This window comes from Manis javanica, chromosome 15 (assembly GCF_040802235.1).
Source record: "Manis javanica isolate MJ-LG chromosome 15, MJ_LKY, whole genome shotgun sequence".
Taxonomy (NCBI): domain Eukaryota; kingdom Metazoa; phylum Chordata; class Mammalia; order Pholidota; family Manidae; genus Manis; species Manis javanica.
Window position 1 is genome coordinate 23,210,503 of NC_133170.1, and position 101,097 is coordinate 23,311,599.

Here is a 101,097-nt window from a genome sequence, read left to right on the forward strand (position 1 = left end):
TACAATTGACACAGGCTAACTAACTTGTTTTTCAAGATTCTAATGATTTTCCTTCTTCTGGGTTAGGGGGTGGTATTTAGGCCTTAAGATGGCTGTACTTATGCTAACTTTTGATTCTTCAGATCCTACACATAATTGGTATGAGGTCACTGGTCAGGGAGTAACAAGGCTGGCAGAGATGGTGAGGAATAAGATACAAAGGAAAGGAAAGGTAAAGGAATAAACACTCTTTCCCCATGAGCTTGGCAGGGAGGAAAGGAATACATCATTAAGTTAAAAAGAGATGGAAAACTCAGAGGAAAGGGCACTCAAACTTTAGTAAAGCTTCCATTTTGTTTACTCTTTGGTGCTTTCTCCAGTCACTGAATATTCACATTTGCTTAGGCTCAGCCTCATCTGCACACACTGAAGTTCACTTAATCTCTCTCTCTACTGCGTACAAATCCATACCTTTAAAGCTTTCTCATGCATTCCAGATGTCAGGAAATCCAGTTTCATACTATCTAATCTGATTCAGATCAAACGATTTAGCAAAATAATAACATTATTATTGGGTACCTGAAGTTCATTGTTTACAACTCATAAAATGCTTATTTTGACAGAAGTATTATTGCCTCTTATACAGATAAGATCACAGAACTTTCTAGAGGTTAAATTACAAGCTCAAATGACCAATATCAACAAAAACAAGAAAATGGGTATTGTAAATTTATTGGCTGCTTCCAGGCTTTGACAGATGAGTAGCCCTGAGTAATGAAGGATCCTCACACTTGAGCATAAAGGATGTCAAAAGTCCACTGTTGATTGTCCACCTCAGCATTATGCCAGTGTTGACCAAACTTTTCTCAGGTTAGCTGGCATCAGCCCAGAGAAGATGATAGCTGGTCATATCTCTACTCTCCCTGCACAAACACGCACTAGGGCACCTCTTAGAGACAGATGCTGTTGTTCCATTGACATTCTCAGGTCTTGACTTCACCCCTGGTCACATTACATGCTCTGCTACAAAACTTTTAATTTTGATGAACTGCATTTTATCATTTTAATGATCACACTGTTGGTACTGTATTTGAAAAAATTGTTTTCTAATCCAGAGTCACAGAGATCTATGTTTTATTCTAAACTTGTATACCTTTACATTTCACATATAGTTCTCAGACACATTTGATAGAATTTGTACAAGGTTTGATATATAGATGAAGATGCTGCTGGTGGTGGTGGTAGTGGTGGGACATACGAATGTGCATCACTAGTATTTGTTGCAAAAACTTTTTCTCCACGGAGTTGCCTACAGACCTTTGTTGAGGATTAGTTGACCAACACATGCAGGTGTGTTTCTGGAACTCCCTAGTCTGGTCCACTGATCTGCTTGTCTATATTAATGAAAAAAACACACCATGTGATCACAGCAGCTTTATAACGTACTGTGAAATCATGACATCAAATAATATAAGTTCTCCAACTTTGTTCTTTTTTAAAGTTGTGGGAACTAAGGTGCTTTCCATCACATATGTTTTAGATCACTTTGCAAACTTCCAAATACATGCCTGTTCATATTTTGTTTGGGATAGTTTGAATCTAGAGATTATGTTAGGGAGAGTACACATCTTAATAATGTTGACTCAACACAATTCTTTCTACTTACAGTGTGATTTTGTGATATAGTGCTCATTACTTAGTTAAGGGATTCCTTCGACATTTAGCAGTGATAGATTTATAAATTAAATTCCTATATAAATGGAGAGAATTTCTTAAATTATATATTTAAACCACCAATATTTACTAAATATTCTGTTTTAATTTACATGGTGAACATTTTATCAAGTTCTAAGCATTTACTTGACAAGTATTTTTGAGGATAGTAGGCATTATGCTAAAGGCTGGAATATGAATCCTTTAAAGAATACTTAATAAGTAAGTGACTAATCTTAGTTCAATATATTTTTGGTGGGCTAACTGTATAATATAGTTATATGTTTTACCAAAAATGTGTTTGGATACTTGTGAAAACACATGATAATACAAGTTTTTGGAAGGTTTTGTTTCATAACATTCTTTTAATGGGCTATTTCCTCAGATCCATAATCAACTCCCAAGGTCTTCCATTCCATACCCAGAGACAAAATCATCACATACTCACACACACACACACACACACACACACACACACACACACACACACACAGAAATATACTTAATACATATCTGTACTTGAAAAAATTGTCCAAATACTCCTTAGAAAATATAACTCTGGGAGGGAAATCCCAGGGCAAAATACTTTTGAAACTGAAATCAGTCAAAGGGAGAAATAAAGTGGGAGAATGCCATTTATTGCTTAGAAGCAGTCATCCACTTTTGATTGCTTGTGTCTCTCATGGCCCGATTGCAGAAAAAAGTGGCCTCACCCAATCTCTCCTGTTCAGATACGCCATCACACCCCCTTGTAATTACCTATTGGTATGTAGATGGACTATTCCTCTCCACCCCTTGGAAACACCTTTTGATATAGAGATGCACTGACACCAGGCAAGAGATTATGGAAATGTTGCAATTTTACCTACAGCCCACCCCTCCAGAAGTCTCACCTCACAATCTACTCACTACCCATCTTCTGGAATGTCCCCTGTGTGAAAAAAATGACCTAGTTTGACCCTTTAAAGTGTATACTGCAACCTGAATCACAGTGACTAGTATTTTGGCTCATATATTGTCAGAGGTCATTCAGTCCAACTCCCCAAAGAAACCTACTGTGCTTTCTATAACATCTGAAATGATACATGCCCTGGGGACACAGGATCAAAAAGCACAATGAATGTCACCTTTACTTGAATTCTGAGTGTGCCATTTGTGACCATACCTTCATCATGGCAAGTATCATCTCCACATTTCTGAGGGTGCAGATGAGGGGATTCAGCATGGGGGTAGTCACTGAGGTTTCCTTGTCCTTGTTCTCACTCCCTGCAGGTAGTACGTAAACATAGATACAGGGCATGAAGAACAAGACTACAACCACTACGTGAGAGCTACAGGTTGGGAGAGCTTTGTGTGGCCCTGCAGAGGAGCGGGTTCTGAGCTTATATAATATGTAAGAAGCCACTAGGACAAGAAAAACTACAACCACCACCATCCCTGAATTTGCAATCATTAAGGTATTAACAGCACAGATATCTTTGCACACTAGCTTCAAAAGAGGCTTCACATCACATAGGTAGTGGCCTATTTGATTAAAACCATGGAAAGGTAACCTGAGTACCACAAGCAGCAGAGCAACAGAGGGCCAAACTATGCCCCAGGCCATGGTGATCAGCATGTCACACCTGTGCCAGCTCATGATGACCATGTAGTGCAGGGGCCTGACAATGGTGACAGCAGTGAAAAGCCGTGGACACCAAGATGAACATCACAGCAGCCAGTGAATGGGCTATAAAGAGCTGGGTCATACAGTTGTTACAGGAAATGTCCTTTCCTGTTGCCCCTAAGTCTCTGATCAGCCGGGGGATCACAGTGGAGGTGTAGCAGGGGTCCATGAGGGAAAGGTGGCAGAGAAAGTGGTACATTGGCTGTTGGATTAGATGGCTGCAGGTGACCGTGACTAAGATGGTGAAGTTCCCCAGTAAGACAGCCAGGCAGCAGAGCAGGAAAAAAGAAAAAGAACAGTAGCTCTATTTGGCTATTTCCCCACAGTCCCATGAAAACAAATTCGGGGACATTCTGATTTTCCATGAGGCTGAGGTCAGTCCTGTGTACGCTTCAGAAACTTATTCATCTGCAATAATACAGAACATAATACATTCAGTAGCACTTTTTAGTATTTTTACACTGAAAGTATGCACTGACAAAAGGTCATTGAGGATTTATCACATACCTTCTTTTAAATACTTTTTATGTTAAGGGCTTTATTGTATATCAAATGATAATTAATGAGAGCACATTTTATGCCTGGAACTTTTATCAACCTTTTGCATGTATTTAACTCATAGCCCAACAGTTACTATTCTGATACTCATTTTATAAAGGGAGAAAAGACAAATGGGATGGTTCAATAAATTATACCAAATCATTAAGATCTTAAGTAGTTCCCCAAGATAAGATGTCACTTTCCATTTTTTTAACAACTATGCCACAATATACACTGACTACATGGACTTCCAGCTATTTTCCACCTCTATAAAATATATGGGGTCTTACACCATCACTGCCATTAACTGCCTGTTAAACAAGTCACTCCCCATCTCTCTTTTTTCTTGTTTTGAGAATCTTTTTTTATATATTTCTTATTGAAGTATAGTTGATATATGATACTATATTGCTTTCACGTATACAATGTAATTATATACATTATTAAATGCTTACCTCAACTACTATGGTTAGTAACTGTCAACATTAGAAAGATATTATAGAACTATTGACTGTATTCTCTACGGTGTACTTTCTTCCCCATGACTAATTTACGTTATGATTGAGATTTTGTGCCTTTTTATCCCCTTTATCTATTTAAACCACCTACCCCAACCCTCTCCCATACCCCAACCCCTCCCCCATGGTAACCACCTGTCACTTCTCAGTGTCTATGAGTCTACCGCTGTTTTGTTCATTTTGTTTTATTTTGTTTTTAGACTACACATATAAGTGAAATCATATGGTATTTGACATTCTATGCCTGGCTGATTTCACCCAACATAATGCCCTCTAAGTCCATGTATATTCTTGAAAATGGCAGACTATCTTTCTTTCTTATAGCTGAATAATGTTCCACTGTATACATGTACCATATCTCCTCTATCCATGTGTCTATTGATGGAAACTTTGGTTAATTCCATATCTTGGTTATTATATATAATATAACAAATATAGGATGCATGTACCTTTTTGAATAAGATATTTCTGTTTTCTTTAAGGCAAATTCCCAGAAGTGGAGTTACTGGGTCATATGTTATTTCTATTTTCAATTTTTATGTAGAATCACCACACTGACTTCCATAGTGGTTTACCAATCTACATATCCACCAACAGTGTAGGACTCTTCCCCTTTCTCTGCATCCTTGCCAACACTTGCTAGTGCTTGTCTTTTCTATAGTGACCATTCTGATTGATGTGAGGTGATATCTTATTGTGGTTTTGATTTACATTTCCCTGATGATTCGCAAAGTGGAGCATCTTTTCACATGCCTGTTGGCTTTCTATATGTCTTCTTTGGAAAATGTCTGTTCAGGTTCTCTGCCCAGATTATGGATGGGTTATTTGCTTTTTGATGTTGAGGCATATGAATTCTTTATATATTTTGGATGTTAACACCTTATCAGATATATCATTTATGGATGTATCCTTGCATACTATAGGTTCCCTTTTTGTTTTGTTGATGGTTTCCTTTGTTGTACAGAAGCATTTTAGTTTGAGAAAATCAAACAATACACGGAAACAAATTAAAACAGAAACACAGTGGTTCAAAATATGTGGGATGCAGCAAAAGCAGTTCTTAGAAGGAAATACACAGCAATATAGGCTAACCTCAAGAAACAAGAAAAATCCTGAATAAACAATCTAAACTCACAACAAAGGAACTAGAAAAAGAACAAATGAAGCCCAAAGTTTGAAGAAGGAGAAATAATAAAGATTAGAGCAGAAATAAATAAAATAAAGAATAAAAAAACAAACAAATCAATGAAATAAAGAGCTGATCCTTTGAGAAAATAAACAAAATAGACAAAACCCAGCCAGATTTATCAAGAAAAGAAGAGAGAGGACACAACTAAACAAAATCAGAAATGAAAAAGAATTACAACTGACACCACAGAAATTAAAAAATTATAAGAAAATACTAATACTACGAAAAATTATATGTTAATGAATTAGACAAACTAGAATAGACAAACTCCTAGAAAAGAACAATCATCTCAAACTGACCCAGGAGGAAATAGAAAACCTGAACAGATCATTATGTTATACTATATGAATATAGTACAAATAGTCTGGCACTGGGGTTTCTGTCTCTGGCTTCTGTCCTCTTACTGAACCTCAAACCCCTTCATCCAAGACACACCAAGATCATTAGAAGAGTTAAATCCAAGAATTCCCTTTCCTCAAATTCCTCTTCATCTGTCCATTCATATTCTCAATTCCTCTTTATGGTCCCCCATCTCCAAAGAATACAGGGAGGAATCCTTAGCTTTGCATTTGTGGCCTTTAAATCCATGTTCTACCTCCCTTTTCTTACTTACCTGTCAGGATATGCATGAGGTACAACTTCATGTTAGGCTCTAAGCCACCTCAGATGACTGCTTGTTCACCAATGATCTACTGCCTCTGTGTCCGCAAAAGTTCCTCATGTCCACACTCTTATCAGAATCTTTACCCAGGAGATGATTTAAGTATCCAAGAACTCAGGCCTATTTACTATCTCAAAAACCCTCACAAAAATTCACATTCAATAGAATCTAGGTAGTTATTATATGTTAGATGGAGAAGCTTAATAAATTGAAGGTTGTGTTAATAAAAACTAATTTTTTTCAGGTAATGTAATTAAGATAATATGAAATACGTGGAGAATATAGAAACAACATGACACAATTTGTTCTACTGGGGCTCACAGAGAATCCAAAGATGCAGAGAATCATATTCGTTGTGTTTTTTCTCATCTACATCTTTTCTGTGGTGGGAGATGTGCTCATCTTGGTCACCATCGCCGCCAGCCCATTATTGGAAACTCCCCGGTGCTTCTTCCTGGCCTACCTCTCCTTTATTGGTGCCTGCTATTCCTCTGTAAGTGCCCCTAAACTGATTGTAGATTCACTCCATGAGAGGAAAACCATCTTATTCAATGGGTGCATGACCCAGATCTTTGGGGAACATTTCTTTGGAGGTGCTGATGTTACCCTGCTGACTGTGATGGCCTATGACCGCTATGTGGCCATCTGCAAGCCCTTAAACTATACACAACCGTCATGAATCGGCAGGTGTGTGGCCTGCTAGTGGGAGTGGTGAGGGTGGAAGCCTTTCTTCACGCAACCATACAGATCCTCTTCATCTCCCAATTCCCTTTCTGTGGCCCTAACGTCATAGAGCACTTCATGTGTGACCTGATTCCTTTGCTCAATCTTGCCTGCACGGATACCCGCAATCTAGGGATCTTCGTAGCTGCCAGATATATCATTTATAGATATATCCTTGCATACTGTAGGTTCCCTTTTTGTTTTGTTGATGGTTTCCTTTGTTGTACAGAAGCATTTTAGTTTGAGAAAATCAAACAATACATGGAAACAAATTAAAACAGAAACACAGTGGTTCAAAATATGTGGGATGCAGCAAAAGCAGTTCTTAGAAGGAAATACACAGCAATACAGGCTAACCTCAAGAAACAGTGGCTTCATGTGTCTGTTAAACTTGCTCCTCTTGATGGGCTCTTATGTGGTCATACTGCGCTCTCTAAGAACCAAAAGCTTGGACGCGAGGCAAAAAGCCCTCTCCACCTGTGTCTCTCATATCACAGCTGTGGTCGTATTCCTTGTTCCCTGCATATTTGTGTACATGAGACCTGTAGCTACTTTATCAATTGATAAAGCAGTTGCTTTATTCTACACTATGATAACCCCTATGTTAAACCCCTTAATCTATGCCTTGAGAAATGCCCAGATGAAAAGTGCCATGAGAAACCTGTGTAGTAGGAAAGCTGATAAATAAATGTTTATTCAACTGATAAATAAATGTTCCTGGAGCCCCTATATTGATACAACTGAGGCAAAGAACAGAAGAATATTTTGGAAGATCTCTGTAAGAAATGCATATAAGATAAAAAAAGATGAATTTCTAAAAATTATGGATTTTGCATTGAAAAGAACAGAAATGGGTACAAGCAAAGGAATAAAACCTTAACCTAAGACCACAGTTGGAAAATTCTGCCAAATTAGTTCTGCTAACTTCATTCATGATATGGATTAATAAACTTTCATTTTAATACAAAAAATGAAATAAATAAAATATATGGGTACTGAGCATTAATCTCTATAATAATTCAAAGTGGTGAATACTTCTGTTGTCCCCCATTGTATGGAGGGAGGCATCAGAGGTGCAGTGAGGAGCTAGTAAGGAGAACCCACCTGCCCCCTCAGGCCACGCTCTCAGCCTCCGTGACTCCCTGCCAGGCGATGATGACAGCAACGTAAGGTGATTATGTTAGTCACAGTTTATTCAGCTAGGGACTGTGCTGCAGACTATATATATATATATATGTTATCAGTTATAATATATATTAGTTCATTGTATATAACTAAATTATAATATTCATTAATAACTGCTTATTTCCATATGGCATCATAGTTGATGATAATGGTTTGAATGTAATATTGTGATATGTAATTATTTCAGAAATATAAAAGCAATGGGTCATTTAACCTTTAAGGGGTATGTGATGAATATTATGCCATATTTCCAAATTCCCTTGTAGGCTTCAGAATCATGTTGTTTTGCTGATGACCTTTGAGAAAGTGTGATGAATTAATTTTTATATTTTAAATTAAAAGAATATTTCAAAGTCAGAAGGCATTTCTATTTATTAAATATATATTTATACCCTATAAAGTACTTGTCTACTACCTAATGATAGTGTCTACAAGTAGAACAATGTCTGGTGCATGATAAATATTGAATGAATAAATGTAAGTATAAAGTAAGATGAATAAAGTCAATAAAATATGGAGCAAATAAATGATACTGGAGATTTTTTCTCCTACTTTGATTCAGACTCTAAGGAAGATTCTAGCTAGACTTCTTTTGTGAACTACAATTTATTTTAACTCCTGTTTAACTGTGAAATTAGAAAGGAATTGAAACTGAGATGCTCAGTGAAAGAGCAAATAGTTTGCCTTGATAATTCCTCCTCCTTTCAGCATTTTCATCTCTTGAATATGGCTGTTTATTTTTCTCTGTTAATGGGTTTTATTTTGGTAACATTTCATTATGAAAAGATGCTTTTGAAAATATGTAGCTCTATCTATAAGCAAAGCAATTCCAGGATAACTATAACCCATTAACTGCTTCCCTCCTTAATTCATTAATCAACAAATATTTTTGAGCTCAATGAAAGTATTAGGCCCCTTGATAGGGGCTGGTGCTTTAGTGGTAAATAAAGAAAACTGCTGGTCTTGCCATCAGAGAACTTACAATCCACTGAGAGAAATTCAAAAGGAAGCTTGAAATTCCAATATTATGTTATAAACGGTAAGACAGTGGAGGCCCAGGTGCGATGAAAGCAGGTTTGTGGGACACACAACAAGGACATAAGGAGTCAGGAAGGGTTTCAAGATGAAAAGATATAATAATGGGACCCAAAGCATGCAAAGGAGTCAGCAGAGCACAGAGGCATCAGTTGGAGTGAGACCATTGCAGGAGAGAGAATGCGTAATGCAGTCCAGAAGGTGATAATAGCTAGAAAGAAACCTAATGAGTTCAACTTCTCTGTGGTTGTTGATCCATCTATTCATTCAGTTACTTGTTGAACACCTGCTGTGTGCTGGGCACCATGCTGGACACTGAGCTTATAAAGGGTAAATAGTAAGATCTGAAGCTGGAGAGATAGGAACAGGGAAGATAAAGAAAGTTCTCATAATTGTGTTAAGGCCAATGTTAAGTGTCCTGGGGAAAACACTGGAAGGTCTTTTAAACAAGTGAGTGGTGTAGTTTGATTTTGAGTTTTAGGTGACAACTCTGTATGGGTTGCCAGAGTGGAAAATGGGCTGAGGGGGCCAAGACTGGGAGATGGAGAGCAGTTAGGAGGTTACTGCACTGCTACGGGTGCCGAAGGAGGGAGGCCTGGATGCTGGATGGCAGTGTCCGTTTGGAGGACCCTGCTACTCCCAGCCCCGGGCCCCATCACAGGCCAGCGCACCTGCGCTCCAGCCGCTGCGCCGGGCTGCTGAGAGCCGGAGCCCCATCCTTCTCTGCCCACCTGCACTAGAGAAAATTGGAGCTGCCTCACCTGGGGGTGGGGGTATGCCCATCATCTGAGGACCGGAGCCAATGAACGGCTGGAACTGGGGAAAAAATGGCTGCTCCCTCTGCCTCAAGGTGGAGCTAGTAGTGCAGCACAGTGTAAAGCCCGAGTTCCGTCGTCCGGGCTGAAGCTAGACTCCAGGCTCCAGTCAGGACTGTATCCTTTCTTCTCCCTGCTCAGCTTCTTTCAACTTTACATTTTACAAATCACTTTTATAAAAATACCAATACAAGATCTGCATTTGGGAATCCTAATGGAGAATTAGAGAAGGCATCGAAAATTATTTAGGCACTATAAAGAAAAGACTTGATATACAATGATGATTTGAGGAAGAGTTGTGGATAAAAGCTAGACTCTGACTTAGATTCCAGGAAGACTGAGGAAACTGAGAAGATGAAACAGTTAGATGAGTCTTCCTTGTCAGTGGGAGAAGCTTCTCCCCTCAGTCTGAAGGATTTTCCCACATCCTTTGAGGAAACTCTAATGGCCTCCCTTGAGACAGTTGCCATGAAAGAAAGCCGATTTTCCTCAGGACATCCCCCACCCCACTACCTTTCCTTGCTTCTAGACTCGAAACTACAGTCAAGTCCCAGGAGGTCCCTAAAGGTGAGGTACAAAGTGTGACCGTGGAGGAGATGCACTATATTCCAAATGCTACTTGGGTTCTCTAATTTATACAGAAAGAATTTTGTGGAATATATATAGTAATGGACATTAAAGGTGTGGGACAATTAGAGAAGAGCCATAATTTCAATCATGCTAAGTGCTGTGGGCTCACTAAGAAGATACTCTTCATTTAATGTTGCAGCTGAGGAAGTCAGAAAAGTCTAACAGTTTGTCTGGTTGGTGGCTAGAACATGAACCAAAACTTGGCCCATAGTGAGCAAATTAGCAATGCCAGACCTCCCTTGGTTTAATGTACAGAAAGAGATTCAAAGGCCTTGGGAGGGTGGAATGTTAGAATGGATTTGTCCTTTAAGATCTACTTAACCACCGTGGGAAGGTCCAGAAGGCATCCCTCTCATCATTACCGTAAGAAATGAATTTGTAGGCAGAGCACAGTGTACTCGAAAAGCTCTGGAACCACTGTTTTCTGTAGGCCAGACCTCTGCTGGGAACTATGGTCACTGGACTTTGAAATCTAAAAGCAATGAGAGTCATTTGATCCCAGGTAACAGTGGCCAAGTGGTGCCACTCAACCCTCAAAGGCAAGGTGGGGCATGGCTACCCCAAGGTACAGCAGAGTGAAAGCAGCCATCAGAATAATCAACACAAGCAGACTAACAGTGTTGCTAGTTTATTACGGTGTTCCTAGAAGTGAAACAGACAGGAAGCCTGTTCAAGTCTTAGCAATGATTAAGGTCAGTTGAAAACTATGACAACCCAGTCCAAGCAGAGCTACTAATGGCCCAGACCCATCAGCAGTGAAGCTCTGTGTCACCCCACCAGGTGAAGAACCCTGACCAGCTTTGGAGCCTGCTGAGGGCACACTGAACACAAACGAGTAACAGAAAAAGTAATTAGAGACACCAGGTATGACCATGTTGTTATGGCTGAGTTTGTTTGCCTCTGTTCTCCTCCCGCTGCAACAAAGAACTGAAAGGCCGAGACGCAATAGTGAAGCAGAGTGAAAGTTTTATTTTAACGCACTCCAAGGGAGGAGTGGGCCACAGTCAAGGTAGACAGAGGCCCAAAGATTTAGGGGAGGGTTTCTTTATCCTTACCTAGCTGGGAGACACTTCTTTGATTGACAGGGTGAGGTCAGTTGATTGACAGCTCTAGTTATATACCCATTCCTCTTGGTCAGCATGTCTTTCCCCAAAATGCACACAGAAAAGCTCAAGGTGGAGGAGGGTAGCGAAACAGCAATTTTACTTTAATTAGATTATGTGGAGGTGTGGTTTGGCGGTTCTTAGTTTTGTTTGCACCTGTGTTGGGACCTTGTTATCTCCCTGCAGAACCTTTGTTGTTTTCACGTGGGACCCCCTGCATGGGCAATTGGGGCAGTTATTTTCCTTAAGCTTTATCTTCCCTTCCCCCAGCTGCTCATGTGTATCTTTCTACCTAACATTCCTAACAAAGTGACCAGTTTCAGAAATAAAGACTGTAATTGTTCTTTGTCCTCCTTATATTATGAATATGTTTGTGTATGTGAGTACATACCTTAAGCTAACATCTTTGTTTTCTTTCCTCTCTTACCATGTAGCATAAGATATCTTGAGTTTCCATCATAGTATTTTAGTATTTATAATTTTCTCTCACAGTATTTAATTTACAAGATATTAAGGAGAAGAACAAACGTAACTGTGGATAGAATTGCAATATTTCCAGAATCTCTTGCCTGGCTTAATTCATCTCCATATCAATAGGTGTTTCCAAGGGGTGGAGAGAAGTAGTCCATCTCCATGTCAATACATGATTACATGGGGGAGCGATGGCATATCTGGACTGAAGAGGTTGGGTGGGGTCCATTTTTGCAGCCAGGTCACGAAAAACATGGGAGAGCAAAAGTGGACAACTGCTTGTAAGCAATAAACGGGTTTCTCCCATTTAATTTCTCCCTTTGACTGATTTGGGTTTCAAAGGTAATTTGCCCTGAGCTGGGAAACAGATTTTTCCCCCAGAGTTACAATAACCCAAAGAATTTACCTTCCCTTCTAGGGGAGGGGTTATGCATTTTCAGTTGCACACAGGACAGCTGTATGATGTTATATGGAATTATGACCTTAGTAATGATTTTATTTGGAGATTAAGTATGCTTTAAGGAGATTTATCTAGGTACTAAATTTAAGCAATGGACTTGTTTTGGTTAATTTTATGTTTTAATTTTGCTGGGCTACAGTGTGCACAAATATTTACTTGAATATTGTTTGGTGTTGTGAGTGTGAGGTTTGCTTAGATGATATAAACATTGAACTGGTAGACTGTAAGGCAGATTGCCCTCACTAATGTAGGTGGTCCTCATCCAACTGAATGCTTGACAATTACAAAATAAGGGAATTCTGCTGCCTGAGAGCTTTCAGACTGAAACATCAGCTCTTCCCGTCAGACGGTCTGCATATGGGCACGTGAACTCTTCCTGATTCTACAGCAGCTTCCTGCCTATGGACCTGAATTGGGTCAGCAGATATTACTGGTTTACAATAATTTCTGGTCTTTTGATTCAAAATGAGACATTGGCTGTACATATTTTGTACTTGCCAACCTACATATACACAAGAGCCAATTCCTTATGTAAATCTCTTCTTATGTGTGTGTGTGTGTGTGTGTTCTGAAATATATCACATTTTTATGGATTGGAAGACCTTCTATTGTTTAGCATCAATAATACCTAAAGCAGATCCAACAAAATCCCTATCAAATTTTCATGATCATTTTGCAGATATAGAAAAATCTGAAAATTTCATGTGAAATCTCAAGGGACCCCATAGTCATAAAAGACTTGAGAACAACTAAGTTGGGGGTTGCACACTTCCTGATTTCAGAACTTACTGTAAAACTATAGTTATCAGAACAGTGTGATACTTGTATAAAGACAGGCATCTAGGCTAATTGAATAGTTTAGAAAGCCCAGAAATATACCATCACTTTTGGTCATATGAATTTCTACAGGGGTACCAAGAGCATCCAAAGGGGAAAGGATAGTTTTCTCAACAAATGGTGATGGGAAACTTCATATTCCCATGCCGAAGAATAAAGGTTGACCCTAAACTTACACCATATACAAAATAGCTCAAAATGGATGAAAGAACTAAACATAAGAGCTAAAACTGTAAAACACTTCAAAGAAAATATAGAGGAAAAGCTTTAGGACATTAGATGAAGCAATAATTTCTTGAATATGGCACCAAAGACACAGGTTACTGAAGAAAGAAACAGATAAATTGAACTACATTGAAATTAAAAATTTCTGTGCATCAAAGACTACAATCAACAGGGAAAAAGCAACTAATGGAATAGGAAGAAACGCGTTCAAATATACATCTGATAAGGAGTCATTATCGAGAATATACAAGGAATTCCTACAACTCAATGACAACCTGATTAAAAAATGAGTAAAGAATATATACAAATGGGCAAAGAGCATATGAAAAGATGCCCAACATCACTACACACACTTGTGCCCTGTTCATGAGAATGTAAAATAGAGCAGCCTGTTTGAAAGATAGTATGACATTCCTCAGAAAGTTAAAAATAGAATGCCCATTAGATCCAGCAATTCTCCTTCTGGATATATACCAAAAGAATTTAAAGCAGAGACTAGAGGTGATACTTGTACATTTGTGTCTATGGCACATTCACAACTGCCAAAATGTGTAAGCAACCCTAGTGCCCATCAACACATAAAAAGATAAAGAGAATGGGGTCTGCATACAATGGAATATTATTCAACATTAAAAAGAAAGGAGTTTCTGACATGTTACAAAACAGATGAACTTTGAGGATGTGTTAAATGAAACATGCCATTCTTTTTTAATAAAGTTTATGTTAGATCACAGGTTTATATTTACAGGGAAGTTGTAAAATTAATACAGTTTCGATAAACTCCACACTCAGTTTCCCTTATTACTATCTTATATTAGTATGATGCCTTTGTCAAAATAAGCAGTTGATGTTAATAAATTACTTTTTAAATAAATTACTAGTAACTAAAATCCATACTTTAACCAGATTCCTAATGAATTAGTCTTCACTAATTTTGTTTTCGTCTCCAGAACCTGATCCAGGGCACCACATTACACGAAGCTGGCGCCTGTGGTCTGGCACCTGAGGGCAGTGACAGTCTCTCCAACATTCCTTATCAGAGATGACCTTAGAAGTTTTGAGGAAAACTAGATGGACGTTTTGTATGAAAACCCTCAGCTGAGATTTGTCTGCTATTCTGAGAGTCTGATACTCAAGGTTAAGGGTTGTGGATTATTGGGAGAAAGACCACAGAGGTGAAAGGCCATTTTCATCACATCATATCAGCGGGAACATAATTTCAATGTGACTTATCATTTTTGCTATTAAACTTGATCACCTGGTTGAAGCAGTGTTTGTCACATGTCCCCTTTGTGAAGCCATGCCCTCCCCCACTCCACATGTGCCTTTCAGAAGGAAGTCACCATGTACAGCCCACACTTAAGACGTGGAGAGTTTAAGGGCAGAATATCTACATAAATCATTTGGAATTATTTGGCCTATTCTCCTCTATCAATTTATTTATTTTTTCAAATATTTTTATCATTTTAACTCATAAATACTTATTTTATACTTTGAGTTATGTTTAAATTTTGTGTTATTCATTTTGATGCTGAACTGTTTTCCAGCTTTGGGCACTGGGGCATTTTTCATAGGCTCCTGTGTTCCCTTTGGCATATCTTCAACGTGGAGTGAGTGAGTGAGTGAGTGAATGAGTGAGTGAGTGAGTGTGTGTGTGTGTGTGTGTGTGTGTGTGTGTGTGTGTTAGCACTTCCTTACTGTCTAACATTACAGTATGCCTTAGGTCCTGGGCACTAGGTGATCATTAGTTTTTTCTAGCCAAAAAAATGTCATTTAGGGCAAAATATCCATCTAGTTGCAAGAATAGACCATCTTTTTTCCATGATGTAATAATGCATATTGGAGATGGAATTCTTTATCACATCAGGTCCGTGTTTCTTAACTAGGAAGGGGAGGGACAGTTCAGGGAATGACCTTCCCCAGACTCAGATATTTCACACCATTCATGTTTAAGTACTCCTCCAGGGAAGGCAGAAGTGAAGCATTTCCCAGTCAAAATGCTGTGTGAGAGAGGATTCAGAAAGTGTGGGCTGAATCTGGAACAGTCTTAGCCTGAAATCTGGCATGTAAGGGAGAACCTGGTCTCTTAGTGAGATCAAGGATACCCTGGTTCCAGATAATCAGATGGAATTTTAGAAGCACTTCTTTATGTAATTTGAGCAGAGGGTGTCTTCAGTACCTTGGGAAGAAAAGAGGGCAGCTGAACATTCGCATCTCTGCATAAGCTCTTAGGAAGCTGGTACATTTGAATTGGGGATTAAGCTCGTATTTCTTACTTGGAACATATGAATCTGATCAATGCCACTGTAAGTATCTAATACACACAACACACTGGTGGAAGGATGGAATGTTTAGGGCATTTCTAGGAGTGCCTTACATTCTACAGTGAGATGATGGAAATAAAAGATGTGCACAGCAGCTCCCAATGGAAATGGGAACTACTAGGTGAGGGCTATTGGAGTTGAGCAAATGGAAATAATGTAAGTTTGGGTGTTGCTGTAAATGCTCCCTGGAGATGATGATTTTGATGTGGATACAGCAGAATGCAGGCTACCCCTTTTCTCAATGGTAACTCAATGTAGAATAGCATGGAACCTATCTAATTGTACCTATGGGATATTTTCTTAATTCTGGTTCTTCATTCAACAAATATTTCTTAATCACCTGCATTTACTTAGTTGTGGAATTCATACTCTGTTGGCCAAAGTTCTCATCCTTATGTTGCTTCAACTTAAAATACGGCATTTTGGGTATATAATTTTAAAATATGTGTATATTTGTATGTCTATGAATCTATATATAAGTATATATATATATACACACATGCATATAATTCACATAATTTGTGTATATTTATTAGTGGATACATGTAAACCAGGCAAATTATGCATATGTACCTATCTATGTATCTATATATGTATAGATGTACAGATACAGATATTTAATATTTTATTGTTAATTGCTATAAACCACCAAAAATTTTTGTATGTTTAAGAGCTTTGACAAGAGCATGCTTGGAAAACATCCAAGAAAGCCAGCAAACATGTAGTTAATGTCATTGTGGTGGCGTATGATATGACTGAAAAAGACTGAGTTCCAGAGTTACCTCGATAGTGGACTCACCACCTTAAACATTTGGGTCTTATTTTTGCTTTAAAAATATTGCTGTCCTTCCTGCTTATACCACAAGAAAGTTGTGATGGGTCAGTGATATGCCAGTGTGAATAATAAACCATCTTTTAGGTTTTTAAAAGCTGAACTTTTTAGTGAATCACAATCATCATGATAGTGATGTATTATCAAATTTTATGAAAGGGCAGTTGCTAACAATTAGGTACTGCTCACATCTTTAATGCAAAGAATGCAGCTTCTTTACACAGGGAGTACATGTACATGCTTTGCATTCATGTACAATTCATTTATATAATTGTGTGTTTAAGTGTGCTATGTGTTATCCTTATTAATTATTAATACATTAATAAATATTAATTTTCTTTTTATGTCTGTCTTTTCTTACTTGAAATCAGAGTACAGGAAGCTCAAGATACATATCATAAGAATTCTACTGAAAAGTTTCAGTGATGATTCAGAGCTTCCTGAGATCATTTCTCAATGCCTGGTGCTCAATAGTAAACCAGAATTTTAAATAAATATTCTGATTTATTTATTTATTTTCTCCATTTTAGTCTCAGTGACTATGCATTAATGAAATATATTGAAAAACCAAGAAAAACAATGAATAGGGGAAGGATTGAACTTTTGACAACATAGTATAGTAAAAAAGTACAAAGTTTAATAGAACTGAATATCTAAACAATTAGAGAGGTATGAGAGGTAAAATGAAAGGAAATAAACTTAGTCAATGCAACGCATATAAGGAAGTCTCATGATGGGCAGCTGACTGGGTGTTCATTGCTAAAATGTGATGTTTATTGTGTCTCTCTCCACACACACCACATCTCCTGTATGTACAAGTGTGTTTAGGGCTATTAAGAAAGACTGTGAATTGTTTATCAATCATTCTTTCATATTTACATATTTTCAGACAGTATCTTGTAACTGGACTTGGTTCAAGGAATGTACAATCATACTGAGTAAATCATGCAGAAGTTCTCTTTCCTTCTGCAGCATGGCACTCCGATATTGACAAGCCCTTGATGAAAACTCCAGAAAACACTCAGCTGAGGAAGTGACTTGCTCATGCCAAAGCACCCCAGCTAGTGATTATTATGTGTGAAGAAGCACTGACTTTCTTATATTTGACTATTTTTATTTCAGTGTTTTCATACACAGGTAAATGGATCAAATAAATATTATTGATTCCACTGTCATTGTGGTGGTATATGATGTGAGATCAAAGATAAAATAATTCATAGCAGGTAAGTGACCAAGCATATATATTTGACCACAAAATATGTATTCATTTCATAAAATTTTTTTATTTCTTCTTTGAAGATTATTCCTAAGCTGTGCTTTCACCACATCAACTAAAATGACACAACAAAAGAGCAGCGTAACTGAATTCATACTCTTAGGACTGACACAGGATCCTATGAAGCAGAAAATGGTCTTTGTAATCTTCTTTGTATTCTCTGTAGGAACAGTAGTGGGGAATTTGCTTATTATTGTGACCATCAAGTCCAGCCAAACACTTGGGAGCCCCATGCACTTCTTCCTGTTTTATTTGTCCCTTGCTGACTCCTGCTTTTCAACTTCCACAGCCCCTGGACTAATTGTGGATGCTGTCTCTGCAAAGAAAATTGTATCTTATAATGAGTCTTTGCACTACAGTTACTTGGCTGCATGGAGATCTTTGTCCTCGTCCTCATGGCCGTTGACCGCTATGTGGCCACCTGCAAGCCCTTGAGGTACCCAACCATCATGAGTCGGCAGGTCTACATCATTCTGATTATTCTTGCATGGATTGGGTCTTTTATACATTCTATGGCTCAGACTATCCTGGCCTTGAAGTTGCCTTTCTGTGGACCCAATTTGATTGACCATTATTTTTGTGATATGCAGCCCTTATTGAAACTTGCATGCATGGACATGTATGTGATCAACCTGCTGTTAGTGTCTAATAGTGGGGCCATTTGCTCAAGCAGTTTTGTGATTCTGATGATCTCATACATTGTCATCTTACATTCTCTGTGAAACCACAGTGCAGAAGGGAGGGAAAAAGCTCTCTAAGCTCTCTCCACATGCACTTCCCACATCACTGTAGTCATCTTATTCTTTGGTCCATGTATATTCATATACACACGTCCCCCAACCACTTTCCCCATGGACAAGATGGTGTCTGTATTTTATACTATTGGGACACCCTTTCTCAACCCCCTCATTTACACACTGAGGAATGCAGAAGTGAAAAATGCCATGAGAAAGCTGTGGCATATCAAAATTACCTCTATTTAAGCAAAAGATGAACTGTGGGCCTTGGTTGAGTACTTACTGAGCCATGGTTTGACTGAATCTCTACAGATCAGTATCATAGTGTGTATCCTGACTCCCCCATGCATTCAAATACAATGCACCTGACCTCCTTACTTTTTTCTGTGTTTCTGTCCTCAAACTAGTAGCTTTTCTAACATCCGCACCTTGAATCCCTCTTTTCCTGAGAGTTCAATACTGGCATTGCTGAATGTGAAATATACCTCACAACACAGTATACACTCTGGTTTGACAGGAAGATATATATATATATATATAAAATCACAACTGTTTCAATATGTGAGGATCCATAAATAAAGTGTAACTAGCTTGCTGTGACCTATAATTCCTTCCAGAACACATTTGAAATAAGGTATCCTGCTTTCTCTTGAACACTTGCAAAGGACCTCACTTTGTGTATCAAGAAGTTCATTTCATTTTATCATTAATTTGGCTTTGAAATGTTACATACTACTGTATCAAAGACGCTTTAATATAATGATATTTTATTATAGTCCTGATTGCTTTTTTGGCTCTTAAGATGGCTGAGATTTATGTATGAGATTTTAAAAAATGTAGTGTTACAAAAGCCTTGAGATATTCAGCTACTTATATGATTGATGTATAGGGACTACAACAATGGAATTCCATAACTCTATGAAATAAAGTAAAGAAATGCATCTTTTCAAGACTTCATAAAAATTAAAAATACACAATACAGCATACCTTTTGAGATTGAAGTACTTTAAGTTACTTGAAAATAACCTGGTTTGATGGAAAAAATGATGATATTATTCTGTGTAAAGTTGGAGTATGTGAGTGAAATGAAGGAAAGCACCAAAGGCATCTGGGTAGTGATCACTAACGCTTGTCTTCAGTCAGTGGACTTAGAGAGAATCCACTATTTTAGCCCATTATTGCCGCTTGTTTCCTCTCTCTGAGCTTTCCTAATAAAGGTGTCACATAGACTGACATGCTAGATTTGCCAATTGAATTTCGGCGCCCAAAGCAGCAGAACAGATTAACAACTGTACCTTGGCTGTGCCTGCCAGAGGTCATATCATGACCATTTGACATTCATTGATTTGAGTATATTAAACTGTACCACGTCTTTAGTAATTATTAAGGTTCCATTTCATTTCCAAGACTGTTGCCACTGTTTAAATGGAAAAATTTACCAATATTGTCTTGACAAAGATTATTTTAAGATAAATTCGGTAAAATATCATGTTTTCTGTGTTGTGACTTATTTCTTGCTTTCTGGGACATTAGGAAGCTCAGTGTTTGTGCTGGTGTCCCAAATTAGTATGCCATTCATAAGAAGGGACATGTAATTAACACAGAATGGAAATGTCATGATCCATCATAAAATTATCTAATCTACATCTCTATTACACCAGTACATGTACACATACACACACACTCAAGGTGTTCATGGTGGTTTGCTTTTCAGAGGAATGAATAAAAAAGGTAAGAGGTATAAAAGAAAATAAAATAAGCTAAAATGTAGGCTAAAAATAATGTTAAGTTAATAGAATAAGAAGTTATATAGGGAAAAAATGTCAGAAGGTTTTATGTAGGTCAACAGTGCTTGGAGTCAAATTACAACTGGGAAAATGAGATAAAAGTTTAAAAATTTGTGGGATACTATATCCATCCAGTGCAAGTGAAGACCCACTCTCAAAAGTTACTCACCCAAAAGAGAAATTGTGAATTTGAATTATCCTTTCATTTTCAGGAAGAGTCATGAGGTCCATATTATTTAAATCTTTCTCAGGAGTTGTATTAATTTTACTCTGGACAAGGTTCCTTTGGAGTTTCATGTTTGTATATGGCGCCTAGTGTCCAGAAGCTCTATTCTGGAGCTGCTGAGCCCCTGAGGCAATGTCGGGGGTCGCAGGGGAGCGGTACTGCGGGGAGGAAAGAGCTGTTCTCCGCCTCCCGGCTGCTGTGCCTGTCTCCACCGCCTGAGCCAGTGGGTCGGGCACACAGGTGTAAGTTTTTGTCCCAGAGCAGCCAGATATGGATCCCTGCTTTCCACAAGCAGCCGGAATCCCAGTCTCCCCAGGAACTCTGCCTGTATTAACTTTCCAACCCGGTAGTCATGCGAGTCTCATGAAAGCACCATGAAATGTAGGTTTGTGCTCCCAGAGCAGATCTCTGGAGCTACGTATTCAGCAGTCCCAGGCCTTCCACTCCCTCCCTGCTCCGTTTCTCTTCCTCCCCCCGGTGAGCAGGGGTGGGGGAGGGGCTCGGTCCCGCGGAGCCACAGCTCTGGTACGTTACCCCATTAGGTGATGTCTGCTCTTTTCTCCAGGTGTGCGCAGTCTGACGCGTCCTCTTTCCTGTTGCTCTCTCAGGATTAGTTGTGCCAGTTAAAATTTCTAATTGTGTCCAGTTTTGGGAGGAAGCCTCTGTCTCTCCTCTCACGCCGCCATCTTTAATCAATAATCCTTTCATTTTAAGAACTGTAGTGTCTCATATGTGTTCAACACTTTTTTGTTGTCATCATATTGACATGATATGAAGCATTGTTATATCTCAGCTTTCTCCCTGTTGAAGAGATTTTTGGCTATTGGGGGTCTTTTGTGATTCCACATGAATTTTGGAGTTTTCTTTTTCTATTTCTTAAAAAACATCATTGGGATATTACAGTGATGGCATTGATCACTAGATAATTTTGGGTGTTAAGGTATTTTAACAATATTTATTCTCCTAATACATGAACAGAGGATGCCTTTCCATTTATGTGTGGCTTTTTCAGTTTCTTCATCAATGTTAAACAATTTTCAGGGTATAACTTCCATCACTTTGGTTAGGCTAATTCTTAAGTATGTTTTTTTGTTATTGCTTATGTGAATGAGATGGTGCTCATATTCTTATTTCCATTCTGAATACTCCACTGAAAGTGCATAGTAACACCACTGATTTTTATAAATGGATTTTTTTCTGATAATTTTACTGAATTCATTAGTTCTAACGTGTGTGTGTGTATATGCACTGTGTTTTTTCCATGTATATGATATGTCATCTGGAAACAGATCGTTTTACCTCTTCCCTTCTGACTTGGTTGCCTTTTCTTTGTTTGCCACGCTGCTCCAGCTAGAACTTCCAGTATGATGTAGAATAGAAGTGCCAAGAGTGGCACCTTTGTGTTGTTCTGGATCTTAGAAGAAAATCTGTCATTTTTTTCACCATTCAGTATGATATTAGCTGCAGACTTTTCATGCATGACCTTTTTTGTTGAGTTCCACTTCTCCTATTTTGTTGAAAGTGTTTATCATGAAAGGGTGTTGAATTTTTTTTGTTTTTGTTTTTTGAGAGGGCATCTCTCATATTTATTGATCAAATGGTTGTTAACACCAATAAAATTCTGTACAGGGGACTCAATGCACAATCATTAATCAACCTCAAGCCTAATTCTCAACAGTCTCCAATGTTCTGAAGCATAATGAACAAGTTCTTACATGGTGAACAAGTTCTTACATAGTGAATAAGTTCTTACATGGTGAACAGTGCAAGGGCAGTCATATCACAGAAACTTTTGGTTTTGATCACATGTCATGAACTATAAACAATCAAGTCAGATATGATTATTTGTTTGATTTTTATACTTGATTTATATGTGAATCCCACATTTCTCCCTTATTATTATTATTTAATAAAATGCTGAAGTGGTAAGTAGATGAAAGATAAAGGTAGAAGACATAGTTTAGTGCTGTAAGAGGGCAAATGTAGATGATCAGGTCTGTGCCTATAGACTAAGTATTAATCCAAGCTAGACAAGGGCAGCAAAACATCCACAGATGCAGAAGATTTCTCTCAAAACGGGGGGGGGGGTTTGAGGTTCTAAGCCTCACCTCTGTTGATCCCCAATTTCTCACCTGATGGTCCCCCTGTGACTGTGCCTGTCTTAGGTTGTTCCTCCCTTGAGGAATCTTACCCGTCTCTGGCTAACCAGTCATCTTCCGGGGCCATACAGGGAAATGTAAAGTTCGTAAGTGAGAGAGAAGCAATATTGTTTGAAAAGGTTAGCTTTTTACTTCTTTGCAGATTTATGCCCTGTGGCTTCTATGCCCAGCGTTTATCTTGAGGTATCTTTACCACTTGGAAGAATTATGATACTTGGTAATTTTCTATATGAGGCATGAATTCTACTAAAGTGTTGTAATTAGGAAGGAAGAAGAAAAGCTATACAAGTAGCAGACAGAAGAGAACATGGGAAGATTGATTATTTCTTTGACATATCTTCTTGTAGAGTAACATAAGCACGTATAGGTTTTAAACTACTAATTAAATTGCACACACACATTAACATAATAGGAATACAGATACATAACAAAAGCAGACCTACAATTACCAGCCATATCCAGTGAAACCAAGAAAACCAGTTAGGTACCCTAGGCAAAAGAGTGTTGAATTTTATCAAAGGCTTTTTCTGCATCTATTGAGATGATAATTTGCTTTTTCATCTTTCATTCTGTTAATGTGATACATGATATTTCTTGATTTTTTGCATGTTGAACCATCCTTGCATCCCAGGTATAAATCTCAATTGGTTGTGATGAATGATTCCGTGGGCCATCAGTAAGCCCCAGCATTACACAGCCTCCATGAGTAGCAGGTTCTGTGCTGTGTTGGAGTCTGTGGCCTGGGTGGGGTCCTGTGTGCTCTCTTCAGCTCAGATTTTTCTGGCCTTGAGTTTACCTTTCTGTGGTCCCAGTGTGATCTATCACTATTTTTATGACTTGCAGCCTTTGTTGAAACTTGCCTGTAGAGACATTTGCATGGTTAATCTCCTCTTGGCATCCAACAGTGGGGCCATCTGTACAGTCAGCTTCGTCATGCTGGGGTTCTCCTAGGTTACCACCTTGCCTTCTCTGAAGAGCCACAGTGCTGAAGGGAGGAGAGAAGCCCTGTCTATCTGCACCTCCCACATCATCATAGTCATATGTTCTTTGATCCTTGCATATTTATATACACGTGCCCTGCAACCGCCTTCCTCATGGACAAGACAGAGTTTTGTTTTATAGAATTAGAACACCTTTGCTCAACTCTCTGGTTTATACACCAAGGAATGCAAGAAATGAAAATGCCATGAAAAATTTACAGAGCAAGACGATCTCAGAAGACAAAGATGAATGGAAGTTTCAAATTCTTTTTCATAGTTTGGATTGATCTAAAACTCCACAAAACATTTTATCCTCTTATTTTGGAATTATTATAATGCTAACTTGGAACATGAGAGTTATTTCCTTCAGGAAAATAGGAAATGTGAATACTTCCACTGGCTAGTGTTGAGTCAATTTTTATGTAGAAGAGACAGAGTGAGGTATACACAACTATGTATTGTCCATTGCCTAGATGTTCACCTGTGTTTCTGTCTCTTGTCTGCCTAGTATCACCATGGCTTTGACCTAGTGTTTACCCTGCTTTTCATCGTGTGCATGTCCAGTGTTCTTTTCATCTGGATTACACACCTCATATTCACAGCCTGGCTAGTTTTACCTCTTTTCAAAGAATTTCACTTATTAGATGCTTGTGTCTCCCCATGTTTGGTAATAGGCCTGCAACTTGATTGTCCTTACTGAGCCAAAAGAAAGTGCCAGATTCAAATAACTGTTGAAGGTCATGTAGTAAGAGCAATATTAAATCTAGTAGTCTCCCTCCCAATTCTTGAGTGCTCATTCCTAATTCTTACTATCAGTTTTTTTAGATTCTTCTAGAAAATTAACATAACAGTGATGAAATTCAGCCTTTTCAGGTAAGTCTGTGACCTTAGGGAAGTTTGACTATTGTGTTTATACTCAAAAGAGTTTTTTTTTAGTAAAATCTACTTTATGCTCCTAATTTGATTTCTTCTGATTTGGGGGTGGTAGTAAGGTTTCTCTTGAATTATATAAATTAATCATGGCATATATGGTCCAAATTTAGAGCGATATATTATGTGATCTAGAAGTAGGGAGCATAATCAGTTGATATTAGTGAATTTTAAGGTAGTAATAAAATAAAACAATGAATGAGATAGCTTCAAGAAGGATAGTTAGGTTTTAAAGCCGGCATCTCTACATGACAGATATGAATTATGAATTTCCTTTCTGGAAAAGGCAAGTTGTGGAAACAGCAAATACTCAGTCATCACCAGGGATTCAGGAAGAGGGGAAAAAGAGATGAATAAGTGGAATGCACATCATTTTTTAAGGAAGGGAAGCTATTATTTATGATAACTGTAGGGGTACATGACATAATATATAAGTAAAAACCCATAAAACTGTATAACAAAGTGTGAGCATTAATGTAAACTATGGATTTTAGCACAAATGTAACAACTTGGTTCATCAATGTAACAAATGCACTAAACTACACAAATGTCAGCTAAAAGGAAAACCCTGAGGAAGACAGGGTGGATAGTGAGAACTCACTGTATTTTTTGCATAACTTTTTGTAACTCTGAAACTTCTCTAAAAAATTAAATCTATTTTAAAAAGTTATATTCACAAAGGAAAGTTTAAAAATATTTTATTGAATTTTTATACAAATTCTTCATATGGGTACACATAAGCTATACAAATATTAAGAGTATAGAAGCATCTGTGTGAAAGCAATTTTTAATTGGGATATTGTTATAGGTATAGTTCCCAGAATTAATTTAAATGATGTTACTGATGATGAAGAATTTGCATGAAATTCTTTATCCATATACCATATGATAGTCTTTAATAGTACACATTTACATACCTAAAGTGTTTTTCTCTTATTTTTTTCTTATTTTCTTTCTCTTTTTAACATACCACCTTCATGGACATTTTCATGTCAGTAAACACAGAAGAGAATATAATTTTTGTTAATAGTTTAAGTCTCCAGTAATAAAATATGCTTTAGTTTTATTAAAATGCATCTTATCTAGATGTATCTAACATTCTGATAGCATGTAAATATAAAACTGCTTTTTCAAAGCAATAGGCAGGATTTTCTGTGCTAGATATGGATGAATAGGTGTACTGTCTTAAAGTTTAATTTAAATGTACCAGAGAAAAATGTTTACAGGAAAAGAAGATTAAACAGGTAATATTCACCTTCTCTTTGCTATGTATTATTCTAGTAGATGAAAATATGGTAGTAAAGAAAATAGACAATATCTATGTTCTCATGGAATTTAGTTTGTAGTATAGTAAGATCAATAGTGAAAACTTGGTAAATATTTAACATTCTAGGAATTTTTTTTGAATTTTTTTTATTAAGGTATCATTGATATACAATCTTATGATGGTTTCACTTGAGCAACATTATGGTTACTACATTCACCTATATAATCAGTTCCCACCCACCCCCATTGTAATCACTGTCCATCAGCGTAGTAAAATACTGTAGAGTCACTACTTGTCTTCTCTGTGCTGTACTGCCTTCCCCGTGTCCCCCCTGCTACATTATGTCTGCTAATCGTAATACCCCTTAATGCCCTTCTCTCTCGTACACACTCACCCTCCACACCCCTTTTCCCTTTGGTAACCACTAGTCCTTCTTGGAGTCTGTGAGTCTGCTGCTGTTTTGTTCTTTCAGTTTATGCTTTGTTGTTACACTCCACAAATGAGTGAAATAATTTGGTACTTCTCTTTCTCCACCTGACTTATTTCACCCACCTGACTTATTTCACTGAGCATAATACCCTCTAGCTCCATCCATATTGTCGCAAATGGTAGGATTTGTTTTCTTCTTATGGCTGAGTAATATTTCATTGTATATATGTACCACCTCTTCTTTACCCATTCATCTACTGATGGACACTTAGGTTGCTTCCATATCTTGGCTATTGTAAATAGTGCTGCAATAAACAGAGGGGTGCATATGTCTTTTTGAATCTGGGATCTTGTTTTCTTTGGGTAAATTCCTAGGAGTGGAATTCCTGTGTCAAACGGTATTTCTATTTGTAGTTTTTTGAAGAACCTCCATATTGCTTTCCACAATGGTTGAACAAATTTACATTCCCACCAGCAGTGTAGGAGGGCTCCCCTTTCTCCGTATCCTCACTAGAATTTGTTGTTGCTTGTCTTTTGGATGTTGGCCTTCCTAACTGGTGTGAGGTGATATTTCATTGTGGTTTTAATTTGCATTTCCCTGATGATTAGCAATGTGGAGCATTTTTCATGTGCCTGTTGGGCATCTGAATTTCTTCTTTGGAGAAGTGTCTGTTCAGATCCTCTGCCCATTTTTTAATTGGGTTATTTGCTTTTTGGGTGTTGAGGGTATGAGTTCTTTATATATTTTATATGCTAACCCCTTCTCAAATATGTCATTTATGAACATATTCTCCCATACTGTAGGATGCCTTTTGTTCAACTGATGGTGTCCTTTGCTGTACAGAAGCTTTTTTGGTTGATATAGTCCCACTTGCTCAGTTGTGCTTTGTTTCCCTTACCCAAGCATATAAGTTCATGAAAAAGTTGCTCATGTTTATATTCAAGAGAGTTTGCCTATGTTGTCTTCTAAGAGTTGTATGGTTGCATGATGTACATTCAGGTCTTTGATCCATTTCAAGTTTACTTTTGTGGTATGGAGTTAGACAGCAATCCAATTTCATTCACTTGCACATAACTGTCCAGTTTTGCAAACACCAGCTGTTGAAGAGGCTCTCATTTCCCCATTGTATATCCATGGCACCTTTATTGTATATTGATTGACCATATATGCTTGGGTTAATGTCTGGAATCTATTCTGTTCCACTGGTCTATGGGTCTGTTCTTGTGCCAATACTAAATTGTCTTGATTACTGTGGCTTTGTAGTAGAGCTTGAAGTTGGGAAGAGTGATCCCCCTGCTTTATTCTTCCTTCTCAGGATTGCTTTGGCTATTCTGGGTCTTCTGTTGTTCCATATGAATTTCAGAACTATTTGTTCCAGTTTGTTGAGGAATGCTGTTGGTATTTTGATAGGGATTGCATTGAATCTATAGATTGCTTTAGGCAGGATGGCCATTTTGACAATATTAATTCTTTCTAGCTAAGAGCATGGGATGAATTTCCATTTGTTAGTGTCCTTCTTAATTTCTCTTAAGAGTGTCTTGTAGCTTTCAGGGTATAGGTCTTTTACTTCCTTGGTTAGGTTTATTTCTAGATATTTCATTCTTTTTGATGCAATTGTGAATGGAATTGTTTTCCTGATTTCTCTTTCTGCTAGTTCATCGTGAGTGTATAGGAATCCAACAGATTTCTGGGTATTAATTTTGTATCTTGCAACTTTGCTGAATTCAGATATTAGTTCTAGTAGTTTTGGACTGGATTCTTTAGGGTTTTTAATGCAATATCATGTCATCTGCAAACAGTGACAGATTAACTTCTTCCTTACCAGTCTGAATACCTTTTATTTCTTTGTGTTGTCTGATTGCTGTGGCTAGGACCTCCAGTACAATGTTGATAAAAGTGGGGAGAGGGGGAACCTTGTCTTGTTCCTGATCTTAGAGGAAAGGCTTTCAGCTTTTCACTGTTAAGTATGATGTTGGCTCTAGGTTTGTCATATATGGCCTTTATTATGTTGAGGTACTGGCCCTCACTTCACAGTAAAAACTCAAGTACACTCTTTTTGATCCTTTTGGCAGAAAATCAATACCTCCCTTGCTCCCAATATTATGCAAGGGAAAGCAGGTTTCCTTAGGGATTAATAATTTGGTAACTTTCCACAGTTCTTCTTTTTTATGTTATTTTTTCTAATTTTGACAAGGGAAATATTAATATTAAATAAGAACAGCCCTTAAAATGTTTGTATCATTCAGGTGTGTATAAATAGGTTTGGGCAGGAATAGACAGGCATAAAACAGATATTTATATATAGTAGACACATTCATTCATTCAACATTAATTGAGCTTATTTCAACTGATGTTCTAGGTGCTAGAATTGATGTTCCAGTGACTAAACAGACCATCTTTTCTAAGAAGGAGCTTACGTTTTACTGGGCTAAGACAGATACAGAACAAAAGAAATAAGCAAAATACATATTTGATAGTAATAAGAGATATGGAGAAAAATAAAGCCACTGTGGGGTGAGTCCACATGTGCCCTTGTACCTCTGGAATCTAGAAACAGCCACCTGGTTAATTTGCTTGGGCTGCATAGAACTTTAAGAAGACAGGGTTTTGGAGAGGACGTTTAGCTTAAGCTATGTTCTGCCTTCTGATCTTTCTCTTTTATGTTCTGGTGATTTGAGATGCCCGTAAAGCCAATGCCTGTAGAAACCAGCAACTTCTAGGAAAATTTAGGCCCAATCACTTAGGCCAGCTAATGGAAGGAAATAGGAGAGTCAGCAAATTCCTCTGTATCTGTTGGTCATTCAGATTCCACAAGTATGGCGAGGAGATTAATCTAGCCGACTCTGCCCTCTGCTGACAGAAATATTGTTGAAAAGTCAATAGATTTAAAAAAAATCAATCTAAAGTTTAACTTAAGACAATCCTCTGTGCCTCTGTAAAAATTAGGTAGTCGAGGTAATATTTATTTTTCATAATTGCATTTTTCACTCATCTAGTCATTCAAATATGTACTCAGCCTTCCTGTACCAGGCACTGTTTTTAGTACTGGAAACACACCGGTGCAAAGCAAGACGGGGATCACTGTTTTAATGGGATGAACACTGAATGGGGAAGAGATAGACTAAAACAAAAAAACGAAAGCCATAAAAATACTACTTAACAATCTTATTTTTAAAAACATACATAGTGGGATGATGTGCTAGGCATGGATTCATGGACCTCTCCCAAGGATGTGCGGTTTAAACAGAAAGCTTAGTAACAGGAAGTAGCCCACCAACCTGAGGATTGGTTAGTGCAGGGCCCAGGTGAGCTAGTGCAGAAAGTTCTGAACAGGGACAAACCTGTTTCCGGGATAAACAGAGGCCACTGCGAGGAGAGCACTTGAGAGGCAGGAGAGTCGTTCAGAAAGGGATGAAAGAACTAGGTGGGGTCCAGATGAAAAACTCTTGTAGAATTTTAGTCTAAGGGCAAAATGCTATGGGAAGGTGTTGAAGTCAGGAAGTACCATCATCAAATTTCCATTTTTTACAAAGAACAACTTGGATCTTAATGAAAAGTGATTTGGATTTTATTCTAATTGTAATGCAAGCCATTGAAAGTTTTTATGAAGGAGATGATTATTAGCAGAAAATAAGAATCACGTTTTAAAATGTGTCAATGCCCCATGATTTTTAACTAATTTCCCTATTACAGTGTAGGTTCCAGAGGTTGATGATCATATTTTCTACTTCGATACTCTCTTCACCGCTTATTATTCCCCATTTGGAAGTATTGATTAGTGCAAATCTCTGCACCTGGAATGTATTGTGTAGAGGACTTTGCTGAAGAAGAAACGAATTCATGTGTTTTTAATCTTTCTGTTTGAGATCTTGACTTGAATCTCAACGAAATGAAATTCACAGGTAATGAAGAGATGAGAGTATACTTATGGGTTTTGCTCTCCCTTTGTTTCATTTTAAGCACAATGCGAGATGTTCCCTACGCTTGGCTGGGGTTGTTGGGAGTCTTCCTTGTCCATCTCCAGGGTGGTTCAGACTGACAGCTGGCCTCGCCAGGTGGCGGGTTTCCTCTTGACTCCCTGGGGCCTCTGCAATTACCACAAGGCAAACCTGCGGGGGTGTGGGGCGGGGAAGGATGTTGGCTACAGCTTTTAAATTACCTAACTGGTTCAAAATTGAGACAGCTTAGATCATCCTTAAGAAGTTGATGATCTTGTTTCATTATAATCTATTTTTGGGGGAGCATAAATTAAATGAATGCACAAAATCCTTACAGAAGATGTATTTTCAACAAGTAAAACCCAAAAAGAAGCAGTAAAATGATTATTTCTCATTACTGACATGCAATGCAATTTGCTTTGCAGAAGCAGCATATACGGAAACTGGGGAGGAGAGCACTTTCCAAAAGAATAACAAATTAATTTCATCTCATCTCTGATGATGTGAAAAAGTGAGGCTTGACATTGAACCTTTTGACAGTGTTTCTGAGGACAGAGGGAATGTTACCTTCCACTGATAACTGTTGTTCTGCAAAATTTGTTCCCAGAATCAGCTCCACTCATTTGCGAGCTGCTGACAAAGATCCAAGTGGAATTAAAAGGGAAACCCTGCCTTTTCTTTTGTTCCACGCAGAGCAGCGGCCTCCCTCTGCAGCCTGGCATCCAGGGGCCCCGACCCTGCGGGCTTTGTGCCTGGTGCTGCTGACGGGCCTGGCAGCCCTGGGGCCTGTGTGTAAGTCTGCGCTCTGACTTGAGGGAGGATCCTGCTTCCAAGATCTGTCTAGGAAGAGAAGTACTTGCGATGGATTTTTTTTCTTTATTTTAATTCTGAAACCTGTGGATAATTCATTATTTATTATTCTAAAGTACCTACTTAAATGATGAGTGTGGAAGAAGCATTAAAATACAGCAATCACTTGCCAGCTAGACTCTTAATATTCTGCTTGAGATAAGGTTTTTGTCTGTTTATATGTCAATATTGGAAATCAACAATTTTTAACGAATGCACACTTCAGACCCCTTCTATTCCACAAAAAAATAGAGATCGTGTTTTTGCTCTTACTAAGTATGCCTGGTCCAGTGAGTTAATGCAAAGGGAAGAGATTTCATTTACATCGCAGCCCCTTCAGTCTAAGGAGAAACGACCCAGGTCCTTAATCACCATATTTTTCAAAAAGTCCAGGACGTGATGGAATCATTTTGCAAAAATTTGTGAAAATCAAACAAGGAAATATGTGTGTAAAAGTCTTTAAATTTCAAACTAGTAACAGCAAGGTCAAATGTTAGAAAAGGAAGTGGGTGAATTTGCTTCATCAGACTGACGGCTCGAGCAATGTTTCCTTGAGCAGTTAAAGAAGGTGGTCCAAGTTAAAAGGTTATACCAAAGGGCGGGTTTTAATGACAAAAAATTTTATTATAGGAAATTGTGGAACTTTTTTTTGTGATCTTAAATTTTAACATGAAAAGTATATTTTTAGTGTTTCTATCCTGACCCTAACATTTTCACCTCATTTTGATATAACTGATTATTGTTTAGCAACCACCACTCTTTTTGGGAATAAAAAGCAACTTCCATGATTCGTGAAGGATTTCTCTACTTAGATGTAGAAACGCACTTTAAACCTAGGTGCTGGAATTTTCTAGCCAAATGGTAGTAAGAAAGTTATGTTCTCACTGTACCTGGTTGCAAAACAATAAAAATACAAAACTGATCATATGAATATTTCAATGACTGAATGAGGTAACAGTATGTGGTACTGTTATTAATGTGAATGATCAACAGATAAATGGATTTGTGTTTTTAGGTTGAGTAGTGGGTTGAGCGTATACAAAAAATATAATTGTAGAGGTGCGAGCCGCGGCCGAGGTCGGACCCCAGCCCTTCTAAGATGGCGCTTACATCCGGTAATGGCACATCCCACGCATCCGCTCTGCCGAGTAGGAAAATCCCCCTCCCAGACCTTATAAGTAGTTCCGTGCTCGTGCACACTGCATGATTTCCGCCCTGTCGCCAATAGAGTTAAAGGTCACGCATGCGCTCCCCTTTGATTGGTCTAGGAAACATATATAGCGGTAGTTAGCAGTAGGAAGGAGAAGCCTGCAGAGAGAGAGAAGCCAGCAGAACCAGGAGCCAGCAGAGACGAGAGGAAGAAGCTAGAGAGAAACTAAAAGAGCTCTAATTCATACTTGCCTGCGTTCAAGCTGCAATCTTTCTGTAACACCGACTGTGAGAAGAAATTAAAGCTGATTGAAACCGAACCAGGTCTCCTGTGATCGCGTCGACTTGACCCACGGGAAGCGGGCGCGGTAATAATGGTTAAGGAATTTGCTCCTCTAGTTGGAAACTGTCAGCAGGACTCCACATTTTCAGATAAGGAAACAGACTTAGAGAAATTAATTTTCTAAAGGCAAAACATGTTATATGCTATAGTCCAAACCCAAATGTAGGCAATATGGGATCTCAGAGCTTGAGATCATAAACAATATGCTGTTTTGTTTTCCCCGTGCATAGAAAACAAATAGAAATGAGGAAATCAGCTGTTCAGTCTGACTTGGTAACTTGGGTTAGTTTTCCAGTTCTACCAGCTCTCCCACATTCAGCAAGACAGCATTTCTGAAAAGGAAGAGAGACTGGGGAATCTCTCCCGACAGCTGCAGTCCCTCCAAGCCCAGAACGGGAAGCTTGCAGACACTCTGCAGCGTGTAGCTGAAAAACTCTGTCGTGAGCTTTATAACAAAACTGGAGGTGAGTGAGCCCTCGTCACTGAGCTCCCCTCTGCCCTCAGAGTATCCGTCAGTATAGGCCTGACTTTCCCATCAGTGTACCTGGGAACCGCATAGTAGTCACCCAGTTGCCCAGCCAAGTTAATAAAGAGTTTGGGCATCAAGGTCATTCTCAGTTATTGGGATCATTTGGTTCCAATATGTCTACTTTACAATACATGATGGGACTCTTCAAATTCAGACATTTTAAACAATAAAAACAACTAACTTTGAACAGCCAAAATAGCACTACAAGTAAGTAAAATACAGGGTTATTTCTCAATTGACCTTGGCACATAGAAAACTAATGGTAGTATACATTTCATAATGAGCTTACAAGTCCTTCCCTATGAAGAAGTTAATGAACTCATAACTACAGTTTTCAAATTTTAAGAATCATACTAGGGTCTGGTTAAAAATGCAGATAAATGGAATCAAATTACAGTTATTTTAATTCAGTAGGACTTGTGTAGGTGCCTTAAATCTGCAATTGAATAAGAACCAGTGGATGAACTCAGTTCTGATAAAGAGGACTGGATGAGACTAGAAGCATCCCCACAGTTCTGTGTTTTCTCTGCCAATCCTTTTGGGGTTTCATAACATCCAGATCCATTCAAGTCAGCCTTCCCTTTGGTTCGCTTCCTCCCGCATGCGTAGGAAGCAGCATACATTTCCGAGTGTCCAAGGGACTTTAAAGTAGGATGAGTTCCCTTCATCTCCCATACCTGTGCCACCTCCCCCGCTGACCACACACCCTGATTGGGTGGTTACCCAGTAAATACCCAGAAAGAGTATCAATTGACACACTTCCTCAAAGTAATTCTTTCCTTCATGATTGATGACCTCACTGGTCACAATTTTCTTTCTTCTCTTTTAATTTGATTGAGGAATACTTGATAAAGACAATTGTATGTATTTAAAGTTTGCAATGAGGTTATTTGATATACACCCCCATTAGGCAATGATTGTCATGATAATTAACACATGTACCACCTCACACAATTTTTTTTCTTATGTTTCTGACAACCCTGTGTATATTTTCTTTGTTGGGTACCATATCATCAAAAGGTAATCCAAATTTCTAGGAAACCAATGGTCTCTGGAATTTGCATCTAGCTGTATAAAAACAAAAAGAAAGCTGTACAAATTAGCTATGTATAGTTTAAATACAAAGTGTACATGCAAACGTATTAGTGATGTTCCTTATTCTCAGGAAAATGTCCACATGTTTTTGGTTTGGTGTTAGTTCTCAGTTTTGCTCCTCTGTTCTCCATTTCTTACTTTCTTCTTTCCCATTTTCCTTCTATCCATCTATCCATCCATTCAGCGAGTATTTGCTGAGCAACTGATGCATATCATACAAAGCATACACAGGATTTCTGCCCTTGTGGACCTCTTGTTTGTGGTGGTAATAAGTGGATTTAAAACCATAACATAAGAAGACCAGCTTGTCTCAGTTCATCTAGTTTTAGTACTGAAAGTCTCACATTCTAGGAAACCCTAGGTTCCAGGCATACAAGAATGATTATCAGCCTAAATATAACACAGGAGAGGGTCAGGGATCCAGGGATAGTGGGTTGCTGATTTATATAGGGAGACCGTGAATCCCTCATTAAGATGATGATACAGGAGCAAAGATTTAAAGAGTTGAGTGATTAGTCATGTGGGCATATGGAGGAAGAATAAGCCAGGTAGGGGCCATGGAAGTGCAGAGCCCTGAAATGTGAGTATATTTGCATCAAGGAATCCTAAGGAGTCTGTGTGCCTGGAGCAGAACTGAGGGAGCAGAAGACTAACAGGAGGCCAGGTAGAGATTCTTTATGGCCTGAGGAACGATTGTAAGGGATTTGGCTTCTCAACTGAGAAGAATGGGAAATTATTACAGGCGTTTATTATTTATGAGCAGAGGAAATGCATGTCTGGCACAAACATTTAAAGGCTCACTCTGCAAAAATGTTGAAAAGAGCTCAGAAGAGGGAAGGATAGCAGAGGAATCACGCAGGAGATGGCTGTTACTCTGCGGGGATCCAGGGGACATGATGGTGCCTCAACTAGGATATTATCTGTAGAAACGAGTGCATGGTGGAATAAAGTGGGGTGTCAAAAGAAAAAGAGTCAAAAATATCTCCAATTTTTGGGCAAAGCAGTTCAAAGCATAGCGATATGATGAAGTGAAGTGGCACAGAATTCTGTGGTTATGAGAGGGAAGGCTAGGAACCAGGACTGCTATTGGGCAAGTCGAATTTGAAGTACGATTTGGAGATCCAAGTGGGAATGTGAGTAGGCAGTCTGACATATAAGAAATAAAGTCTGGGCCAGAGATATGAACTGACTTACAAAGAAATCTTAATTATGTATTTATTTAAGACCATTTTATAGTATGAAATATTTCAGATATACAGAGGACACACAATAACATGATATTTATTTGTGTATTGACCATTCCAATTTTAACAGGTTAACATTTTGACCCAGGATTGCTTTTAAAATAAAGACATTTTTATGGAATGAGTTCCCATCCCACCATATACCCCCACAAGGGACTTGGTTACAGGTTCCCCACTCTCAAAGGTCCTAGGCCATGTACCATCACATGTGTTGAGACTATAGCTCTCAGGGCCTACTTCCCAAATTTACAACCACTACCCATGTGGTCCATCTCAACTTTGACCTGTGTACTCACTTTTCTGTCTCTGATGCCCATCTTAATTTCTGACATACAGAGATTTAGCATTCTAATTCATGTTTGTATTTATGTAATTTTTCTGAAATTTTATTTACTTCTGTTTACAGTGAGAAAAGAGTCCATAGTCTACTGGTACATATTGCACCTAAACAAATCCTTTCACTATTGTATAAGAGATTTTGAGGGAGAAAAATTATAGAAACTTCAATTGTTTCTTAAATACAATGCACACTGAGTTTCTGAACATATGAAGATTTCTTTATGAAGTTGAATATCCTGTCTGTATGCTCAGTTACATAGGGTAACGAGCAAGGAAATGCCAGTCATTCATTGATAGATTCTATACTCCATGAAAGCAGGTAGTGTATGTTTTAATTTCCACCGTGTACTCAGTATCAATTACAATTCAGGGCATATCATGGGTGCTCCGTAAACATTTGTGGTTATCGTTCCTCATCAATTACTTGACTAACAGAAAAGGAATCAATTCTTTCTGGGGCCATCACATACACTATAACTTCAAGAGAGGGAAGACGGCAGACTTGAGCAAAAAATAACATTAAATTGGTTTCTTTCCAAGAACACAGTTGCAGCCCTTGCCCAGAAAAATGGAAGTGGCATGGGGATAAATGCTACCAGTTACATAAAGAGAGCAAGAGCTGGCAGGGCTGTGAGTACTTCTGCAGTGCGGTAAACGCCACCATGCTGAAGATAAACACGCAAGAGGTGCTGGTAAGGTCCCGAGGCTTGGCTGGTTGGAAGTATTCTCACAAAGAGGTCTTTGAAAGAGTTATTCAAAAGATTCTAGGGAGTCAAGGTCCACAGACTGTTCCACTTACTGCAGTCAACGCCCAGGTCTTATCCTGGAGCTTGGAATGATCCCCTGAGATAAATCCAAGGAGTCCTGTTCTCCACAAGCACCCACCCCTTAGAAACAGGAGAGAAAGCTCTTCACACTCTCCATCAGCCAGGCATCGAAGAGGATCTAATTGCCTACCTCTTTCAGTTTGGTGAGGAAGGGAACTGTGTTGATGCAATGTCAGGAAGATGAAAATAGCAGTTCCTGCTCTTCCACTATAAAAGTGACACCGCTTTTAATTGAAAAATGTTTGATTAAGAGATTACTGTAATCTCCACAATGAGTATCTTGCCTTCCCAGCAGTTTACAACCCAACGTTGACTGGTCAAAGCAAAAATGAAGATAGAACTATAAATTCACATATTTTGAGTAAATACTTAAAGTACACTATTAAAATAATACGATTATTCCCTTTTTTTAACATTATTTATTGCCCTTGGATTTAATTTCTCAAACCTTGTGACCATTATTTATTTATTGTTGTTTTAGCCAAGGTCTTGGCATAGAATGGTTTACCAACAATGGTTATTTAATTGAAATTAGTGCCCAGCTCTCTGTGGAAACTCTTCACCTCCTTCTAGTTACATCTTAATTTCTACCCACTTCCTGAAATCTGTAGTCACTGAAACTCTGCAATCTCTATCATGACTAAAATAATATTTTTAATCCTCTCTTGATGGCTTAATTTAGGCAGCAAGGGAGGCAACCGATTTGACTCAGGCAGTGTAGCCTATAAGCCCTCCCAAGTTTTCCTATGCTCTTTGGTTCCTCCACCTCCAGAGCATACTGAGGACTCAGGTATATAATTGAACCATATACTGTATATAAAAATTTCTCTATGAATATTAGAAAAGGAATTGTCATGTATATGACTATATATGGACATATTAAATATACAAAGAATACACACATATATAAACATGAAAAATGCATTTCTCCCCATCTTAGTCTGAGACAAAGCATCCTTCCAAGTTCTTCTTTACCTCTTTTTGCATTGCAGTATATTCATTATTCTTTTCTTTTTCCTGTCAGTCCCTTTCGCTTGTATTCGTAAAGTTTACTTCCCCGTCCCTGCACTGTTCCTTCCCTGTTCTTCCATTTCCCAGAATCTCTCCACATCTCTTTGTGAATCTGCCTCCCATACTTTCTACGTAAATCTTAGCGTGGACCCTGTGACTTGAAAACGATGAATTTCTTTTCTTGTTTTCATAAATAAAGTTGGTCGATGTGATTGTTGGTTTCAGAATATCAGTATATATTCCATGCTTATTAAGACAAAACACATTCTTTACCTTGGACAAACTGGCTTCAGCCCAGATGCCTTTCTTTCCCCTGGGTGCACTGTCATCTCTGTGAGGACTCATGTTGTTCTCATGTTAAAAGTGCTGGCCGGCCCTGCACATGTCTGCATGTATCTATCATAACCTCTCTAAAGCTAAAGGTTTCCTTGTGTGTCTTTTGCAGGAGTTTGCCTTGCCTCAGAGCTACTCTGAGTTTTTCTACTCTTACTGGACAGGGCTGTCCCGCAATGGCAGTGCCAAGGCCTGGCTGTGGGTTGACGGAGCCCCTTACTCCTCTGAACTGTAAGCCTTCAGAACACTGGGTGGGAAAAACTAATAAAGAGGTTTCATCTGAGTGACAGAGTTCAGCACTTGGGTTCAACAAGCACTAATCAAACAGCAGCACTGTGTTGGAAACGATGTTTGTAGGAGGCTGTATGCAGCACAGCACTTGCTCCTGAGGCTTATGAATCAGTGAGGGAGACAGATACCAAGTGCTACTAAAATAGTAAGGACACTTCTCTGGTTGCTCTCAGAAAATTTTATTTCAGGGCTTGAAGGCCCCTGGGGCATTATTAAGTATCTGGGATTCACTGAGACAGAGAAAGAAAGAGGAAGGGAGAGAGAGATCTTTTATGCATGAATAAACTGAAGCCCGTGTTGTAATGGTGACTTTCCCAAGGTCACACAACCTCACAATTTGTCAATATCCAGAGATGGTATAAGACAGATTTCTTGGTTTTATGTGCAATGAAATGGGGAGTACATCTTTAAAAATACAGCCTCTGAGAATAGATGTACTAACAACATAAACAGTAACATTATAAAGAATTAGTTTACTAATGTGAGCATTTAGATAGAAGTGTGCATGGTATCCTTTGAAAGAGGTAAATGTAATATTAATACCAAAATGTATTATAGTTACAGCCATGTTTGCACCAACACCTTTCTTCTCTATATAACCATGTAGGATTTATTCTCCAAGAAGATAGGACATATCCAATGTAATCACTTTTATTTTATGGTTAAATAACTGAGTCCCAGAGAAGGTAGATAATTTTTCATCTGACAGTAAAATCATATGATACATTTGGATTATAACATGGATCTTAGTTTTAGTTGGAAACAGTTTTGGTTGTTTTGGGTGACTTGACACGTCTAAGAATGAGTATGGAAACTGAAGAGACTGGAAACAAAGAGCCTGGTGACCCCATCCTTCCAGGAAACTCATTCTGGGTGTCTCTTCTATAATTTTACCAAGCTGGGAATACTTCCTATGTACTTTCTGGGTACTCAATATTTCATTTTAGAAATAATGTGATTAGATTAACTTTTTTTTTTTCTTTTTTAAGGTTTGAAATCGTAATCGATGTCAGCAGCCTAAGAAGCCGGGACTGTGTGACCATCCTCCACGGGAAGGCTTTCTCCAAGGACTGCAGAGAGCTGAGGCGGTGCGCGTGTGAGAGGGCGGCGGGGGCGGCGAGGCTGGGGGAGCTCCGGTAGCTTCTCTGCACCATCACCCAGCCGACGGACTCTCCCGCCTCAGCTGCGCCCCAGGCGCCCTTCGGAGAAACCGAAGATGAGAACCAAAGTCGGTCACCTTATGTGTACCTGGAATAGTTTGGTTTCCTATTGTCTTCCAACTGATCCGTGTCTCTGCAACGATCCAACAAAATGTTTGAGCCAAGTGAAGTCAGCGCAAGGGGGATTTAAGACACTGGGGAGTGGGGAAAACAGAAGAACGGCGATCCCTCTGGTACAAGAAGGATTTTCATGTTTCCTGGTCAGGATCACCAGCGCTTCTGAGCTCGGCTTCCTGCCTATGCTGACCACTCAGAGAGAAGTCCTGTCTATGTGCCGACCATCCCCAGAAGCCTATAAAGATGCAATCTGCCTCATTGACTTAGGGAGAACTTCCTAGTGTTCCTCCTCCTCAGCATCTTCCTGTTTCCATGTCCCCCTTAATATTGGGAGAAATGAGAAACTTACGGAAGTAGAAGAAATCGGTGAATGTAGCATCGTTTGCTCCAACAGCTAAGCAGTCCATGAGAGGTCAGCCATCACTCCCTGTAATGTGCTACCAAATACACAGATCCTTCTTTTTGTTTCCTTCAGGTCATGCTTTTCCCTCCCCAAACTCTCAAGAAAGACCCATCTGGCCTGCCCCTGGGATAGTTCCCTTTATTAGGATCTTAACTTCTTACAAACATATACCCTGCTCCCCATCCCCCTCCCCCATGCCCATTTAAGACTCCAATAATTGTCTTCTTTCCCTAGGAATGTCTTCCAGGAAAGAAACATTCTTAACTCGGTTCCATATCAGAATTAAGGTCCCTGATGCTCCCTTCAGAGAAATGGACGATCAGAAATAAGTCAATTGCTTTACATGCATCTGTAATAGTTTGGCTTCAGTTCCTATTTACTTCCATTTGATCCATTAGGTACTGATGATTTTATAATAATAAATTAAATAATGTGAGGTGTGTGTGGTTTTGGAATGGATTTGTGATTTGGGGAAAAATTCAGCATGGAGATGCTCTTCAACATATGGTAGCAATCAGTGCTTTGGGTGGTTGTGCCTTCCTGAGAGTGTGTAGGGATTGATTCTACAAGAGTACTGATCATTTGATTATTTGAGGAAAGCAAGAAGTTTTTGAGATGTATGCTGTATTTGAGATGTATGTTAAAACCGATGGTTTTAACACTTTCTTAAAATGGAATCCTCTGAAGCAAGTTTATGTCATCAATACAGGGCCAATGATGAGTAAACTGAGTTGCAACAGGGTGAGTCATTCAATCAGGTCATGGAAAGTGAGAGAGAGTCTGGGAGAGCTGCCTACGCAGCCGGATTCTTGCTTAGGTGCCCTTCCTCTGAATGGCAGTAGGCTAGTCACCACAGGGCCATTGCATAACACCATCTCAGCCACTGATTTTGCTGGCTTATAGGTAAATCAGTTTTAGGGGTTTAACACCAGAAAGGGTAATTTTTTATAAATTATAAATCCTTACTTTTCAATAGTGGAACCTGGAGTCCTTTGTTTTATTTTCAACAAACTATCTCATGATCTGTGAGATATTTCAACATTATCTATCTCATGGTAAGATGACAATAAGTTAGGAAATAAATGATGAGGAGACCACTTGTGTGTTCATTTTCATAGGACTGTTTCACTTATCAATCACTACTTGCATATATCCTCCCTAAGAATTTTCTTTTCATGTTCTATTGATTAGCTAGGAAATTTCTTCAGTGTTTTAACACATTTTGTATGTATATTCTGTGCAGTCCAAAAAAAAAAAAACTGTATTTGTGGTCATAAAAGGAGAGTTTTACATCCCTTATTCTAATTCATTATTAGGCAAATCACTTTATTTCACGAAGCTTGTTTCATTAAGCATAAAGAGGAAATACATATAATTTCCTCATAGTGTTACTGTTAGCTGAAATGAGATAAATGTAAAATTAGTTTCATAACCTAAATCACAATATAAGATGTAAAAGAGATTAAAAATACGTGAAAAGGGAGAGAAGGATTTAGTGATTTATTTTTTTTAAAGTGGAGCAGCACAAACAAACAAACAAACAAACAACCTTCTTTGGAGACCTGTGTTCATGAGCAAATTGTAGAAAGACACCCACATTGGAGGCTGTAGATAATACCAAATATTTTCTATTGTAAGTACAGGTATTTAACACACATGGTTATTATAATAAGTGCATAACGAGAAATGTGGATTAGTCCTTCAGTTAAGCAGTTAAGTGTTATTTAAGCCTTATTACTGTAGAAAATAAATATGATTAGTATATGAGAAAGTCAAATGCCTGTGGACTAAGTTGCAAAATAGGGACATGACACACATTAAATTTTGACCCCTGGGATCCTACCTAACTGGTCTAGTTCAGGGTTAGATGACAAATGTCTCCTTACATGTCATTGCTTCAAGGAGTCTGGCTGCCTGGACAGTGGTTGTCAAATATTATTCTCTCTCCACATGTGCAACCTAAGGGAAAGTTTCACTTTAGAGAGTGAGGAAGGGAAAAATAGCATTTATTTGACATGTTTGCTGTTGTTGAGCTTATTCCTGCCCATCTTTTCCTTCAATCCCCTCATCTGACCTCAGTATACAACCAACACTGATCTCAACGTGAGGAAATTATTTCAAAAGAACAGAAAAGGAGTGTGACACAACATCTCTCCACAAACTTTTACTTACATTTTAAGAATAGGAAACAATCATAACATGCATTTGAAAATATGACTTGCTGAAAACGATTTTTGTTGTTGAGAACTGGGGAGAGCAGCACCCTATGAATTATCTTTTCAGTAAAGGACTTTTTCCCTCTCAGCTCTTGTGGGTTTAGGTAATTCTGAAGAAATTGCAGGAAAAGTCAAACAAGGAACATCGCTTTCCTGGTAGATTGAGTTCCCCGGAGTACACAGTGACCTATTTCTTTTCCTGAGGATATTGAACCAGCTCTTAAAACTTATCAACAGGAAACATTTCATGAGCCCTGTAACGGCAGGAAGTGTGAGCAGTGTAATGGGAGCATTTGCTTTCGGGATAAACACAGATTATGGAATAAGTAGATGAGTCTAGTAGGTTAAGTCAGGGTTGGCCTTAATATTTGGGAGTCAAATACCTTGTAAAGGGATTCTTGTCACTTTTGAAGAATATATAAAGTGTACATACCTTTTATTTTTTTTTACAAGATTCATTGTATGAATAGATTCTTGGAATCTAATAATACATATTCTTAGTGTATCAATATTACTATTCCAATATTTTTCTTTTTACACACTTAATATACTTCAGCCATTCCATATAACAAAACCTCTTTATATTTGTAGAACAAACTTTTATGTTCCCTTTTTTTAAAGCTAACTTGGAACTCATTGAGGTGGACCAAAGATACTCAGTTCATTATAGGTGAGAGTATGATACTAAACTGGTTATCTCAGGGCTGGGGCCTGATCTCTTACCACTGCCTTGAGAAAGGCCTAGGTATTACGGGTCAAAAGCAACCTGCAGGAAAAAAAAAAATCTTCCCCCATAATATCTGTGTGGAAAGCAGCATGGCCCCCGAGGAAATGTGTAGGAGCTCATGCCGGCGGCACTGAGATAAGATTCTGACTTGTAAATACTGCACCAAACACTGGCAGGGTGACATTAGCCGGAGGATGTTTGCCTTCTGCTTCACTGTACTTTTCCTTAAAAGAGTTATTAAATGCTTCCTATCCTTTCTCCAAACATAGCTCCATGACAATACTTTGAAGAATCTTGAAGACAAAGTCTTTACTACTAATAAGTGCTATTGTTTCTCCTTTATTCCAGGTTAATTATATTCAGCTGCTAGCGGCCAGCTGTGCAAACCCAACACAGGAGACAATTTACACTAGGTTTTCTTTGCTATTCTCCTTTTCTAGGTTCAGCAGAAAACTGGAGAAAATCCTTTTTGTTGAAATTCAAACCATTTAAACTCCAGACCAAGGGTAAACAAAGGAAAAGAAACCCAAAATCATGCCCTTCCCATTCGTGAAGGACCTTATCATTCAGAGGTGACCTGTTACAATAGACTGCTGGGTTCATTTAAATGACTGGCACTGCCTCAGTGACCTAGGGTTTATTTTACTTCATTGATGGAAGTGGGCTTTTTGTTATAAAGACAGAAAGATGAGAATCTAATGTAGCTCAGCTACTCCTGGTGAAAAATGAAAGGTTAAATGAAATTATATGGACTTCAGCAAGTATTTGATGAGAATCTACTTTGTAGTAAGCTGTTCTGGGGATAATAAGGGATAATAAGTGGTAGAAAAGTAATATAATAATAATAATAATAATTAGGAAGGAATTTGTCTTTCTCTAAATCATAAGATACTTTCCTATCAACTGTCTTTTGGGAACAAGCTAATTCATGTTCAAAGAGCCTACAAACTTAGGACATGGATTGTCTACACATTTATTGAGAAGATTCATTCACTTTAAAACAGATACTGTCTCTAGAAAGTTGCTGACATTTTACATATAAAATCTCTCTTTGCAATATTCCTGCAACATGGGCAGGAAAAGGGGTCATTTTTTACCTGGAACACACAAATAAGGTTGATGATATGTATATTAATGATTTAATCCTCAAACAATATTTTGAAATAAGTCTGTTAATTATTTTACAGTGAAGAAATTGAGGCCCAGAGAGATGCATTTAAAGGATTTAAAGGTTCTGCAGTGTTGACTTTGAGTCCGGGCCGTGAGCGGTGGGACGGGCAGCTGTCCTTAACGGAGACACCCTGGTGCTGCCAGCCTGACTGTTCCTTCCGCTTACCTGAAGTGCTAGTGGTTCACCTTCCATGAGAATCCTACAGCCATGAAAAGGGTATTTATTATCTTACAGGAAACAGACGGCAGCCTGTCTTCCTTCCAGTTTGAAAACCCGTATCTCCAACCTCCCACCTTCCCAGCCCAATAATATAATGCCTACAAGCCTAAAACATGCATAGAATTACCTGGCAAGACAGCCCGTTTAAAAGGCCACATTTATTCATTTATTTATTGAAAAGTCAGTCAGCTAGAACTACATCACCTCGGCAATGATTTATAGATTTCTGTATGGATTTCATCGTCACTGTAGACTAAAGAAAAGGAAGAGGAAAAAAGAATGGAAATTATTTTTCTTCAGTTTGTTCAAAAACCTGTAGGGTTTTGTCCTCTGTAGCTCTAAATTAGTTTTTTTCTTAGCAAACTGAACAAGGTCAAATGAGTGTCTGGAAGGTATTGACGAACGTTACCTTGTATAAAAGTAACAGTACGTCTTGAGTCCCAGGTAGGCGGCTTCATCGCTCACGCACTGGTTTAATTCTACACTTGCTGTGTCCTTTCGGGGTAGAGGTTTTCCAGTGACCTGTTCCAAATGCTTTGTAAGAGATCCCTTCGAGCACAATTTCTTTCAGACAGAGGATCTTAACGCATACTTCTCACAAATAAAATACTTCCAAACGCTGCAGTTAGCGAGAGAGAGGAACTTGTCCTTGAGATACCCACACAGCTGGTTAGTCGACTGGGGTGTCTGTAAAGGTGACCTGGAGAGGCAAGTCAGTGTATCTGAGGTTAGGTCTGGGGCTTATGGTGAGGGGTGAGTAGCTTTTCATTTTGGTTTATTTTGTTTTAATATGGCACCTTCTGTGGTTTTTGTCCTCCATTAATAATGGGGCTGTTTTCTCTCAATAAAAGTATGTTAATGTATTTCAACAAAATGCATGTTAAAATAATACATACAGAAAGTAGGCTCTACATTAGAATCTCTTTCCTAATTCTTAATTCTCAAAATAATAAGGCAGCCCTGTTCACCAATCTCTCTGGTTGTTTCTGAAAAGCTTAATATGGAAATTGCTTGATTACATCTATGGTCTCTTTCCCATAGCACTCTCTAGCCGTTAACTGATACAAAGGAAAGGTTCTTGATAATTATATAATATTTTTCATTCAGACTCTCAAATTTTGATGTGAATGTGTTTGGGGGTAACGGCAGCAAAGCCACTTAAACTACCTCGGCTTTGATTGAGTCAGAAGCCTGAGAAATGATCAGGGCTGGGTATGTCTCCTGGAGGAACTCGGAGGTGTAAAATAAAATGAGCTTTTGAATTCTCTCAGGTTTCTGATTTTCTTGGCACACGTCTGTCAGACACTTACAGGTCAGGGGAAGGGGCGGAGCCGTCTTGCCAAAGCCACGGCTGACTGAGTCCGTCCTGGGACAGCCCCACCCAGTAACCACGGCCACTTTGGATCTTACCCAGGCTGCCGGCGATAAAGTCCTGCAAGAAACAAGATTTGAACAGGGAACCGAGGGGTGAAAAAAAAAAAAAGCCCACAACAAATGACCATGAAACGTGAAGGGCAGCGTTTTGCCTTAGGCAGAGGTTAATGGGAATCTAAGAGCGGGAAAAAGAGAGAGGGGTATTATACTTTATAGACTTTTTTTCTCTAGTCATATGTTCAATGTAGTGTTAAAGATTATGGGAAAAGTAGGTATCTGGATTAAAATTGTTTAACAGATTCAGTTTGGTGGATAGTATGTCAAAAAAAAAGGGATGTGTCATACTTATCCCTTATTATGAGAAGTAAAAATATCCTTGACATTGATCATTCTTTTCCAGTATACATCAATACGAGAGATCATTTAGAAAATTCCAGAAGCAACTTAATGCAAGCATATTTTGTTAGAAGAAACATAACTAACTTTTGTCACCAGATTTGTACCGGAAAAATAGTGTGAGCCTGTAACAGTAACAAGTCAGTTCAAGTTGCCTTGGTTGACCGAACATCCTTAACTTGTTCTCCCATCATTCTTGAAAAATTAACTTGGACTAATTACTGAATATAGCAGGCATACATTTTTAATAAGGTCAGAAATACATAACTATACATTCTACTTCACACAAATTCATGAATACAGTGATTTCAGGGAGATATCTTATTGTTCACTTGTTAAGATGTTAGTAAACTAGGTTTAATGTCAATTAAACATCTTATTTAACAATTGCTTATTTTCATAGACCTGTCCATTTCATGAAATCACTTGACAGTTGTAATGTATGTATATCTGGGAGTGGGTTATATGTCAAAATGGTACCTTTAACCTCTCCCCATTTTTTATTTTTTTATTTTTATTTTTTATTTCTATTAAGGTATCATTGATATACACTCTTATGAAGGTTTCACATGAAAAACAATGTGGTTACTACATTCACCCATATTATCGAGTCCCCCCCATACTGCATTGAAGTCACTGTCCGTCAGCATAGTAAGATGCCACAGGGTCACTAGTTGTCTTCTCTGTGCTACACTGTCTTCCCCAACTTCCCCCCATTTTTGATTAACAAAGGACATAGAAATAACATACTCTCTTTGATTTCTGGATAGTCATTTTTTTTTTGTTTGTCCAATTAAAAGGAGAGCCAACCATACTAATTCTTATTTTGTCTCTTTTTAATCCTTTATTAAAACAAATACACTACCTTTATAGAATAATTAAGGAATCTGTCTTACTGGAATTACGTTTTTCTTTTAGTGCTTAACATGGTATTTTCAGAATGATACATAACCGTAAAACATTATTTACCATTTCTTCTTTGCTGTCTATTTGTAGGAGATTAGCGCCTTCTTTCAAACAATCCTCTTTACTGCTGTGCCAAATTTTCCAATTTTCAAAGACATAGTAACAACTTTCTCCATTCTGTATCCAATTGTCTGGACAAGGGCTGCAGTTATAGCCTTTGAATATAAACATTTTACTTTATTAGTGTTCTTGTAAAAATATTAGTAGCACAGCTCAAAATAATCCCCTGCAATACCCCCTGTAAAGTTCAACACTCTAATGAAATAGTTCTTAGGATGATACTTGCCAATTTCAGGTTCCCTGAGACTAGAGTAAAATCTACATAATTTTTTCCAACTACAATAGGTCTCTAAGAATTAGTTTGAGACAAAATTAATTTGGAGGTACTTTTTCCCTGTTCCTCTTTTTAAATAATTCATCTGGTAATTCTAATTTTATAAATCTTTCTTTTCTTTAAATTTACATCCTTTGCAGCCTTCATTTGTTTGCTTATTGTTTTGTGTCTGTTCATCTTACTGGCCCAGTTTAGTTCGGAATGTCCTGGAGCATTAGGCAAGTTGAGTAACCAGACTCGAGTGGATGTTTAAACTCTGAGAGTTAAACATAAGAATATTTCACATAAAATTGAGAGAAGATCAGAGTACCTTATGGAGTGATTTAAAAATATGTGGATGAGGAAAACTGAAGAAAAACACAGGTGACTGGTGCTTATCTTAGGACTCTGATGTAGCTGAGAAGAAAGCCATAATGTTTAATCATTTCTATGGAAACTTTTGCAAGAAAGAATGTATTCACAAAAGGATGCTCAAATGTGTAAAAGGGGAATCAAAGAGCAGAATTAGACTGAGGGTTTCTGGAAAGACACTGAAACTTCCAGAACTCTAGTTTCTGGAGAGAGGTCACAAATAGTTCATTATCAGTTTCCATAGCCCAGATGTTGAGTTATTTAAGTCTCTTCAATTCTCCTTATCTGGAATCCATGCTAAAGAGAATCATGCAAATGGTTAAAGTTACAGCATAAATAATGTTGACATTGGCAGTTGAAGGCTTGGAATGCATATTGGATTTGTAGGTCTCCAAAATGGATACTGCCTCTCATTCAAGGTTGGTGGCTCAGAGGTGGGCCTAACTCATGCTTGCAATGACCTGTTAGTGTTAAAACATTGTTGGGCACAAAGTGTTTCTTTGTACATTTGCTTGACTACATTTCAACCAGAAGGAGCTATGGTAGGATTTTGACCTCTCTCATTGCTGATTACTTAAATGGTATCCATTACAGGGAAGTTAATTCTCCAAATTATGTGTAGTAATATTAAATGCTAATTAAGTAATCACTGAATATTTGAAAACTATACAACAGGTAGAAATAGACTGTTTTAGGTTTAAAATGCTTGTAAGAATGGTAAAAGATAAAATTGAAATAACTTCATAGAATTTTTAAAAAGAGCTGAAGCCTGCATTTTTATACTTTCATAGTAATTTCCAAAATGAATTTTCTGCTCAAAGAGATAATTACCTAAATTTGAATATAAAGCAATATCTAAACTAAATATATTGAGGAATTTGGATCTCTCTATATACACTTATAAATTTGAGTGGCTGGATAAAACATAGAATGCTGCTTTTTATTTTTTTAATCCAATCTGCTAATCTCACACATTTCACTTTGAGATTTGACTACGTGTTTTCTTTATCTGCGTTTCTTGGAACCTCAGTATTTTCCACATATATTGAGATATACAAATAAGATTAAACTTCAGAGTCCTATTATAAAATCCAGACTACAATTTTATCATTAAGAATTTTTATAATAAAGACAGAATTTTATAATAAGGAAAATAAAATGTGCATCACTGTTTCTTTTGAGGAATTGGTGCCTACATTGTATTTGCACAGTGGAAACTGATTGTATACCTACTACCTGAACAGAAAGAGTTTTCAATGAAGGTTTGGCAATATTTCATCTGGAGGCTGTGGTTTCTCTGCCACTGCGTGAGGGTCAGCAGTGCTCTGTCCTGTTGGGTAAGTTTTTCTTGCTGCTTCATTACAATAGCAGACACCTGGAACACTTCAAAAACACCAATCATTCCTCATAAATATGGACAAATTATAACAAAGTAATCCTTCAGCACAGACTAAAGACAACTACCAATTACTGATTATTTTGGTGACTTTAATATTCATTGTTTTTGTTTAAAATTTACACTGTTCAAGAATCAAAAACCACAAAGGCTGCACAGCAAAACATCTCTTTGTCCCTCATTTCCTTATTTGCCCAATTCCAATCCCCAAACCAGTCGGGCTTACCAATATGTTTTTTATTCTTCCAGAGATATTTTGAATTTTGTGAGCAAATGAATGTGAAATGCACTCTCTTCCCTTTACACAAATAGTAGCAATCTGTTCACATGGCTTTGTACCTTTTATTTTATCATTTAAAATATATTTTGGATGTAATTTTGTATCCATACACAAAGCTTTCTCCTCTGTCATCAGAACTGTATAGGATTCCATTATATGGATGTATCATGATTTATTTTAGTCATTTTCATTGACTTTTGGACTATATGTAATCTTTTGGTACTATAGAAATCAATACTGTAGTAAAGAAACTTAGTCATACATAATTTCACAAATGTGCAAGTATATTTTTAAGATAAGTTATGCAGTCAAAGTTTCTTCCTGCCCTTCCCCCTCTTTAATCCCTGGTAATCATTCATTTGTGTTCTCTTTTGATAATTCTGTATTTCATTGATGTTACAGAAATGTGAACATACAGCATATAACCTTCTGTGATTAGCTTTTCTCACTCAACATAATTCTCCGGAGTTTCATCCCGATTGTTGTGCAGATAAACAGCTCGTTCCTTTTTGATGGTTGAGTTGAATTCCATGATACGGATGTCCTGTAGTTTATTTAACTGTTCACTTACCGAAGGACATCTGGATAGATTTCAGGTTTAGGTCATTGCAGAAAAGACTGCCATGAACATTCACTCACATGCGGGTCTTTGTGTGAATACAAGTGTTCATTTCTCTGAGGTACATGCTCAGGAGTGCAATTGCTATGTTGAAAGCATGTGTCAAGTTTAGTTTTTCAAGGAGATTTTGGACTATTTTCCAAAATCACTGCACCATTTTACATTCCTTACCGGGAGTGTATGAGTGTTACTGCTCGGCAGTCTCACAAGCATCTGATGCTGTCACTGGCTCTTATTTCAGCCATCCTCTGGGTGTGAAATGATATCTGTACTGCAGTTTTAATTTTCATTTCCATAATAGCTAGTTAGGTTGAGCGTGTTTCCTTGTGCTTATTTGATATCTATCCTCTTTGGTGAAATTTCTTTTCATGTCTTTTGTGCATTTTCTAATAGGATGGTCTGGTATTTTAATGTTGAGTTTTAAGAGTTCTTTCTATATTCTATATTCTAGTCTGTTATTGATATGTGGTTTGCAAACATTTGTTCCCAACTGGTAACTTAATTTTTTATTCTCTTCATAGTGTCATTTTCAATTTTGTTGATTTTCAGCCTATTAATTATTCTTTGGTTGTCAAATTTAAGAACTCTTTGCCTAGCCTTAATCCTAAAGATTTTCTACTGTATTTTTAGACTAAAATTTCTCTAAGCTTTATAATTTCTATTTATAAGTCTATGATCCATTTTGAGTTATTTTTTATAAGCCATGAGACTTAAGTTGAGGTTTTTATTTTTTTGTCTTTGCTTTTTCTAGCTGTGCACGTCCAATTTCTCAACACTATTTGTTGAAAAGGTTATCCTCCTCCATTGAATTGATTCTGCACCTGTGCCAAAAATCAGTTTGGCATATTTGGATGGCTCTATTTTTGGATTTTCTACTGTATATTATGAATGTATGTGTATGTGTATGTAGCAATATGATAAGTTTTGAAATACCACAGATTGATTCTACCCACTTTATTTTTGTTTTGAAAACTGTTATAACTATTCCAGGCCTTTTGTTTTTCCACGTAAGTTTTAGATAATCTTGTCTCTATCTACAAGAAATCTTGCTGAGATCATAATAGGCATTGCCTTAAAACTATATATTAACTGGAGAAGAATGAACATATCTGCTATGTTGAGTCTTGCAATCCAAGAACATGGCATGTCTCTCAATTGATTTGCTTATCAGTGTTTGGTAGTTTTCAGAAAAAAGGTTCTGTACATGTTTTGTTAGATTTAAAACTAAGTATTTTGTTTTTTTGAGTGATTGTAAGCAGTATTGCATTTTTAATTTTGGGGTCCATGTATTCATTACTAGTATATAAAAATACAATTGATGTTTGTACGTTTACCTTGTATTCTGTGACCTTGCTGACCATATTGATTAGTTCTGGGTTAAGGGCTATACCGGCTGCCTTTACATGGAGAAGTGATTTAGCATAATTATTAAACTTGTTTAAAATAGCTTATGACATATTAATAATTATTAAATGGCAGTTATGTAGACATGTTTTATAGGAGAGAAAAGCATCAGGGAAATCAATTACTGAATTAAAAAGAAACATCTATACATGCAGACAGATCTTGAGACGTTAAAATAAGATCTTTAAAAGGGAAACTGAAAAAAGAAAGAAAGAGGCAGAACTGTAAAATGATTTCCATTTTTTAACTGCAGGAGACAGTTAACCAAGATCCAAAAGGACCCTGATGCAGAGGGTCTGAGCTGGCCTGTAGCGGCCGCACTGGCCGCACGCTCCTGTCAGGCTGCTGTTTTAGGAGAATGGATTCCTAGAGAAATGCAAGTTAAGTAAATATTGATTATGGTTGATCCACACAAAATCTACTTAGCTCTTCCTCCAAGGAGGGTTGGATCCCATTTGGCTGTGATCCTGTTAGAGAATATTGCTATGAAGGGAAAGAATACAGTTTATGTATAAAAAAGCAATTTGCACCTGCACGTTAATGGTCTCCTCATTAACTGGCCAAATAACTATTCATAGCAAATTATTTAACTGCATATCTACATTTTATGATCTGTTCTAGTTATCAGCACTGGTACTGAGAAGGGAATGCTAGAAATCAGGAGCCGCAGACTGCAAAAGGCAGCTGTTTATTCCCCGTCCATCTGTAGATAAAGGAACCAGGCTGCCAACAGTTCGGATTGTTTGCTTCTTCTTGTCAGAAGGTTGGATCCAAGCAGAGGGGGGAACAGGACATGATGATATTTATTTCGTTCTATTGATAACCTGCCTGGTAACTTAATTTTTGATCCTCTTCATAGTATCATTTTCAATTTTGTTGATTTTTCAGCCTATTAATTATTCTTTGGTTGTCAAATTTAAGAACTCTTTGCCTAGCCTTAATCTTAAAGATTTTCTACTGTATTTTTAGACTGAAAAATAATAATCTCTGGTTGGGAATTTGATTCTAAAATTTTAAATTTCGATGAACTTTTTCTAGATTAATTATATTTTTGAGGTTATTGTTGGTTTGTTGCTGTATGAAAAGCTTATGTTACATAAAACTGTAATAAAACTGGAGAAAGGGAAATGAGACTTCTCTTTATTTTTCCCCCTAAATGGGAAACAACCACTACACTTTTACTGGTGTTGGGTGTAACCCATTGGTAAGTGAGAAATAAAGATTAAACAATGTAATTACCTGAGTAAATATAAGAAAATACTTATAAAGCCCAATAAAATAGAAGTGTTACATAATGATATATATATACTTAGTTGATGAATTATGAACGTGAAATAGGACAGTAAAAACAAATGACAAAACCTAATTTCTTAGAAAATATTTTGCATTATAGGCTTTTTAAAATAGAAAGTAATTTAGCATGTACAGTATTATACAATTAAACAAAATACAGATAGTAAGAAGAAAGTAAGAAATTACCTTTACCTACCTTTAAATCTACCTCTCAAAGTTGACATTTACTTTATATCTGTTGAAACTTTTATCCCTATATCCATGTTAAGAAACATCTTTTACATATAATTTTTATAAAATTAATTTTTCTATAAATGACATTTTAATCTTTTTCATGAAAAAATATTTCATAACCTTATATCTGTGTTAATGATGATAGTTCTAGAAGACTTTTTAAAATTATTGCATTTTATTCTTTTGTATCAGTGTAACATGGTTTATTTTGCCACTCATTTTGTCAGATATGTACCAAGGCACTTTTAATAATATGTAACCATAATTTGCAATTAGCTCATTTGTTATTTATAACATGATATTTTAATTAGAAGGATGTAGATTTCAATCACTATCTTTGTCAGAATTCATGTCCCTGTTTCTAATAAACATATATATTATATAATTTCTCTCGCTGTATATATGTACTTATATATATAGAAATTATATATACTCACTAAATATAATTTATATATATATATATATAGTTTCAATATTAGTATTAACCTTTATCTTACTATGATCATTTTCATGAAGAGAACATTTAACATTGTTTATGAAAATGGAACATGATTAAGATGGAATAATGATTTAAAATTAAAAATCATTTTCATAACTCAAAACCTACTGGCTGTAATATAATAACTAGCAGGGACAAACAATTAAGAGAGTCCAAAGTGAACAAACTGCTTCTTATTTAACACAACTGCTTTTTTTCCTATAACTGGTTTTAGTTTGAAAAATCTAAGTACCAAGAATGTATGACAACCTTGGCAAATGATAATGTTAGTAACAAAAAATATGCCATTATACTTGAACAAGAGCTAAGGGTAAATATACTTTACATTGTGATACATAGCTTTGCAAAGTAGATAATTATAGTTATTAAAAGAAAAGAAATCCCAAACTTTTTTTGTAAGCATTTTTCTGGATATTACTGAACATTTGAAATGCTTTGTTTTCTACCTAGTTTAACTTTACCCTCATCAAAGTAACATTTTCTTCACGTAATTTTTGTCTTGGGAGTTAAAAAGATTTTTTTGAATACATACACCATCCATGGGATTAAAACACTTAAAACCCCAAAAAAATAAACACTGAAATATCACGCATCGTTCAATCCATCTCAGTCCTCTTGCCCCATTTTTTGTTATTTCCTATACATCCTTCCAGGGTTGGTGTACCTTGAAGAATATATCCTTTCTTAATCAAGTTGTGGCATAATAATGACATTATTTTAAATGTTTCTTTTTTCATTTAACAGTATGTCATGGAGACATTTGCCTATCAGCCTACAGAGCAGCTGCGCTGGTCCCTCCTCTCTCCTCCCCCACCCCCGCCCCCCTTCTTCTCTCCCTCCTCTCTGCTCCTTCCAGTTCCGTTCTTGTTCCTCCCCTCCCCCTCCTCTCTTCCTTGTTTCAGGACCTTCCCTAGTGTGGATGTGCCATTGTGGATTTAAATGGGCCCGTAATGACAGACATTGGCGTTTTTCCAATCCTTTTTTTCTCCCATGGCCACACATGCAGGATTACCTACAGGAAAAATTTCCAGAAGAGGGATTTTGGGGTCAAAATTAATTAGTACAGGTTCAGATAACCCAGATTTGTTAGGAACATGATCGTCATAGTTTCTTAAACAGATTTCATGTACTACACAGAAAGGAAAACAGAATTAAGTATTCACTGGACAGCAAGTTTGTTGAAGGCATGGGAAATGTACAGTATGCATTTATAAACATCCGCGGTATGTACCATATGCTTTCTGGCTATAAATTGGTGACTGGAGATATAGGTTTATATTTATATAAAAAACAAATTCTACATCTCATCCACTTGGTGATATTCCTTAACAATGTTGTATTTTTAGTTGATCTTGTTTTTAACTGAAAGTGATCTTTACACTTCAAGTTTATCTTCTTATTCCACATATTTAATTCTTATAAACAATATTGAAATTTACTTTATAGAAGTGATATTTAAACCATATCTTTTGATATTTGTAATGTCAGTTGAACACGGATTCTTGTACTTTGGTTAAAAGGGAGCTTGGCAATGGTCCATTAAAAGTCCCATGTTTTACAGAAGAAACTGGATTTTTAGGTGTTAATTGACTTATCTATCAGTTCTCTTCCAACTCTACAGTACTTCCAGTGTATCTGCTTGATAAATAGATATTTAAATGTGAATTTCTTAGGAAACTGGGCTGGTATTTGATTTAAGTAATTGTTTTTTGCTAAAGCACTGAGGGAGGATAGGGTGAGATAGGAAAACCTTTCTGGAAGTTCTAACATTTGTTGTGGGCTGTGAAATTTGAGGATATTGACAAGGTAACAATTACTTATTGAATTCCTACTATTCCTTAAAATCTTCCTCTAATAACTATGAGGAACAAAGCTCTAGCTGACATGAACAAGATGAAATATTTTGCAAAAGCAAATCTGAACCTGTCTCTTCTTCCTTCTCAGAACTTGAAATTCTCCATTACCAGCCAAGGTCTCCTACTTAGACAATGATTTGCCAAGACATCCAAAAATAACGATCTGGACAGACCTTCATCTCTCTCCTTCTAAGCATATTTTTTAGTGCTGGCCTGAGTGGTGATAAAAGTTCTTAATACTTTTTTTGGATCTTCAGCTCTGTAACTGTTAAATTTTATGAAAATTTCACTTGCTAGATATGGAAACATGTCAAATTTGGACAAAAGGGAGTAAAGAAATGTGGGTAAATATGGCTCAAATGAACTTTTCAGGTTTGCATTAAACATTAAATTGAACCTTGCCTAATGTAAAGTGAAAAACCCTTATTAAAATAATCTACATAAATCAAGTGTAGAACAAATGTATATTTAGAAAAGGAAGAACATATACTGAAATCTGTCAAATTGTATACTTTTGTATGCTAATATGATTTGAACTGAATCATAATATGAATCATTACTTGCATTTTCCCCAAATAGACCTATGGCATTAAATTTGAGTTAGTCAACTTGTAATGTCTAGTTATCAGTGGCATCAAGTGCTTGGAGAGTCATGTGAAATAAACGATCCGTAAGTTCAATCAGGAAGCCACTACTTTGCATCATTTATATGTATTTGGATGTTTCTAATTGGTTTATTGATCCATTTATAATTTGGAAGTTTTATTTATAATGATATACATGTATAATTGCATATAAAGCTCCTGCAGTATATACATATATGCATATAAGTTATTTTAAAGATATCCTTGTTACTTACACTTAATCCCCAAAAAAATGGAGGTTGCTAGTGAGCCAATGCAGAAAATACATAAAACCATCATCGCAAGACACCATGTTCCTAAGCAAGGAAAAGAGACAATGAAATTGAGTTAGAGAAAGTAGAGGAGAGAGGTGGGCTGGGATAAGAGTCAACTGAGTATGAGAAGGAATTAACACTAGGCATGCATTCCTACTAGTCTCTGAAGCCTTGTGGCTCCATAGGCCAGGAAAAAGAGAACTCACGCTCTTTGCAATGCAAGTTATGAGTTGGAATACATCTGATTTGGAAAAATGCCCAATTGAACACTTCTCATATTCTTTCATGATGCTACCACCACCTAACTAGATAGTTACAGGCATTCTTTCCCCACAAGCCTCTGGAGAGCATAGCAAACCAGGGAGCATGCCTTTGTTTGGGAAAGCAAATATGCCGTGTTGGCATCTTCTCATCTCCTTTCAATTGAACATGACTGGTTCAGCGATATTTCCTTTTAACCTACAATTTTGGACAAAGAACATTCTTCCAGGTGATTTTTGCATCTCTTCAGTAAGGAGAAATGAAGAATGTGTGATTTGTGCTATTCTTATCACTAATCAGGGAAAAATGGATAATACTGATTTTTGGATAGTGTAGTAGGCTGTGGAATGCCCCTGCCCAGGATGCCCGGGTCCTAATGCCTGGAACCTGTACATGATTTCTTAGGCAGCAGAAGAGACTTAACATTTGTAATGAAGTTAAGGATCTTGGGAGGAGTACATTCATCTTTTCTTGGGCCCTTACTAGTTGGAGGTGTTCCGAAGAGAGGGGCAGAGTGCTGTAGGTGTTTGGCTGCTGGCTTCGAGAATGGAAGAAGGGGCCCTGAACCAGGTAAACTGAGAAGGGCAGTGCTAGAAGCTGGAAATCACAAGGGAATGGCTTCTCCCCTAGAGTGTCTGGAAGGAATCCCTCGTCTTAGCCCAGGGAAACCCATTTTAGATTTCTGAACTCCAGTAAGATTAAAAATTCGTGTTGTATTGAACCCCTGAGTCTGTGGTAATTAATTAATTAATAACCACAGGCTGGATCACTGAAGCAGCTCCAGGTTGATGAAATAGTGCTAGTTTTTCAACCTGTGTTTTCTCTTTATTTTTTAGTATTAATCAGAATACTTTTTGGGGTGTTTTATGCAGGAACTAAAATAATACAAACCGTATGATTTCTTTCACTTATTTTCCAAATTCAGGAATCTTTGTCTTTCCAGGAAGAGAGAAAGAGAGAAGAAAAGCATTGCACATTTGTAAGCCCATCCATCACTCTTTCTCTTCTGCATCTTCACTTATTTCTCCTGCATTTCATTTCATTGGTTAATGTTAGCACATCATGCACAGCACCATGCCCTTTAAGTGGGTTTATCTCAGATGAGAATAATCACCTTGGGCTCATCCCCGAACAGGTACCAAAGCATAAACTGCAAAGTCTTGGACTTAATAATCAGAATGGGTTACCTGAATACTTGGTGGAAGACAGATGTTTCTGGAAAGGGTTTGGGGTTGGATTATCCCACTGAAGAGAGGAGTATGCATCTTCCTCCTGCATGCTTGAGTTGCTTGGAGAGGTGAGGCCATCCACCTGAGGAGCAGAGGCAAATAACTTCCTTTGTCATCAGGAGCAGGTTGACGGAAGAACTGAAATGACAACTTTTTCACACTAGTGGGAAACTATGTTTAAGTTTAAGGAATAGAACTAGCACCTTCATCCAGAAAGTAGAAGTTTAAGCCAAAGCACAACTTATCAAAGAAGGAAATGAGAAAGAAGCTGAACTCAAATGGCCAGTGACGGCGAGGCAGGGCAGGGACATGGGCAAGGGCCATGCCATTGTAACATCTACTTAGCCAGAGAAAAAGGCCCATCTGTTCTTTAACTTAATCTATAAACTGTTCTTCCTCCTCTTCCAGCACCTTAATCAATTAAGTAACTTTGTAACCAGGTCAGGAGATAGACCTCCAAGTGTAAAAGAACCTATATGGATAAAGAATGCCAAGATATGGGTCAAGACAGTCGCCTGAATAACCTTTTCTTAAGATAAAATTTCAAAGGAATTCTGAATCACCTGTAAATATCATGCCTTATGCTGATCTCTACCCTAAAGGCCCTATAAAACCCCAAACCCCAAACCCTTAAGTGCGCCTCCTCTCTGAGGTTGTCCTCACTCCTCTTTCTTCTAATGTGTAATTTTTGCTTTAAATAAAAACTTTTCACTGCTCAACTTACTGCTTTTTGTCTCTGAGCTCTTCCAGTGGCAAGCATCTTTGTTACTTTGCTGTTTCATTCCAGTTTTTAGACTGAAGCACAAATCTTCACTCTCTCTGTCCTACTTCAGACACGTAGGGAAGAACTGAGAGCTCTGAACTGGGCTTGCAAGTTCCCCTTGCATGGGTGACCCAGACAGAACTGCAGCTACACAATCAGGCTTCTTAGAAGCCTGCCAGAAGTCTCCTTTCTTTGCCTTTGGGAAGTTCTCAGAACATAACTCACTCCATCCAGTGCTCTGTGGCTCCCCGAAATGCTGGGGTGGTGGGGGCTTAGTTCCCATGCTGTGCAGATGCAAGTGGATGTGGGACACCAGGTGACTCTGGCTTCAGGAGTTGGCAAGGGATTTGCCCCATGCCGAGCAGGAGTTCAGTAGCCTTCCCTGTCCTCCCTCTGCTGTTCCTTGCTCTCTGCTGCCTGCAAGGCAGCTGCCATTACCTGCTACTCTTGCTTTAATGAATTCCTTCCTTACCTACACTCCTCTGACCTACTCAAGAATTCTTTCTGTGGGGGCCCGGCCTACAGCCGAGGCTGAGCCCCACTCTAGCTGGACAACGCCCTAAAGATGGCGCCTGCTTCCTGCTCACCAACCTTTCCCCCTCTCCCCTGTTGGGGATTGGCCCAGCAGACTTCCGTACCCATGCACAGCTCGTGCTGCCCGCTTAGAGTGGTGCGTGACACCTATCTGCTTAAAGGTCACGCATGATACTGTCCCGGATTGGTTGGGTGACTGAATATAAGGGAGCCCGCCGGGAGGGAGAAGAGCTGCCCGACAACTGCTGTAACCGCCGCGAGAGATTAGACAATAAAGCCTAGAGAAGAATCAAGACCTTGGGCGTGTTGCTTCGGTCCCTGAAGGGTCGTGATACTTTCTCGTTCAGAGTCAAGCACACACCCACCCCCGCCTCCCACCCCCACCATCCACGTTGAAGTTTCTTGCAGTGCTTCACCTTGTGCACAGAGAGAGACCTCCCCAGATACAGCTGCCCAGCAACAACGGAGTAGTTTAATGCTCTGATTTCTAAAATGTAGCAGATATTGAAGGTGATAGCACTGGGTTAGGGTCAACAAGGAAAGGATAGAAGTGCAGGGAATGCATTTGTATTTGATGTAGGACATGAAGCATGGGAATGGCTTACATACCAACACTATGAGGAGAGTCCCATTGGGCAAAGCAGGGTAAGGAGCTGTAGATCACTGTGTGTCCTTCAACATGTAAGCCAGGATGGGACTCCATCCCTGAAATACATTTACACACGGTATTACTTAGGGGAATACAGTTGCTATGATAAGTAAACCTCAAAAAATCCATTGTTCAACACCATAAATGTTTATTTCTTGCTCACATAACATTTTAGCTCCAGTAATCCTAGCCAGTGGGTCATTTTCTCCTAAATGGCGCCTGGGTGCTTTCTACCTCGTGAGACATTGGCATGGTCTACTTCCAGTCATTGGAAAGGAAAAGAGGGGAATCCAGTGGCAAATCCACACCTGCTTCCCAAAAGCCATAACCAAGAGGTAACATATGTCACATCCATGTGCCCTAATGGAATGCCCACTTTTAGATCTAAAGGTTGGGCCTGATAAATGTAATTTTTGCCTGGCTAGCAAATTTTCAATTACTACTTTATTCCAGAAGGGAAGCCTGAATTATTTAGTGGATAGATGGCCATTTCTGCCACATCCTGTGACTGCTGCACTGGTATTGAGAAATTTGATACTTTAATTATCATTCATCTATTGACCATTTGTCCTCATGGCCAAAGGTCATGTCTTTCTAATTTACCAGATCAACCTACAAAATTGCAATGCTCTCTTTTGTTTTAGTATCTTACTGGCTCAGTCATTGGCCTCTGTTAGAGAAGAAAACAATTTCACCCTCAAGGGGTAATCTAAAGACAGTTAATAAAGACTCTGTGTGTGACATTTTGGGAAGGATTAAAGGAGTCAAAAATGGATGGTGGAATATGCACTGGGATGCTGTTACCACTCCCAGGCCTGAAGGAAACATACAGCCTTTGCCAAACCATGGCATAACAGGGAGAGATCCAGGGGAATAAATACCCTAACCACTCTCCTTTCACCCTCTGATCACTGCCAGTACCTCCAGTAGCTAAATTAACTAACTGGAAGATAGAGGCCATGTGCCCAGATAATGCTGTTCATTGAGCTCTGCCTCCCAAGGCACAGGGTGGGGCTGAGAGGATCTGGAGAGGCAAGTGGAGAATGTCCAGTAAATTCTCCAAGCATTTTATCTGATTTCTATGTGACCTGAGATCTTGATCTGAGAAATTACGGGACTTAATGGGTAACATTTACAATGGGATGATTTCTGTCTTGAGGGTGCAAACAATTGCACCCTCAAGGGGTAATCTAAGGACAGTCTTGAGGCAAAAGAGGGGTACCATAAGTATATCACATGTGCATTAAGACAAATGTCAGGGACACAGGAACTGAAGTTTCATGGCTTGTTACTGATTTTCAGGTTCAAATTCTGTCAGCCCTAAATATCAGGCTCAGAAAGGTCTAGTTTTTTTTCCCAAATACAGTATGCTCTCTAAAATATTTCTTTGGGGGACTCATTGGGCTCTCCCAATAAAAAATTTATTATTTATATTATATTAATCTTTTGATGCTTTGATTGTATTATATTAATATTAATGTATTGATGTTTTTAATCATACTGTTATTTATTAGTCATTACATCCCAAGTATTGTTTCGAAGGGCTTTTACATGAATTATTGTGATTCTCACAAGAACCTTTGAAATAGGTACTACTATTAGAGTGTTGTAATTTACTTTATTGTAAATTAAATCAAGACACAGAAAAGCCAAATTATTTACCAAAGTTCGCTCATGTAGTAAGTGGAAGAGTTAGTATTTGGAACAAGGTGGGCTGATCACAGAACTTGTCCTATTAAAAAATCTGTGCTCTTCTGAGTTTATGCACAAGATGTTTTTGATATGAGCACCAGAAAAGAGAGTCTTTGTAGGCACAGTCTGATTGATTCATATTTTTTTAATTGTATTTTTATCATGCACTAAGATATTAGTCTTTGGAAGTCAGTTGTGCCATAGTGGTGTATAAATATATGCTTTTCCATTTGAGGGAGATAAAACACTGAAATTCAGAGATACAGCTGATTTTTGGATAGCTTTCTGAATTATTACTTTCTATTTGGTTTCTTTGAATAAACAAGTAAGAATTGGAAAATGATATTCTCCCCCAAAAGCCAAGATTTCATTATCAGAGGTATTGTTTTTCCTCAACTCCCCCAAATCTGCTTGTGTATTGATAGTCTAAAACAAGATAAGGACTCAGGTATCTTTGGGTGTTAGTGCACAAAGCTATACAAGTAATACATATTTATTGAGTATTTGTTACATTTGGTACTCTGCTCAGTACTTTATATAATTATATTAACTATATAATTATATTAAATAACCCTCACAATTACCTTATGAGTAATGTAATAGTCTTAAACCTGTTTCACAGATGAAGAGACTGAATTTCCAGAGACTATTTTACCAAAAGCCACACAGGGGGTAAGTTCTAAAGTAATGTTTCTTGAAATGTATCAAAGACTATTTGTATTAAAATTATGTGTTTATTAAAAACAGGACCCTATGTCTCCTCAGCCTTCCAACTGAGCACCCTAAGTATTCGTGTTTGAACACCTGCATGTTTTAACAAACACTTCAGTTGAGATGTTTGAGAATCACGTTTGTAAGTTTTACTCCCACTAATTTAAGAAGAATGAGTACCTTCAGGAAAGCTATAGGAAAGAAATGCAGTTTTTGCCTGTTATCCTGCTAAAGGGCATCTCCCCAATGTATCTATAAATACTTCATGAGTTACTCAGCAAAAACCAAGCATAGAACTGACAGGAAAAGAACCAGATAAAGCATTTTTACTTGCTGTCCTATTAACCTATGAACCTTGTTAAGAATTCATTTTCAAACCCCATCAGTTTCTTGCAAACTTCATTTCCCTTCTTTTGCATAGGAAATCACTGCTGCTGAGTCAGACCAGAGGTGGACTTGGAATAGCAGCTGTATTTGTGTAGCGCTTTACTGACTGCGGTGCCTTCTAATGAACTGCCTCCCACAGCGAGCAGCAAATATTTTTCTATTTCCTATGACCCAGGAACTATGCATGGCACTGGGCATAGGATGGCATATAGAAGCCATGCTGTTTGCTTTCATGGACTTTCTGATATGGTTAATATGCTGAAGTTTTATTTTATGTTGCAAAACTCTGAGGTATATAAGATGGGTATTATCTCATTTTAAATAGGAGAAAATAGAAGTTAAAGAGGCTACAGGACTGGTCAGCCCATGGTTGTACTATAGTTAAGTAAACCATCTAAATTATTTTACAATCCCAAGCTTAGTTTTCTTTCCACTACCTTAGGCTGTCTTTCAAACAGATAATTTGTGGAGTTTTCAAAGCTAGATATTTTGCATAGCTCAGGTCAATTAAGTACTAACCTTTCTTATTCCAATTAAAATGTACGCATTTACAGAGGAAGATGCAGTGAATCATACTCTATTTAGATAGTTAGCAATGGAAGACGAGGAAAAAGAATATTAGTGGGTACAGAACAATTGGGAAACAAATAACTAACTCACAGGTTGGCTTCTGGATGTACAAAGGAGGGACTAAGATACCCCTTTGCATAAGGGGTACATAAAGAAAAGACAAGGAAAGATAAGGCAAACATGACTCTAAGGGAAATAAGGGGAAAATGAGCAATTTTCTGGAAGCGATTCCTTCATCCAGATCTTTTATTGTGCAGTCAAACCCTGGTCATGACATTCTGTGCATCTTTCTCTGTCACAACAGCTTGTCCATCCTCACCATGCCTGCCTTCCTCTCACAGATGAAGTAATGCTTGTTCTCACAGGAGGTAGGGCGGATTCTCCCATTATGAAAATAGGCACAACACTTATTTTCTCTTCCATTTTCAGAAAGCTGAAACCTGTAAATGGAGAAGAGAATGAGTTCCTTTGAAAATTCATCAGCCATCAACAGTCAAACTCTGGGTGTAGTCTTTTGTGACACAAAGTGGAAACAAAATGCATGGGGGGAAAAGGTAAAAACAACTTTTAGATCATTGAGAAACTTCTGATCTGCTTGGAAGTATAAAATATATACACTCAAGAGCCATTTAAGATAGCAGAAGATTAAGCAGCCAGTGAATGGGAGGTATGTAAGAAGTCCAGAGGAACTTGTAGACGGATGGAGATCTGGAAGGTTGGGAAAGGCTCTATCTTTTAATCTTTTCATAGAAGATCATACCTTATTTCTGTCTTGAAGGAAGGAGAGGATTTAGGTAAGCAGAGGAGGTGGGAGAGCTCTATAAGGCAAGGAGCTGCACAGCAGGGATTGAGCTCAAGGAAAAGTTGGGATGTATTTTTTAAATGAGGATAGGAGACAGTAGACAGCACACTGGATTGTAATTGCCTGCTAACTTATCTCTATTCTGTTACACTGCTTATGACAAGAGAACCAAGAATATATTGATAATGCATTGATTCATTTACCAAATATTTGTAGGATAACTCCTCTGTCCCAAAGTTGTTTTATGTGCTGATAATAGAGTGGAAAACAAAGGAAAGGTCCCTTCTTCTTGGGAACTTAGAAGGAGAGGATATTGGTAAGAAGCCAACAAATAAATAGACAATTTCAGAGAGTGGCCAAAGAACAAGTACAAAAACCCTTAGACAACAAAACAAGTTGATCTGTTGAAAGAAGGGAGGGAATACTGGTTAGCCTGCAATATTGTGAATGAAGCGGTAGGAGAAAAAGCCCAAGGTCTGTGAAGAAGCTGGCTTGTCCTTGTAGCAAGCTTCGTTCCTACCCATAGTAAATCCCTAATATCTGTTGAATAAATTAATTGGCATTTTAAGCAATGATCGGATTGTATAAGTTTTGCTTATCAGTTTAAATTTTAACTGGAGAGACATTGTAGTTTTGATGTACAGGATGAACAAAAGGTGCTGAAAACCATATTAAGTAATGCTTAATGTAGTTGGCCCCTTTGCCTGGATTGTCTGTGGAAGGATGGAGATGACATGAACATTACGACCACCTTGAGATGCTGTGTCTGATTCTCGGAGACCCCTGGAGTGGAAAAGTGGATAATGTGATACTAAAAAGTCAAAAGAAAGCAATAACTTTCAACCATGAAATAATGATGATAACTTTGTTCTAAAAAGATGTGAAGAGAAACAGATCAAGCTAAACATAAAACAAAACAAAACACACAAAATGTTCTAATGGTACACTTGAGGGTAGAAATGAACCAGAAAAAACTACCAGTAGAAGTGGATTGTGATTAGATAAAGAGCAGAGGAATGAGAGGGTAGGGAGAGCAGAACTGTTTCAGTACTAATGTTCTCTTGTTAGGATTAGATATGAATGGCTCAGCTTCTGCTTATATGACCCTCAGTAGGTACAGAGCCACCTTCCAACTTTCAAGTAACTTGCTCTCAAGAGGATAGAGGATCTCAGGAGTGAAATCCTAGTTCTGCCTTATATTCTGAGTGTCCAGTGACTTACATATTTTTGGAGGGAACTGAGCCATCTTCCCACATCCAGACCTTGTTAGGATTCTGGCAGGATAATCCAACCCAACGAATTAATGCAGTCCTGTTTTTGATGTATTCCTATTGCAAACCGAATAAATACAGTGGTCAAAATGCTTCCATCATTCTTGTAATGACATAAAGACAGAGCATCACAAGACCATGGACCAGAAAAAAAAGTAGATCATATGTCTATATTAATATTAATTAATTATATCTGATATTTAGAATTGAGTCAAGTTCACTTTTTCAGAATAAAAAAATACTTGTAGGGCAGGGGAAAAACATGTACAAGATAGTTGACATTCTAATATTTCTGTGTTTTTCTTCCATCAGTTGAAGATTAGAGTCCCAAATAGAATACCATATATGGCCCTTAAATGAGATAAATAGTAAACAACTAGAGAAAGAAAATAAAAAGAAATACATTGTTGCCAAACTTTACATTCCCTAGATTTAACCTCTGCTTTCTTTGGCTGCATTGTTTAAGCTTGCCCACCAAACTTACATACAGTAGTATTAATCTGTTTTAGTTATTTGGGTAAAAGAATTATATGATGTCTTTCTCAAAGGGATTTACAAATAACATGCAGTACTTTTCCTGACTTAAACCTTCTTCTGCTTATGAGTTATCACTATCTACTACACTGCACCTATTTGTTTTGTTCATTACTTCTTGCTCTGATTAGAATATAAACTTCATGACCTTAGGGACTTTTAGGTTAGGTATGGTTATTTACTGTATAGTTTCAGGTCCTGGAAAAGTTCCACCATGTATTTGTTGTATTAATGGGTGAGTCGATCAGTCCATCTATCAATCTATGGGTAACAAAATTAAAAGGAGGTGAAATGTTCATTTACTTTTATACCTACCAGGAAAACAGGGCAAATAAAAAAAAAATGACCTGAGCTTGTTAACAAACGTATGAGGTGCAGAATGGCATTCTAGGAGAAATATTGTGTGAAAGCGACTTTTGACTGCTTATTTCTTAAATCAAATAAGTGAATAATCACTATATTAGAAACTGTAGGATAAATACCATAAAGAATGTCTGCCATTTAAAAAAAATATAATTCTTATTGGGTAGAAGGCAGATTCCAAGGCTTGGTTTCTGGCTTGCTCCCAGGATTCATGAAGAAGGCAAAGCCACATTAAACAGTAAAGGAAGAGCACATGAATGGATGTGGATGTATTTGGTTTGAAAATAGAACTTGTGTAAAGACTTAAACAGGGAGAACAGACTGGTGGCTGCCATGGGGCAGAGACTGAGGAGACAGGTGAATTAGGTGAAGGGGAGAGAGAGGTACAAAATGCCAATTGTAAAATAAATTAGTCCTGGGGATGGAAGTACAGCATAGGGAATATAGTCCATATATATAATATCCTTGTTGACAGATGGTAACTGCACTTATTGTGGTGAGCATTTAGTAATGTGCAAAATTTTTGAATCACTATGTTACGAACCTGAAACCAATGTAATATTATATATAACTATATTTCAATTTAAAAAGAAAAAAATTGCACCAAGAAAAGAAAACAGAGCCTTTGTTAGAAGTTGTCAAAGAGAGGAAGGTAGAAGAGGAGACACGTCTAGCAGAAAAATTTCAACTGAAATGCTGTATATTTTACAAATAACATTGTACCAAAACTTGTCTGGGACAGTTTATGAAAAGATGGAATTTGCATTATAGTTTATTCAGATTGCCAACAATTTAACAGAAGACAGGAAGGCATGTAATATTAGGATAACACTGTTATTTATATTGTACAATCGTACTGAGTTTCTTTATACTTTCAGATTCTTTCATAAATTAGTAGAGATTCGAGGACGCTGCAAAAGGCTAAATGACTTGGTGCAGAGACAACACCAGAATTCAGTCTCATTCATCCTATTTCACCACTTCCTACTCTCAAATGTTGTCATTTGTTACTGAGCTTGATAAGGTTTTCAGATTAGTGCAAACTAGAAGATATGAGAAAAGTGTTTTTTTTTTAAAAAAAACATTTTTCATTGAGATTTTTCTCCTATAATTCCAAAATATTTGAGATGGGAATCCCCTTACCAGAATGTTCTGGCTGGCGATCTTCAGCAGAGTAGCATTCATGTCAGCACAGTACTGCTTACTCTCTTCCCATGTCACGTTGTGCCTGAAGAATCCATAGCAACTGTCTCCATAATATCTCCAGTTTGTGTCACATGGGCTGCATTTATGGTCTTAAGGGAAACCAAGGATAGGACCCCTTTCATTCTAAATCAGGCTTACTTTTTGCCATAGTCAATGTTTCTCGCAGATCTCAAGATCCCTTACAGATAGCAGCACAGAAATACTCCTGGGACGGGTGGTGAAGAGGTGACCAAACCATACTTACTGAAGCTGCCCTTTTTTTCTGATTGTTTGATTAAATCTTGGCAGAACTTCTTTGCTAACTGTTGCAGAGTTCCCGAGAGACTTTCTTTCTCAGCTTGTAGGTAGTTTTGCTGTGTGACAGCTGCATGTAAAAATTAGACAGTGATTCTCAATTGAGATAATAAAGTGGTGCAAAGGCTTTTCAATGAACTTTAACTTCAGTGGAGTTGTCGATCTATGAAGCATTTACTAGATACTCAGGAGCAAATGAGTGCTGAAAAGAGGTGAAGGGAAGTGGGGGGAGTAGAAACAATAAATTAACCGTGCAAAACTGACACTTGGAGGTCAGCCAAGAGGACAAATGAGCATGTGAAGACACAATCACAAATAGGGCAAATGCCACGATCAAACCATATGCCCGAAGCCATGGTTTTGACATTTCCTCAAATTCAGATTTCTAAGCAGGTTTCACAGAGGTGAATATTCTCTGTTATTTTGTTTTTAATGTAGTACCCAACTACTCATTCACTTAGAAGATACCTATGGATTCCTTGTTAGGCTCAAAGTACTGTGATACTCAGGTAACTAATAGATAGCAAATGAAAGACTCTAAAATATCTTATGAAAAAATAAATGAGTATACAAACTACTAGAGGATAATGTGACATTGGGAGGTTTTTAGGTTTATAGGAAGAAAAGATATTTATAAATTAAGTTTATATGAATTATCTCTTAGTCGAAGTAAATACATCCATTAAGCAAAATGGGAAGGTAGGTGGTCATTTTAGGAGGAGGGAATAAATGAGCAAATTTTCAGGGAGGGGGTTCATTTGTGAACCTGAGGAAACTGGATATTGAGATAGGGAGAAAAAGAAAAGACAGGGAGAAAAAACAGATAGAAAAAAATAGTTCCAAGAGGTAGTGTGAATCTATACAGAGGAGGATCTTAAAGACCTGGGAAAAATTCTTGAAAGTAATTTTTAATTAATAAAAATGCCTAAAAAGGTGATTTTAATCAGAAGAGGAAGACCAGAGTTCTCCTTTATTGAGAATATTTTGGCAGCTATGTATAGGATGATTGGAATAGTGACAGACAGATAGTGACAACTAGTCTTTGTGACATACACCAGGACCCTTAGGTGGTACCTTCTCAGATTAAAACTTTGGCAAGGAGTCAGTACTTACACATAATTCCCAGGGCTACCAGCCCAACAACCATCCCCATGCACAAGATCAGCAGAATCAAAGTGGTCACACGCCACACAGATGAGGAAGCTGGGTGAACTGCGGGCACACAATAAAGATGTCAGAGGCAGGCAGTGTGGCATAGCCGTGGGGCGGCGTCATCCCTGCGCCTGCCTCTCAAGACTTTTCAAGTGGTACAAACCGCTTCATTAGCAGCACTTGCCAGTGTTCCCTTGTTGATCATCAGCGGTAAGCACAACCCTCTCCCATTCCTCATATCCTTCCCCATCCCCAAAGGACTTCTCTCTGAGTTAAAACAGACACATTGTGTGTGTCTTTGTTGTATGCCCACCCCATAAACAATTGCTTTTATAAGCAACAACTGGAGAATCACACCCATTTGCTGACATCTTAGAAAAGGGGGTTGTAAAACATTCTCTCTGGTTGTCTCTCTGGTCTCTCATCCCTCTAGCTTAAACTTTATAAGCCTTACTATCATGTTCCCTGCTTGTGTCTCTTGCTATTTATATTCTAAAGAAGTCTCTCAGAGCCTATGTAGATACTAATCAAATGCTATAGAAAATAAAGGTCATACAGGAAATGAAATAGAACGGTACATGCTATCACTAGTAGGAAAGGGTAACTAGGGTTGACCCATTTCAATAATTAATCTCCAAATTGCTGGCTGTGGGCATTTCTTACCTGAGCTGAGAGATGGTTTTTGAGATTTTTTAGTATTTAAGGTGATGTATCCATCTTCATCCTGCATGGCTTGCCTTGGACTGCAAATGAGCTCAGGATTCGGTGACTTTGCAAAATGTAGTGTCCACTCAGGATTTCAACGTCTCCCAAGCTGTGGTCCTCCAGTCTCTGCTAAGGTGGAGCCATATGAGCTGCAGCACATTTTTTTGTTGGTTTTTGTTTTTGTGTTTTTTTCCAGGAAGCTCTTTCATAGCTGGTCAGAGATACATGGACCTTGAACATAAAAATACAAAAGTAATAATAACTTGCTGTAAAGGAGTAGATATGGCATTTGTTTCCTGTTTCCTTATCTTTAACTCTGAATGAAGGAATACTGCATCACATGCATCCTTTCAAAGAACAGAAGTTCATGCTGCATCTTAACCTTAGCAGAGTCTAAATCATATTGCTTACGTAAACTAACTTCTCATGAAAATTCATGGGTAGAACACCAGCAGGCAGTCTATCCCATTGTGAGGAGGAAGTCTAATATAATTTGATTTAGTATGAAGTATATTACATGTTTCATGGTCTTGCGTTAAAGGGGCCACTTCTAATTATGTCCTAGAATTTATCTAAATTGCATCTTTTGCAAACCAAATGTTTCAAAAAGTTGAGGACTTCACATGAGGCAGGCTTCCTACTGTTCAGGTTTAGGCATTGAAGGAAAACAATCAAAGTAAAATAATACAGAGTTTGAGACTTGATGTATTGTCTTGCAGTAATGTTTTCACTTTAAAGTGAATTTCTAGGAATGGAGAAATCTTAATTCAACGAAGTTATATAATTTCAAGTATAATGAAATGCTTAGATGAAGAGCTATTTGGGGAAAGGATGGTTTTATGCCCTTAACATCACAATATAACAATGTATTCCACACATTTAACTCGAGGAGATGGTTTTTCACATCGTTATTGTAACTTATAATGAAAATAGTTATAAGAACAGCCAGAGAAAGCTGGCTGATGTGCTAATTGTTGGAATATTGATGGGAATGATATCTATTTGTCATTAGGGTAGTTTTACATCAGATATTTTGTTAAAACTGCATGGTCAGAAAAGCTTCCCTTCTCCTGAAAAACTATTAGGCATTTATCTCATAAATGTATTTCTTCCTCTTTTTTTCTTTTTAGTTAGTAAAATGTTAGCCTGATCTTTTCAATATAGTAATTATAGAGGATCTCACTGCAGGCATTTTCATTGTTAACTTACCCTTTGGGCCATCTTATATATTTGTTTTTACTTCCTGTTAATTCCCTTCACTCTGAATTCTTTGCCAAATCTCTTAAAATAGTCTTTTATTTTAAAATTCCTTTCCCTACACACCTCAAATTATTTCAAAAGGTGTAAAGAATAAACAAAACAGACATGAAAGGCATTGCCTGATTTAAAATAACCCAAACAGAGCATGGTGTTTTCAGCAGCAACCAATTATTAATCTAAAATCCCCTTACTTCAAATAAATTCCAAATCGAATAACAGTGCTAAAAATCAAACAATCACAGTTTTTAAATCCTCCAACCCATTTTGTCCCTGAGTTTCTTATCTCAGGTAAAATAATTAGGAGTTCCCCGTAATGAGCAGGGTGAATTCAGGCTTTGCTCTTAATTCTACCACTGCTTCCCTTTGGTAACTCCTCTGTCAGCCCACGCAGGCTCTTCACTCCTCCTAAGAAGGCGCGATGCCCCCAGTCTTCTAGATCAGACGGAGAAATATTTCCACCCTCCCTCCCGTCCTCTGCCCACGTTTACTCACACACGCAGTCGGGAGGCTTCTCCCCCGCCTCCGCTCCTCTCCCCCACTGCCTTGCTTTAGTGATCTTTTCCTAAAACACACAGAAACCCTGACAAGTGATTGTGCCCAAGTGATAGGAGAGAGTGTGGAGGGTACAGTTTCAATGACATTTATTCCATTTATTCTTGCAAACCACCAGAAACATGCTGGGCTTACTTCATGTCATGAATGCTTAAAACCATACATGTAACACCGAGGTAGGTAAAGCTGAAATGGGTAACACTGAGCCTCAGACGATATTCAGCCTCTGAATTCTCCTTTGGTTCTTTCCTCTTAATGAGTGTAATGCACCATTGGCCACTGGTTTTGGATCTTTGATGACTCTAGCCACAGGCTGAGGGTCTTATGTCCAGATCTTTGTTCCATAAAAATTTATTTGCCTTTGTTTGTATCTCCCAAGCATGGCTTTGTGGTGTTAGAAATATGCCAGGCGAATACCGGATTCTCTGGGTCAAAGGAAGTGCTGGTGACATTAGCATTGATCCTGCTCTCTCCCTCTGCATAGCCTATAAATACAAGCGGAGTTACTCAGCAAAAATTAAGCCGAGAACTGCAGGAAAAAGAGCAAGATATAACAAACTTCTCCTTTCCCTTTCCCCAAATCCGGAGGCTTTGCTAGATATTTCTTAACCACCCTAAGGCCTTGTGCTGACATTTTATTTCTGCTTGTTTATTGTATCGCTCCCTTAGGGGTTTTTTCGGCTTAGCAAAGTATAGCTGAAAAATACTCCAAATAACCTGGTGAGTTTGAATTTGGCAGAAAACTTTTATTTGTTTAATAGTTTAGAGATTAAGAGGCAGTTTACATAAACGATCTCTTTTATTATAAAGTAAATATTTCATTAATTTAAGTGTGTTTCAGAAATTGAAGTTGGTGGGAAGTATTCATGGAGAAAGTCCTAGTCCTGGTCTTCACGGAGCACAGACTCTTTGAATCTAAGTGTCTAAAATAGCCATGTGCGGCTATTGAGCACTTGAAATGTAAGTGGTATGACCAAGGAAATGGATTTTTTATTTCAATTAATTTAAATTTAAATAGTCCTATGTGGCTAGTACCTACAGTTTTGGACTTTAAAGTATGATCACCATAGGGGGTAGCTGATACGTGATTGTAGCCAAGGTTATTGGATATAAATCCAGGAACCAAGAGCCCAGCATATTGGAATTATCTCCTGTAAGATACTGAAATCACTAATAATCATTACAGGAGTAGAAGTGAATAGGAGATTTAAGACAGTTAAAAAAATGATTAAGAAATGGAGAGAAACACCCTAAAATTTGGTAGATGACTGCAACAGGTGTGTTATTTGATAGTGTAATCTGATAAAATGAGCTATAAAGATGCTAGGTTTTTTAAGGCAGAAAAGTATAGACAGATATGTCTAAATTAATAGAATTATGAACCAATCATAGATAATCTTTTAGGATCATAATAGTAGAAAGTTGTAGGAAGCATGATAAATTTTCTTCCTTGTAGAAATAATTAGGAACCAGGTGAAATTCTTCATCATTGTTTTACCCAAGCATTATTTCATACATGATAGTAAGAGGTTAAATATCTTTTTAGGGAACTTTAGGATCAGGGAAATGAAAATGAAAACAGCCTTTGCAAAATTTGGTGAAAGTGAAAGACCAGAACAGAGACAGAAAAACATCCTTGAGTTCTTGTTTTTGTAATCACCTATTTGATTTAACTTTTCTTCATATCAGTGGTCTCTGCTTTTCCTAATGTAGTTAGAACAGAAACATAAACATAGATTTATTATTCATTTTCACATTTTTGGCAATGGAGTTTAGTTGCTTATGACCCAGAGCCTCCAAATATACACATATATTGTTTTGGTTGAGCATTCTGTTAGTTTGAAAAAAAAGAACATAAACAAGAAATATATGTACATTTATGTATTTAGAGATCATGCACAAATGTTACTGAAGAATTATTACTATAACATTGTTTTTCTGCAACCCATCAGCTATTCATTTACACCTCTGTGTTGGGTGCAATTCATTCTGGAAACCTTTGATTAATATCGTCACACAGAGGTGGACCTTGAGAGGTTTTGGGTCAAGCCACAGCCATCTGAAGACAAAACCCCAAAACAAATCCTCCCCCTGAGTATAGTTATCTAATCTTCTTACCCCAAAGGAAATGTTTGGAAAAGTTTCCTCAGTTCCCTTGCTCATGTATAGCCCCCAAATATTTTTCTGAGTTCTGTATTAGTTATGCATCGGTGTGTGAGTAAAATTGTAATTTTTCCACTGGCCTGGCCTTAGTGCGTCTCTATATCAATAGGTGTTTCCAAGGGGTGGAGAGAAGTGGTCAATCTCCATATCGATAGGTGATTACAAGGGTGAGCCAGGGCATATCTGGACCAGAGAGATTGGGTGGAGTCCCCTTTTCACAGCAGGGCAGCAAGAGACATGGACAAGCTGAAGTGGACAACTCTTGTAAAAAATAAAAGGGTTTCTCCCACTTTATGTTTCCTTTTGACTGATTTTTGGTTTCAAAGCTATTTGCCCTGGGCTGGGAAAACATTTTTCCCCCAGAGTTACACCCTCAAATATTTTTTTGAGTTCTGTATTAGTTACCTATTGGTGCTTTACCAAACAACACAAGTTAATCGTCTCACTGCTCCATGGGTTAGAAGTCTTGCTGTAGATCTCACTGGGTGAGGTCAAGGCTGGGGAGGGGCCGAAGTCCTTTTCAAGTGCTCGGTGGGAGAGCGCACTCCCCACTTCGCCTCCCCCCGCCCGCACACCTTGGCTCTTGGCCGCCGTCCTCCTCCTTCAGCCAGCAACCTAGTATCTCTCTAACCCGACTTTGTGTCATATTTCTCTCTGACCATATCTAGGAAAGGGTTTTCACCCTTAAGACTCCTGTGATTAAATTGGGCCGACCCAGGTAATGTGGGGTGATCTCCTCATTTCAAGTAATTTTAATCACAACTGCAATGTCCCCTCTGCCATGTAAACTACTGTATTCAGAGGTTCTGGGCAATAGAACATGGATATCTTTGGAGGGTATTATAATTCCATCTTACGCAGGTTCTTAAGAACAGTTTGCTTTCTTACGTAAATTCATGAATTTTTTGTAAGTTATGGTGATATATGAGTAAATGCAGTCCTTTAGAGCCCTCTGAGCTGGACGCCTAGTTTGGTTACATAACCAACAGCACCTGCAGTCGGCTGTTGTTTCTTGTGTTCTTCCAAAAAGCAGCCAGAACATTTTCTATATAAACTGTCCACTCTTCACTTCTTATGTGATGTTATTGAAATTGAAAGTATTACAGTGTAAATTCTGGGGCAGGGAGTTTACCTCAGTACTAGTGAAAACATCTTTTTCAGGGTATTTTTAGGTCTAAGAAAAAGAAGACAGAGGGTGGCTATTTTATAAAGTTATTTTGTAAATGAAATGTAAAGAAATTGTAGCTAACGAAGACTTCGAGGCATACAGATACTCCAGAGATCCCCCCATCCAGTATCCTACATGAACATCCAGCCTTCCTGTTGCTGTGCTTGCTCCAAACTCCGTCTTCTGAGTTTTCAGGCCTGACAGGCTGCATGTTTCTATGAGAGTCTGAGCTGCCCTGCAACAGTGACTGTTGGCTGCCCTCTGGCTAAAAACCAACCAAGCAAGCAGATTGAAAACAAAAACACAAGCCCAGTTATCCTGTGCCGTCTCCTTCTCAGGATCTGCCTGCCTTTTTCACTCTCCTGAAACTTCAGGTAGTTTGTTGGGTTTTGTTTGTTTTCATCTCATCCTGAGTATTAGGTCTTATTTGCAGGATTATTCTGTTAGGAATTTAGCCACGCCAGAGGGAACTGCATTCCTACACAGTTCGAATAGCCAGCAATTTCTTCTCCACACACACACACACACACACACACACACACACACACACACACACACTTCAGTTTCTTAAAACAGCAGCCAGGTTTGGGTGCCCTTTAATCATGCAACTCTTCTTGGTGTGATGGATATCCCATATCTGATATGGGGGCATATAAACCAGATCCAATGTCTCCATACAGGAGTGGCTGGCATTTGACATCTGTAAAAACAACAACCTGACCCTTTACTGAAATATTCAGAGCAGCCTCTACCCCGAGAATCATGGAAATTCCCTCATGAAACCACCATACCGGCTCTGTTCCAAGTACCCCTTCTTGGCTTCACAGCAGGAAACGATGCTGAAAGAGCAGACAGTTGAATCTAAAGTATTCTAATTTCTAAGGAGAATATTTGACTTCTCTCACTTTCTTTGCAGGAAACCTGATTGTCATTCTGTCCCTACAGAGAGATAGTGGGGTGGGTCTTGGGTCAGCTGAAAGTCTGCATAAAAGCTCCCAGCCTTGAAAAGAACATCCTGTTCATGGGCCTGAAGATATTGACACATTAATTACATAATTGATCAGAGTGCTTTCTTCTGCAATGTCTGAAGAAGTGACTGACACGACACTTGAATTTCAGGATCCTGTTGGAGCAGGAAATAACCGGGATGGAAGTAACCTAAGGGAAAGAAGTAGGAGCTCAGAGAGAGCAAGATGTGACCTTGAGGAACGACAGGTGTTAAGTGCCTGAGGTTCTGGCTTTGACACCGACCCTAAAGCCACCCTGTGCTGTGGAACCTCCGAAATGGAGACGAAGTTGTGGAATACATCAGCAGAATGAGTGTTCCCAATATTGAAGGAAAAAGTAGGTGGCTTTCAGGACTTCCTCAAATTGCATGCCGTCACAGTGTTTCATGAAGCTCCGTGTTACAGCGAGACTCTGTGTTCTAGTTACGTTTGATTGGGCATGCCAGACATTGAATCTGGGGACTAACAGATTTCTTTTTATGAATGCAGTCCTTCATATTTATACCTTGCAAGAGATGCCAGGGGAATATTCTTATAGGTGACTGATAGGAGGTTTCTAAAATACAGGAGGTGGAGGGAATTTTTCTTTTAAAGGGTATAAATAACTGAAGGGAAAAACTGGAGGATAAGAAAGACAGAAATAGACAAGAGATAGTTTCTGTTTTTTAAGTATTAAAAAAATGTCTAGGGAGCTGAAATTCCCTGTATAATTAGTAGTGTTGAATCAATATCCACAATATCTATATAGTATTTTATATGTATTATATCTTTATCAAAATATAATTGTGAAGTACATGGAATAATATTAGTATTTTCTCCAGTATAATGAGGAAACTGACACTAAAAGAAACTAAATGACTGAACCAAGTTCATACAACTGGGAAGTTCATTCAGCTCTCGGCTGCAGCTCATTCCCTTATACCTGGTTTGGAAGAAATTGCAGTCTCTGTGGTCAAGAATCCAACTTAGTGTATCAGACCGCATTCCTTATCCTCAAAATCTCTTCACAGTTCAGATTTTTGTCCTGAATCATCTAAAACATATGAATAATGTTCCCCTTCTGCTTAGATTTATTTTTAGTTTAAGCCTGTGTGTGGCTGCACAGCACTGGAGGGAGGGGGTGATACATGAGAAGAGGCTGGGAATAGACTTTGTATGTGTCGAATAAAGGTGGTTATACATTTCTTAAAAATAATCTAACTAATCCTTGTGAAAAAGGAAATTGTGGATATAGTACATGGGGTAGTGTCCCTGGACACGTTGCTTGAATCTATCTGAAATATTGGGCAAGATGCCATTAGATCCTGAATTAAGGGCTAGAAAGTGAGGTAAATGAGAGAACTATTTGTGTAAATATGTATAAAGGTGGTATTTTGAAGGATTATCTATTGGTTTTCTGGTCTATTCTGTGGTTTGTAGGTTCAACGGCACATTCACACCTTTCATTCGGTGTTCCTTCATTATTTACTAGGTGAGAAATGGAATGGATCATGGATAGAGGTAAAATCCACAGTAACACTTGTCTTGTGGAGGTTTGTAACCTCAAAAACTTGAGATCTCTCGGATAGTCAGGATCATCCACAGAATTAGTTTCTACAATTCCTTATTCATGAATTCAGTGACCGTGTAGAAGAAACGTGTGTGATGAGTAAAACAAAAACCTAAAAATTAAGAGAACCTGGAGAAAAGGAAGGGAGGAGAGCCCAGGTTTGCAGGTGTTTTCTGGACGGGAGCACTGAAGAAGCAGGAGATCCTACAGAGCTGAGCAAGCTTCCTGAGGGAGAAATAAGGCGCCCGTGCGCACGGCCGCAGGGCCGGCCTGCCCCTCCCTCCTCTGCTGCCTCTCCTCGGGGTCTCCGGCTCCATCCCCGAGGTGGCGGCAGGCGGCCCTGAGTCTGCGACTCTCTGTCTGCTGCTGCTGGTGGGACCGGTGACCTTGGGAATTCCATGTAAGGGTATTTGCATCACATCCAAGAAAGGTGATTAAGAAACACATTTGGAGACTGTGTAAAATTCAGCTTTGATTGTATGATAGGCACTATACCCTGAATACTCTAGTACTTTCTGCCCCTCATATCTCTCATTTTCCATGTCTCTAATATTAGGCAGCCAGAGACATACTCTATTATTGTGAGGATTTTGCCCCAAGTCCATTGCTTTATTTTGGCAAACTAGACTGGACTATGAGGACAATTTTCATTTTTCAAGCTGTTGCTTGAAACAAGGAGCTTCTTTTCTGTACTGACAATATTTCCACTTATCATCCCAATGGTGGAAAACAGGGAACCAAGGGAGGTGCGTTCAAGGACCTGTGTCATTTTATTCACCACTAGACTTAGTACAAGAGTGGTCGAATCTGCTCACCCAAGACCTTTGTAGTGCAGAAAACAACTTCTACACAGCAGTAACATCCTGCCTGCTGTACATTTAAAAAAGATGCAGACAAGGAGGAATTGCTGCCTGGTATTGAACATGGAACCATCCCCACATAACCACAGATGCTCCACTTCCAAGCACAATAGCCAAAAACAAGTATTCCCTTAATTCTGAACCCGCATTGGGCAGTCCTGGACTAAAATAAATGAAAAAACATCCTGAGAATACCCACTTTGTAAGATGTTGTTAAGTTTATGACGCATAGAGCAGGAGCTGGCACTGTGTTCACTTTCATGGGACTTGCAGTCAAAGAAGCTTATCTGCTGAGTTATCACCAACTAACTCCTCTGCTTTCATTTTTTTCATGTAAGAGCTAATAAAAAATCAGGATTTAGATAAACCACTTTGGATGTATGAATAGAGACTAATGATGTAGAGAATAGAGACTAATATCTTTTGTAAAGAAATGTATCTTAGCAGCAGCAGAAACAGATATTCAATAGCCAATACTATGAGAATTAGTGGTTGAACTTCTACAATGATGTATATTTTTAAAAAGAACATGCTATGATATATATTCATGGATTCACCATAGAAGAGTAAATACTTTTTCTTCCCTAAAATGTAGTACTTTTAGTGCAGTAGTTCTTAAATTTATTGTGCTTATGAACCCCCTGAAGTGCTTATTCAAAATACAGATTGTGTGGATGAGGACCAGAAACAATCCAGTGTGGCATTAAAATTTGCTTTTTTAAAAAAAATACAAATATCCCAGTTGATTCTAATGCAAGTTGTCTGTAGATTATACTTCGAGATGCCCATTGCTCCAAAGGATTCTGTTCCTATTAAAACAATAATTACATGAACCAACTTCAAATAGAAAAAAATTGCACCAAATAAATGCTACAAAGACTGGCACTGCCTTAGATGAAATGTCAGAGATATGTAATTATTAATCCATCATTTTAATTCAAGCACAATCATGATTACAATATGAAAAAAATTATAATGATGAGCTCTAAACACTTTGGAATAGAAAGACTTCTGGTGTGTTTCTTCCCTAATGACTCAATTAATAGGAGTTACTGATAAATATTAAACCATGCAAGAAATACGTCTGTGTAAAGGGAATTATCAATGGCTATAATGAGAATGGAAGGATATATGAACTTCTCATCTGTTCTATAGACGTCAAATGAAATTAACTCAGATTCAAAGGAACTGAGTCAGTTTCAGGAAATCATCCACCACCAGCAAGATAACTTACCCCAGCAGCTGAGCAGCTACAGGAACTTCCCCACAGAGGAGGAATTTCTCAAATCACAGATCTCCAACCTACTGCAGAGGCAGGAACAAATGGCCACCAAACTCTGCCGAGAGCTAGTCATTCACACTTCAGGTAATCACGACCTGACCAGTCAGCTCAAATCTGTTGCCCTGTGTAGGTTGAACTATATGCACCACTTCGGTGTATGAGAGTTTTGTTATCTAAAGCCCCCTAATGATGTTGCACTAAATTTACAGAAGACAGGGAAAATACAAATCCATGTAATATTTTTTAAAATAGAGGCAAATTTGGGAAGCATCTTGAAATGATACCAATCTGCATACTTCAGCTCCTCATTTTATGAACAATTTTTTAGGTGATCCTGTTGTTATAAGAAGTTAAAAGTGTAGCTGGTAATTCTGAGGCCAGAAGACAGAGCCCTGAAAAGATAATTTCAGTCACCATTCTCCCAACCCATAATCAAGAGGGAGTTCATTTTCAAAGGCTCCTAGAGCAGTATGCTTTCAGGGTGCTGGGTCTAAGACTCTATTGTCAAAATCAATGATTTCGTTTCCAAAACCATCCTCAGTCATCCCAGAGTTGTTTGGCTTGTATGATTGGGTGTCATTTCTTTTTCAGACCACAAATGTAATCCTTGTTCTCAGATGTGGCAGTGGTACCAAAACAGCTGCTATTATTTTGCAACAAATGAGGAGAAAACCTGGACTAACAGTAGGAAAAACTGCACAGAAAAGAACTCCACCTTGGTGAAGATAGATAGCTCGGAAGAAAAGGTTTGTTGAATCTCCTTCCCTGGTTATAGGAAATATTAACATAATGGAAAGTAAATAAATGGAGTTTCTGACTCACATTGTAGGAGTTCAGTGCATTTTGAATGAGAATGAATAAATAAATTTAATGAATGTTCCCATCTATCTTACTTCTGCAAAATGAAATGTGGCTCTCACATGCCATTTTTCCTGTTTTCTCTCTGAGGATTTCCTGAAGTCACGGCCGTTATCTGAGTCGTCTTTCTTCTGGTTGGGTTTGTCATGGGACCCAACTGGCAAAAGTTGGCTGTGGGATGATGGCTCTATCCCGTCTCCATCCTTGTAAGTCTCTAACTGGAAGGAAAAAACAAGCTAAGAATATGAATAAATGAAATCCTAAGAAAACAAATGTTAATTCTAAAATGATAAATCTAGATTAAAACAAGAGTACAACATACAAAGAAAAGAGAGGTTCTGTAACAAATATTGAAAGGAGGCATACTTAATTTCATGTGTGTAACAAATTCATAGCAAGACACTGAAGTTCATCTATTAGTTTAAATTTATTTAACAAACACACTGTGCTCACTATGTTCATGGTGCTTTATCCATATTAACCCTGTGATAAAAGCACTGTCGTAATCCCATTTTTGCTGGGAGCCATGCTACTCAAGCTGTGTAGCAAAGCTCAGGCTGGGAGAAGACCCCCATAAGGCAGGGGTCTTTGCAGCTGGCTCCCTCTATTACCCACCTTGATTCTGTTATTTTCCATTATACTATTGGCTTTGCTTTTACTTGCATTGTTGCCAAAGACTAAGCTAACCTTTGCTAAGCAGCACGGAAAAGATGAGAACATAAACTTCCCAAAAGCTTTTCAGGACAGTGCTCCTGAAGAATAGAACACGCAGGGCCAAATGGTGATCTTAGCATAAAGTACCGAAACCTGCTGTTAGTTAGTCAAACATTGACCACCCCATTTCCACTGAGAATGCCCCCCTTGTTTTGCTAGTGAAACTAGTGATGGAAAGTTTTATAGAAATAGAGTCATGAGAGAATATTCAATAGAATAACCCTGTTGACAATTAATCATCTCATGCTTTCTTCCCTCTACTACTTCTATAGTTTGTTTTTCTTCTTTCCTAAATCACAGCCCTTTACTAGAATTTGTGCCTCACCTTTACTAGAATTTGTGCCTCATATGTGAAATTACCAAGTACCATATTCCAAGAAGTAAAAATACCTCAAAAACAAGTGCTGGGCATAGAAGCTACGGAGCATAAATCTGCAAAGAAGTGAAAAACTAACCTTTTCAAAGAGTATTACTTCTCTCTCACTTACCAGCTTTACATCTCCCTGTATGGCCCCGTAAGATGGCTGGTTTTAGTCAGAGACAGGTAAGATTCCTCAAGGGAGGAACAACCTAAGACAGGCACAGTCGCAGGGCGGCCATCACGTGAGAAAAAGGGGGCCAACAGAGGTGAGGCTTAGAACCTCACCCCCCCAGTTTTGAGAGAAATCTTCTACACCTGTGGATGTTTTGTTGCCCTTGTTCAGCTTGGATTAAGACCTGGTCTGTAAGCACAAACCTAATCATCTACACCTGCCTTCTTACAGTTCTAAATCATGCTTTCTATCTATATCTTGCATTTATCTACTACATTAATATTTTATTAGATTCATATATAAAGTATAAAAATCAAATGAATAATTATACATCATATTGGACTTGTTTATAGTTTAAAGTTTGTAGTTAAAACAGAAACAGTTTCTATGATATGAATGGCCTTGCATTGTTCACCATGTAAGAACTTGTTTAGTCCCTGCAGTAGTGGAGTTATAGAGAGCTGTGTAGCATATGTCAAGGAGATTTTAGTATCCACACAGAAGAAAGAGAAATGTAGATAAGAAGGGGAAATTTAGTTTGCTGCCTACTGTGCCCTATAAAGGGGTATAAAGTAAAGATATGAGTTTATGATTTTAGATTGATTATAAATTTATTAAAGCCTCTAAGAATATTTTTGTGGAAAAAAATCCTAGCTAACTGTGGTACCAGGTGACCTGTATTTCACCCTGAGCTGATAGACTCCATAGTCACTGCTACAAACTGCACGCTCCTGCGGTCACATGCACTTCTTAGAAACTGTGTTGCATAGAAACGTAAAACACAATAGAGTCCATGTTAATGAGAAAAGTTTTGGTCAAAGAAAAGAAAAACAATCACCTGTCTAACGCTTGACCAACCATGAATAGATTAGAAAGTAAAAGAAAGAAAAAAGCTTGCCTATACTTATTAACCAACTGTGTATTCTAGTTAATCATCAAAATAATAAAAAATAATCATATCCTTGTGCAAAATGGTATAAATAAAGCTGTCATCGGCACTTTGTCAAGAGACCACCTCCATCTGACTCCGTGTCCTGTCTCTCCACGCGCCGACTCCGTCTCATCCTTTTGGGCTTCACACCCCCCCGCTGGAGCTGGACTCCGGCACATTTTATAGATGAAAAATTTGTCACAGTGAGATTAAATAACCTGCCTGAGGTCACTTGGCTCGTAAGTGGCAAAATTAGGATTTATCGTGAGTTCAGCCCCTCGGCCCTCATGGCTCTCCAGCATTCACAGTCCAGAAGGATGGTGTCTATCCCAGGAACATATATTAACATGTTTACTTAAATAGAATAATTGTCAGCCATTTTCTAAAAGAAAGAGAGTCTAAATTGGCTGACTGGTTTAATGATGGGTTTTTGTGGTGGGGAGTAGCCAATTAGATTATATATATGGCAAGTGTTTGGTATGAACTAAAATGAGCTAAATGTGCCACTTCAAATTTTGATGAAAATATTTAAAGTACATATGGAATATCTGATACTTTGAAAAATACATTTTTTTGCAACTATTTCAATTGTGAGCAAACAGATGACAGCTTAAAAATAAGGAAAGGGGCACATAGTTCAGCAAAATTCTTTTGGCAATTATAAAACCAAATATTTTGAGGGACACTCCTCATCACAACTATTTTAAAATGATACAATTGCATTCATATTTTTAATATAATATGTGGTATTTGTATATTTTTTCATTAAGGTATTATTGATACATACTCTTATGAAGGTTTCACATGAAAAAACAATGTGGTTACTACATTTACCCATATTATCAAGTCCCCACACATATCCCATGCAATCACTGTCCATGAGTGTAGGAAGATGCCAGATTCACTGTTTGCCTTCTCTGTGCTACACTGCCTTCCCTGTGACCCCTCACACCATGTGTACTAAACATAATACTCCTTGATCCCCTTCTGCCTCCCTCCCCAACCACCCTCCCCACCCCTACCATTTGGTAATCACTAGTCCCTTCTTGGAGTCTGTGAGTCTGCTGCTATTTTGTTCCTTCAGTTTTGCTTCATTACTATACTCCACAAATGAGGGAAATCATTTTGTACTTGTCTCTCTCCACCTGGCTTATTTCACTGAGCATAATATCCTCCAGCTCCACCCATGTTATTGCAAATGGTAGGATTTGTTTCTTTCTTATGGCTGAATAGTATTCCATTGTGTATATATACCACATCTTCTTTATCCATTTATCAATTGATGGACACTTAGGTTGCTTCTATATCTTGGCTATTGTAAATAGTGTTGCAATAAACATAGGGGTACATATGTCTTTTTGAATTTGAGAACTTGTATTCTTTGGGTAAATTCCAAGGAGTGGGATTCTCAAGTCAAATGGTATTTCTATTTTTGAGGAACCGCCATATTGCTTTCCACAATGGTTGAACTAGCTTACATTCCCACCAGCAGTGTAGGAGGGTTCCCCTTTCTCTGCAACCTCACCAGCATTTGTGTTCTTAGACTTTTCTATGTTGGCCATCCTAACTGGTGTGAGGTGATATCTCATTGTGGTTTTAATTTGCATTTTCCTGATGATTAGTGATAGGGAGCATCTTTTCATGTGCCTGTTGGCCATCTGAATTTCTTCTTTGGAGACTTGTCTGTTCATATCCTGTGCCCATTTTTTAATTGGGTTATTTGCTTTTTGGGTGTTGAGGTATATAAGTTCTTTATATATTTTGGATGTTAATCCTTTGTTGGATATGTCATTTACAAATATATTCTCCCATACTGTAGGTTGCCTTTTTGTTCTGTTGATGGTGTCCTTTGCTGTACAGAAGCTTTTTAGATTGATGTAGTCCCATTTGCTCATTTTTCATTTCGTTTCCATTGCTCGAGGAGATGCATTCAGGAAGAAGTTGCTCATGTTTATATTCAGGAGGTTTTTGCCTATGTTGTCTTCCAAGAGTTTTATGGTTTCATGACTTACATTCAGGTCTTTGATCCATTTTGAATTTACTTTTGTGTATGGGGTTAAACAATAATCCAGTTTCATTCTTTTGTATGTAGCTGTCCAGTTTTGCCAACACCAGCTGTTGAAGAGGCTGTCATTTCCCCATTGTATGTCCATGACTACTTTATCATATATTAATTGACCATATAGAGTTGAGTTTATATATGGGCTCTCTAGTCTGTTCCATTCTTGTGCCAGTACCAAATTGTCTTGATTACTGTGGCTTTGTAGTAGAGCTTGAAGTTGGGGAACATAACCCTCCCAGCTTTATTCTTCCTTCTCAGGATTGCTTTAGCAATTCAGGGTCTTTTGTGGTTCTATATGAATTTTAGAATGATTTGCTCTATTTCATTGAAGAATGCTGTTGGAATTTTGATAGGAATTTCATTGAATCTGTAGCTTGCTCTAGGCACAACGGACATTTTAACAATATTAAGTCTTCCTATCCATGAGCACGGGATATGTTTCCATTTATTAGTATCTTGTTTAATTTCTCTCATGGGTGTCTTGTAGTTTTCAAAGTATAGGTCTTTCACTTCCTTGGTTAGGTTTATTCCTAGGTATTTTACTCTTTTTGATGCAATTGTGAATCAAATTATTTTTCTGATTTCTCTTTCTGCTAGTTCATCATTAGGGTATAAGAATGCATCAGGTTTTTGTGTATTAATTTTGTAAGTATCCTGCAACTTTGCTGAATTCAGATATTAGATCTAGCAGTTTTGGAGTGGATTCTTTAAGGTTTTTTATGTACAATATCATGTCATCTGCAAACAGTGACAGTTTAACTTATTCCTTACAAATCTGGATGCCCTTTATTTCTTTGTGTTATTTAATTGCTGTGGCAAGGACCTCCAGAACTATGTTGAATAAAAGTGAAGAGAGTGGGCATCCTTGTCTTCTTCCAAATCTTAAAGGAAAGGCTTTCAGCTTCTCGCTGTTAAGTATGATGTTGGCTGAGGGTTTATCATATGTGGCCTTTATTATGTTGAGGTACTTGCCCTCTATACACATTTTCTTGAGAGTTTTTACCATGAATGGATGCCGAGTTTTGTCAAATGCTTTTTCAGCATCTATGGAGATGATCATGTGGTTTTTGTCCTTCTTTTTGTTGATGTGGTGGATGATGTTGATGGATTTTCTAATACTCTACTATCCTTGCATCCCTGGAATAAATCCTATTTGATCATGATAGATGACCTTTTGATATATTTTTGAATTCAGTTTGCTAATATTTTGTTGAGTATTTTTGCATCTATGTTCATCAGGGATATTGGTCTGTAATTTTCTTTTTTGTGGTGTCTTTGCCTGGTTTTGGTATTAGAGTGATGCTGGTCTCATAGAATGAGTTTGGAAGTATTCCCTCCTCTTCCACTTTTTGGAATACTTTAAGGAAGATGGGTGTTAGGTCTTTACTAAATGTTTGATAAAATTCAGCGGTGAAGCCATCTGGTTCAGGAGTTTTGCTCTTAGGTAGTTTTTTGATTAACAGTTCAATTTTGTTGCTGGTAGTTCGTCAGTTCAGATTTTCTGTTTCTTTCTGGGTCTGCCTTGGAAAATGCTATTTTTCTAGAAAGTTGTCCATTTCTTCTAGGTTATCCAGTTTGTTAGCATATAGTTTTTCATAGTATTCTCTAATAATTCTTTGTATTTCTGTGGTGTTGGTAGTGATTTTTCCTTTCTCACTTCTGATTCTGTTTATATGTGTAGACTCTTTTTTTCTTGATAAGTCTGGCTAGGGATTTATCTATTTTGTTTATTTTCTTGAAGAACTAGCTCCTTCTTTCATTGATTTTTTCTATTGTTTTATTCTTCTCGATTTTATTTATTTATGTTCTTATCTTTATTATGTCCCTCCTTCTACTGACTTTGGGCCGCATTTGTTCTTCTTTTTCTAGGTTCGTTAATTGTGAGTTTAGACTGTTCATATGGATTGTTCTTCTTTCCTGAGGTAGGCCTATATTGCAATATAGTTCACTTTTAGCACAGCCTTTGCTGCATCCCACAGATTATGCGGTGTTGAATTATTGTTGTCATTTGTCACCATATATTACTTGATCTCTGTTTTTATTTGGTCATTGATCCATTGGTTATTTAGGAGCATGTTGTGAAGCCTCCATGTGTTAGTGGGATTTTTCGTTTTCTTTGTATAATTTATTTCTAGTTTCATACCTTTGTGGTTTGAGAAATGGGTTGGTACAATTTCAATCTTTTTGAATTTACCAAGGCTCTTTTTGTGGCTAAGTATATGATCTATTCTTGAAAATGTTCCATGTGTACTTGAGAAGAGTGTGTATTCTGCTGCTTTTGGGTGTAGAGTTCTGTAGACGTCTGTTAGGTCCATCTATTCTAATGTGTTGTTCAGTGCCTATGTGTCCTTACTTATTTTCAGTGTGGTTGTTCTGTCCTTTGGAGTGAGTGGAGTGTTGAAGTCTCTTAGAATGAATGCATTGCATTCTATTTCCCCTTTTAATTCTTTTAGTATTTGTTTCACATATCTAGGTGCTCTTGTATTGGGAGCATAAATATTTATAATGGTTATATCTTCTTGTCAGATTGACCCCTTTATCATTATGTAAAGTCCTTCTTTGTCTCTTATGACTTTCTTTGTTTTGGAGTCTATTTTGTCTGATACAAGTACTGTAACTCCTGCTTTTTTCTCACTATTAGTTGCATGAAATATCTTTTTCCATCCCTTCACTTTTAGTCTGTGTATGTCTTTGGGTTTATAGTGAATCTCTTATAGGCTGCATATAGATGGGTCTTGTCTTTTTATCCATTCAGTGGCTCTATGTCTTTTGATTGGTGCATTCAGACCATTTACATTAGGGTGATTATTGATAGGTATGTACTTTTTGCCATTGCAGGCTTTAAATTCATGGTTACCAAAGGTTCAAAGGTAACTTCCTTACTATCTAAGAGTCTAATTTAACTCACTTAATATGCTATTACAAGCACAATCTAAAAGTTCTTTTTATCTCCTCCTTTTTCTTCCTCCTCAATTATTTATATATTAGGTATCATATTCTGTACTCTTTGTCTATCCTTTGACTGACTTTGGGGGTAGTTGATTTAAGTTGACATTTGCTTAGTAATTAACTGTTCTACTTTCTTTACTATGGTTTTATTACCTCTGGTGACCACTATTAAACCTTAGGAACACTTACATCAATAGCAGTCCCTCCAAAATACACTGTAGAGATGGTTTGTGGGAGGTAAATTCTCTCAGCTTTTGCTTACCTGGAAATTGTTTACTCCTTCCTTCAAATTTAAATGATAATCCTTCTGGATAAAGTAATCTTGGTTCCAGGCCCTTCTGCTTCATTGCATTAAATACATCATGCCACTCCCTTCTGGCCTCTAAGGTTTCTGCTGAGAAGTCTGATGATAACCTGAAGGGCTTTCCTTTGTATGTGATCTTATTTCTCTCTCCGACTGCTTTTAATAGTCTGTCCTTATCCTTGATCTTCGCCATTTTGATTATTATATGTCTTGGTATTGTCTTCCTTGGGTCCCTTGTGTTGGGAGATCTGTGCACTTCTGCAGCCTGAGAGACTATCTCCTTCCCCAGATTGGGAAAGTTTTCAGTAATTACCTCCTCAAAGACACTTTCTGTCCCTTTTTTTCTCTCTCTTTTTCTTCTGGTGCCTTTAATATTGTTCCATTTGGATTGGTCACACAGTTCTCTCAATATTCTTTCATTCTTAGAGATCTTTTTCTCCCTGTCCCTCAGCTTCTTTGTATTCCTCTTCTCTAATTTCTATTTCATTTATTGTCTCCTCCACCATATCTAATCTACTTTTAAAACCTTCCATTGTATGTTTCATTCCTGATACTGTGCTCCATAATGTTGGATCTCTGACTGGAATTCATTCCTGAGTTCTTGAATATTTTTCTGTACCTCCATGAGCATATTTATGATTTTTATTTTGAAATCTCTTTCAGGAAGATTCATGAGATTGGTTTCATTTGACTCTTTTTCTGGTGTATGTAGGATTTTGCTTTGAACTAGGTTCCTTTGATGTTTCATGTTTGTATGTGGCGCTCTCTGGTGCCCAGAAGCTATACTCTCTGGAGCTGCTCAGTCCTTGGAGCAATGTTGGGAGTCTCAGGGGAGAGTATTGGTACCTGGGGGGAGGGAAAGAGCTGTTTACTGCTTCCCAGCTGCTATGCCTTTCTCCACTTCCAGAACCAGTTGGCCAAGCACATAGGTATAAGCCTCTATGCTTTGCATTTGTAGCTGCTGTAGGCAAGGCTTCCCTCTGGCTGGCCTAATGCCCGTACAGGGTTTGCTGGTTTGCAAGTGAGGTGCAGGCTGGCCAAGACACAGAAGGCTGTGTATCACAGAGGGGGGCCTTGGAGCTGTGTAGCCAGCCAGTGGGCTGCAGCACCTGAAGTTCGTTAAAGTTCCCAAACTGCTGGGCTGAGTGCACCTGGACAATTTTGTCAACCTGTCCTTTCTCCTGAGCAGTAAACTTGGTGCAATCCTTGCCCCTTTAGCAGCCCTCTTGTTGTTAGGAAGTCTCTCAGACTGCCTGCCTTTCTTTTGTAGCAGAGCAGCTGCATATGGATCCCTGTTTTCCACAAGTGACTGGAATCTCAGTCTCTCCAGGTATTTTTCCTGTCTTAGCTTTCCAACCCCCCTAATCACCAGAGCACCATGAAATGTAGGTTTGTGCCCCAGAGCAGATCTCCATAGCTAGGTGTTCAGCAGTCCCAGGCCTCCATTCCCTCCCCACTCCATTTCTCTTCCTTCCAATGGTGAGCTTGAGTGGGGGAAGGGCTTGGGTCCCTTCAGGTCATGTCTTTGGTACACATTACCCTGTTCCTTGAAGTCTATTCTTTTCTCCAGGTGTATAGTCTGTCACAGCCTTCTTTCCAGTTGCTCTTTCAGGATTAGTGGTATTAATTATATTTTCATATTATGTGTGGTTTTAGGAGGAGGGCTCTGTACCACCTCTCACACCACCATCTTTAATCCTCTTTCTCCTGGTATTTGTATATTAGTGAAATTTGAGACCATTGGCATCTTTCTGGGTGTAATAAGTTTTTCTCTACCTCCGTATACCTGTCAAGTTATTAATCCAACCACCTCACTCCTGCTTTACTCTTTAATGCATGTTGTCAGTTTCCTTAAAATGAATTGTAATCTCTCATTTTACATAAAAGATACTGTGCTTCAGCTGTGACTCACACATAACTTGAAGAGTAAACAATGATATGGCTATATTTTCTCCCCAGGTACACTTTATCTTCATCCATTTCCAAAGTTTTGCCATGGCTGTTTCTACTCAAATCAACCCTCATCTCTAATCATTACAATTAGTCATAGTCAATTGACTAATCTGGTTTCACACAAATAATATTAGCAAAAAACACATGCAAGGTAATAAACACAAAAATGACAGTAACTTCATTGTAAATGGAGCAATACTGGGCATGAAATGACTACACATTAATCTGAGCATTTACAGAGTAGGACTATGACACCTCGTAAGTGCAGTTGTTTCCATTTTGGAATCTAAAAAGATGATTCTCTTCTCCCAATGGAATTTTAATTATCCCTGGCTCTTCCATCCACTCCTAATTAAAGTATGGAAGAGGTAGCCCCGGCAACAAAGTTCAGAGCCTGGGGACCAATCCCCTTACTAGGGCTGTCACACACAGGTTAATGAAATTGAGCTCCGGATCACAGCCACTTCCTGCAGTGTAAAGCTGCTCGGAGCAAGTGCATATGCTGAGAATAAGATGGAGGAAGCCCAGCGCCAAAGCAAGAAAGAGTATTTCACTGTAATGCACATTATTTGGATAAAAATCAGTTTGGGGTACCCAGGAGATTTAGACTTGATAAGCCTTATTTTCTAAAAAATTGTACCAATTCCTTAGCAGGGGTACTAAGGACTGATGGCACAACCACGTCCATGTAGTCATTCATTTTCTCTCTTAAGCTCTGTCTTTAACTTGTGATTAACTTGAAATAAACAACTCAGATATGCCAGCTTTTGGGGTTTTGATGTCTTGTGGAAACGAAGGTCTCTCAATGTTCAGATACATGTTATTTGATGACTGAGAACACAGAACTATGATCAAATTTCAAATCCAAAATTTATAATGAATTTTAAATGAATTGATTTTCAGATTTAGTGTTAAAGAATATGCCCAGATCAATGGATCCAAAAGATGCTTATCTTCAAAAAGGAAGTATTTATATCTCCTGCTGCAGTTCTGAAATTTCTTGGATTTGTGAGAAGACAGCTGCATCAATAAAGACTGAAGATTTAGATTAATGTGCTTCCTCCAAATTCACCAAGAAGTAAGGGACTCGTGGTTAAACTCATGCAAGAAGAATGCTCCCCTACTAGGCTAAAAACTTGAAAAAAATGACTGTGTATTTAAACAATCAGACAAATAAATTTGTTTCACAGAACATTCTCCGCTTCATCATTGGATGCCTTCTGATGCTTCTGATCTGATGTTCTTGTTATTGCTGAGGGCCCATAGGAATGGCTGTTCTACGGCCTTATTATTCTAAGAATCATTTCACTGAATTTCCTCTCTCAAGTCAGACTCTTTTTGCTTTGGTGTTACATAGGCACAAGTGCACAGGGGTGATACTTAAACATTTAACAGCCAGAGCTGACACAGGCCACAGTGCTGGAATGGGGTCCGGGAGACCCTGCTGTGTGTGACAGTAGCTGGATCATGCAGAGGTGTCGGGGGTCCCTGGGTAGACATCCTGATGGCTGGCACAGCAGCACTACACCAAATGATTTGGAAATGTCTAAGTATCTTAGCGAATGGTTTGTGTACCAGCTAAGCATCTGCACACAAGAGCACATAACTCTTCCTTCCCCACCTCCTTATGAAAATACATATTGTTATGAGATTTAAAATTTAGATAATTTGTAATCTAGGTGAAGTGGCACAACACATGGTGTTAGCATTCAGGTTTATATAAATCGGTAATACTGAGGCTATTGCTTTGGTAATCTGGATATTGTTATTAGAAGTTTATTCCCTTGTAATTGAAATTTTATTACTTATAGAAAAGTCCTAATACATTGTTTGAAGACATTAAGATAGCAGAACTATTATCTTTTATTATTCAGAAATTTCATTTAACATAGTTTTTCCCTGCATGTTAGAGACTAAACAGTATATATGTTTAGAGTTCAAGAGTTTTTCTGGGGAAAAATTGCTGATTTGAGAATATTGGTAATGGACACAGTTTTCATTTGCTCCTCATATTATTGCATAGCTGGGTAAACTAACCTATAATACTGATTTGACTAGATGAGAGAACCAGAATTTACTGGAAAAACTCATATGATAAGTTCAAAGCTTTCAACTTCAGAATTCTTTGAAAGAACTTCTTCATATACACTATTTAGTAGCCCATTATTCTCCATGATTTAAAATTGTTAGTTGATATTTTATATATGCACCAATAGAAATTGTGAAACAAAGGAATTAAAGTCTAATGGGAAATATTTTGAAAATTATAATAATATATGTAGTCAAAAAATTTAAATATAGATAATTATTTCATCATAGTTCAAGTGAACAGTCTACCAATTTAATACATGACTGAAATACAAGTGACATATTCTTGGATTACAAAAGTAACTTCATTCTCCCATTTCTTTCCAGTGTTCACTGTCACTGTCATTCTCACAAAGATAAAATTATTTATGAAAAGTCAAGAACTCTGTACCCAACTCCCACACATTTGGGTTTTTCTCTATTCCATGGGAAATGTAATTTCTTCTTTTATTTCTCTCTTTCTAACCATTGACAGATCTACTATTAACAACTGAAAATATCTTTGTTGGTTATTTTGTTTCTATTAAGAGGTACAGGGTTCTTTCCTGGTATTTGGTATCTTTTAATCCTTATCCCATGTACACTAACTTTCACCCTCACTAAAAGGGAATACTTCTGCGTCTGACAACAGAGTGGCTTGAACTGGATCAGACCCTATTGCTCATAGTCCTCTCCTTGTCATGTCACCCCTGGCAGCCTCTACAGCAGATGAGCAGACTCAAAGGTCTTCTTGCAGACGCGTCAAGTCAGAATAATTTATCCCTTAATACTTTCTGGCAATGTGGTTTATGAGGAATTTCAGTGTCTCTTTCTCTGTCCCTATCTGTCTCAGTCTCTCTTTCTCCCTGGTCCAAATTCTCCAGAGATATTTACACACACACACACACACACACACACACACACACACACACACACACACTGTCAAAATTCCTGGTGAAAGGTCATGTTTCTTATTGACTTTGGGTAACTTTTCTTCTTCCATTGAGTATTTAAGTGATTTCCACTTCTGCCTTTGTGTAAGATTTACATAGAGAGTCCTCATAAAAGTACAGATTTCTGGGCCGTATTTCTGATCTACAGACACAGAATGACTGGAAGACAGGACTGGAGAATCTGGTGGTTCTTATTATCTCAGCCTGGGTATTTGGCAATGTTCTTATAAATGACGTCCATACTGACTTCCCAAGCAAATATGTCCAGACGCAAAGGAGATGGAACCATTCTGAAACTGGATAGCTCTTTCTTTTCTTCCATCAACAAAAATTTATTTATTTATTTCCTAGTTTTATGGAGATGTAACTGATGCACAACATTGTATAAGTTTAAGGTGCACAACATAACTGTTTGGTACATGTATATATTGTGGAATGATTACCACAATTAATTCAGTTAACACCTCTGTTATCTCACTGAATGGCTCCTTCTGCAACGTGAGCAAAATTAGTTTGGTTTGTTTAAGTGAAATTAGATCAGAGGTCAACCTTGGGACAGAATTACAAACCTCACCTATCATTTTTGTCACCTTGGCCAACGACTCCTTAATGAGGAGCTTGACTGTGGTGGTCAGGATAGTAGGGTGATACACACATGATCTATCTGCTTTGTAGAAATGTTTGTCAACTTAGCTGCACACTGAAATTATATGGAGGCTCTTGGAGATAATACTGATGCCTGAGATTATCCCACCTCTTACGGTTATGATTTAACGCATCAGGGGTGTGGTTAGTTATTGAAAAAGATTTCAAGCTTCCCATGTGACTCTCATGCGCAGCTAAGTTTGAACACCACTGGATTGAAGCCATCCCAGTGACCCTTATATTGATGCAGGGTGCTGTGTTGGTAAAATAGCCAACCTTTCATTTTATATTTAGGAGGCTGGTGAGCTAGTCCCATTGGCGAGGAGTTCATGGAGCTGAGACAGTGGCCTAGTGACTGTTATCTGAAGAGAGGGTTGATGATATATTCGAGGCTGTACACTGATCGGTTTATGTGTAATTGTGCATGTGTATGTTTGCTTGTATGTGAAAAAGATATGAAGGATCTATTAGTCACATTACTTTCCTCGTGGTGGGTATAATGGTTGTCAAATGAGACAGGAAGGGGAGATAACTTTTTAAATTGAGAATTCTTTGTGAAGCAGAGGATGGAAAGCCAGACTAAGATTCTGCACAGATGCCTGACTTCACAAGGTGGGACTCTATTCCTCAGGAATGTTAGTCTTGCTGTACAAGTAACTGCAAGTAAGAACATGGGTTTTTTCTCTCTCTTTTAAGATACATAATAATATAAGTATAATTAAGTGCATTTCCCTCAGTTTTCAAGAACAGATGTGTCCCAGTCTGTTACTGGGGAGTAGTGCAGTTTGGTGCTTAAGACAATACATTTTTGAAGTCAGATGGATGTGGGTTTATGCTCTTAGTCTCCACTTAAGACCTGTACAATCACATCTAGGATTCTTAAACTCTCAAGTCTCTGTGTTGTTTCATCAACAACATAGGGTGAGAAAAATAGTACCGACTCCCTGAGATTTTTGTGGAGAAGGAAAACATGAGATGTACAGCCCAGGGTGCAGGGAGCAGCCAGTTAAGTTGGCCCTCCTGTCACTGCCTGCTTCCCCTACAAGAGCAGCAGCTGAGGCGCTTCCCCTGCTGCCTGGAGGGTTCTGCTTGATTCTCACCAACGATGCTCTTGATCTTCTTGCACACAGATGCTGCACCTCTATTTCTGTACCTCCTAGATTTTTAGGAAAATTACCTTGGTGTGACAGAAGACAATATTCTTCATGTCAATAAAATGAAAATTGGTGTATGCAGCCAAGCATCAGCTAAAAAACAGAGGGAATGACATGGTAACTGGAGGTGTAAGATGGCCCTAGGTAATTACCTGAGTCAGGTCCTATTTCCCTCGAATTATTTCTGTGCCTTCAGTGCTTCTGTGAGGTTGAGGCCAGTTAGATTCCTCAGCATCTGGCACTGGAAACTGTAAGGAAGCAATAATTTTTATGGTAACAGTTCCCAAATGAAAAGGCCATCATTTTCAGTTCTCCAATTTTCTTTGTCTCTAAGCAATTTGTTTCTGAGAAAAGTTACTGTTTGTAGGAAATCTTGATGTTCTTTCTAAATCAGGAAATTCCTTCCAAAGCAGGTTTTGATTCCATTTTTCAGCTTACTTACTTCCTCCTCAGTACATATGAAACACTTGATTAGCTTTGTATATAGGAACTCTCTCTCTATAGATATATTACATATATAATATATATTCAGAAACACTTGTATATAATATATAGATATATACAATACATACTCATAAACATGTCTATGATGTATGAATATATATAACAGATATATACATACATAGTTGTTATATATAACATATTCAGAAACATATAATATATACATATATTCAGATTTGTATATATCTAAATAAATACAGGTGTATTTTCTTTAGTCAACCACTGCTGTATCTATTTTCTACTATCAGCTCTTAGGCATAATTTCCTTGGTCCAATTATTTAGGTGACAGATTTCTCTTCAACAAAAAAAAAATTTTAAACCAACCTTCACTAGGATATATGGAAGTAATAAACAAGGAGAATATTAGACAAAACATACAGATTTTAAGAAAACAGCAATTAACACTTAAAATTTGAATTAGATTAATCAGTTCAAAAGGCAAATAATAACTCAGATAATAAAACAAAACCATAGGAAGCAAGAACCACATTCAGATTAATCCTGACAAAATCAATTGTATTTTTTATATAAAAATAAAATTTTATATTATAAAATGTCCTTTATATTATGGGTAATTTAAGAAATAGATTGTGCTGGATAGTAAAGGCTTTAGCATCCACAGAAAAATCTGGAATTTTTCTACGCTTAAATAAGTCAGAAAGCAATAACAAAATAGTCACAAGCTTTTAAGTAACTTTATCTGATTTATTTCTTTGTATTTAATTGTAATAATACTAAGTAGGGTTGTAATTAAGTTAGCCCCTCGGGCTGTTGCTACCTGCTTCCCCTTCCAGAGCAGCATCGTTTCCACTGCCAGCTGGAGGGCTAACTCATGTGATCGCACTGGGGGGCCTAGAGCCAAGAGCAGGATTTTTCAACAGTGAAGACAACTCTAAGGGGGAAGAGAATCCCAGGATTTGATTTGTGTCAATAGTCAATTAAAATATGCCTCATAACTATTTACTGTACAGTGAAATTAATCATTTCTCTATCCTTTCTGGTCCTACAAGAACCAGAAATCACAGGGAACAAGAAATATCAAAGAAATGTTATTTCCATAGCTTACCTGTTACGATACGTCTCATGGACTGCTAACTCTAATAATTTATATCCTTGCTACTTGAACCTGAAATAATAGGATTTCTCCAATAACTCCCCTCAGAGGGAGGGGGCAATGGTAAAGGACATGAAAGACATTTGTTAGAAATAGCCAAGGATTAATGTTACCATATAAGTTCTCCTCCCCTGTAATTTAACAATACCAAGACATTTCTACAGATGTGCCATAAATCATAACACAGATCTGGGTACCATTCCAATTGTTCTCATTTGTTATCTTTGTCAGGGAGTAAAGAAAGCCTCTCCACTATCTCCACGACGTATCCACAAATCTAGCTTCCCAAAATGTAGAAAGTATCTTAAAAGCTGAAGTCAGGTCATTTTTATGGCATGCAAATTATGCTGGGAACAGACTTACTAACAACCATGTTTGCTAGAAACAATGAAGCAACTCTCTCAACATTGTCTAAGAAACTAAATTTTAACCTTCGAATTTCTACCAAGCCAAAATAAAGACTTTTTTAGGCCTGTATCTCCAAGGATACAGAACATTTATCTCCTATACACAGCTAGCCTCCACTTTACTTAAACCCCATTAAAAATGTGAGTGTTAAAGAAGGAATTCAAGAAAACTCACTCTAACACAGGATTTAAAAGAGAGAGAGGTTAGTTCAATAAAAACAATAATTAAACACATGAAGAAATTAAGTCAGGAAAGACAAAAAGGATTTTTTTGAATAGATGAATTTATAAATGGTTACTATTTTTCCATGTTTTGTTTTAAATTTCAGAAATATCTTAAGATTTTGAACCCAGTGGAAAGGCTAGGTAAAATCGTAGAACCCTAACTGATGAGACTATATAAACACAGATGATTTCACTTACCATTTTCCTCCTGCTTTTTTAAGTCTTCGCAGTATTTTGAGGTAAAGTTGTTTAACATTTTTAATGTGTTTTCTAACCCTTTTATGAAAGTAATGCACTTGCTTGAGACATTTTTATACATATCCGGGTATAATGTTAGATTTCTCTCCAACTTTTCTATTATGCTTTGTTGAATGTCATATGCTGTTCTGTTGCGGAAGAGAAGTCCCTGCTAATCTATAATAATTCATATCAGGAGATTAATGACTTTAACATAGTCAAAGTCTTCCAATCAATTATATTAATATCACAATAGTTATGATTTAAACATTTAATGGAAAATATATTAAAATGATAGCTACATACATGCAGAATGCTAACCACATATACTTTAAAGATGAAAATTTATTTGAGGTAAAAATATTTTATGTAATTCAATGGAGTACTAGTTCCTTATTTAAGGAAAGGCTCAAATAAGTTTAAAGATACAAAACAAAAAAGATCCACGTGAAGCAATGATTTCAAAATAAAGGACAGTGTAATCCAGTAGTTGGTCTATAATAAGGCAAATCACACCTTTGAGACCAGGAGAGTCTCAGTATATTTTCAAGGATGTAGAATTAGTGAACATCAGCCTCAGAATTTAAAAAAAACGGAATTTCAGAAGATAGGGATCATACTTCTAGGAAGATTCAGAAAATTTAGAAGATTCAGGAAACTTTATAACTTCTCCATTTGGTGGATTATTATAACATAACCTGGATTTTATAGATAGACTGATGTGAGCTTACCTGGCAACCTTGCCACTTAGTAGAATCTTTAAATTTTAGTAACTTTATGAGGATTAAATGAAATGAAATCACAAAGAATGGGCCCTGAAGATATGTCAGCAATTACTGTTAGACTGCTGCTCTTTCTCTGTGTCCTCGGGGTGCCTTTGTGTTCACGGTCGCAGGCAGGCTGGCAGAGGGCAGGGGAAAGCATCCCCACTACTGTCCAGGCTTGAGGAAAGACGACCCCCAAATCATAGGTCCTTACAAAAACCTTTTAATTAGCAAGCAAATAATTAATGGTATGTAAAGAAACAAATTATTGCAGAGCTTGGGAAGGGAAGGGAATCAGCGGAGGAAAGAAAACATGATCAAAATAGCAAATGACAGAAACATGAAGGAAAAACAAAGGGGTATTAAAACCATGAAGTGTAAATTAAAATGATATATGATCAAAAAGTCTCCACGGGCCACCTAGAAACCACACAGAACTGGAAAAATACTTTGGGCTCTCTGCCCCTGGAAATTGAGGAAAAACATAAATATAAGGTACGGTTGTGGTAGTGTAGGTAAGTAGCCAGACGTGAGCAGAGAGGAGGAGGGGGACTTCACTGGGGTTTGCCTTCAGCCGGATGCCTGCAAGGTACACATTCTACGTAAGCCGTTTCAAGGGAAAAAGGGGGTGAGGGTATAGGTAACAGACTAGCCAAAACCGCTGGTTCCAACAAGGAGGAAAAGTTGACCTAAACTTCACCCCAAAATACATTATATACTCATTAACATAATAAAAATCATGCCTCCTGAGCTATGACAATTCTAAAGAAAATCAAATATAGCCAAAAACTCCCCAGCCAAAGTGAGGGAGAGCAAGCCTGAAGCCCAAGAAGATTCCAGCTGTTCCCTCTGAAACCCAGTCCCACCTAGTGCATGCTGATCTCCCTTTCCATCTCCCTATCATTTCCTTGGTGCAGTGCCTCCTGGGTCTGCTGGCACCTACCTCTCAGGTGTGTACTCTCACTTTTTCTTTAGATTCTTACTCTCCAAATGAATTCTTCATGCCTGACTGCTTTTTGCATTCTTTCTCTCGAAGAGACCTAGGACCAATCTCCAGTAACAACTGGGTAAAGATTAAATGAGATAATACATCTGAGGAGCTTGTGAAAGCATTAATACTAAAAAATGCTAAGCAATATAATTTTAAAGACTATTTAAATTATTAAATAAAAGATATATTGAAATAAACTCTATATTTTAATAACTATTACCTCCAATTGGCAGATATGAATTACTTTTAGCTTCTCCTTTTCTCTATTTTGAAGTTTTGGCAACATATATGTATTAGATCATTATTGAAAAAATGTATTTAAAGCACTCAAAATTCCCTTCGTCTTCAATGTGGAAGAAACTGCTGCTAAGAATAAATTGAAATTTGCCTTTTCTTAGAAAGATACTTAAGCTTTAATATCAAAAGCCTAGTAGTTCCTGCTCATTTGTTCATTTTTCTGTTCACTCACTTATTCATTTATTCAATTGTGGGTAAAATTGCAGTATTTCCAGAATCTCTCACCTGTCCTTAGTGCATCTCCATATCAATAGGTTTTCCCAAGGGTTGGATAGAAGTGGTCCGTCTCCATATCAATAAGTGATTAGAAGGGGGCATATTTGGACCAGAAATTTGGAATTTTTCTACACTCAAATATTCAGGAAAACAATAGCAAAATAATCACAGAGGGCATGTCTAGACCAGAGAAGTATGGTAGGGCCTTGTTTGTAGCAGGGTCGCGAGAGACATGGGCGAGCAGAAGTGAACAACTCCTTGTAAGCAATTAACAGCCTTCTCCCAATTTATTTCTTCCTTTGACTTATTTTGGCATCAAAGATTATTTGCCCTGGGCTGGGAACATATTTTCCCTCCAGAGTTACAGCACTCAACACATTCATTCAATCAAAACATACAAAGAATGCATAAGCCATAGTCTGTGCCTTTAAGAAGCTTGCATTGTATTGGAAAAAGAGACTGTGACCACCAATTAATATACCAATTTCAGGAACAATTATAGAAGCTCTATGAAAAAAACAGTTTATAATTTAACCTTTTACTTCAAATGAGATCACTATAATGCCATTCATCTGAAATTGTGATTCCTAGGAGAAAATAACTTGCTATTACTAAAAAAAATTGAAGAAAAAAAATCATGTAATTGTAAAGGAGGGCAGGGGGCATCAAGAGTCAGGAAAGAGGACTAATAACATTTAACCTAACTGCCTGTGTGCTTTGTTCTCAGCATGGGCCATCCAGTTTTGAATAAACAACCCGAGGCTAAGCTTAGAAATGCACCTGCTTTAAGTTAGATAACTAGAGGTGGGCAACAGCCTGGGGGCGTGATCCGTGAGATAACAATTGAAGCAGTCAAGCAGCTGGAGTGTTTCCTGAAAGATTACAATATAGAATGTGTTTAAAAATTATTGGTTGTAGAAATGCGCAGGCTTCGGTGTGACGCTGTGAAAATCCTATATAAGCAATACCTAAAGTTGCCTGGGGGTCGGCAGCTGGGACTCGGCCTGCGTGTCAAGGGAGGTGCTGTCGACCCCAGCTTGCTGGCTGAATAAAGACTTTGCCTGTATTTACATCTCTATGCCTGTGTAGTTTGTTCTCTGGAGAAGCCTCGGAAGCCAGGACCCTAACATTTGGGGGCTCGTCCGGGATCCGAGCGGCTTCTCTGAGAACAAAGGACAGCTGGAGGCAAGGTCTAATTGTCCGGACTGGGCAGTGTAATTCGAGGGTTGCCCCCTCGTGTCTGCATAAATCCATTATAAAGCGGGAGTCGCCATCCTGTGTATGGTCTCGGGTTAGTGGTCCCGAGTGAGGAAGTCCGGGTTGGTAGTCCCGGCCCCCAGGTTAGCGACCCTGGATGAAGCCCAGGTAACCAATCCTGGCCCTAAGGTCCGAGTGACTGGGCCTTAGGAAGGCAAGTCCGATTGGCAGAAAACTGGAGCCCGAGGAGGAAAAGATTGAGCTCGTCACCCTGCAGCAGTCCGAGTGGACTCCCTTCGGGAGAATTACAAGAGTTTTTGAGGACCCTGAAAGTGGTGAGTGTGGTGTGCACCAGAGTGGGAGAAGGACCGGTCCGAACGAGTGCGATCAGATGTGGTGTGTGTGTTTGGTGTCATCATTGATTGTTTTACTGTGTTTTGGTTTTGGTTTATATTTCTTTTTGCACTTCTCATTTTAAGTTTCCTTGTTCTAAGGTTCTCC

The 101,097-nt window shown here is 38.0% G+C and overlaps 4 protein-coding genes, 1 long non-coding RNA gene and 3 pseudogenes across 11 annotated transcripts in view; 4 read left to right on the forward strand and 4 right to left on the reverse strand.

Moving 5' to 3' along the window:
• LOC140846421 (uncharacterized) overlaps nt 1–127 on the reverse strand; it is a 5,792-nt gene extending 5,665 nt beyond the window's left edge. The window contains exon 1 of the long non-coding RNA XR_012125488.1: nt 1–127. This exon is cut by the window's left edge and continues 3,790 nt beyond it. This is a non-coding gene — a long non-coding RNA (uncharacterized lncRNA).
• Nucleotides 128–219: 92 nt separating this feature from the next.
• LOC118972828 (olfactory receptor 4P4-like) lies at nt 220–4,225 on the reverse strand (annotated as a pseudogene).
• Nucleotides 4,226–6,536: 2,311 nt separating this feature from the next.
• Nucleotides 6,537–8,132, forward strand: LOC108383424 (olfactory receptor 4C46-like; annotated as a pseudogene).
• A 10,044-nt stretch (nt 8,133–18,176) lies between these two features.
• On the forward strand, nt 18,177–21,627 carry LOC140846420 (olfactory receptor 4C11-like; annotated as a pseudogene).
• A 9,479-nt stretch (nt 21,628–31,106) lies between these two features.
• Nucleotides 31,107–40,731, forward strand: LOC108389496 (C-type lectin domain family 1 member A-like). Its single transcript, XM_037020697.2, has 5 exons — nt 31,107–31,428; nt 33,265–33,441; nt 36,725–36,876; nt 38,468–38,586; nt 39,636–40,731. The coding sequence occupies exons 1-5, from the start codon at nt 31,197–31,199 to the stop codon at nt 39,784–39,786; spliced, it is 831 nt and encodes a 276-aa protein (XP_036876592.2). The 5' UTR covers nt 31,107–31,196; the 3' UTR covers nt 39,787–40,731.
• Nucleotides 40,732–42,451: 1,720 nt separating this feature from the next.
• Nucleotides 42,452–60,096, reverse strand: LOC108388139 (C-type lectin domain family 9 member A-like). Of its 4 annotated transcripts, XM_073222903.1 has the most exons (9): nt 58,774–58,868; nt 58,008–58,131; nt 56,521–56,601; nt 49,314–49,463; nt 47,399–47,550; nt 45,970–46,091; nt 45,069–45,359; nt 44,787–44,912; nt 42,452–44,639 (listed from the first exon to the last, which is right to left on the reverse strand). In XM_073222903.1, exons 1-7 carry the CDS (start codon nt 58,807–58,809, stop codon nt 45,227–45,229), a joined length of 798 nt encoding a protein of 265 aa, XP_073079004.1. In that variant the 5' UTR covers nt 58,810–58,868; the 3' UTR covers nt 42,452–44,639; nt 44,787–44,912; nt 45,069–45,226. The 4 variants fall into 4 exon arrangements, with proteins under 4 accessions (XP_073079004.1, XP_073079006.1, XP_073079003.1 ...); XM_073222905.1 differs by lacking the exon at nt 58,774–58,868 and adding an exon at nt 59,956–60,096 and having other exon boundaries at nt 42,454–44,639; nt 44,787–45,359; XM_073222902.1 differs by having other exon boundaries at nt 42,454–44,639; nt 44,787–45,359.
• A 3,487-nt stretch (nt 60,097–63,583) lies between these two features.
• On the reverse strand, nt 63,584–80,575 carry LOC140842978 (C-type lectin domain family 1 member B-like). Of its 4 annotated transcripts, none has more exons than XM_073222204.1 (7): nt 80,444–80,575; nt 69,641–69,913; nt 68,939–69,037; nt 67,776–67,895; nt 67,469–67,620; nt 65,379–65,485; nt 63,584–63,795 (listed from the first exon to the last, which is right to left on the reverse strand). In XM_073222204.1, exons 2-7 carry the CDS (start codon nt 69,705–69,707, stop codon nt 63,651–63,653), a joined length of 690 nt encoding a protein of 229 aa, XP_073078305.1. In that variant the 5' UTR covers nt 69,708–69,913; nt 80,444–80,575; the 3' UTR covers nt 63,584–63,650. The 4 variants fall into 4 exon arrangements, with proteins under 4 accessions (XP_073078305.1, XP_073078304.1, XP_073078306.1 ...); XM_073222203.1 differs by having other exon boundaries at nt 80,417–80,548; XM_073222205.1 differs by lacking the exon at nt 80,444–80,575 and adding an exon at nt 71,435–71,487.
• LOC108385215 (C-type lectin domain family 12 member B) lies at nt 69,044–91,019 on the forward strand. Its single transcript, XM_073222208.1, is given in 9 exon segments — nt 69,044–69,187; nt 75,742–75,992; nt 77,680–77,728; nt 77,731–77,775; nt 79,383–79,607; nt 80,115–80,269; nt 80,472–80,587; nt 90,731–90,775; nt 90,777–91,019. Coding segments are annotated over 8 exon segments (825 nt in total). The 5' UTR covers nt 69,044–69,187; nt 75,742–75,905; the 3' UTR covers nt 90,880–91,019.
• The last annotated feature ends 10,078 nt before the right edge of the window (nt 91,020–101,097 follow it).

Excerpts from the sequence above, each read along its gene's own strand:
- LOC108389496 (XM_037020697.2), top strand. The coding sequence starts at position 31,197 with ATGTTACCTTCCACTGATAACTGTTGTTCTGCAAAATTTGTTCCCAGA. Across the intron at positions 31,429-33,264 it reads GGCAGCCCTGGGGCCTGTGT|TTTTCCAGTTCTACCAGCTC; the intron begins GTAAGTCTGCGC and ends AACTTGGGTTAG. Across the intron at positions 36,877-38,467 it reads TAAACACGCAAGAGGTGCTG|GAGTTTGCCTTGCCTCAGAG; the intron begins GTAAGGTCCCGA and ends TGTCTTTTGCAG.
- LOC108388139 (XM_073222903.1), bottom strand. The coding sequence starts at position 58,809 with ATGCTTGCCACTGGAAGAGCTCAGAGACAAAAAGCA. Across the intron at positions 49,464-56,520 it reads CATTTTTTTGGGGATTAAGT|TGTTCCAGGTGTCTGCTATT; the intron begins GTAAGTAACAAG and ends GTGTTTTTGAAG. Across the intron at positions 46,092-47,398 it reads TAGACAGCAAAGAAGAAATG|GACTTTATCGCCGGCAGCCT; the intron begins GTAAATAATGTT and ends TGTTTCTTGCAG.
- LOC140842978 (XM_073222204.1), bottom strand. The coding sequence starts at position 69,707 with ATGCAGGATGAAGATGGATACATCACCTTAAATACTAAAAAATCTCAA. Across the intron at positions 67,896-68,938 it reads GGTAGCCCTGGGAATTATGT|CTGTCACACAGCAAAACTAC; the intron begins GTAAGTACTGAC and ends TTTTACATGCAG. Across the intron at positions 67,621-67,775 it reads AGAAAAAAAGGGCAGCTTCA|ACCATAAATGCAGCCCATGT; the intron begins GTAAGTATGGTT and ends GTTTCCCTTAAG.